At 44.3% G+C, this 144,179-nt stretch overlaps 1 protein-coding gene across 2 annotated transcripts; it reads left to right on the top strand.

The window, feature by feature from the left end:
* The first annotated feature begins 50,587 nt into the window (after positions 1-50,587).
* On the top strand, positions 50,588-109,105 carry XPNPEP1 (X-prolyl aminopeptidase 1). Of its 2 annotated transcripts, XM_049645719.1 has the most exons (21): positions 50,588-50,889; positions 61,878-61,966; positions 68,879-69,003; positions 80,256-80,319; positions 81,719-81,823; positions 84,206-84,298; positions 84,637-84,780; positions 86,506-86,601; positions 89,678-89,759; positions 91,270-91,480; positions 93,278-93,367; positions 93,882-93,932; positions 95,479-95,537; positions 95,667-95,744; positions 97,652-97,723; positions 99,937-99,997; positions 101,484-101,553; positions 102,439-102,612; positions 103,536-103,612; positions 104,801-104,899; positions 108,552-109,105. In XM_049645719.1, exons 1-21 carry the CDS (start codon positions 50,858-50,860, stop codon positions 108,678-108,680), a joined length of 2,001 nt encoding a protein of 666 aa, XP_049501676.1. In that variant the 5' UTR covers positions 50,588-50,857; the 3' UTR covers positions 108,681-109,105. The 2 variants fall into 2 exon arrangements, with proteins under 2 accessions (XP_049501676.1, XP_049501678.1); XM_049645721.1 differs by lacking the exon at positions 61,878-61,966.
* Positions 109,106-144,179: the final 35,074 nt, after the last annotated feature.

Raw genomic sequence — 144,179 nt, 5'->3', positions numbered from 1 at the left:
TCTGTAGGAACCTCTCCCTCCCATTCTTAAAAAGGATATGTTAACAGATCTATTTTGAGGCATTTTACTTTTCCTCATTCATTTTTTGCAGAACTTTATCACCAGAGGCAGTTTTGTTAAACTGGGATCACCGTCTCTTTGGATTTCCTTTTCCTCTCCCATTTCTCTTGCAAAACTTGGCGTTATAATTGTCAGCTTGGGCCTTGACTCTATTACTTGCCGGGAACATAACTGGAATGATATAAAACAGTATTGCCTCTCCTTAAAAAGAACACCTTTCCATTCATACTGTGTTGCTTTTCCATCTCATTTATAAGATGATTGTTGATGGACAGAATATGCTCTTGCAGTCACATTTCTCTCCTGGATGGATGAATAGTGTAGGGATTTATAATAGAAAGGAGTGTGTGCCACCTTTAAGGTAAATCCATCCCAAATTGATGGTTAGCTAAAGTGATGGCCATTTGACATTCCTGGCATTCCAGCACAACTCTGACATATGATGGGACCAGTTTATTAGCATTGGCTAAGTTTGGTAGGTGAGCCCTGGAAGGGGGGTGGGGGGTTGGGGACAGTCCTTGGGAGAGATGCTAAGGGCTTGATTGACTAGGAAGATTCTTCCCCCTGGAGCCTGAAAGTGGTTTAGCTGGATGGGGAGGTCAGATGACAGTGGGGAGGAGCAAACCAGAAATACTACTACTAATGTTGTTGATGATGATAATAATGTTAATAATAATGTCAATCTCTTGAGGGCTTTCTATGTGTTAGATACTGGGTTGTATTACTTTATGTGCATTACCTTATTTCATCTTTGCAACAACCTGAGGTAGGTACTATTATGGACACCTGAAATCAAGAGTTTTACAATTTCCATTCTATGGTGGGGGAAATTGAAGTTTAGAAAGGTAAAGTAAGTTATTTAAGATCACCTTAATTTATTTACGATTCATTGGTCCAAACTCTTAACCACCATACTTACATAGCCAGTGAGCTTTGGATCCAAGGGATAAAGTAAGGATAGAAGAGGAGATTGCCTTTTGAAGGGAATGATTGACAAAGGCTACAGAGGGACTGTGTGTAGTCCCAGGTCTGGTGGTTCAGGATTCTACTTAAATGAGGAGACAGAGCACCTCAGGGTAGTTCTCCTGGTTGGTGCCAAGCATCAATGATTCCAGGCCAGGGCCACATTCTGTCCTTAAATCATCTCTTCACTGTCTTCTTCCTAATTTTAAGGCCACGCTATTATATAACTTGGATGTAACAGCCAAAGATAATTTTCTGCTTGAAACAATCATATTTTATGCTCGGGAGGTTTGACTGAGTAAAAGACTTCTTTCTTCAAGTAAGCATTTTATTCTGTTAAGTGTACAAAGTCCTTTCAGAAACGTCCTTGCAGATGATGAAATCAACCCCTATCCCTAAGAGAGGGATCCTTAAGGCTTCCCAGACCTTGCAAGAAAATCGTGCCCCCCCAGCATTAAATTCATTTAGATTCCCATCAGAGCTTTGTAAGGCAGTTTATACGAAGTGTCTTTTATTTTGGACTTAGTTCCTCTGTAACAAATGAGTCATTGATTTTCAAAAAAATTTTAAATGTATCCAGAACCTTTTTTTTTTGTTGTTTTTGTGTGTGTGTGTGTGTGTGTGTGTTTTTTTTTTTTTTTTTTTTTTGGTTTTGGTTTTGAACAGCTTCTCAGAAGCCCAAACCAGAACCCTGTCCTCTTTCCCTGCTGCTTTGCTATAAAGATAACGTTCTCCTATATGGATCACAGTGGTTCCTTTGACAAGAATGAACAACTCTCAACCAGCTAAATTGTTGACCCGGGTGAAAGGGGTGCCTCACAAGCCTTTCTAAAGTGTTGCCCAGCGATTATTTTTTAATGCTCATGTGCTACTTTCCAGGAGGGGCTGAAAATAACAATAACAATAAAAAAGGAACTTTAGGGACAGTCTCAGTGCTCTTTGTGATTTATGAGGTATTCTGGTCTTGAGTTCCTTTGGAAGCCTTTCCATGTAACTTTAAGTAGGGAAGCCGACTGGAGCCTCACCATAAAACTGTGGTTGGGTACAATAAACCCCTGAGGATTAGTCAAAGACAGATTCACTGGATGCCAAATTCTTTTCTATCATCCAAGAGTGGCCAATGAGACCAAGGGTGGGAGTGAGAATTCACCAGGGTTTTCAACAAAGCATTCCAATAAATTAAAAAACAAACAACCTTTGTTAGAACGAGAGAGTGTTTGCCAATGCTGGCTGGTGAGAGCGCCCTCATGTGTCTCAACATGGTAGTATCATTTTAGGGCTTTCCAAGGGCCTAAAATGCTCTTCTAATCACTACCCCAACACCATCTAATGCATTCTCTTACTTCCCATTTGTTTCCAGAGCCACAGATGAAGTTCCTTCTTCTTTAGGTGTTAGTTGGAATTTCCAGTGTGATGATGATTTTTATCAGAGGCTGTAGGCATAAACCATTTCATTTTCTAGAGTCTGCTTATCGGTATGCCTGCTTAATTAACGTTCATTTAAATCTCAATTCCTGCCAAAAAGTGAAAATAGCCTAAATGCCCACCATCTGGTGAATCAATGAATAAATTGTGGTAACCCATACAATGGAATACTACTGAGTAATAAATAGAAAAGAATGATTGACATCTGCAAGAACAAAAGGCTACATATCATAAGATTTCATTTAGGTGACATTCTGGAATTTAGATACGTATTAGATCAGTGGTAGCCAAAGAATGGGGGAAAGAGAGTGGGATTGGCTGCAAAGCAGTACGAAGCAATGTTTTGGGGAATCAATAGCATTCTATGTCTTTTTTAAAAAAAACCTTTTTAAGTTTATTTATTTATTTTGAGCAAGCAAGAGAGAGAGAGAGAGAGAGAGAGCACAAGCGGGGGAGGGGCAGAGAGGGAGAGAGAGAATTCCACACCATCAGCACAGAGCCTGATGCTAGGCTAAAACTCACGACTGTGAGATCATGACCTGAGCCAAAATCAAGAGTCTGACGCTTAACCAACTGAGCCACCCAGGTGCCCCTGTTCTATGTCTTTGATGTTGGTTGTCTGACTGTATACATTAGTCAAATTCACAGAACTGGCATTGGTGGTATAATGTTGAGTACAGCTCCCAAAACTCATTGAACCATACACTAAAAAAAAACAAAAACCAAAAAAACTAAATTTACTACATATAAATTATACCCCAAGAAACCTCGCATAAAAATGTTTAATTCTTAAAAACATCACCATGGACTTCTTCCAAAGTACAAATCCCCAACCCTTCTGGGTTAGCCTCTTGGCCTCCTTTTCTTTGCACATCGGAAAAAGACACCACAGTGATCTCTTGTGGGAGTCTGCAAGTTCCAGCTCAATTCAAAGCCCCAATGGGGCCAGACTGCATTCCAAACGGTCCGCTCCCTGACTCTGCCATTGTGCCTGACACAGGGTGTGAGTGACACAGAGCCTTCCTGACACTTGGATATTACAAATGAAAACATCAAAGTTATAGGCCAGTGCTAGCCCCGCTACCAAGAAGTAGGAACCTCTTGAGGGGAAATGAGAGCTGGGCTCTGAAGGCAAATTCATTTCATTAGTTTGCTGGCTTCCCTCCATGACAGACAACAATCACTTGTTTCTGGGCAGAAGTTGTGCCTTGTGCAAACTATCCATTAACCACAGGACTGAACCACCCTGGGTAGTGCTCAGTGTCTAATTCTAGAAACCAGTTTTGGTTCGATGGCTCCCAAAATGTTCTTCCGATCCTCATCCTCAACAATGGTGACCTATGAAATGCTAATCCCATGCTGGTGGTTCTTAAATTTTACTGGGCCTACTCACCCCATTGCTAAGAGAGTAAATCTTAAGTGTTCTCACCACACCCATACACATAAAGGGTAACTATGTGAGATGATGGATGTGTGAATTTGATTATAGTAATCATTTCACAATATATATGTATATATTAAATCGGGTTATAGACCTTAAAAAGATCACATTGTACAACCTAAATTTATGCAACTTTTTTAAGGGTTTTTTTTTTTTTTTTGAGAGAGAGAGAGAGGGTATGTGTATGGGAGGGACAGAGAGACAGAGAGAGAGAGAGAGAGAGAGAGAGAGAGAGAATCCCAAGCAGGCTTCACACTGTCAGTGCGGAGCCCATTGCAGGTCTTGAACCCACAAACTGTGAGATCATGACTTGAGCCGAAACCGAAAGTTGGATGCTCAACTGACTGAGCTACCCAGGCACCCCTAAATATATACAATTTTCATCTTCCAGTCATACCTCAATGAAGTTGGGGGAAAAAAATCACCTAAGGGGTATGCTTTCTAAATGCCAGTTCCCAGCCCCCTATTCATACTTGAGATTCTAGCGTAATAGGTCTGGGATTGATCCCTGGACACTGGATTTTTAATAAGCACCTCGGATGATCCAGATCTAGGAAATGTAAGGACCACATTTTAGGAAGTGATGACTCAGACTTAGAAAAATTCTCAAATATAGACTGAGCAATTTATTCATGGAAATGTTTGACCTACCAATGGTTTCAACACAGTGATTAAGAGTAGGGCTCTGGAGTGGGGTTCCTGGGTTTAAAGCCCACCTCTACCCATTGTTACCATTGGCCTTACATTACTCTGTCTCTCCACAGTGTGTATGAGAGGGGGAAAGATCAAATGAGTTAACACTAATAAAGCACTCAGAATAGTGCCAGTAAGCATTAGATAAACTTCAATTATCATTCTGTCCCAATCAATAGAGATGGAGGGGAATGTTGCAAACCATGAACAAAAAGAGTTACTTCAAAGAGCTTTTCTTTTAAAGCTGGGATATCTCCAAATACCTCAAGCGGTAGAGGGAAATGTGAACTACCTTATGTATGCCAACTTTCCTACATTCCTAATTTCTTTGCCCTGCTTAAAATATTAAAAATAAAAGCTGCCAAAGAGTAGCTGAACTTAGCAGCACTCTTCCTCTTTGACTGATTAAGGAGCTTAATACAACTCCCATATATTAGCTTGTTCATCTTTACAAGTCATATATAATCTTTGGTGATTCTTAAACAGAGAGGTAAATCAGAATCATGTGTAGAGCTCTTGAAAGATAATAGATTTCGACTCGGTAGAAATTGGGGCAGGGCTCAGGGAATCTGAATATCTAAAAAGAGCTCTCTCCTTGATTTGGCTATACATTCCAAGTAGAGAACTCTTCTTACAGGAAAAGCCTAGGATAATCCCCCTTGTTTTATAGTTTAAGAAACAGAGACAGAGCATGTTAAATATCGTGCCAGCTTCACTCAGCAAATCATTTACAGAGACAGAAGTTGAATTTGGTAATTCTAAGGCCAATAGCCTCTTCATTACAAATTATGCTGTAGACGCTACTTGTGTAGGGTAGGATAAGGATAGTAAATTTACATTCCCTCATTTGCTTATGAAATAATACTCTGATCTGAATTCACAGAAACTTTAAATTAGAACTGCTGATCTAGGATTCTGAATTCCATTGATTCCACCTTTTACCCTCTTACCCACATGCCTGCATTTACTAATTATCCCCATTAAATCCCTGGAAGTGTAAAGGAGAGTCAGCTTACTTGGAGCCCGAATCAAATCCCTACTGGAAATATGATCATGAACTTGAGGATTCTTTCTTCTAGAGGCTGAAGGCAGTGGCGTTTAGTGGCTTCCACTCTGGATTGAGGTTTTTGTAGATTCCCTCTTCATTTTGAGACATATGAGTGACCTCTAAAAGTCCCTCAGAAACCATTTTCTTTAATGCATTATCAGAGAAGGAAATCTGTCAAATTAAAATCTGCGGGCGGAAGGGGGGCGGCCACCAATCAAGTGAAATCATTCTGTTGAACTTGAGCCAGGGAACCAAACTGGGGCAGTATCATTTCACTAACAAAATGGCCCGGCGGGCTGGAATCCCTGCCTGCAGACCTTCACAGATCACCAACCCCTTGCTAATAAAACAGACCCTTTGATTGAGTTACTTCTTGGCACCCACTGACTGCTTTCCTTTCAGATTTTCTGTTGTCCATATTTCAATATCCCGCTTTTGCATTCTCCTCCTGCTCTTGTTAAAATACTGTTTCTTTTCTTAAAAAAAGATCTCTTTTAATCAGATAGCTCCTGCTGGCATGAGCTGTCAGAGGTATTCATTTCAGTGGACTCTGGCCTTATGCTGCATTACCTTGGCAACAAGATTTAGAGGCAAAGGCCCTGCCTTGAACTTGTCAGAGTCTCCAAGACATGAACTCAGCACATATTACTCTCAAGCATATCAAGTTGTCATGCCAACCACTAACAATAAAACCCATCTCTCCCTTCTAGGGTTTTAATTCAATAACTTTCTGGATTGGCTCCTTCTGTAATTCAATTGGCCTGAAAATGTAATATATGAATGTGTGTGCACGTGCATGTGTGCGTTTAACCAGTCACTAATGGCCTTCCACTAAGTGACTGGAGATCAGAAATATAATTTAGGTCAAAAGTTCATCCAAACGCAAAGAAAAAAAACAGTAAACAGTGCCGGATTAACACAAGAAGCCTGTAATTTTGGAAATCCTGACAAAGAGGCAACTAAATGCAATCTCAAGGGCCGACTTCTACCCTCAGATGTGACTTCCACTGCCATAGCTCTCCAGCATGCCTGATACCCAGGGTAGCCGCACCCCCATATGTATTTAGAACTCCTTTAATTGGTTTTGAATACATAAGTAACGTCAATTTCTTAAAAGCACTACTATTTTTATACTTACATTTCATTTTCCTTTAACCCGGAAGGCTTTGTGGGAACCTGTCTCCTTAGAAAGTTTCTTAATCCTCAAAGAACACTTAGACAAGGCATTGCATGGATCTGGGGGCTAGAAGTAACTGAGGGTCAAGGTTTCTCAAACTTACTTGTTTCCATGCTTTCTTATCCTTGTGCCAACTCATTATTTTCACCTTTTAACTGACTTATTTAAGTGCATACATTTAGAAGGGTAACCTTATGTCATGGACCTGATATTCTGCTTATTTTAGATTCTCTGCCACTGAAGACATGGTTATTTCTTAGTTTTCAATAACTAACACATAGAGGGTTGACAACGTGCTAGGCTTCATTGGAAATACTTTTCACATACTAGCTCATTTAATCCTGACCACAACCACCATAACCCATTGAAGCAGGTAACTGTTTTTACCATCTCAGTTTTATAGAGGCAGAAAAGAAGACCCAGAGAAGTTGGGCAGCGTGTGTATAGCTCCACAGCTAGTAAATGTCAGGGCTGAGGTTCGAACCTAGCAGTCTGGTTCCAGAGTCTCACTTCCATATCCTGCTTCGCTGGACTCTGGTTGATGGTTTGAGCCTTTTTGCAGTTTTATGTAAGAAGCATCGATTGCCTAAAATTGCCAACTTCTTGGGGTGCCTGAATGGCTCAGTCGGTTGGGTGTGTGACTTGGGCTCAGGTCGTGATCTCACAGTTTGTGAGTTCGAGCCCTGCATCAGGCTCTGTGCTGAGAGCTCAGAGCCTGGATCCTGCTTCGGATTCTGTGTCTCCCTTTCTCTCTGCCCCTCCCTTGCTCTCTCTCTCTCTCTCTCTCAAAAACAAATAAACATTTAAAAAAATAAACAAAATCACAAACTTCTTGAAGACAGGGACCATATCTAACACGTCTATATTTTCAGTATCTAGGTGAATGTTTTTTACATAACGGTTATTCAGAAATATGGTTAGGTTGTTCAAAAGTGATCTAAGAGAATCCTAGAATATCAAATCCAAGGTCACTTTGAAAATGTAGTTTTGTTTAAGTTGGAACAATAGAGGCTATCATCACCACCACCCACAGGTACACAAGGTCTTCTAGAGACCAGGCTCTTTGAGAACAGAGGCCATGATTCATGGTATGATGGATATTCCCCACTGACCCTACCGGAGATACTTTGTATCCTTTGCCACTATGCTTTGTCCAGGGCACATGACTTATAGACTGCACCAACTAGCTTGCCCTCTGGCTTTGTGTTGGTTGGGAGGCACTGGCAGAGGAATGAAGGAAAAGTGGGGGTATTTATCCCCTAGCTCATTCCTTGCCAAAGCACGCTTTGGTAATGTTTGTTTCCCTTTGCTTTGCTACCAAAGACCACTGGTTCTGTTGAGCAGCTCTTGCTGGGATGGTAATAGGTTTCGGCTAGTGCTAGTGTGCTTCCCTATTCTTTCTTGGTATCCTATAACTGATCAATATTTTATCAATAGTCCCTCCAACAAATATATCATTTGTCTCCTCACGGGATTCTGGCTCTTACCCCAGTGAGAGCACTTACATCTGGCCCAGTGCTTCTCACATGAGAATCAGCTACAGATCTTGTTAAAATGCAGATTCCGGTTCAGACGACTGAGGGGAGGGAGTTGAAATTCAGCATGTCGAACAAGCCCCCAAGTAAGTGGATGCTTCACAGGCCACACTTTCAGTAGCAGACATCAAGTAGGTGGCCTGTAGTTGTCTGATAGGTATCTTAAGTTGAATGCAAGAATGACTAAATGAATGGCTTGGATGCAGTATGGCATTTGTCAGTACAGGTGAAGGAAGCCATGCCCTTCCCACAACTATCTTGTAGCGTCGTACCCCTGAGGTCCCAGTGTGGCTGCAGGAGACCCACTGGATCACACCGCGAAGCTCATGGCTGGCCGGACATCCTTATTGCTGTCCTTCTTATTCCCACAGCTACCCTGGTGATCCTCCTCATCCGTCGTGAATAGTGCTTATGAAAAACAGCAACGACCACAACTAACCTGCAAGCAATTGAGTTCACCCAGGTGAATATTTTTTTCTTCAGAGATAAAAGCGAAACTGACTTATTTTCAACATCAGAATTGATCCCCTCAAGGGACAATTCTTGCTGAGTGAAAGATGGTGGAGAAATGCATAGTTTGCCAAACAGTGAGTCTTATTTGCTCAGATTCTGCATAGTCTTGTACAAACAGGTTCCATAGACAAAGGCAAAGTCAAACTCTAAGAGATCACTCAAAATAAGACCCAGCTCAAAGCAAAATATACTTAACTGTGCCTTTAGGCAGATCAAGCTGTCAGGAGATATGAATTCCCTTTTACATTTAGCTTAGCGACACACACTTTTTGAACACTTACTAAGTTCCAAACACTGTATCTCTTGGTAGGCCATGAGGGTGTGCACAGTAAAATCTTAGGAATTTCAGATCTGAATAAGGTGAATATTGTGATAATTCCAGCAGATGCTAATCTGCCTTTGACTATTTCGCTGATGATGCAAAAGGATTTACTATGCCAGTTAATAGGTCAGTAGGTTTGCAAAACAGCTGCTTAAGAGAAAAAGTGATTTTCAGGAACTGTCAAGAATTTTAGAAAGGCACATTTAGGTTTTGGCCATGGAGTCACTGATTGATTAACAATGTGACGGTTGTGCCAATTAAAAACGTTCTTCTAAGTGCAGTATGACAGGGACACCTGGGTGGCTCAGTTGGCCGGACAACCGACTTCGGCTCAGGTCATGATCTCACGGTCTGTGAGTTTGAGTCCCTCATCAGGCTCTGTGCTGACAGCTCTGAGCCCAGAGCCTGCTTCGGATTCTGTGTCTCCCTCTCTCTCTGCCCCTCCCCCTCTCATGCCTCTGTCTCTCTCTCTCTCTCTCTCTCTCTCTCTCTCAAAAGTAAATAAACATTAAAAATTTTTTAAAAAATGCAATATGCCATCCTAGATTATATCCTGGAATAGGAGACTGTGAAATATGAATAAAGTGTCAAGTTTTATAGTATTAGTAATGGTAACAGTAATAGTTTATAGTAATAGAGACATACCGGCATGAGCCTCTTAGTTCTGGCAAATGTACCACAAGAGTGTAAATCTGGGTGAAAAGTATTTGGGGACTCTGTGGACTATCTTTGCAACCTTTCCATGAATGTAAAATGATTCCCCAAAATGTAAAGTTTATTAAAAAAAATCTTGCACGCTAACAAAGTCTGATTCTCCAAGAACTCTCAGCAGCAGCAATAAAAACTATTTATTGAAACCATTCTCTGGGGGCCCCTGGGTGGCTCAGTTGGTTAAGCGTCCGACTTCAGCTCAGGTCACGATCTCGCGGTCCGTGAGTTTGAGCCCCGCGTCAGGCTCTGGGCTGATGGTTCAGAGCCTGGAGCCTGTTTCCAATTCTGTGTCTCCCTCTCTCTCTGCCCCTCCCCCGTTCATGCTCTGTCTCTCTCTGTCTCAAAAATAAATAAATAAATAAATAAATTCTGCAAAAGAAACCATTCTCTGTTCGCAAAATGCCAAGTGCCCTACACATGTGCTTACAACAATGTTCTGAAGTAGGTATGGTGAGTTAGTCTCATTTTACAGATAAGGAAAACGTGGTTCGCAGAGTGATTAAGCAACTTCCCAAAGACACACAGATAAAAACTGATGGGGTCAGGATGTGACAAGGTTTGGCTAATCCCAAAGCCTGGACGTTCGGCAACCCCACAGCTGTGTTGCCTCTCCTAGTTTGAGTTTCTCTGTAGAAAAGAGAGTTATCATTGAATTCACATCGACACTGATCTTTCATTTGAGCTGATGAAACGTGAACCCACTTATTTTGTACTGTACCTTTAAGTAAACCAGAGTATTGTTTTGAAAGTAACCAAGTTTAACACGTGGTCAAGTTCCCTACCTTTCTGCTTTGTTAAATTGGGCTCTAATTTTCTTGCAGGAGGGAGGAGGGAGGAGGGAGGAGAGTCTGGGAGAGGCATCTATTCCAAAGAGCTTGGAATGCTCTCAGAGCTAAGCCACTGGCCCTTTCCTCTTGGCTCCTGTCTTCCTTTGCCCATCACGCGCTCACCTTGGGATGATGGGCCTCTTGCCCAGCACTTCCCAGTCGGGCTTTAGCCACGGATGGCTTACTTAGAAACGGGAAAAAGGTAGCATACCATGGCATGATATGTGGTTCAGGGTGAAGAATGCCAGATCCGTATGCAGAGAGAACTGGCTCCCTTAAGACAGTTACTGGAGAGGCCTCAGAACAGTCTGTCCCCAAATATCACTCTGACTGGGTTCAGCAAGGTGCCTGTGATCAACAAATTCATGTTCAATGCAGTGTGCCCTTTGTGATGGGCACATTTTTCTCATGGCACATCACGGTTTTGCTCAGGTACACCTGTTGGCACATTCCTGGGGTCTCTGCATCCCAGCTGGAGCTTGGCCTGGTTTAATCCAACTTTCATTGATTTGTGAAGGGACAAAAATGATTATACACCACAGTTCCCGCCACTGTCCCCCTCTTGACAGTCAGAGAGGATTGTGTTTTTGTGAATCATTCTGTCCTTTAAGAATTCTGTCATTGCCAGAAGAATAGTTCTTTGGGCTTTCTTGGTACAGAATCAGAAGGGAAAGAGGAGAGGAGGAAGAGGCATATTAACCATTCAGAAGGGTTTTGGAGAAGATTGCAGGGTGGGAGCCATTTTAGTTAAAGAAACACAAAAACACGGTGAAGTTCATAAAGAAAGAAGTGGAACTTAAAGAAATATCACCCTGCACTATTTTTCCCTTCTTGGTGTTCAGAAAAATGCAGATAAAGGACCATCTGAAATGGATTAAAGACTTGAACATAAGGCCTGAAACCATAAAACTCCTGGAAGAAAACATAGGGGTAAGCCCCTTGACATTGGCCTTGGCAGTGACTTTTTGGATTTGACACTAAGAGCAAAGGCAGCAAAAGCAAAAGTAAACAAGTGGAAGTACATAAACTAGAAAGTGTTTTCACAGTAAAGATGATCAATAAAATGAAAAGACAGCCTATTGAAAGGGAGAAAATATTTGCAAATTATATATATCTGATAAGGAGCTAATATGTAAAGAGGGGCGCCTGGGTGGCTCAGTCGGCTAAGTGTCCAACTTCGGCCTCGGGTCATGATCTCACGGTCTGTGAGTTTGAGCCCCGCGTCGGGCTCTGTGCTGACAGCTCAGAGCCTGGAGCCTGTTTCAGATTCTGTGTCTCCCTCTCTCTGCCCCTCCCTTGTTCATGCTCTGTCTCTCTCTGTGTCTCAAAAATAAATAAACGTTAAAAAAATTTTTTTTTAAATATGTAAAGAACTCATGCAACTCAATAGCAAAAACCTAAAAATTCCAATTTAAAAGTGGGCTGAGGTACAAAGTAGACATTTTTCTGAAGAAGACATCCAAATAGCAAGAGACACATGAAAAGATGCTCAATATCACTCATCATCAGAGAAATAGAAATCAAAACACACATATATCTCCACACAATGAGATATCACCTCACGCCTGTTAGAATGGCTGTCATCAAAAAGACAAGACACCTCCTGGTAGGAGGTGTGCCAGGTGGAAAACAGTAAGGAGGTTCCTCGAAAAAAAAAAAATATATATATATATATAACTAGTATATAATCCAGCAATCCCTTTTATGGACACATATCTAAAGGAAATGACATCACTGTCTAGAAAAGATATCTGCACCCCTATGCCCATTGCATTATTGTTTTTGGTGGCCAAGATGTGGAAACAACTAAGTGTCTTTCAATGAACAAGTGGATAAAAAAAGTACTATATATATACACACACACATACACACACGCACACGCATAAATACCATTCACAATGGAATATTATTCAGCCATAAAAAGGAAGGAAATGTTGCCATTTGTGAGAACATGGATGGACTTCTATGGCATTGTGTTAAGTGAGATAAGTCAGACAGAGAAAACAAGTACTGTACAATCTTACTTGTATGTGGAATTTAAAGAAACTGAACTCATAGATACAGAGAACAGATTGGTGGTTGCCAGAGGTAGAGGTTGGGGAGTAGGGGAAATGGGTGAACGTGGTTCAAAGGTATAAACTTCCAATTGTAAGATAAGTAAGTTTTGCAGATGTAATGTTCAGTGTGGTGATTGTAATTAACAATACCCTATTGTATATTTGAAAGTTGGTAAGAGATGAGATCTTAACAGTTCTCATCATGAGAAAAAAAATATAATTATGTGAGGTGGTAGATATTAAGTAAAGTTATTGCAGTGATCATTTTGGAATATAGATATATGTCAAATAATTATGTCTCATGATATAAACTAATACAAAGTTATGTGTCCATTATAGCTCAACAAACTGGGAAAAAAAATTCTGAAAAAGCATAACTTTGGGGTGATGGCTTTCTGAAAATTCTTAGCAATCCAAAGCTTGGAGACCTTAACCTATGACTTGGCCTTTCCCAGAAACAACAGTTCATTGGATGACAGTGAACAAAAGACACAAAGGAACCAAACACACTGAGAGATGTGGCATTGAACACCAATAGCTGCTAACAGCACACAAAAAAAGAGAAAAGTAGCCATTAAGTCCCTGCTGATGGAAGCAACGCTATGAAATAGTCTTGACGTACATGCCCCAACCCCCCACCCCCCAAAATCAAACCTGGATCTAACCAAGCCTTCAGATGTAATTTCCAATTTTTAGGAAATACAGGAATTAGGAAGGAAGGAGAGGAGTATGTTCCCCTATGCCTCAGCAATGCAATCAGCAAAATCCAGACTGAAGGAAACTCTGAAGGGAAGAAAGATGTTTCTTTGATAAGCAAATTGCAAGGGAGAAAAATAGAAATGGAGGGAGATGCTATTGATTTTTCGAGAAAACCTATAACAACGTATGGATCTTATCTGGATTTTGACTCAAATCATCTGTTACAAGAAAGTATGACATCCATGAGACCATTGGCCATTTGAACAATTACTGGCTATTTGATGATGTTAAGGGATTACATGCTGAAATACTTAGAGATGAAATGATATGATATATTTGTTTCAAAAATATGGAGGGGAAATGCAGGAATATGCAAGAAAATTGGCCATGAATTGATAGTTCATTATGCTGTCTTTCTACTTAGTATATGTTTGAAATTCTCCATAAAAACCCAATCAAACAGGGGTGCCTGAGTGGCTCAGTTGGTTGAGAGTCCGACTTCGGCTCAGGTCATGATCTCGTAGCCAGTGAGTTCGAGCCCCGCGTCGGGCTCTGTGCTGACAGCTCAGAGCCTGGAGCCTGTTTCAGATTCTGTGTCTCCCTCCCTCTCTGACCCTCCCCCGTTCAAACGCTGTCTCTCTCTTTGTCTCAAAAATAAACGTTTAAAAAACAACCCAATCAAACAAAAAATGAGAAGGGGTGCCTGGGTGGCTCAGTCGGTTGAGCGTCTGACTTCGGCTCAGGTCATGATCTCATGGCTCGTGAGTTCGAGCCCCGCGTCGGGCTCTGTGCTGACAGCTCAAGAGCCTGGAGCCTGCTTCTGCTTCTGTGTCTCCCTCTCTCTCTGCTCCTAACCCACTCATATTCTGTCTCTGTCTCTCTCAAAAATAAATAAACATTAAAAATTTTTTTTTAAAATAATCAAAAAATGAGAAAAGAACAGATGCAGTGCTTCTGTCATCGTTGTTTAAAAAGAATCTTACAATAGCTCACTTTTCCAGACTGCATAGGCCACTTCTTAAAACTTATTATTTCTTAATGTTTAATTATTTTTGAGAAAGAGGCAGGGGTGCAGAGAGAGAGGAAGACACAGAATCTGAAGCAGGCTCCAGGCTCTGAGCTGTCAGCACAGAGCCTGACGTGGGGCTCAATCCCATGAACTGTGAGATCATGACCTGAGCCAAAGTTGGACCCTCAACCAACTGAGCCACACAAGGTGCCCCTTAAAACTTACTTCAATAGCACTTATCTAACTTTTGGTCTTTTCCCAGTGGACTCACAGAAGGGATCCACTTTCCATTTCTTCCTATTTATAGGTAGGATTTGGATGGGCATAAAAAGAAAAGAAATGTCACTCCACACTGTTTCTCCCTCCCAGGTATTCAGAAAATGCCAACAAAGGACCAGAGGGCTGAATTTTCTTTTTGGTTACCAGGCAGTATTTCTTTGGCCAAGACCTTGCCTGCTGTGAGACTGGACCACATAATGGTGCCCAGCTTCAACAACCATGCATGCTCACCACCTACCTCCTTTTCTCCCTAGCAGCCACTGCTCCCCTCTTGCTGGGTCTGGTTTCTGCTGGTAACACTCTGCTGAGTTCTGCCTGAGTCTTCATTGATCTCCCAACTGCCAAAGTCAATGCACCCTTGCAGCCCCTCCTTGGTGCTTTCTATTCATCATTTATTTAATCCTCACAACTTCGGGAGGGAGGTTTCATTTCCCATCCTATCCTCAGTTTGGCCAAATGAGGAAACTGACTCAGAGACCTTAGTAACTTATCCAAATTCTTTGAGCTAGGAAAGGACAGAAGTAGGACTTTAGCCCAAAACTACTGAATTATGAAATGTTTCTTTTTCTTCCTATTTAATAAATAGTTTAATGAATCATTATTACATCAATCTTTTATTATAAAATGTTGTGTTATAATACCATAATTATTAAATTATTATTTTTATTACTATTATGCCAGTGGCTTCAGTTTTCAGGTTTCATAGCTAGAAAAAAATTTAAAATATTTTGGGGCTCCAGTATAAGACTGCTAAATATGTGTGTGTGTGTGTGTGTGTGTGTGTGTGTGTGTGTAATCTTCAGGGCATTTTATTTTATTTATTTTATTTTTTTTCAGGGCATTTTAAAAATGCTCAGCTATAATATGTCATCATTATCATTTAATTTCAAAAAAAAATTCTCCAAAGGTACTGATATGGAAGTATTACTCAACCAACATGGTTAAGTAATAAAAGCAAGATGCAGGATGCTACCTGCTGTATCAAAAGTGAATCTCTACAAAAATGATCTGTATTTGCTTGTGCATGCATAGAGCATTTCTTATTTTTTTATTTTTTATTTTTTTAAAGTTGATTTATTTTGAAAGAGAGAAAGAGACAGAACGTGAGCAAGTATGTGTCATGACCTGAGCCAAAATCATGAGTCAGACGCTTAACCGACCGAGCCACCCAGGTGGCCCACATAGATAGCATTTCTTCAAGATATAAAGAAACCTGTAACAGCGGCTGCTTCTGGGTTTGGGAACCAGAATTTTGGGTAGAAGGAGACATCCCACATGGCCAATATGTACATTTTGAATTTTGTGCAAGGGACATTGTGTATTAATATTCCATAAATAAATAAATAAACACATAGAAATTAAGTCTCTCAAAGAAAACACATTGTTTGTGCCTCCCCCCCTTCATATCTTGAAATCCTAACCCCTAAAAGTGATGGCATTAGGAGATGGGGCCTTTGGAGGTGCTTAAGTCATGAGAGTGAAGCCCTCAAGAATGGGATTAATGTTTTATCAAAGAGACTCCCGTGAGATCTCTAGCTTCTTCCCCCATGTGAGGAAATAGGGAGAAGGCACTGGCTCTGAATGAAGAAGTGAGACTCTCACCAGAAGCATACCATGCTGACACCTTGATTCCAGACTTTTCAGCCTCCAGAACTGGGCTCAATAAATTCCTATTGTTGAGAAGCTACTCAGTCTGTGGTATTTTGTTACAGCAGCCCAGAGGAAGACAAATATTTTAACATCTCTAGAAAGATATGGCTAACATAATCACAAAATAATTTCAACAAATTTAACCTTACCTTTATTTTTCTCCTTTTGACATGGTTTGGTGAAAACAGTAGCCTTTGGGCTCACCTTCCAGTTCCCACTGTCCACTCCCTGGAAACGTATGGATGTGATGTCCTTGAAGCTTTCCTGTATCTACACTACTTTTGGAGGTCCCTTGTAGGTGCCCAAATTTCAAAACAATTTTCTCGGCGTTAGAGTATAAATAGGGGACTTGGACCCGGCTTCATTTGAACAGTTCTCATGCTGCTGCAAGTTCTTGAACTTGACTGCACTTCAGAATCACCTGGATGGTTGACTAGAATAGCACCTTCCTAGAGACTGTGTCTTAAGGTAGAGCTGGAAATCTGGATTCTAAATATGCATCCCGGGGATTCTGATGCACCAGGAACCACTATTTGAGAAAAGAAATAGCCCAGACTGCGTGCCCTTATGGACAGAGGATGATGACTGAGTTTTAATACTAATTCAAGCTTTTCCTAAAAATAAGAAAGATCAGAGGCCCTCGAATCAGTGACAGTCAAAAGTCAAACAGAACAATTGCCCTCCCCTGCTACGCCAGAGGTCAAACAGGATGTGTCTCAGATGGAGTCGGCTGATGCAAACAGGATCTGGAGAGAAATAGCAATTTTTCCTTTTCACTCTGAACCTCCATCTGACCAGCTCCGGAAACAGTCCTGATTAGAGCATAATTGATTTGGACTTGTCGAGCGGAGCAGCCGGGCCTGCACGCGGCCTTCCCGTGCCGTGCAAGCTGTACAGGATCATCTGACTCTTCACTGCATTAAAAACAATATGATATGGCATGTGCTGCGTTTCTAACAACGTTTGCAAGCTAAGTAAGATTATGTAGTCAATGAGTGTGCCAACCGTACTTTAAAGAAACAGCAGGGCATTTCTATCCAGAACCCAATGGTAGCAAACAAACTCAAGGCATTTTAGTTGTATAAATACTAACTCTGGTCACACAGGGTTTGGGGTCTTTTGCTGGTCAGGAAACGGTCAAGTATTACTTTCAAAGATGAATCAGTTCTGTTTAAACAAGGCGTTCTGAATACTTTTCTTTTTTCTTTTTTTTCCCCCATTGCATGCATCATAGAGTTACTATAATTCAAATTAATTGGGGATTGAAAAGACAAACCAAATAAACAACAACACCAAAAAAACTCCATGGTACCAGAAGGCTGGGAGGAAATGAGTTGAGTCAGGGAAGAATTCCCGTGGGGATTTTTTGGTCAGTGTGTTAGGCTCCTTACTTTCAAGAAGTTGTTTCCTCTTTTTTGCGCCAGTCTGTCAAGACCCTATTGAACTGCAGATGGGCCAACAGCCAACCAAGTGATAACTGCTATTCTGTAGCATCTCTTAGATCCACACTACAAATTCTACTCCTTGAATTTACCATTTCCTAAGATTAAGTTTACAGAATCCAGTCATCCAGGAAAGTGAGAATACCGTAGTACGATATGCATGTTACCCGTGAATTTGCAGGACGGCATAGGCATTCTGCAGTGAGATACTCAGAGATATGTTTATTTCATAGCTTCAAATGGAGCTTAATTTTGTCAGTGTACCTTTTCATTTTGTTTTATGTAGACCCGTAACCAATGTCCTTATGCTTAAAAAAAAAAAAAAAGAACATATTCTATTAGATCTTAGTTTGGATTTTTTTATGATACAAAATAAGTATGTCTTTGACCACTTTTTAAAAAAAGTTTCTTTATTTTTCAGAGAGAGAGAGCACGTGCGATCAGGAGAGGGGCAGAGAGACAGAAATACACAGAATCAGAAGCAGGTTCCCGGCTCTGAGCTGTCAGCACAGAACCTGACGCAGGGCTCGAACTCAAAAACCATGAGATCATGACCTGAGCCAAAGTCGGACACTGAACCAACTGAGCCACCCAAGAACCCCTGTCTTTCAGCCTTTATTTACATCTTTGGATGATGGGAAATTTCGGGAATCATATATAACAGAAGAGAAAATAATATAATGCTTTCCAAGTTTAAATAATTATCAATTTTATGGCTAATCCCCAGCTCCATCCCTGGATTATTTTGAAGCAAATCCACATCGTATCATTTCATCTGTAAATGTTTAGTATGTAGTTTTAAAAGATAAAGATCCTTTTAAAAACAAACACAATACCATTATCAGACTTTAAAAACGAACGTCACTCTTTAATATCAAATAGTACTATCAAATAGTCTTCTGATTTGTAAGCAGTTATCTTACAGATTTAATCATACTGATGAAAATCTAACAACTCCTGCATTGCTACTGGAGCTGTGTGATCGCCCCCCCCCCCAACGCCCCAAGGCAGGGATGCTTCAGAATCTGATGCACAAAAGTTCTTTCAAGGACTTGAGATTGAACTCATGTGTCAAAACCTCCCCGGCTGTGGAGACCGGGTTGGATTCTCCAGCGCTGTTGACTTTGGTCTGGATGTTTATCCATTCATTTTTCAGACCTCCAGTCGCTTGTTTATCTTGGCCATCCCTTTCCAGCCGGAGACTTCCCACACCCTGCCATCTGGCACCCTCTCTGGTTTCATTCCCACAGCCCCAGCCCTGAGCAGAAACTCAGCGGAAGTCCAGATTCCGCAAAAGGTCCCAAGTGCTAGGCCCGTGCTTCTGTACCCTAGTCCGCCTGCATGAAAGAAGGGGCAAAAGGCATTTCTGGAGAGCATTCTCAAGGTTCATTACCAAAAGAGTACAACTCTTTATTATCAGTTGATAGAGTCATAGTCAATACATATCTCAGTGCCTTGGTTATCTCATTTTGATAAGCTTAGAAATCAAGATAGAATGGTACCTGGTGGTTCCTTTTTAAAAAAATTCATTCTATCACTGAATATTAAACTTGTGTCCTTATATCTATAAATCGCTATAGTCAAGAGAGCAAATATTTTAGTGATGGGGACTTACAATTTCATTAGATTAACAGCATTTTTGATGGTAAAGAAAATTTTTAGTTAATCCCATGCAAACTGAAGCAGTTGGGTTGCTGATTTCTGGCAAATAAGTCTACTCACCATTTCCTAAAATTGCCTCCCACTTTCCTCCTCTCTTGGGAATTGTCCCTGGCTCCTCAAATTGATCAGTCCTTGAAGACTCTATTGACAACCCAGGCCAAAGAGCTCTCCTTTCCAAGCTTCAACAAGAGTGACACTCTCTCCACCACCAAGATGTCTTCAACAATACCTGAAAACTTAACTGTGTGCTGGGCATTGTGCTTTGCCCTTCATGTATTATCTTATTTACCTCCCGTGTATTTTCTCAATTAAACCGTTACAGGAGGAAAGAAATCATTTTACGAATGAGGAACATCAGGAAAGATAAGGTAAACATCCAGTATCACGGGAATGGTAAATGACAGAACTGGGTTATATGGCTTAGAGGACCTTCCCTTGATTTTTAACCCTTGTTTTAAAAAAAAAAAAATCATATTCCACTTTGTGCTACCCACAATATGCTTGTGTATATATGTCCTCTCCTTGACATTGTCTATGTATTTAGCACAGTATCTGGCAAATGTAGGTGCTTGATGCTTGATCAATGTTAGCTGTTATTATTGTTGTTATTACCAACAATTATTTACCATGTGGTCTAGAACGTTCTCACTTCCATGCTGAGAGCTGCTGGAGCTGCAGAAGTATGACTGTCTGGCCTTATATTGTCGCCAGATGTAGCAAACAAAAATATGGATGCAATACTTGGGACATACTTATACTAAGAAGGTATTTGTCGCTTCTCTGAAATTCAAATTTAACTGGGCAGCCTGTATTTTATCTGGCAATCCTAGCCGAGGGGCTTAAGAGCAATCATGAACAATGACCACAGCACTATGGAGCAATAAGAGTGCTCCCTGCTAAGCCATCTGGTGCTGATTAGCAGTGTTGCAGGAGTTCTGGGAAGGGAGGGCTCAGTGGGTGCTGGGCAGCCAGAGAGGGCTTCATGGAGGAGATGGGGTTCTTAAATCAGGCAGACTGGGGATTTTAAAGGCTTCTAGAAAAGCCAGAGAAAGGATTAATGGAAGCAGCAATAGACCATGTGGCTTTGAAAATGTGCTTGTTATGGAAATAAATTCAAAGAACAGAATTGGAAGAAAGAAAGGAATACCCCTTTAAGTTGTTTTTGAAAGGATGCAAGACAGTGAATTGTTCACAACATGAATCCCGTTTAGTCCAAACAGCATAGCTCTTACAAGGCCAGAGATGCCCACATTCCTGGTCTCTTGTTAGGTAGGCATAGATCTAAATTCTGAGGCCCACTGGACTCCAGAGAAAAGTGGTTGAGATGTGTTGAGGAATGGAATAAGTCAGAGCTTGGTTGGGGAGAAAAAAAATGGAGCATGACTGCTCTCTTGGAGAGATGCTCCCTCATAAGCAAAGGTGTGACCCTATCCCCTCATGCAGAGACATTAAGTCATAAACATCTGGATGGTGCACTGAACAGGGGCAGAGCATTTAGTCAGTCTTTTGTATCAGGCACTGTAAACACATCATTTAATTTTCATAAGAGTCCTACTTGATGTTGTAATCTCCATTCTATAGAGGAGGAAACAGGTTCGGAATCTCAGGTAGTCCACTGCAGATGATGCAACTACCAAGTGGGACAGACAGGGTTCAAATTTGGGGTCTGCTAGGGGCTCCTGGTGGCTTAGTCAGTTAAGCCTCCAACTTCAGCTCAGGTCAGGATGGCACAATCTGTGGATTCGAGCCCCGCGTCGGGCTCTGTGCTGACAGCTCAGAGCCTGGAGCCTGCTTCAGATTCTGTGTCTCCCTCTCTCTCTGACCCTCCCCTGCTCATGCTCTCTCTGTCTCAAAAATAAATAAATGTTAAAAAAAAAATTTTAAAGAATTGAATCTGCTAGATTTCTTCTTTTTTTTCTTTGCCTTTTCAAGTTTTTATTTTTATACATTTTTTTGTATTAACAAGAAAAGCATAATTACCATGAATTACAAAGGACTAAAGCAGCTCTAGAATAATGAATGAACCACTTCAGCCTGGAAAGCAGATACTCTCGATACCAATGTTATCATACAAGATCATTCAAGTATTTCACATTTCTCTGTCCTTTTAAAAAAATTTTAATGTTTATTTATTTTTGAGAGAGAGACAGAGACAGAGACAGAGACAGAGTGCGAGCAGGGGAGGGGCAGAGAGAGAGGGAGACACAGAATCTGAAGCAGATTCCAGGCTCTGAGCTGTCAGCACAGAGCCTGTTGTGGGGCTCGAACCCACAAACCATGAGATCATGACCTGAGCCAAAGTCACATGCTTAACCGACTGAGCCACCCAGGTGTCCCCATTTTTTGTCCTCTTAATTATCCTAGCACATGGTAAAGATAATGTTGTATGAGCATAAGGTAGAACCTTCTCCATAAAGCCAGATGACAAGTTTTCCTCTCCAGGGAGGATTGGGCTATAAGTTCTGATCTTCTTTGCCTCCTTCAGCCATCAATATGGCTGAAGGAGAGGGTAGGGGCTGGAGCCAATAAATCCAGGGACCCTTCCACGCAGGATATACTTTGGGGTCCCACTTAGGAGGGCGCCAGATGATCCAGACTGTCGTACCCAGACTTTTTGGCAAAAAACCCCACCTCCACCTGCCTTTGCTAGTCATCGTCTTTGTTCCTCCTCCCCACTTCTAGAACCTTCTCAGAAGCTTACTTTCTTTTGTAAAATCAATCATCAGGAAAGCGGGGGCGGGGGGGGGTGGGGAAGAGGTTCAATGGAACAAAACAAAAACATAACAACTTTGACATGGGGGCTTGGCACCTGGACCTGAGCCCTGGGGGTCCAGGCCGGGGCAGGGCCAGGCAACCCTCTCTACTGGTAGTGTATCTGCTCCCAGGTTCAGGAGAAGGTGGAAGAAACCCGCCCCTTAGCAGGGCTGAGGCATGTAGACCTTGCGATGTTTGATGCCCAAAGATCGTCCCAGTATAAACCAATCGTGGAAGGGTACAGGATGGGCAGAAGGGTTTGGGCAGGCTGCAGCTTTGTGTCTCAGGTCTTGGACCCCCACAGGAGGGTGGTGGGTGTGAAGCAGCAAGCCCTGAGGGCTCTGGGATGGCGGTCCCAAATTCAAGGGTCTTCAGAAAGCGAAGAGGTAAACTACTCTTTGCAACATTAACGCCTAACATGTTACAAAGCATGAAAGAAAGAAAAAAAAGTCCTCCCCCACCACACCCCATCCTCAGCCTAGGTTGAGATGAAGTCCTGCCTCCCCACCTGAAAGGGCTTCCTCTCTCTGGGGTGTCTGTGGGAGGATCAGGGAGGGGATGGCAGCGCCCCCCTCCCCATCAGGGAGGAGTAGACTCTCACAGCCTTTCCCCACACCTCCAAGGCTTCCTGGTGCCCCCAAACCCAGCAGAGGACAAACATTGTGGCTCTTGGACACTTCTTTGTGTCTGCTAAATTTCAAATCCTGTTTCCTTTCTCCTCCACCACTCTGACATGAGTCAGTTCTCTGCCGGTCATTTTTAAGGAAATGCACCTATTGCCCTCCGATTAAGGGACAATGCGTATGTTTTCATCCCTGGCGATGGCTTTCTTTTGGCTCAGATTGGCAACCGGAATATCCCAACAATGGTGTGCCTTCGTGGCCCTGCTTGTGTTCTGGGGAGCGAGAAATCCCCCCCCCCCCCCCGGTGCCCTCACCCAGATACCTTGGGCGTCTTTTGCTGGAACCCTGCAGGAGTCCTCAGCACCACCAAAGCCCCCTGAGAGGCCTCGGTCTGAGTTAGTGACTCCGGAGGCCTCACCTCCCCCCCCAGGCCCTCTGTATGTGGTGTCTGCACCAAAGAAAAGGAGAGGAATAAAAATGCACCTAATTAAAATAACTTTCCAGGTGCAGGGAACAAAATCCAGGCAGATTACAGGTCAGGGCAGGCTAGCCACTAGCTTTTGCAGATGTCTAAAAAGAGTCCACTTACTATACAGAGGAGAGGGAGAGACCGTTCCAACCATAAAGAGCCAAATGTTGAAGTTGAAGGGCTATGAAAACAATCTAATTTATTGGAACATGTTTTTCTAGCAGCTTTGGGGTAGAGCTGTGATTGCCTCCTGCAGGGATTTGTGACCTCATCCTTTCTCCTCCACCCTCCCCCACCGTAACTGTAGGGTTTTCCCGTTATAACCTAACATATGGTTTGCAGCAGGAAGTGCGAAATCCCAGGAATGAGGAGAGGCTCAGGTTTCAGACTGGAGGGAGACTCAGGTGAGCGACAAGGAAGGGCCTTTGTTTCCTATGAAAACAGAGTTGAAAAGAGAGTTCTTAGTGACCCCTTGGTTTGGAATGAGGTAATTAATTCTCCAGAAACTCCCTCCAGTTTCCTGGGCAACAAAAATCAATGTTTTGTTGACGGAAAAACTAGGTATAATAAATTGGTTTAAATTACAAATTTTCTTTCTTTCTTTCTTCTTTTAGATAGTGATTTCCTTCCTACCAACCCAAAATATAAAACAAAGGAAAAAGTAAATAAGAAACTCAAACAACACACACACACACACACACACACACACACAAACACACATCCTAACTCACTCCTTACTCTTTGATTCACCCTCACTCTTTTTTTTTTAAATTTTTTTTAACGTTTATTTATTTTTGAGACAGAGAGAGACAGAGCATGAACAGGGGAGGGTCAGAGAGAGAGAGAGACACAGAATCCGAAACAGGCTCCAGGCTCTGAGCTGTCAGCACAGAGCCCGACACAGGGCTCGAACTCACAGACCGCGAGATCACGACCTGAGCCGAAGTCGGACGCTTAACCGACTCAGCCACCCAGGCGCCCCTCATCCTCACTCTTTTTAAAAATTCTAAGTTTAGGGGCGCCTGGGTGGCTCAGTCGGTTGGGCGGCTGACTTTGGCTCACGTCATGATCTCACAGTTTGAGGGCTCGAGCCCTACTTCGGGCTCTGTGCTGACAGCTCAGAGCCTGGAGCCTGCTTCGGATTCTGTTGTCTCCCTCTCTCTCTCTCTGCCCCTCCCCCATTCGCTCTCTGTCTGTGTCTCTTTCTCTCTCTCAAAATAATAAACATTAAATTTTTTTTTAAATTCTAAGTTTAGTTCTATGTAAATATTATTATGCTCAAGAAGATAGGGAATGAGAAAGGTGGATCAAATCCCATGCATAATTATACACAGAACAAGAAAATCTTTGGATAGTCTTCAGGCCAAAGACTCTCACTCTGAGTGGGGTGATGGTAAGTTCAGCAAATCAGAATTCCTGGGGGTGTCAGAGGGAGGGAACCGGTATGAGCTTTTTGTGTATCAAAAAGCATTGCGGATTAAAAAAAAATAAAAAGACCGAGGAATTGGCTTTAGGCTGCCGAGGCTTTTTTTCCATTTCAAAATCAACTAAGTAAAGTTTTGCTTTGTAACGACCAATTTGAAAGCTATGTAAATGGCGTGGTCTTCTTGGAAATCCTATTCAGGGCACTTTCTGAACTCCTGGTTGACATCGCAGCCTATTCTGCCCCTTTGCTTCTCAGGGTCTGAGAACATAGACTCCAAAACCAAACTGCCTGGGGTTTGCCCTGGCTCTCCCACCTTCCGTATCTCATCAAATTTAAGACGTATTGACTATAAGACACGTCACTGTTTTAAGCATCACTAAGAAAGAAAAAAAAAAAGCTCCCAATTAAATTAGAACGCAATGCTAATGTGCCATCAATTGTAGGGCACATCCTAATTTCAGTAGTGCTGACATGTGACAAAAATTTTAGAATTGATGAACTACGACCCTTGTTTAGGGAATTTAACCTCCTAACTTAACCTTTCTCTGCGTCACCGTCACAGTTAAAAGATGAGAATAATAATGGTATCTACCTCAGAGGGGGTTTGTGAGGATTCAATGAGTTAATTAATGCAAAATGCTCAGAACATTCCTTGGCACGGAATGAGCACTGAATTAACCCTAATTATTATTCAACATATACCACTCAAATTGACAAATACTTGCTCCAGTGCAGTGTGGAAGTTTTCGTGGTTGTTATCGCTGCTAGGGGAAAAGCCAGCACGGTAACGCCCACACGCTGCAAACTGTGATTTTGCAGAAATAAAAGCAAGCCAGATTGGGAGAATGGTAGCGGATCGTTTCTCTCTGCCTTGGTCTCTGAGTGATTTCTTCAAGTATACCCTGGTTTCCCACAGAAAAGTGCCTGGCTTGCCTGATAATTATTCTGTTGTGGAAAGGGCTTTTGCATTCATGATGCTCTTGTGGATTATTTCTGCCAAATTTTTCGTTGCTCTGAGCGCTTCCTGGAGGCACCACAGCCATTGGAGGACGCTGACCTCAGAGGAATGCCAGGCAGGGTTTGATGCAAACAATCCATGCTGTGCCTGGGCCAGATGGTTCCACACAGCAAGCACTGTTATTTCATTCACAAAAAGTCAGAAATAATTTGATTTTGCCATTTTAGCCCCAACAAACGGAAAAGTGAACAGCCCTATCTTGACGAGCAGGTCCATGTTGATGAAACTCATTTTTTTGCAAATAGATGAACATAGGTGCAAATGAGAATTCTCAGAGTAATTGCTGCTTTGCTGAGGTTGACTCAGAATTAAAACCCAGAAGGGCAAAGCTCCAAGTCCACATATGTTTTCCAGACTCTTGGAAACTCTTGCATTTTGTTGTTGTCCTTAGCCTCTGCTATCCCTAACTTCCTCCTGAAGTTATTGAAGAACGAGATATTTGGATGATTAGAATGTGATCTAGCTGGCTCTGATTTAAAGGCGTATGTCTGTTTTTACACCCAACCAAGTCGGATCAAAAAAGAAACTGTGTGGGTGTTGGCACTGGGGCTCAGGATGCCTAGCTCCAGAGTTTGAGAAAAAGCACTGGCCTGGGGTTTAGGAGACCTAAGTCCTTGCCTCTTTTTTGGGATGACCCAAGGGTCACTCTTCATCACTGTCTGGGTTTCAGATTCCTCATTTATGGTCTCTCCTAGTCTGAAATCTCGATGATGTAAGGAACTTAGTAAACATCTGGTTCTGTTGGGTGTCATTAAACACAATGCAATGGTTAATTTTGTGTGTCGGCTGGCTAGGCCATGGTGCCCAGGTGTTTGGTCAAACACTAGTCTAGACGTTGCTGGGAGGGTACTTTGTAGACATGGTTAACACAATCAGTTGACTTTAAATAAAACAGATTACTCTCCATGATGTGGGTGGACCTCATTTAATCTCTTGGAGGTCTTAAAGGCAAAGACCAAGGTTTCCTGGAGAAGAAGGAATTCTTCTATGTTACAAGACTGTAACATAGAAATGCTGCCCGAGTTGAGATCCTGTTGGCCTGCCCTACATATTTCGCACTCAAGCCTGCAGTACTAGCTCTTACTTGAATTTCCAGCCTGCTGGCTTTCTCTACAGATTCCAGTGTTGCCAACCCCTACAATTGGATGAGCCAGTTTCTGAAAATAAATCTCTCTTTCCTCTCTCTCTCTCTCTCTCTCTCTCTCATTATATACATAGTACTTGCTGGACCATTTGCCCTGACTTACTTTGCACTTGACCTCCCTACCTGACCTTCTCAGGTTCTGACTTATTTTTTTACACATGAACTTGCCTCACCCATCACCTCTACATGTCTAGCTTCAACCCGTGTTTTTCTCTCAGATGACCATAATTCAAATGTTTCTTTTGGCGTAGCTAGTGTTTATTTCCCTGAGTCAAACTTCCTCTGATCTGCCCCCAATCTTGAGACCTCATCAATTGACCCTGAGGGACCTGGACGCATATGACTGAGCTCAGATATACGACTGTCCACACACTCAGAGCCTCCAGGGCTTCTGCCTTTTGTGCTTCACTGGCCTATAGCATTCTTGCCCTACATACTTCCTCAGAAATCACATTTTTTGCACGGTGCTTCCATACTTTTACAAAGGGTTAAAAAGCATCCGGATGCATCTCCATCTCCTGGGTGATGTATTTCTTATTCATGTCACAGGAGTTATGTGGTTATAGGAGTACATGTTTGTTAATTAAAAGGGAGTGTGTATAATTATTTTTCACTTAGTCACAAGGGACATTCTAAAAAGTAAGTATGGTTGTATGTGTGTATGTGCATGTGTAAAATTATTTTGCAGCAAATGTTTGCAAAGCTCTTAGAGATCCATGGAGGGAGGTTGCTTGGGCAATGCCAAGAATTATTAGAAATACAGATTTTGCTAACCTACTCTGGAAGACTCTTATCATATAACAAGCGTTTCCCTTAATAAGGGGCACCTCACAGGAAGTTCAGGGAGTATTGTGACTTCAATGCACTGCCCATCTGTCAAGGTCTGAAGAATCCTATATATGGTCTTCCTGTCTGCTGTGTGTTAAGGACAGTTAGATATTTTGCTCTTCCTTGTACTCTAGTGGAATTAGGCTGTGTTCGTGTTATATAACACCACCGTCTCACTCTGTAATGAGCAACATCTAAGGAGGAGGCAGCAGGGAGAACAAAGCCACCTGCCCTTTGCCAACCCCTCCATGCTCTGCCAGTGCACCTGCAGAGAACTCTGAGGGCTCGTCCTGGAAGAGAGACTGCTTATTATGTTTCATTGTGTAGATGACACAGGGCCTTTCCAGGACAGGCCGGACTAAAAAATCTCTGCTGTTTCTTGGCCAGGTTTTATCCAAGGTCTCCTAGGGATGAGGGATGATTAAACAGCTGCCTTGCTGAGCCCCTGCCTTTCACATTCACCTGCTTTGAGAAATTCGATCACTCAGAGACACGAAACATTCAAAGGAAGCTCCCAGTGATCAGTGAGTGATTCAATAGGTTCAGGGCTAAACTGGGAAAGTGTCACATGTTGGTTACGCCTCAGTAGCACTTGTCCACAGTTCAAGTCTGACCCATTGGTGTGCAAAGTCAGACTGAAGTTTTGTTACTCCTCTTAAACATAAGATAAGCATCCCTTTCTAGCCCACTCCCTGCCACTGCTGGGGTGGGAGAGGTTATCAGGGCCCTTTCTGTTGAGACAGAAACGCGGTTCAAATTGGTTTAAGTGAAAAAGGAAATGTATTTGATCAACTAACCAAAAAGTCCAAGGCTGGGCTGGCTTCCTGGCTCAAATTAGGTCAACAGGACTTGGTTTCTCTCCATCTCTAGGCTCTGCCTTCTGTTTGATTGGCTTATTTTCAGCGGTCATGTGGTGGGCCCCAGCAGTTCCAGACTCCCCCTTGTGGTGGCAAGGTGGCGCAATAGTTCTAGCCTCCACAGTATAAAGCTGGGGTCAGTAAACTTTTCCTGTGAAGGTGCCAAATAGGAAATACTTTAGGTATTGTAGGCCATATAGTTTCAGTTGCAGATACTCAACACTGCTGTTAGTGTGTGGAAGCAGCCTTAGACGATATGTAAATAAATGAGCGTGGCTATGTTCCAATAAAATTTTATTTAAAAAAACAGGCAATGGGCTGGATTTGGCTTGAGAGCTATATAGGTTGTAGATCCCTGGAACTACAGAGCGGTTATTGGAAAAATGGCTGCTCAGGAGGGGAGCTAACATGGTGACGTCGTAGGAGGACGGTAGGCTCATCTCATCCCTGCAACACAGCTAGATAAGTGTCAAATCATTCCGAATACCCAAGAAATCCACCTGAAGATTTAACAGAACACATTCCACAACTAGAGGGAGAGAAGAGGCTGCACTGAGGAAGGTAGGAAGTGTGGAGACGTTTAGGGGAGAAGTGGAAAATGGCTGCTCAGCCAGGGACTAATTTCCCAGCTTCCCTGTAATTGAGTATGGCCACATGACTGAGTTCTAGCCAATAGAAGTTATGTGGAGCATTTCTGGGTCGAACCTTTCAATAAGCAGGTGTGCCCCTTTACTGTCTCTTTACCTTCTGAGACTGGTTGCATATGATGAGGCAGTTCTAGGAGGGGCAGAGCCACAGGAAAAAAGAATCTGATTCCTGAATCACTGGCACTGCGTGCCAGGGAGTTACCCAACAAACAGGAACAATTGCCTCAGACTGTTATGTGAGTGGAAATACATTTCTGTTTTGCTCAAGTCATTATATATTTTGGGTCTATTTTTAATAGCAGTTTACCTGCCTTAAGTAATACAGAAATTAGTGTCAGAGAGGGAGTGCTAATGCAAGAAACACCTAAAACAGGTGGCATTTACTTAGTAGTTGTGCCATGAGAGTTAAGACAATAGAGCAGGCTGCAAAAATGGTGACCCATGTTATGCAGTGGCAAAATACTTGTTAAAACTGTCGCCCACAATCATTTGGAAGGCAGACCAAGATGGGCCCGTAGCTCTAGGGGGAGCCATTAGAAATAGACAGAGTGTTAGCACATGTTAGAGTTGAGCTCCTTGCTACTTACAACAAGTTGCGCTGCTAGAAAAATGTGGTCCCTGGCAATAATTGACCAGTTTATAAGCAGAAATAAAAGAAAAGGAAGACAGCCCCCAAATCTGGAAAAGTGTATTGATTCTAGATCCCAAATGGAAAGAAATAAGACTAAAGAAAAAAAAATATCCTAGACTTAGGACAAAAACTCATTAAGAATTCCCAGTTAAATATGGGGCACCTGGGTGGCTCAGTCAGTTAAGTGTCTGACTCTTGGTTTTGGCTTAGGTCTTGATCTTGTGGTTCATAGGATTGAGCTCCATGTCGGGCTGGTGCTGTGGCATGGAGACTGCTTGGGATTCTCTCTCTCCCTCCCTCCCCCCCTCCTTCCCTCTCTCTCTCTCTCAAAAATAAATAAGCTTGAAAAAAAAAGTTAAAAAAAAAAAAGAATTCTCCGTTAAATATAGCAGCTCAGCCCCTGTAGCAAAACTCAGATTAAGGGTGTAGCCTTTCCACCCGAGTCTATCATTCAGATGACCTCAAGGTAGCTGCCATTAAGTTGAGAGAAAGCTATGGACAGGAGGAAAAAAATAATTTAGGCTTCAGAATTATGTCCAGGAAAAAATTTGGGGTGTGGTTACTGGCACTTGGAATCCAGTGGAAGCAAATAAATCAGAAGATTACTAAGTTTTGTAGGGAGTTGTATTACTAAGGAGTCACAAGCTGGGATGAAATCATCTTTGATTGGTCAAGCTTGCCCTTTGTTCCTAGATTTGCCTGAGAAGAAAGTGGGCTAGGAAGGCTGTACAGTCTTTCAGGAGTATACTTCGGAAGTGGCCCAAAAGGATAATGGACAAGGAAGGATATCCAAAAGGATGGAGCAAGGGGCCTTAGAGAAAAATAGATAATGAAACCCTCCCAGAGAGCAGATTAAAGGACTAAGCAAGGCGTTTATCCCCTCTTACCTGGCAAAGGGCCTTCACACTGCCCACCTAGCAAGATTCCATTGTGCTATTAACCAAGGACTCTTTCCCATTCTCCCTTTTTCTGAATGAGAGTTTTATTGCAGTTCTCAAGTCCCTGTTCCTCCATGGCATAGCAGATGCGGATTGGAGGAGCAAATAACTGGGTCTTTTAGTTAATAATTGTTGGACCATCAGGAGCCACATGTAGATCTGATTGAGGAGACGTTGTGTTCTCCAGAGTCCCAGAATTTCAAGTGGTTGTAGAGACTGAACGGAGCTCTGGGTTATTTTCCCTAAGGAGGACATGGGTGTAGGCTCTCTGTGTGGGATGAAGGGTGCAAATGGACAGTTGTGTCTGGAAGGGAAGACTGATAGATTGACAGCTATTTACTAAAAATCCATTTCCTCTTCTTCTTGAATGCACAGCTAGGCCACAATTCCCAGGCTACATGTGCAGTTGGATGTGTCTATATGAGTGAGTTCTAGCCAACAGAATGTGAGTGGAAGTGATACAGGCCATTTCCAGGTCAAGAAGGTTGTGTGTCCCCACCTTACTTCCTCCCCCTTCTTTTGGCTGGACATACATAATGATGAGGTCCTGGACCCTTGGGGATAGTACAGCCACAAGCTGGAAGGCGCCTGAGTTTCTAAATCATCACATGGAAAAGAGCTGTCTTCAAACTGTTGAGTAAGTAAAAAATAAACTATTGTTTTTGAACAATTATAAGTGTACTTGTTACCGCAGCTTAGCCTACTTAATTAATACAAGAAGGAACATGGTCTCTCTCTCTCTCTCTCTCTCTCTGTCTGCTTAACCCTTTCTCTCTCACTTAAGTCTGGTTGTCATTGCTCTGCTGTATGTATCCCAGATGTTAACTGGCATTTCGTTTTTCCTTGAGTTCTAGATGAAACTAGAATAAACTCTCAATTCCTCCTTCTGTGGGTATCCAAAGCCTTTTCCACAATGTCTCTGAATTCCCAATGGATCTTATGGATTCCTTTCCTTCTTGAGTTCTTCAGCTCATGTGGTCTCTGTTCTGTTCCACAGTGACCAGACATGAAACTCAGACCCTTTTCTGACTCACACACGCATACACATCACACACACCCCGCACACCAATTATTTATGGGCATGAAAGTTTGTGTCGAGGATGACAAGGAAGAAATGGAGGAAGAGCTCACAACCATGGTTGTGCAAACTTTAAATGGAATGTAGGTGTTGCCATTTTTAAGTCACCCACCGGTTCGCTTCACCCACTCTGAACTTATCTCCTTAGTTTCCACTCTTCTCTCTCTCTTTTTCTCCTTCCTCTTTTCTTGTAACAGGAACCAGACAAAAGCTCTTGGAGATGGACAAATGAACAATCTGGCACTCTGGAAATACTAATAAGGAGATGTCTTTTTTTTTTTTTTTTTTTTTTTTGAGGGGGAGAGGGGCAGAGAGAGAGAGAGAGAGAGAGAGAGAGAATCTCAAGCAGGCTCTATACCCAGCGTAGAGATCAGTATATAAAGTGTGGATTGTGTTCCAAAAAGATCAAAAGCCAAACCAAAGTCCAAACCAGACAATGACCTTCACTCCTAACTCCTGGCCCACAGGTTTGATGCAGGCCCTGAGGACATTTATCTCAGAGGGTCTCATTGGGTCTTTCCTCTCTGACTTTTCCTGCCATCTTGACAGATCTTCTTAGCTGACCTGTGGTTTTGTATGTGGTTCTTGCTCCCCACTCATTCAGATCTAAGACTTTGTTCCTCTCAGTTCCATGCTCAGGCCCAGCCCTGGGAAGTCCAGCCTGGTCAGACTCCCAGAAAGGGAAAGTTGGATGAATGACAGCAGCCTGGGTCAGCCCTCCATTGCCCACTTACCAGTAGCTATAACTTCTTTGGTTTCTGAGCCCCCTGTTATCTTGGCAGATGGTTGGTTGAAGTCTCTAGTCTGCAGAAGCAGGGCTTCAAATTAGTTGTACTCTTCAGGGTCCAGTATCCTAATTTCAGGGGCTCACTTGCTCCCTGAACTGTGGCCCAGCACTACCTATGCCTAATTGGAACCACTGGGGTATTTGCTTAAGTTTTTTGATCTATACTCTCTGTGCTGGGGTTCTGCATGCTGCCTAGATCTTGTAAGCCTAGTTGTCCTTGGAACTGGACAATATCCCTGAAGGACAATATCCCCCTCTTATTGGTGGGCCCTGGTTGGTTCCTTTGTCTAAATAAGCTGATCACCCGGAAGTAAAACCCTGCTGCCTGCCTGTCTTCCAGTGTCCCCTTCTTGACATTGCCCAAGGAGGTCACTTAGAAGCCAGCTGAAGACAATAACTTTCTACATCAGGTGTGTACCCAGGACCACCTGCCTACTAGTTCTCCCAGCTGTGGATTCTTTCTGTGGAGTCCTGAGCTTACAGTCCCTGATACCTGCTTCCTGATCTTCAATTTAGTCTTGATGTCTTTCTTGGAATCTGTGACCTTAGCTCTTTTACTTCCTCTCTCTTTTGAACTGACCAAGCCTTAGAGAGGCATCCGCAACTCCCTCTAACTCCACACTGTGTTGCCAGATTTGCAAATAAGAATACAGGGTACCCTGTTAAAATATAAACATCAGATAAACAATAAACAGTATCTGCAAGTCCCATGCAATATTTGGGACTTACTGACACTACAGATTTATCCATAGTTTATCTAAACTTCAAATCTAGGTGTGTGTCTTATATTTTATTTGGTAATCTTACATCTACAGTTCCTTATAGAAGAAATGGTCTTAAGCTCTTCCTTAAGCATACATAGGTGGTCCTATGCCATAGGATTCCACCCCCATCCCACCCCCCCCACCCCAAGCCAGAGCTGATTGGATCAGGGGTGAGCACTTGTCCTAAAGGCAGCCAGTCCACTGGCTAGCCCACAGGCTATAAGATAGCCTAATATATAAAAGTTTTTCACAAGTGGGTTAATAGTGATCAAGTGACCTAACCAGATGCTGTCTCTCAGGGCTCTGAGCTCAGTGAGAGAAGGTGAGTCAGTTGGTAGGAGGAACACCCCCACACCTACCTCCCACGTCTTACTACCATGCAAATCTCCAGATACTGAAGCCTGCTGGAATCAGCTTGGAAATTTGGGCCCTGTACCTTTTGCTGCTGTCTGCCCCTCTGAAATCTCAGTTCTGGCATCTTCCTGTCCCCATCGTCCCAGTGCCTAGCTCAGGGCCTGCACATGCCTGGAGATGAATGGATGCATGCATGTGCTCTCTTTTGGGTTGAGGTGGTTGTGTGTGAGGGGTTAGAAGCCCTGCCTATGGCTTCTGGCCTTGCATCCTCTGCTCATCTAACCTTGGGCATGTTACTCAAATTACCTAAGCCTCCATTTTCTCCTCTGTAAAATGAGGGTGGTATTATTTGCCTGTTGTGAAGTTTAAAATAGCAGATGTGTGAAAGCCTACACATAACAAGCCCTCTAAAACATTTAGTGCATCTAAGTAGAAGGAAGTTTTTTACGGGAGAGTTGCACTTGGCGAGACCTCTTGTAAGTAAAAAATAAACAAACCTCATGATCCAAGGCTCCTCCTAACAAAGGATGGCAGCCTTTTATGTTGGCCAGCTGGCAAGAGAATAAGCAGAGTTTCTAATTCACTGGCTCTCAGGTTAAAACCTTTGCAATTTTGAACAAAGTCTTAATTTTAGAGTATTTGTATATGCAGCCTTTCAAAAGTGAGTCTTTATTATCACTTTTACATTACACATAGATCTATCCCAATCACACTCGTTTAAAATTCTCTGAACTCCATGATTGGAGAGAGAGGAAAATGAAAAATGCACTTTGTGATGCAAAACGGATCATTCTTCATGTTTCTGCACAGCTGCATGTCCCCACATCGCATTAGCCTCTAGATCTGCTCAGCATTCACTCTGGAATTTTTTAAATGTCATAACAGCGTGCTTTCAAAATAATATGCTCGCACACCCCCATCCCCAAGCGTGTAATATTGTCAGAATGTTTTATCTGGTGCCATATATCTTGCACATGACGGATCCATTTCCCCAAACAAACCATCACACATGTCCACACTGTCTATAAATTTTGAATCTTGACATCTACGCTATTACCCTCTGACGTTTGGATTGGCCTGAGTTGGGCATAATTGGGGGGCGATGTTTTCAAGGAATGAAGGAGATGTCACTCTTTCTTCCTGATGGGTCCCCTCTGGAGAAAGTGATGTCAGGGACACGCAAGACTTAGCCCTGCTGGAAAAAGCTGCAGAGGCTCTCCCCAGGGTACCAGGAGATTAAGCAGGCCCAATCTGTAAGCATCCTCACTCCAGGGGTGATAACAAGGTCATTCTGTACTTAGGTTTTGGCTTTATAGTAAATACATCTGGCATCGATAGAGTTTCCTTCTTTCCAAAGTGCTTTCCTATTTATGATCTCATTTTGCTCTCACAGGAGGAGGAAAGGTTGCTGGTTAGAAAGAGAAAACCTGAGTTTCTCCTGCTCTGGGGCTAGGCAGGTCACTTTACCTTTCTCATCTGTAAAGGTTCTTCATCTGTAAAGTGGTATCATAATTGCTGTGGGGTGGGTAGGGTTGTATGAGTCCAAATGTCCCTGTGTGTTGAGCAGGAAAGTGCTCTGGGAAATGCAAAAAACTATAGGTAGAAATGTGCTGTGAGGATAAAAGTCATTTACACAACCTGGAAGGAACCTATGAAGTAACACAGTAAAGAGGTTTTCAGCCTTTGTCTTGTGAAGGCCCTCACGTGAATCGTAGTCAAGAACAGGAAATATTACTCTGGCAGGCTCAAATTTTTGGTCTCTCACTTCCAAAGGCACCTAAATTATAGGTCGAATGTCATTGCTGGTGTTGGCTCTTTTCTTTCTCACTTAAGAAAGCACATCAGAATGTAAGCAGGAGAGATATTATTATGAGGGTAACCTTGACTTCATTCAACTTATTTTCCAAAAATACAAACTCAGGATCCTTATATATAGTAAAACCTCGACTCAAATTGACTTAAGCAAAGGATAAAATTTACAGACTTGTGTAATAAAAGAACATCCAGGACCAGAAACTTCAGCCATGGCTGGATCCAGGGACTCAAATGGTTTCATTAGGACTTACACTATCTATCTCTAGGTTCTACTTTCCTTTGCATTGACATTTTCAGAGTCTCTTCGTGAGCGATGATTGACTGCTGGCAGCCTTAGTCTTGTATTCTCAAAGTTTAGCACCCTCTGTGAAAAGAGAGCCTTATTTTCCCAATAGTTCCAGCATAAATGCTAGGATTAAGACTCATTGGAATGACTTGGAAGTGCTGCCTCCTGTTCCTGAATCAGCCCTTGGGTTTGGGTCAGTGGGATGTGTTGACCGGCAGGGACTGTATTTTCTCTCCCCATCTCCATCTTCCATGGAGGTAGGGTCAACCTTATCTGAACCAAATAGTCTAAGAGTGGGTGTGCGTTATTCCCCAGAGGAAAATTGAGGGGCTGTTACCAGGAACCAGGAGAACAGAGGCTGGGTGGGCGAAACCAACAGATGTTCACTACAGTAAACATGGTACTTAGACCATTATTAAGAAGAACGCACAACTCATATCACAGTTGGGTTGTGACTTACCAGTGTGTTAGAAAAGCATGATGGAAACCCTCTATCTAGTTCATCTCTCTCATTTTCCACATTTTCTTATAGCTTGATAAGTTTGTTTTGGACATAATGAGCTGAAGTTTTATTTGTGATTTTGATACCTCATCAGAGGTTTTTCTTAATGTAAGGAGCCAAACTAAGGGGTCTTCTAACAAGTTTTCCAAGAAACAAAAGACCCTTCCAAAGGTGAGGAAGAGATTCCTAAGGCATGCTTCATATAGATAGCATCCATACTTCTTGCTGTGGGAAAAGAGGCCTTATAAAATGTAATACCTTTGATTTCCCAGCTTCATCGTGACCTAGGGGCAGTAGAAGGAAGTGCAAGTTTTATGACCTGGATTTAGAGACAAGGACATTGAAGTAGAGAGAGAAAACCAGGTTCCTGTGTCGACTGCATGACTAGCTATATTCCATGGTATGACTTGAGGCACTTCGTAAGGCCTACTCTTTCCGGAAACCTCTAAAACAAGTAGTCTCTGCCACCGATGTGCTTTCTTAATGAGATGTGTGTAGTTTAACTGGATCAAGGCATTACGTTGCTAGGAGGTCAACCCATAATTAATGCTTTTTTAGGTTTCAGTTCAATTCAACAGTTATTGAGGGCTTATTACTTGTATCACTTAGGGCACTTTGGGTTGCAAGTAACAGAAAATCCAGGTCTAATAGTCTAAAAATTAAAAAGAAGTTTTTAACAAGCCCCATGGTAAGGTGGCCTTCAGGTGAGGCTTGATCCTGAGGTTTACCAAAGACGTTTCTTCTCTTTCTCCTCAGACTTCTAGGCTTTCTACTTCACCATAAGACTGGCTGCCTTATGATCACAAGATGGCTTACAGAATGTTCTGGGAGGTACGCACTTCCTTATTTCCATCATTTAGGAGAAAAAACATTTGCTGTTCAACAGTTATAAGGGTAGGGCAGTTTTTTTCCCCAGAGAATATCTCCTCATATCTCACTAGCCTAAACTGGGCCATGTACTACTTATTCCTAAACCAAAGTTTTGGGCCCGGAGGATGGGATATGTTGGTAAACAGGGACCATGCCTGGCACCACCTTCCCCAGACACACATGGGCTGGAGGTGGGGTGGGGTGGACAGGGGTCTTGCTTGAATGGAAATCCATGTACTGTCAACAGAAAGAAGGGAAATAAATGCAAAAATGCATCTCATTAGGCTCTGGCTTTCTATTCGTGACTAGAATGGTATTAAATATTTGTCAATACAAAAGAATCAAATTTCAAGGACAGAGAGTATCATTTTATTTTTGGACGTGTTGAGTTTCAAGTGCCTGCAGAATACATGGGCAATGCTGCTGAGCAGAAAGTTAGGAATAAATAAGGACGCAGTACTCAGAAAGTCAGGTCTCGACTGGTGATATAGATATGGTAGTTCAAGAACCGACAGTGGCGGCAAGTAGGTTCAGGACGAGTGCCCAGGGGCAGTGCAGAGCCAGAACCCAGGAGTAGCGCAGGGTGAGTGAGAAGGAGCCCTGGCAAGTACAACAGCAGGAAGGGGGACCCAGGAGGCTGGAGAAATCGAGGGGACATGCACCGTATCAAGAAGGCCCAGAGGAAGAGCCGTTCATGAAGGAGGGAGGCCAAGTTAATTGAGGCCTCAGCAGTGTGTTCAGTTTGACAGCTGGGAGGTCATCGGTGGCCTCTGTGGACGGAGAGTCAGGGAGGAGAGAGGGGAAGTGAGGCGGTGGTGGCAGTGACAGGGTCCCTCACCCTGCAGACCCTGTCTGTGAAGGTCAAGGGAGAGAGGGCAGAATTCAGGGAAGAGGGAGAAGGCTATCTTTTTCCTAATAGGGTCTTAGAGAGGAAGTACTTTTTGTATCAGGCCTCTAACCTATTGATGCCCTTCTCTCTGGACGGGGCGGACAGGTGTGGGCATAGCAGGTGTGGGCTGGAGTTAATATAGACGGCAGGCCACAGCCTACACACCCCAAGTTCTTCCTTCTCCCAGACTAGGTAGGGACAGATGGCACCGCAGGTACCCAGTTACCTTCCTGCTCTTCCTCTCCCCCGGTCGGCCCACAGATAAACTCCAGTGGCAGCCTGGGCATCCTGGGGGATAGTAGTTTTCTCCACTCCTCTCCATCTCCCCCCCTAAAGGAAGGTACTGGGGCCCCTTCAAACTCCATTCAAGGACCTCCCAGACTGCCTAAAACGTACACTACTTACCATAAGTAGTGTACCATAATGTCCAGGCTCCCCAAATCTTCTGGCTTTCACACTTACCTGTGTCTTGCAATTCAACCTTCATCTATTTCAAAATCTCCATTTGACCTGCAGGAGTGTCTGTGCCTTGGGGGGATCTGATAAACATTCTTCGGTAGGCCTTAGCCCCTTCCTGTCTTCCGTTTTCCTGTGTCAGGGGACTGGGAACCCCCTCTCCTTTTTGGGAAGTGCCCCTGCTGACCCCTTCCTCATGTCTGTCCCCATGGAAAACACCCCAGACTGGTGTGGTGACGGGGCCCTTGCCGGACTCCTGCTATTTCAACCACTGCTGTTCAGTCCGCTCTTCAGAGAGCAAATCTCAATGAGCCTGTTTCTGAGAAGGGGAGTGAGAGTTCACAGCTTCACAGGAACACGACACAGTTATCGCCTCTGGTTAGCACCTGGGGGCACTAGGTCGGGCTCCCTCCCCTCTAACCATCCCTGCTCTCTGCCTCAGACCTGGGTGTTTATCGAAAGTGTGAGCCACTTCTGAGGTGCAAAATGAGGCTTCCAGGAAATGCAGGAGGTCTCACAGGCGTTTAAGTACTTGGCTGGGGCTAAAGCTGCCCTTGTCTGGGCTCCTGGCACTGGCTTCTCTAACAGGGGAGCTATTAGCTTCTTCCCTAGAATGGTACCCCACCCCACCCCACCCCTCCATAGTGGAGCATCAGCTACTTTGGGTCACCCATGCTCTTGGCTTTGCATTTTTACCTCTCCCTGTTCTGCGTGACAACTGATTTTAGCAGGAGACCAACCTGTTCTGTGCTCAGCACTGTGTACCAACAGTAGGACCACAAAGGTAGCTTTTTCCTACCTGTAACTGCCTCCTTATGCTAATGATCTGGCCCCAAAGGCAAGACTTCTGCAAATAAAATATTTAGGGAACCAACCAACTTTGTGTTCAGTTCTTGGAGGAGGAATAACATCAAGGCAATACAGTGACCCGGCATAGTCCAGAGCTGTGCTTTCTACTATGGTGGCCACTAGGCACATGTGGATTTTTAAGTGTAAATTAGTTAAGATGGAATAAAATGAAGAACTTAGCTTCTCAGTCATCCTCACCGTAGTAGGTACTCTGTAGCCACATGTGGCTAGGGGCCACCATATTGGACAGTGCAAAATTATTATTTTTACTTTGCAGAAATTTCTGTTGGGCAATGTTGGCCTAGAATGAAGGTTGACTTCAGACAGTAGGTGTAGTTCCAGGTGGGACTGGAAGGATAGCAGAACTAGAGAGAAGAGGAGGGGAAGGGGGTGCCAGATGGGTGAGACTGTATTCAGAGGTTAGAATGAACTCGGCCATGTTGGGGCAATCCCCAGGAGGAGAGGACTAGGGGATGATCACAGTGCTGATCTGACAGGGTCCTTTTAAGGGTACGATGGGTAATATTTGCAAAGGCCTTGGCATAGTTCATGGCAAAATAAATGTTACCTATTCATGATGTTATTCCTTATTATACTGAAGCTATCTGTAAGTTCACTGCTGTTATTATTTCTGCTTCCCTCTTAATTAAAAAAATTTTTATGTGATTGATTAGTCAGTTTTTTTCCCTTAATGATTTGTGTTCTTTGTGTCTTATTTAAGAAAATTTTCCCTACCCCAGGATCCTTCCTTACCCCAAGGTAGTCTCTCCTGTATTTTCTCCTAAAAGTATTTTTAAGCAAAGTGTTAATTGAAGTATAATATGCTTACAGGAAAGGGCATAAGTTATAAGAGCTCAGCTCCGTGAATTATGGCCCAGTGGGGGCATTGATTCCTGAGGTCATATATTTCAGCACTCAGCAGAGTGTTCTAAGTTCTTCTAAGAGCCAGGGCTCCTTCCAGTTTGTCCTGCTGCTTCTCTGAGAGATTAGTTGGAATCCTCTTTTCTTTAAGTTCCGTGCCAGTCCCAGCCTCCTTATCCAAGCACAATTGTTGTTTCATGGAATCTGCAGCCCCTTGGGGGACGTTTACAATGTGCAAAGGTCCTGAGGCACAAAGGAAGTTCCCTCAGAGGAAATGGAAGGGGAGGCTGGAGTCCAGAAGGAGGGGCATTGATGAGGTGGAGGGTGGGACAGAGTCTCACCTAGCACAGCAGTTTAGGGTTTTTAGACTTTTAAAGCCTGTCTGCAGTTGATAGGCCCCGAGAACTGGTGATTATGACACACAACAAAATCTTCTTTAGAGATTTTTTAATCTATTACATTTTGAAAAAATTTTTTATTATTTAACTCCCCCATGATTCCAATTCTACCTAATTCCAAAGACAAGAAGAGAGACCTGGTTGGTGATGAGATCATACAATAGAAACGTTTTGTTTTACTCTGTCTCCCCTGACGAACAGTTCCTGCTTTGCTCTTACTTCCTTAAGCCACTCCACAGCTTTTTTGTGCCAAAGAGCTGGGGGAACCCGTGGTGACAGGCTGTTTTTACAGCTGTGCTGAACTCCCAACCTAAGAGCCGTCCATCCCACTCCTCACACACTCTGGCGACTGGGAGGGAAAGGATGTAAATCACGCCCTCCCCCACGACTTCCCAGTTCATTTGTCTCTGAGCCTTACCCTGGGGCCTCCTAACTTTGGACTTAAATATTGAGCCAAAACTGCCAAGAAAGGTGACTCTTCAGCATAACAATAAGGCCTACCCCACGGCAAATCTACCCTCCCATCTCCAGGCGTGCCTTGCTTTACACAATCAGAGCATTGACAAAACCCCGAGACTGATAAGGCCACACACTGGTCAGGGCCGTCGCCTCTTCTTTGGGAGGAAAAAACCGCTTTTCTCCTACATTCAGTGAACTAGAAGGTCTCCAAGGACTCCTCCAGTTTTGACAGTCGTGATTTTATGAAGACGTATAGATATCAGATTCTTAAAAGGCACTGTGGGAGTTCACCAGTAATAACAGAGCTAACATTTATTGTGTTCTTTCTGGGCTCCAGATACAGTGCAAAGTGCTTTTCTTGGGTTCGTTTAGTCTTCAGATAGCCTGTAGGGTCAGGTCTCCTTTCTCCCAATCACCAGTTAGCAGTCGATTAGAAGAATTGACGTGCTGCACAGCAGACCAAACTAGAGGGCATTTTCTGGAAACAAGTAAGGCCCAGCTCCTTGCACTCAAGCAGGTGAAGGGCCCCAGCTCCCAGACTGCACGCTGTTTCCAGCCTTTCCCCTGTGGGGACCTGTGCTCTGAGGCAACCCTGTCCTTCTTTCTCTTTGAAATCTGCGGAGGTCTTGCAGCACGTGCTGCTTATGTTGTGAACTTGGGCCAAGACGAGGTCCTGCAGAGGCCCCACAGCCTCCTCCTCCTCCTTTCTCAGCACTCCGGTGCTCCTATTTTGACCATCCGCTCTCCCGATAAGCCCTCCCAGCCTGCAAAGGTCTCAGTTGCCCCTCAGTATTGGTCTGTCTGTCTGGTGTCTGTCTTTCTCTCTTTTAACAAGAGTCGTGGAGATTGGGAGCACTCCTACTGCCCTGGTATTGTCATTGCAAGCATCAGTGCCACAGACACCTTTGCCACAGGCATTTTTGCCGTGCAAGTAATTGGCCATAAGGCAGTTGCGCCATGAAAGAAAAAAAACTAATTGGCTGGCAATTTAGTTTCATTTCTCCATTGACGCAGTACTCCCATTTCTTTTGTTATATAAATCTGAGCCCTCCTAGTGGTCTATACAGTGGCACACTTTTGAACCCACATTTCCCATAGAACTTTGGAATGTCTATCAACAGACATGTGACAACATGCCAAAAGCAAACACCGGTATGGAAGGCTTTCACAATGCAACACAAAGCTCAGTAACAGGTATCCATCCTTGGATTCTGAAGTGGCTACCCCTCTTAATGAAGGAAGACGTTTTAGCAGAAAAGAAAAAGTGTGGGGCGCCTGGGTGGCTCAGTCGGTTAAGCGTCCGACTTCGGCTCAGGTCATGATCTCACGGTCCATGAGTTCGAGCCCCGCATGGGGCTCTGTGCTGACAGCTCAGAGCCTGGAGCCTGTTTCAGATTCTGTGTCTCCCTCTCTCTCTGCCCCTCCCCCGTTTATGCTCTGTCTCTCTCTGTCTCAAAAATAAATAAACGTTAAAAAAAAATAAAAAAGAAAAGAAAAAGTGTGATGCTGAATGAAAAGACAAACGAACGAGTTAAAAAAAAACTATATAGTACTATAAACAAAAGATTTTGAAGACAAGTGCTTAGGTACAGTCTGCAAAATAAAATCAGTTATTTGTACAGTGTTGCCATAATCTACACTATACGTTTTGAATATATTCAAATATTTGGCATTTTGTAATAGTCTTTTAAATTTGGTTATTCATTTTTCATGTTTCATTATGTCCTTTTTAATGAATGTCCTTGTTTATTTATTTATTTATTTATTGTGATTTTATCTCTTTTATTTACTTTGAGAGAGACACAGAGCACGAGTGGGAGAGGGGTAGAGAAAGAGAGGGAGAATTCCAAGCAGGCTTCACATGGTTAGCACAGAGCCCGACATCAGACTTGAACTCATGAAACTATGAGACCTTGACCCGAGCTGAAACCAAGAGTCAGACGCTCAACTGACTGAGCCACCCAGGCGCCCGTCATTTTATCTTTTATAGCAACATTGTCTTATGGCCAATTAGTTAATGTGGCCAAAATGCTTCCAGCAAAGATGTCTATGGTGAAACTACCTAGAGCCCTCCCACAGACAGCAAATGTACTAACGCCTCACATATGTCTCAATTACCTGTATTAAGAGTCCTCAACTCAATACTTTCAGGAACAAGGCAGGTAGCATGATGCATGAGGCCCACTGGCTGGGCACTGGGCCCCACTGATCAGCTCCACTATGTCTGTTGCAAAATTCTAGCAGGAACCACAGGCCCAATCTAATAGATTTTTTTTCTTGAGGTGGGATGAAATCTCTTCATTTTTATGTGTTGGCAACTATTTCTTTTTTTTCTTTTTCTTTTTTAGAGAGAGAGTGGGGGAGAGGGGCAGAGGGAAAGAGAGAGAGAGAGAGACAGAGAGAGAGAGAGAGAGACTGAGAATCTCAAGCTCAGCATGGAGCCTGATGAGGGGCTTGATCCCACAACCCTGGGGTCATGACCTGAGCTGAAATTAAGAATCAGATACTCAACCGACTGAGCCACCTAGGCACCCCACTGATACATATTTTTAGAGATGCTCATTTCACTCTGAGAAGGGGCTGCTTTTAGCAGGCAAAGCATAATTAGAGGAAGGGATGTTCAATAATCAGAAATTGTGGTTTTTTATTCTTGGCTATGGTCCTAAGCATGCAGTTGTTTTTCTGATTTTTTTTTTTTTTTTTTTTTTATGCAGGGTTTTGACGTTCAGGCAGACCATTACTCTGTTTTTAAATTCCATTTGTTTGAGTTGGGCACGTGTGAGTTAATAATGAGGAAGTGTTATGGCAAGGGACACTCATGACATCACTACTACCTGGGCTGCCGAAATCCTGGAGACCTTGCCAAGCCCCAGTGAGTTGCCCCGGGCCTTGCAAAAGCCAAATCACTGAACAGGAAGGGTGAAGGACTTGTTAGTAGGTGCAAAGTTTGGGGCATTCTGTGTTTTAGTGCCAAAGGCGAAACATCTGGCGAGGTGTAGTTGACTTAACTCTCGACTGCAAGGACAATTTCAGTGCAGTTGAAATCCTGGCCATGCTCTGTCAAATTCTCCAGAAGTCACACATTGGGATGTCTATAGGGACCTGGACGGTAACATAGAAGAGGCTACATGGTCCAAGGGAGGGCTCCCTGTCCCGTCTTAAGGGAGAAACCCCTGCTCTATTCATGCTGCTTGTTGCTGCGTAGAAGGAAGGGCCAGTGTTGCCGAACCAATCTTCAGATTTTCCGAAAGGAGCTGCAGATAGGGATTTTTAAATAGTAAGCCTTTCCTTTTTTAAATGTTGCTGTGTAATTAGAATTTAAAAATGCAACCACCCACAGAAAGGGAGAAAATATTTGCAAATCACATATCTGATGAGGGACTTGCATCTAGAATATATAAAGAACGCTTACAACTCAATACTGAGAAAAACAATCCAATTTTAAAATGGGCAAAGAATCTAAATAGCTATTTCTCCAACGGACATATGTAAATGGCCAATCAGCAGGCGAAAAGAAGCTCAACATGATTAGCTGTCAGGAAATGCAAATCAAAACCACGAGACGCTATTTTTTATCTACTAAGATGGCTAAAATAAAGAAGAAAGATAATAGCAAGTGTTGATTGGGTTGTGGACAAATTAGAACCGTCGCACATTGCTGGTGGGAACGTGTAATGGTGGAGCCACTTTGGAAAATAGGTTAGCACTTCCTCAAAAGGTGAAACGTAGAGTGACCATATGACTCACCACTTCTATGCCTACATATATACTCAAGAGAAATGGAAGCATGTCCACACAAAAACTTGTCTGTGAATGTTCGTAGAAGCATTATTCACAATATCCAAAGAAAGTGGGAACAACCCAAATGTCCATCAGCTGATGAATGGAAAAACATTACATGGAATATTATCTGGAAAAAAAAAAAAGGAATTACTACAACATGGATAAACCCCGAAAAAAATTATGCTAAATGAAAGAGGCCAGTTACAAAAGACCATATACTGTAAGATTCCATTTATGTGGGGCACCTGGGTGGCTCGGTTGGTTAAGCGTCTGACTTCGTTAGACGAAGTTCTAAGTTTGAGCCCCACATTGGGCTCTTTGCTGATAGCACAGAGCCTGCTTCAGATTCTGTGTCTCAGTCAGTTAAGTGTCCGATTTCAGGTCAGGTCATGATCTCATGGTTCATGAGTTCAAGCCCCGCATCGGGCTCTGTGCTGACAGCTTGGAGCCTGGAGCCCGCTTTGGATTCTGTGTCTCCCTCTCTCTCTACCCCTTCCCCGCTCATGCTCTGTCTCTCTCTCTTTCAAAAATAAGTAAAAACATTGAAAAAAAATTCCATTTATGTGACACCTCAAGAAGAGGCAAATCTATAGAAAGTAGATGAGTGGTTGCCTAGAGTTAGAAAGGATGGAGAGAAATAGGAAGTAAATGCTAAAGGATGCAGGTTTCTTTTCAGGGTGATGAAAATGTTCTAAAATTGAATATACTAAAAACCATTGAGTTGCATACTTTAAGCAGGTAAATTGTACGGAAAGTATGGAAAGCGAATTATATGTCAATAAAACTGTTATGAAAAAGGGATATAGTGAGAGCCGCACAAAACATATCTGCCAAGCTGTCAACTTTGAGCCTTTTGATTAGAACTTGATCAAATGCACAGCAGGTCTGGAAGGAGCTGGTCAAATACAAAATTCCTAGGAAATTGGAGAGGGGGGTGACCTGCCAGTTCTAAAGTCACACGCCTATTTAGTGGCAGACCTAGGGCCAGAGCTTGTCTCTTGACCTTTACCTCTCGGCCATGCTGTTTCTATCCAAAGCCCAGCTTTCAAGGCACAGCCAGGAAGGGATTGTGAAAAGTCAACATCAGGAACAGCTGGATATACTCTCATCCCTTTCCCACATTTTACAAAGACTTCTCAAGGAAAGGATAAAATATGGTAAAAAGAAATCCTCCTTAAAGGAAGAGACAGACATAGTGCTTTCCTGAGCCTCTTGTGCTATATCATGGGAAGGTCTGCATGTTTCAGTCACTTACTCTGTATGTTCCTGATTCATTTACACTTAGCTCATCATTATGTTGTTTGTGCAAGAACCATTTGATGTCCAAGAAATCCTTGGGGTGTATTTAAGTTAAAAAAAATTTTTTTTTATTTGAACTGAAGAACTGAACTTTGCCAAGAGTAAATAGAACTCAGATATCAAAAGGCCTGAGTTCAGTTTTCACTGAATACAAAGGGTGAGTGGATTCTGAGCTGAGCCAAATGCATTCTCCCATCCTTAATTTATAGTACATTGTTTTGGCAGACGCTACAATCCCCAAAGCTGGCTTTTCTTCCCCCATTCCTTTCTAGGGTGTAACCACAAGCCTATCTTTTGGTTAACTTTACAAAAAAAAAAAAAAAAAAAGACCATATTGTAACAATTTATGAGAGCCTCACTCATCACTGGTTCTATAACTATCAATTTTGTTAGTACAAATTGAAATGTTTGAAAAGGTTAAATCTCTCCTCTGAAGTTGTGATTTTGTTTGATATCCTACAAGAATTTTTAGTTTTTCAGTCCTTTTATCTGGGGTTTTATCAAAAGGGATGTTGCCTGCTTTCCCCCATCTATGGTCAGGCCATCAACCAGTTATTAAGTTGAATACTGGAGGGCTACTCTGCCTGATGTGCTCAGATTTGGAGAATAGAACACGTCCTTCATTTATTTTTAAAGGAGAAAGGGTCAGAGAAATGAGTAGTATTTTGAGGGTTTTTTTTTTTAATAACAAAACCAATCTTGAAGCAGAGCAAAATTAAGATCACTCCAAATTCTGCCACCTCAAGATAAAGATTGTTAGCATTTTGTAAATCATTTTCCTTATTCTAAAAAATGTATCTACATTAGAAGAGATAGATGTATATATAGACTTATAAAATGGGATATTACATTGTTTTGTAATCTACTTTTTCCATTTCTTAGTTCATGATTAATTATCAATGTTAATAAAATTATATCTACGTCATGCATAAAATAAGATTCAGTTGTACAGTTGGGATATAACTGAAATGATTCAGTGAGGAGTTTTTCGATGGCAAGTGAACAGCAAATCCGTGTCAAACTGACTTAAACACAAAGGGAAATGTTTAGGCTGACACGTGAAAAGCCCAGTGGGAGATTTGGTTTTGGGCATGGCGGGATTCAGGGCTCAGAGACGACTATGAAGTTTCTGCTTCTTTTCTTCGCTCTCTGCTCTGCCTTTGGCTGCTTTGGTGCTACTCACGTGTTGCACATAGAGGCAGTATCTCCAGAGAACATGCATCCAAATTCTTGATTGGCGGAAGGAAACAAAGCTCTGTTCCAGTGCTCACCATGAAACTCTCGTTGGCCTAGTCTCATAGCAACCGCTGGTCCTTGACTACAGCTTATGCCTAGGTCATGAAAGACTCTTGGAATCCCAAGTGTTTCACTAGAATAACATAGACTGAGAGTGAGGGAAGGGAAGGAAGAAAGGATGCGTCTTCAGAAGGAAGGAGAAGGATGGTTACCAGAAGAGAATGGATGAATAATATGTGGCCAAAAGAACAGTCCCATAATTCATACACCTTAACATTTAGAACTCACCTGTATTGTTTCCTGGGGCTTTTGTCACAAAGTACCACAGACTGGATGCCTCAAACAGAACGTTGTGTTCTCACAGTTGCGGAGGCTGGAACCTGAAGATCAAAGCAGGGTTGGTCTCTTCTGAGTGTCGTGAAAGAGAATCCGTTCCTTGACTCTCTCCTAGCTCCTGGTGGTTCGCGGGCAATCTTTGGCTTGTATGGAGATGCACCACCCTGATCTCTGCCTTCATTTTCACTTGGTGTTCTGTGTCCAAATATCCCCTTTGTGTAAGGATACGTCATATTAGATTAGGGATCCAGCACCTCAGTATGATCTCATCTTAATAATTATATCTGCAATGATTCTATTTCCAGATACCATCGCATTTTGAGGTACTGGAGGGTTGGGACTTCAACATGTGAATTGTGTACGTGGGGGGGGGGGTTAGTTCAACGTATAATAGGTTTTCCCACACTTAATGTTTCTGGCCTCATCTAAGACCCATCTAGTCTGAGTTTGAATGATGAATCTGGCTGCCTCTTTCTTTCCAGTGTATGGGTTAGGAGGTTGGATGAGGTGACCTCTAGGGTCCCTTCATGAAAGTGTTTGGGGGGCTAGGGATCCATCCTGCTGCCTGAATGTATACCACAGAGCCCCACCACTGACTAGTCACTTGGGCAAGTGACTTAGCCTCTGCAAACCTCTACTAGACTTAACCAGTAAAATGAGGATAACAGTCCTTTACTCATTGGGTTGTTGTCGGCCAGGCTCATAGCACTCAGTAAATGTTAGGGACTCATCCATCTCTTCAAACATGTGAGGACCGAAGAGTCAGAAGAACCTGCTGTGACCTCAGTGTTCTCACCTTTTGTGATGATTCAAACTCAACCACCTCTCTCGGAGTTTGTCCCAGAAGTTTCAAAGGGGGAGGGGTGCCTTTTTCTCCAGCAAACCAGAACTCAAATCCAGTCCAGGGAACACCAAGTATTTCTCTTTCTCCTCCAAAGCCTGATGCTGTAAATTCTGAGCAGACTCCTCCCAGACGATGTGATTACGAAATACCTGTTTCTTTTATGTCCCATTTGTCTCTCTGACATTTCCTTTTTTCTCTTACAACTTGATCTTTGCCACCATCTATCAGATGTGGTCTGGAAGCAGTCATTTTATTTACAATCTCTCTCTTTTTGGCTCTAGAAATTTGGGGAAATGGAACAGCTGTCTGCTGCCTTTCAAGGCGCCACATCTTTTAGTTCTTTCATACTTTTTCTACAGGGCCTGATTTAGCTTGTCTAAATGCTTATTGAATAAGAACCAGAACTTTAAGTTCTTACAGGCAGCAGAAGCTATTTGATATAGGGGTATTAGGTCTTCCCTGAAGGTCAAAGCAACCAGTATAGATCACCTTTTAAAAACGTGGTCACTTTCACTTAGCAAATATTTCCTAAGTGCTGACTCTGTGCCAGGTGCTGTTCTGAGCACCAGGGTCCCTTACCCTTGAGGACTGTACATTCTAGGGACATTCATTCATGCAGAAAATAGACAATGAGAACCTACTACATGTCAGGGATTGTCATTCATTAAACAATACAGATACCGTCCCTGCATTGATGGCTATGTTGTGTGTGTGTATGTGCACTTTTGTGTGTGGAAAAGAGGGGACAGAAGACAATACAAGTACATTTTTATTGTAGTAAAAGGTGATAAGCACTATGAAAAAAATATAGCAGAGTAAGGGGGATTAGGAGTGGTGGGGACGTTGCTTTTAGTTTTTAATTTTTAATTTTATTAAAAACATTTTAATATAATTTATTGTCAAATTGGCTTACATACAAGACCCAGTGCTCATCCCAACAAGTGCATTTTTCAGTAGGGTGGTCAGAGTATGTTTCTTTGAGAGGATGCTACCTAAGCAAAGACTTGAAGGCAAGGTGAGAGAAAGGTGAGGAAGAGAGCCGAAACGTTTGGAGGGAGAGCAAGGCCAAAGGCATGAGTGTGGCCAGCTTTTTCAAGGATAGCAAGGAGGCTAGTTTAGCTGGAGCAGAGCAAGCAAGGTGAGAACAGAAGGAAGTGAGGTTAGGGGCAAATCAAGCAGAGCTTTTAGCTTGAGTGACACGAGGAACCATCAAAAAGTGCTAAGCAGAGTAGCAAACCGATCTCAGACTTCAAAAGATTGAAACGCTGGCTGCAGTGTTTCCGCTGGACTGTGCAGGTGCTGGGTGGCAGCAGGGAGGCCAGTGTGATCAATCACACAAGTGCGTCAGACCAGAGCAGGGACAGGTGGGGTGGGATCAGAGATTTATTTTGAAGACAGGCCAACACGATTTTTTGACCGACTGGATGTGGCGTTTGAACGGAGAAGGCAGGGATGACTCCACGGTGTTGTCCTGAGCACGTGAAAGAATGGAGTAGCCACTGAGATGGCCAAGACTGATGGAGCACAGTTTTTGTTTTGGTGAGTTGGGCCGGGAGCGTGGTTCAGATATGTTAAGTTTGAGGTGCCCGTTGCTCTCCAGGTGGAGTGGCTAGGTGGATTTTGAAGTTGCCCGAAGAAGCGATTTTGGGGGACATCCTCTAAAGTCTCAGCGAGACCCCGCAGCGGTACTATCGGAACTGACCTCGTTTCCCCTCCTCTCTGCCCTCCTAAGGGCAGGAACATCCCTGGAGGGTAGCTCTTCACGCCCCAGCCCCTTTAGCCTGCAAAGCCCCCTTTTTTTCCTCTTTGGGAAAAGGCGAGAAAAACCAACAGAAATGATGCTCTGTGGCACGCCCTCCACCCCTTAACCCGCCGCAGGGGAAGAGGCAAGGCCTGCTGGGGTGGAAACCCGGCCACACTTCCTGCTTCCCGCCTCCCTGACAGCAAACCTTGGAGCGGCAGGCTTGTGGGCGGGGCCCTCGGGCGGGCGGGGCCGCGGCGCGAGCGCACGCCACAGAAGGGGGCGTGGCCCCTCGGCTCGCGCGCTTGCAGCCTGCGCGCCTGCCTCGCTCCTTCCTGCTCTTCCCAGGGTGATCAGCTGGTCTGCGCTCCCCTGACGTGGGCCGGGGCACGTCACCGCCGAATGGCAGCCTCCAGAAAGGCACCGCGAGTAAGGTGAGGGACTCTGCCGGGGAGCCGGCGTCTGGGCAGCGCGTGATTCCGGGCGCCGGGGGCGCATGTGGCACCCCGGAGGGCTGGAACTAGAGGGTGAGAAGCGGCAGGCGGCCCATCACAGTCCGGCGAGGGCCCTGGCTTTCGGGAGACCCCCAAGCGGGAGCAGGGGGAGGGAGCCATGCAACCGGGCAAGTTCCGTTTCGTTTCAGGAGGGCTGCGGGCACCCTCGGGCAGCCTGGTCCCGGTTCCCGGATGAGCGTGTCCGCGGAGCGGCATCGCTGGGTCGGAGGGGCGGTGGCCGTGTCCCACCTCTCCCCCTGGCCCAGCGGGAAGGCCTAGGCTGTTGCAGGAACTTGGCCCCTCCAGGCGCCTCCAGGTGTCCTGGGAAGTGGAAGAGCCCCTGCTCTCGCCCTCTTCCCGGGGAATATAATTCTCAAATTACAACCCTTGCAATACTGATACCGGCAATTCGCCTTACTGATCGCAGCCGCCACGAAGATGGGGAGCCGCAGGTCCATCCCCACCCAATTGGTTTCAGAGACTGTGTAAGGGAATACTTCGGCATAATCTCTAGAAAGATCCCACCAGTAACCTGCCCTGGGCTCTCCCTGGGTACAGGGAGGTGAGAAGGATAATCTCCTGGTCTCAAACACATTTCAGTTATACTCCCCCCCCCCCCCCCCGCCCCAACCAGGGTATACTTATTGCAGCAGCTAACAAAGTGGGAGACTGAGAAACGTTCAGAGATCACAAAGGCCGGAAGCCAAATTCCCTGCCCTGCACATGGGATCAGCCATCCTCAGACCAGTTGAGACTTGACTAAATACACCTGGCAGCATGGCCGGGCCCACTTGCTGAACGCGGACCATGGCTTGTACTTGTGATTGTGAGTGGACAGATCCAGAGCTGACCTTGACCTGGCCTTGGGCTTTCTATGGCATGCTTGGGATGAGTAGAAAAGCAGACCTGGCTTGTGGAAGGATGTGGGGCCTTGTGGCAAACCTGGTGTGGAAGGAGTTGCCAGTATGTTAAGTGCTGGAAATGGGGTTAGGTTAATGTGAGTTAGGTCCTAGACCCATAAGTAGCTTTGAGGACCAAGATTAGATTATAGAATCACAACATTTTAGGGGCAGAAGGGTCTTTTGGCATCAGTTGGCAAAGCCTCCACACGCAGAAGGCAACTGAGAGACTGAGAAGGGACATTTGCCCCAGGCCCCTCCCCTAGTGGCAGAATTTGAGTGCTATTCAGTATAAAAATGAGAACTTGCATTTCAGGTAAAATTGATTTAGGTAAAAAAGGGGTTGAGCTGACTTCTAGTGCAGCTCAGTCCAGGAGACCCACACTGGCATGAGACTTGGCCTCTTTTTTTTGTATCTCTTGACTCTGTTTTTTTTTTTTTTTTTCGTAGTTTTATTTTTTATTTTTTTAAATTTACATCCAAATTAGTTAGCATATAGTGCAACAATGATTTCAGGAGTAGATTCCTTAGTGCCTCTTACCCATTTAGCCCATCCTCCCTCCCACAACCCCTCCAGTAACCCTGTTCTCCATATTTATGAGTCTCTTCTGTTTTGTCCGCCTCCCTGTTTTTATATTATTTTTATTTCCCTTCCCTTATGTTCATCTTTTTTTTTCTCTTAAAGTCCTCATATGAGTGAAGGCATATGAGTTAAGGCATATGAGTTTTGTCTTTCTCTGACTAATTTCACTTAGCATAATACCCTCCAGTTCCATCCATGTAGTTGCAAATGGCAAGATTTCATTCTTTTTGATTACCGAGTAATACTCCATTGTATGTATATACCACATCTTCTTTATTCATTCATCCATCGATGGACATTCGGGCTCTTTCCATACTTTGGCTATCGTTGATAGTGCTGCTATAAACATAGGGGTGCATGTGTCCCTTCGAAACAGCACACCTGTATCCCTTGGATAAATGCCTAGTAGTGCAATTGCTGGTCGTAGGGTAGTTCTATTTTTAGTTTTTTGAGGAACCTCCATACTGTTTTCCAGAGTGGCTGCACCAGCTTGCATTCCCATCTTGGCTCTGTTTTCTTAAGTGTTGGCTTCGTTCTCAGGCAGACTTTGTCCTTATGGAAGGTATGATGGTTCTAAGCTGGCAGCCCCAGCAGAAATAGAGACTTCTTTCCTAATGGCTGAAGCACAAATCCCAGATCTGATTTCCAGTAGGCTGACTTGACCTAATGTTTATCCCTGAACTAGTCGTTGTGATCACAGGGATAGATTGCCCAGGCGTGGGTCCCAGAAGTTGGTGGGTGAGGGGATGAGATTCATACCAACTCTGTGGACTGAAAATGGACATGAGACTGTCTTAGATGGAAACCATTGTGCTTTGACCAAAGGAAGGAGGGAGGGATGGATTTGGGGTAGGAAAAGGCCACATTTCCCACTTCTGCATCTTAAAACTTATTTCAGTCTACCCTTACCTTATTAGACGTGATTGAGCATCTTTTTTTTTTAAGTTTATTTTATTTATTTTGAGAGAGAGAGAGAGAGAGAGAGGAAGAGAGAGAGAGAGAGCGAGGGCACGGAGGCGGGGCAGAGAGAGAGAAAGAGAGAGAGAGAGAGAGATTCTCCAAGCAGGCCCTGCACCATTAGCACAGAGCCTGACATGGGGCTTGAACCCACGAACCGTGACATCATGACCTGAACTGTAACCAAGAGCTGGATGCTTAACTGACTGAGCCACCCAGGTGCCCCATGTTGTGATTGAGGATCTTGATCCTTGTTTTGTCCCATCCTGAATGATAATTGTGCGTGATTCTCATCACCGACCCGGGTAAGGGGGAGAGTAAGCACAACCCTGCTGGCGTTTCTTTATAAAATGGGAGAAAGATGTGCCCCTCCCATCTTATGCGAAGATTGAACAGGAAGTTCTCTGCACGCTTTTTCCCCTTACCCACCTCTTGGCACATCACGATGTTGAGAACGTATAGGTCGAGGAAGCTCTGTGTTGGAAGTTGGGAGGCCTGGACTGTAGTTCTAGACTAGCTCTGTCACCCAGCTAGCTGTGAGGCTTTGAGCAAGTCATTTGGTCTCTGTTTCTCAGTTCCTTTGTCTAGAGGAGGGAGCTGAGTTGGATGGTCCCTGAAGTGCATTGTACCTCTAACATTTAAGGGTAGGTGGCCCTGCTTCAACTGAGAACCTGAGAATGTATCTGTCCAGGTCAGTGAAGGGTGGCTGGATCTTGGATCCTGCAGACACCAGGGTGTGACAGGAACAGAACAACTGTAATGTTTAGCTGCTTTGTGGCCCCTTTGATCCTGCCAGGAAGGTGGAGGTAGTGATGCTCAGAGAGCGAGCTTGAATTGAGAATCTGTGAGCTTCGCCCGTCAGACCTGACTTCTTGTCTTGGCTTCGCAGCTACTGAGTATGTGGCCTGTGGCAAGTTATCTTTGTGCCTTCTCTTGTAAAAAGTGAAAGAATAGAGCTACTTCTGAATAACTTCCCTCCAGCCCTCTTGTCCTGTGCCCTGGTTAACTTTGAATGTATAGAGAAACTGACTTCCTTGGCTCACCATCTGCTAAATGGGTATATGAAGTCAAGGGGAATCAGGTGAGACTGTGACATAGATCTCTGTCCAAGAAAAAGAGGTTTCTTACCTTGTAAAATACTATAGCAGCTTTATTGAGATATAATTCATGTACCACATTATTCACCTATTTAAGACATACATTTTGGGGCACCTGGGTGGCTCAGTTCGTTAAGCGTCCGACTTCAACTCAGGTCACGATCTCGCGGTTCATGAGTTCGAGCCCCGCGTCGGGCTCTCTGCGACAGCACAGAGCCTGCTTCAGATTCTGTGTCTCCCTCTTTCTCTGTCCCTCCCCGCCGCTCGCTCTGTCTGTCTCTCTCAAAGATAAAATAAAACACTAAAAAAAATAAAATAAAACATACATTTCAGTGATTTTTTTGAATAATCCTAGAGTTGTATAACCAACACTGCACTCAGTTTTAGAACATCCTTACCCCCTGCCAGAGGAAACCCTGTACACATTGGTAGGTGCTCCTCATTTTCTCCAACTTCACCCCACTGGTAGGCGGTTGCCAATCTACTTTCTGTCTCTATGGATTTGCCTATTCTGGACATACAACATACGGTCTTCTGTGACCAGCTTTTTTCACTTAGCATAAAATGTTTTCAGAGTTTACTATGCTGTACCAAGTCATCAGTACTTGATTCCTTTTTATTGCCAAATAATATTCCATTGTATGGATAGACCAGGTATTTATCCTTTCATCAGTTGATGGACATTTCGGTTGTTTCTACTTTGTGGCTATTATGAACATGCCGCTATGAAGATTCATATACAAGATTTTATGTGGGCTTGTGTTTTTAATTTTTCATACCTAGGAGTGGAATTGCTGGGTCATAGGATAATAATAATAATTATTATTTACTAAATGTTTATTTATTAATTTTGAGAGAGAGTGTTGAGAGAGCACATGTATATGTGAGTGGGGGAGAGGAGAGAGAGAGGGAGAGGGGATCCCAGCAGGTTCCGAGCTGTCAGTGCAGAGCCCTATGTGGGGGCTCTAGCCCAGGAACCATGAGATCATGACCTGAGCTGAGATCAGGGGTCAGACCCTCAACTGACTGAGCCACCAGGCGCCCCATTATAGGATAATTCTGTATTTCACCTTTTGAGGAATGCTGGACTGTTTTCCAAAGTCACTACACCATTTTATATTCCCACCAGCAATGTCTGAGGGTTCCAATTTTTTCACATCCTTTCCTACACTTGTTATTTCTGTTCTTTTTGATTATAACCTTCCTAGTGGATGTGAACTTATATCTCATTGTGATTTTGATTGGCATTTCTCTAATGGATAAAGATACTGAAAATCTTTTCATGTGCTCATTCACTCTTTGAATATCTTCTTAGGAAAAATGTGTGTTTGAAAATGTCTGTTCAGATGCCGTTGACCATTTTAAAATTGGGTTGTCATGGGGTGGCTGGGTGGCTCAGTTGGGTCAGCATCCAACTCGTGATTTAGGCTCAGGTTGTGATCTCACTGTTGTGGGATCGAGCCCCACATTGGGCTCTGTGATGGATGTGAAGCTTGCTTGGGATTCTCTCCCTCTGCTCCTTTCATGTATGTTCTCTTTCTCTCTCTCTCTCTCTCTCAAAAAAAAAAAAAAATTGGGTTGTCTTTTTTTGTTTTAATTTTTTAAAATGTTTATTTATTTTTGAGAGAGAGAGAGAGAGAGAGAGAGAGAAAGAGCAAGCAGGGGAGGGTCAGAGAGAGAGGCAGACACAGAATCCAAAGCAGGCTTCAGGGTTTGAACTGTCAGCACAGAGCCCCACTCAGCACAGAGCCCGACGTGGGGCTCAAACTCACAAACTATGAGATCGTGACCCGAGCCGATGTTGGCTGCTTAACCGACTGAGCCACCCAGGCGCCCCTGGGGTGGCCTTTTTATTGTTGAGTTGCAATAGTTCTTTTTTAAAATTTATTTTATTTTAATTTGTTATTATTATTATATCTTAGAGAGAGTGTGAGTAGGGGAGAGGGGCAGAGGGAGAGTGCGAAAGAAACTCTTAAATAGGCTCCACACTCGGTGTGGAGCCTGACACGGGGCTCTATCCCACGCCCTGAGCAGAAATCAAGAGTTGGGTGTTCAACCGACTGAGGCACCCAGGTGTCTCGCAATACTCTGGATGTTAGCCTCTTATCAGATATGAGTTGCAAATATTTTCTCTCATTTTATCAGTTGTCTTTTCTCTCTCTCTCTCTCTCTCTCTCTCTCTCTCTCTCTTTTTAACCATTTTATTTTAAGTAGCCTTCATACCCAATGTGGGGCTCAACTCATGACCCTGAGGTCAAGAGTCTCATGCTGTACCCACTGAGCCAGCCAGGTGCCCTGTCTTTTCACTTTCTTGATGGTATCCTCTGAAGTAAAAAAGTCTTTAATAAAGTCCAGTGTATCTTTTTCCTTCGGTTGCTTATACTTTTGATGTCGTATCTAAGAAATCATTGCCTAATCCAAGGTCAGGCAGATTTGTGCTTGTGTATTCTTCCAAGAAAACATTTATGTCTGTGATCCATTTTAAGTTAATTTTCATTTTTGGTGTGAGGGTAGGGGTTCAGTTTCGTTCTTTTGCATGTGGATTCCCCGTTGTCCTAGCATTATTTGTTGAAGACACTCTTTTTTTTTTTTCCCCTCCATTGAATAGTTTTGGCACTGTTGTCAAAAACTGGCAATAAGTGTGAGAGTTTATTTCTGAACTAATTCTGTCTCATTGATCTATATGCCAATACCTTATGCCAATAACACACTGTCTTGATTACTGTAGTTTTATTAGTTTTGAAATCAGGAAGGATGAATCCTCCAGTGTTGTTCTTTTTCAAGATTGATGTGGCTATTCTGGATTCCATTTCCATATGAATTTTAGGATTTGCTTGTCAATTTCTGCACATACAAGCTAGCTGAAATTTGATAGGGATTTACCTCTAGATTATTTTGGGGGAGCATTGCAATTTTAACAATACTGAGTCTTCCAATCCGTGAACATAGAATGTCTTTCCATTTATTTAGGTCTATTTTAATTTCTTTCACAATGTTTTGTAGTTTTCAGAGTATAAGCTTTGCATCTGTTTTGTTAAATATATTCCTAGGTACTCATTCTTTTGATGCTGTTGTAAATGAACTTTTCTTAGTTTTATTTTTGGATTGTTCATTGCAAGTATATAGAAATACAATTAATTACTGTATATTGATTTGGTATCCTGCAGTCTTGATTGCAGTCTTCTTTGTTCTAATTCTTTTGTGTAGGTTCTTCAAGATTTTCTATATTGAAGATACTGCTATTTGCAAGTAGAGATAATTTTACTTCTTTTCTAATCTTGATGCCTTCTATTTCGCTTTTTGCCTAATTGCCCTGGATAGAACCTCCAGTATAGTGTTGACTAAAGTAGCAAGATTGGACATCTTTGTCCTGTTCTTTATCTTAGAAAGTGTTCAACCTTTTAACATTAAAGATGATGTTAGCTGTTGGGGGGCCTGGGTGGCTCAGTCGATTAAGTGTCCAACTTTGGCTCAGGTCATGATCTCGCGGTTCATGGGTTCAAGCCCCGCGTTAGGCTCTGTGCTGAACACTTGCTCAGGGCCTGGAGCCTGCTTCAGATTGTGTGTCTCCCTCTCTCTCCGCCCCTCCCCTACTCATACTCTGTCTCTGTCTCTGTCTCTGTCTCTTTCCCCAAAATAAGTAAACATTAAAACATTTAAAAAAAAAAGAAGAAAGATGATGTTAGCTGTGGATTTTTGTAATATTCTTGATCAGGTTGAAGAATTTCTCTTCTAGTTTACTGAGTACTTTTATCATGAAGAGGTGTTGGCTTTTGTCAAAATGCTTTTTCTGTGTCTTCTGATGTCATCATGCAGTTTTTATTCTTTATTGATACTGTGTATTACATTAATTTTTGTATGTTGAACCCATCTTGCATTTATGGGATAAATCCCACTTGGTGATGGTATATGATCTTTTTTATATGTTAATGTATTCAGTTTCGTTAGTATTTTGCTGAGGATATTTGCACTTAGATTTATAAGAAATATTGACGTCTTTTTAATGAAAGAATATATGATCCTCAATAAAGAACATCTCATTCTGTCCAATGAGATTAAAGTAGCAGCCATCAGAGAGTAGGCCTGGAAAGATTGGTGAAAATGTCTGGTCTTCTCGTTCTGGCTATGTGGTGAATTGAGCTAATGTGGGCTCCTGTCCCTCTACTAATACATAAAAATGTAAAATTATGACAAAATTACCTTTAAGTTTAAATTTTTTTTTTTTCAACGTTTATTTATTTTTGGGACAGAGAGAGACAGAGCATGAACGGGGGAGGGACAGAGAGAGAGGGAGACACAGAATCGGAAACAGGCTCCAGGCTCTGAGCCATCAGCCCAGAGCCTGACGCGGGGCTCGAACTCACGGACCGTGAGATCGTGACCTGGCTGAAGTCGGACGCTTAACCGACTGCGCCACCCAGGCGCCCCATCTTTAAGTTTAAAACTGAATAAAATCCAAACCCTTTGTATGACCTACAGCAGGCTCCTTGTTGCCTCTGTTCTTGTCTCCTAACCACTTACCTCCCCACCTGCCAGCACACACGGTCACACCACACTGGCCTCCTTGCTTTCTCCGATGTATACCAGGCATACTCCTGCCTTAGGGATTTTGCACTTACTAGTCCCCTTCTCTAGAATGTTCTCAGACATTCACATGGCTTGATCTGTCACTTTTTTTTTTTAGGACTGCTAAAATGTCATCTGTTAGCAGAGAGACCTTGCCTAGCAACCCCGTATAAAATCACCTTTCCCTTTCCCTCTCTGACACTCTTCCCCTTGCCCCGCTTTACTTTTCTTCACAGAACTCCCTGACAGACTGTGTTCTTGTTTTGTGTCTAATGCCTCTCCTCCTGGATCCTCTTCGTTCTACATCCTCGAGCCCCTATCCCCCTACCCATGTAAACCTCCTGAGGTCAGAGATGTTGTCTGTTTTGTTCATTGTTGTGTCTAGAGTAGGGCCTCAATTACAGAAAAGTCTTGAAAGAAAGAGAAATTGTCAGGTGCCAGAAATTTAGGGGAACTTAAAGCTTGAATGGTATCTGGTAAGCCGAGCCTGGGGAGGTTATCAGACTCTATAGGCCTTCTTACCTGGGGTCCAGGGCATCAGACTATCCCTATATGGGGATAGGAGATTTGTGTGTAAATCTCCCAGCTAAGAAATTAAAGTGGAGATTAATCTCATAAGCAAACAACAGTGACAGTGGTGCTGGTACCACCAGGACATTTCACAGATAAAATAGTTTCTACTGAAGATAAGCTCTTAATAAAAGATTACAAAACACACAAGGAATAACTTACTAAGAGGGAGCCAGCAGGCCCAGCAAACTTGAAGTTTACTATCCCAAGACCTTCTTTTTTTAATTTAATTTTTAATTTTTTAAAATTTACCTCCAAGTTAGTTAGCATGTAGCGTAATAATGGTTTCAGAATCATTGTATAGAATTTAGTGATTCATCACTTACATATAACACCCAGTGCTCATCCCAGCAAGTGTCCTCCTTAATGCCCCTTGCCCATTTAGCTCATCCCCCCACCCAAGATGCCTCCAGCAATCCTCTGTTTGTTCTATTAAAGAGTCTCTTATGGTTTATCTCCCTCCCTGTTTTTAATATTATTTTTGCTTCCCTTCCTTGATGTTCGTCTGTTTGTATCTTAAATTTCACACATGAGAAGTCATATGTTATTTGTCTTTCTCTGACTGACCAATTTCGCTTAGCATAATACACTCTAGTTCCATCCATGTTGTTGCAAATGGCAAGATTTCATTCTTTTTGATTGCCTAGTAATACTCCATTGTATATATATACCACATCTTATTTATCCATTCATCCATCGATGGGCATTTGGGCTCTTTCCATACTTTGGCTATTGTCGATAGTGCTGCTATAAACATTGATATGCATGTGCCTCTTTGAAACAGCACTCCTGTGTCCTTTGGGTAAATACCTAGTAGTGCAGTTGCTGGGTTGTAGGGTAGTTCTATTTTTAACTTTTTGAGAAACCTCCATACTGTTTTCCAGAGTGGCTGCACCAGTTTGCATTCCCACCAGCAGTGCAAAAGAGATCCTCTTTCTCTGCATCCTCGCCAACATCTGAGTTGTTGCCCGAGTTGTTAATGTTAGCCATTCTGACAGGTGTGAAGTGGTATCTCATTGTGGGTTTGATTTGTAATTCCCTGATGATGAGTAATGTTGAGCATTTTTTCATGTGTTGGTTGGCCATCTGGATGTCTTCTTTGGAGAAGTGTCTGTTCCTGTCTTTTGCCCATTTCTTCACTGGATGATTTGTTTTTTGGGTGTTGAGTTTGAGAAGTTCTTTACAGATTTTGGATACTAACCCTTTGTCTGACATGTCATTTGCAGATAATCTTCTTCCATTCTGTTGGTTGCTTTTTAGTTTTGCTGATTGTTTCCTTGGCTGTGCAGAAGCTTTTTATCTTGATGAGGTCCCAGTAGTTCATTTTTGCTTTTGTTTCCCTTGCCTCCAGAGACGTGTTGAGTAAGAAGTTGCTGCAGCTGAGGTCAAAGAGGTTTTTTGCCTGCTTTCTCCTCTAGGATTTTGATGGTTTCCTGTCTTACGTTTAGGTCTCTCATCCGTTTTGAGTTTATTTTTGTGTGTGGTGTAAGAAAGGGGTCCAGGTTCATTCTTCTGCATGTCGCTGTCCAGTTTTCCCAACACTATTTGCTGAAGAGACTGTATTTTTTCCATTGGATATTATTTCCTGCTTTGTCAAAGATTAGTTGGTTCTAAGACCTTCTACGTCTGAAATGAATTCTAAAGTAAGGGCCCCGAATAATTGAAGTTAAGAGAAGGAATAGAAACCATAGTGAAAGAATGGGACACCATGAAGAAAGAGCAGGCAAATTAAAAAACAAAAGAAAACAAAAACCAGGAGTGCCTGGGTGGCTCAGTCATTGAGTGTCTGACTCTTGATTTCGGCTCAGGTCATGATCCTAGGGTCATGGGATTGGGCTCCATGGTGAGCGTGGAGCCTGCTTAAGATTCTCTTTCTCTCCTTCTGTTCTCTCCTGCCCTCTCTCTCTCTAAAAACAAACAAACAAACAAAACCCCAAACAAACCAAATAGAATTTGTACATGTGAAAAATATAGTTGTTGCCAATAAAATCTTTTTAGACTAGTTAGGAGATTAGACATAACTGAAGAGAATTCATGAATTAAGAGGTTAGATCTGACAAGGTTTGCCTGCTATGGTGCTGTTTTAGCTGCAGGTTTTATCTGAAACTTTTACTTAATTTCGTTTTGATATCGGGGTGAGAGTCCTTCTGACTCATGAAGGAAAATTGCTAAGTCAAGTAGATATCCTCTCTAAATAAGCCTTGCCACATATCCTATGGTCAAAGTCTGCAATATCCTGTTCTTTCTCTTCTTAAGGGTGAATCACCAGGATTTTCAGCTGAAAAATTTAAGAATAATTGAGCCTAACGAGGTGGCATACTCTGGTGACCCAGGCACGGAAACAGGTAATAATTTTGCCTATTAATTAGATGGAACATCTCAAAAGAATTAAAATTTTTTTTTTTTACGTTTATTTATTTTTTGAGAGACGTAGAGCACAAGTTGGGGAGGGGCAGAGAGAGAAGGAGACACAGAATCCGAAGCAGGCTCCAGGCTCTGAGCTGTTAGCACAGAGCCTGACGCGGGGTTCGAACTCACAAACTGTGAGATCATGACCTGAGCTGAAGTCGGACGCCCAACTGACTGAGCCACCCAGGCACCCCTCAAAAGAATTTTAGGTCCCCATACTCTAACTCCAAGTGGGAGAGAAGAGGGGGTAAAGGATTAATAATTGCTCATGGTTGGGACTAATTGGGTAGATATATATGTGGAAATTAAAAACCATTTTGTCTTTTGGCTTCTGGATAGTTGGTTACTATTTCTGTCTATATTTACCACTTTTTTAGGTAACATATTAGAGAATTTTAGTTTTTGTATTTCCTGTTTCTGGGGATTGGGTGGTGGTGGAAGAGGAGATAGGTTATTTTTTGGAAATGGCCTCTTCTGGTTTTTCTACTCTCTATTGTAAACTTTTATTGACTACCTTAGAGAGTGGCCTCCAATTTTTGTCTTAAGATTATGAAATGAGAAAAGTTTATAGTATAGTACTCTACTGTATACATTGAATGTACATTCAGGAAAATCTTTTTGGGAGAAATTTCTGGAACCATACTGTCTTCCCAGAACTGGCTGATTATATTGTTGGGTTGCCAGAATCCTGAATTCTGAAAAGTGGTATTTAAATGCATTTCTATCCCTTGAAAGCTAATGCTTTTCTGAGGACCACCCAGGAGAACCACAGCATTTCCTTTTAGTTGACTGAAAAAAATTGATCACCTGAAGCACATAAGCCGTGACTGGTCTCTCTTTGGAAGAGCAGTGCTATAATTGCATGCAGTTAGGTCCCTTTTCTTTAAAAATATAGATAAATGTATCCAACACATTTTGGGTCACATTAAGAAGGAGGGGAGGAAGAAGGAAGAAGGAATGAGAAATAAGTAAGTAAAGGGAAAAAGTGATCGAATGATACAATTTAGAGTTTAAAGAGAACTTCTCTTTATTATGTATGAAGAAAGAGAGGTCCAGGGAACATCAGTTGTCTGAGGTTGCTGATCCCAGCTGGAAACTAGAACCCACTTGTTTGACTCCATTGGTGTTAGAATACTTTGAAGAGAGCCTCTATTACGTCCCCTAGATAATATGTTATAGTAGAGCATAGACTTGGGAATTAGATAGATATTGAGTCTTGGTGCCTGATGATCCAGTTGTCTGGGGCAAGTATTTAACTCCTGTTCCTTTATAAAATGGGAATAGCGAAACCTCCCTTGGAGGGTTATTGTGAGAACTAACCACTAATGTGTGTAAAGCCCTCAGTCCTCACTCCGCAGTGAGACAGAAGGAAACCACTGCCTCTAAAGCTGTTGATGCTGGAAGAGCAGCCTGGCATCTTTGCATGTGTTAAGATGCTGAAATCGGAGTAAACCAGCTCCTTCTATTCTTACAACAAGGCGTGTAGGAAACCCAGCTGGTGCTTCAGATCCAGACTCAAATAATATTTCTTGAGCTTTTATAATGTACTAGATGCTGTGCATGGTGCTCTAACACATGATGTCAAGTTAAATTCTTCTAGCCACCCAGTGAGGTAAATATGGTGTGCTTTTCATGTACTTCTAAGCAGTGAAGTTTTGTTTATGATAAAGGCTGAAGGTTTAGAAACTTATTTCTAAAAGCAGGCCCGCATGTACAAGAGACTTTTAAGTGAGTCATTCTCTTTAAAGCATGATTTAAAAATACCTGGCAGCGTATGGGCTAATGTTACATCATGGCCTAGGCTTGTTGCTCTTGGCTTCTTTCTTCCCTGCACACCCTGATTAACTCTTGGCTGCTTCTAAATTTCTAAAAGTAATGGAATGTGGAGTGAGCAGATGCTGTAATATGACATCTAAGATCCTAGCTTTCTTCTTTCACTGAAGATTCATTGCTGTTGGTTATACTGAGTCTGGTTGATAAAAGATCATGACAAAGTTGTGACCTTGACTCAGCCATCTTTGAGTGAGCATATGTATGTGTTAGGTGGTGGGCTAGATACATGGATTCGGGAATGAGGATGGCATGGTCTCTCAGGGAGAAGCAATATATATGCCTGTTGCGCTATTTATCACATTGCCTTCGTAGTTAGTTAATGTGTATCTCTCTCTATTAATTGCACACACATAACATTTACTGTGTGTGCGACACTGTTTCTAAGTGCTTTGTATATGGTAACCTATCTAACCCTCATAAAAGTCACCTGGCGAGGGTAACCAGCCGAGGCTCTCATCTCCTCCATCTTGGCCGCGTTTTCAAGTGCTGCCACCTCCATGGCTGGGTCTTGTAATTCTATAAGCTTCGTCCCCTCCTCGGCTAGCTGCACACCCATTCAATTGCTTTCAGGGCCTGTTGTGCTTGCGGCCACAGCTGCTCCAGCCATCTTGGTGCCTGGAAGCCGCCTCCAGTCCCCCAGCCCATCGCTTTCGTCATTGCCTATCACTATCTTCTTCACCTTTGCTGTGGCTGCCGCTGCCACTTACCATGTTCTGACTGTGGGTTGCGGTCTGGGGAGCGCTTTCTTTGTGTCTGATATGGGTGACAAAGAAGTGGCTGCATCTGACCAAGGACACCAACCAAATGTGAAGGAAGAGGAGAAGGGAGCAGGGAAGGTGGTGACGGCAGGTGGCATTGTGTAGGGAAGTGCAGGGTGTGGAGTAGAGAAAGGCCTGTGGTGCTGATGTTTCCGAGGAGGCCGGTCAAGAGGGGAAAGGTGAGGATGAGGCAGAGATGGTGATGAAGGTCAGAATCTGGTGGTGAGGAGGCAGGTTATGGTGACCATGAGGCAGAGGATGTCCTTGGCCAGTTCCATTTTGCCTGTGATGATTTTCAGTTTGGAATTGAGGATTTTGTGCTTGCCGTTAGTTCTGTTGACTTTATTGATGAAGTCAGTGACTGATAAGGTTGATATGTACTCTGGTCAGTGCTATAAACTCCCAGTCAGTGCCATCAAAATCTTTAAGTCAGAATGTGCCCAAATAGAAGCCAAATCCTATAAGGAAATTGAAGATCTTGACAGAAAATACATTGGCTGCTATCATGTATTTGCTTTTTTTAAAATTCCAGATGCCCAGGCTGTACTCCAGACTAATTAAATTAGAAGTCCCCCAGGTAGTTCTGTTGTGCGGCCAAGGTGGAAATACTGCTCCGAGGAAGTCTGCATTTTGACTTGACTCTTTTTAATGTCAACTTGCTCAGAAATATGGTTTGAAGCCCCTGAAAGATGTCACAGTAAAGTTTCAGATGCTGGCAAGCTTACAAGGTTGCAGTAGGCTTCATTTTGAACCCAATGGAGGTGTTGACATATAAACTTAGGTCGGATCAGATAATTATGATCCTTCTTAGATAGAAGAGAAATTACAGGTTAAACAGATTAGACCAAAGGAAAGGATGCCTCTCTGAAAAGTATTCAGAGGCAGCTATAATGCAAGGAACATGGGAATGTTTGAATTGTGAATAGGACTGTTTCCAGTGACTCTGTCATTAAGTACTTGCTGTCCTGTGGAGACTCCTGAGATGGAGCCCTGGTGCCGGTGGTCGATGCTACCCTGGCAAATTAAGAATGGAGCACTTCTTCAGTGAGTCCCAAGATCAACATGGTACCTCACGGGGGAGTCTATTGGAGGTAACTGTAATGACTGAGACTTCTGTAGCCCCAGATGCTGGTGATGATGGAGAAGAAGCAGATAAAAATGTGGAAGACAAACCTAAACAGATCCACATCTAGCAGAGTTCAAGCCACACTGAGTCAGGCTGTCAGTCCTTGACCATACTGGTCGTATAATGGCTCCAATGTCACTCTTCATTACTTCCAACATTGTATGTTAGGACATGTATAGTTAAGTAAAATATTTTTTATTTGTTTAAAAAATGGGTCGGCAAAATACGAAACACTGGAGACACCAAATGTTGGTGAGGGAGTAGAGCAGCAGGAACTTTCATTCATTAATGGTGGGAGTGCAAAATGGTATAGCCACTTTGAAGACAAGTTTGGCAGTTTCTTACAAAACCAAATGTATTCTTACCTTAGGATCCAGTGGTCATTCTCCTTGGTATTTACCCAAAGGAGTTGGAAACTTAAGTCCATGCAAAAACCTGTACATGGATGTTTATGGCAGCTTCGTACACAACAGCCACAACTTGGAAGCAGCCATGATGACCTTCGGTAGCTGGATGTATACATAACCTGCGGTACATCCAGACAATGGGATATTATTCATCACTAAAAAGAAATGAGCTATCAAGAAAAGATGTGGAAGAACCTTAAACATATATTGCTAAGTGAAAGAAGCCAATCTGAAAAGGCTATGTGTTGTGTGATTCCAGCCGTCTGAATTTCTGGAAAAGTTAAAACTGTGCAGACAGTAAAAAGACTGGTCACTGCCGGGGATTGGGGGGCAGTGAGGCAGAGGGATAAAAAGACCGAGCAGAGAGGATTTTTAGGGCAATGAAAACTATTAAGCGGTTTCGTATTATGCTATAATGCTAGATACGTGACATGCATTTGTCAAAACCTGTAGAATGTACCACACCAAGAGTGAATCCTAAAATGAACTGTGGGCTTAGGGGGATAATAATGTGTCTGTGTAGGTTTATCAGTGGTAACCAATGTACCACTCTGGTGGGTGATCTTTTTTTGTTTTTCAAATTCAATTTATTTTATTCTTTTTTCAAGTTTTTATTTAAGTTCCAGTGAGGTACCATACAGTGTAATTTTAGTTTCAGATGTACGGTTTAGTGATTCAACACTTACTTACAGTACCCAGTGCTCATCATGAGTGCCCTCCTTAATCCCCATCACTTATTTAACCTATGATCCCACCCTGCCTTCCTCTGGCCTCCCCTCTGGTCACCATCAGTTTTTTCTGTATAGTTAGGAGTCTGTTTCTTGGTATTCCTCTTTTCTCCACTATGTACGTTTGTTTTGTTTCTTAAATTCCACATATGAGTGAAATCATATGGTTGTTGTCTTTCTCTGACTGACTTAATTCACTTAGCATAATGTTTTCTGGCTCCATTGGTGGGGAATCTTGGTTGTGGGGGAGGCTGTGTGTATGTTGGAAAAGAGAGGTATATGGGAACTCTCTGTGTTTTCTGCTCAGTTTTGCTGTGAATCTGTAACTGTTCTAAAAAAGTAAAATCTATTTTAAAAATGAGCTGGAAAAACTCATTATTCTACTTGAATTCTAATAGTGTGGTTTTGTGCCAGTATATGGGGTGTGGAAAAATATGTATGGTCCCTGTTCTATAATTGACTTTTTGTGAAGTTGTTTTGTTATATGCCCATGGGACTATAACTATGATATAGTCATTCTCTAGTCATATATCTATAGTTATCTTATGTATGAGTTATCAGAACCGTTCACTGATGTCAGTAATGTTTGAGAAAAGTTTTTTGAAAAACCAGCTGAAATGATTTGAAAGTTTGTATTATGTCCTTTATCACATAGAGATTGTCTCTTGTACTCATCAGGAGGCAAGAATACATTTTTGATTTGAGTATTTCTTTTGATGATTTCTTTACTAGAAATTAGTGAAAGTATGAAGTGTAAGAATTTCTAGTAAGACTACATTTAACATTTTCTTTTTAAAATGATTTTCATATTTGTTTCAGTTTTGTATTTTCTTGAGCTGGTGACTCCAGCTCTAGTCTTATTGGGATAGACTCTTAGGGACCCCTTGGACTTTTTCAGGGCCCGTTTGGAAAACCCTGGATCTACTGTGCAACCACCATATTTTAGAGAGGTGAACACAGACACTGAGACCCCACTCCCTTTCTCTCTGAGGTTGCACACCCAGTTGACAGTAGGCATTCACTAGATCACTTGACTTAGACTTTTAACTTGTAGTGGACTGATCTCCTAATCTGTGGTTGGCTAACAAAAATATTGTAATATGATATTTTAAGTTTATTTATTTATTTTGAGAGAGAGAGAGAGAGAGAGAGAGCACGAGTTGGGTAGGAGCAGGGAGAGGGAGAGAGAATTCCAAGCAGGCTCCGTGCTGTCAGCACAGAGCCTGATTTCACAAACCATGAGATCATGACCTGAGCTGAGATCAAGAATCAGACGCTTAACCGACTGAGCCACCCAGGCGCCCCTAAAATGTACTTCTTTTAATGCGGTCAAGCTTAAGCAGTAAAACATCAGAAAAAGAAAAGAAAAATCACTCCAAGTCCCTCTCTCCAAAGGTAGCCACTAATTAACACTTGGGTGACTGGCCTTCTAGAAACTTCTCTCTGAATATACACATACAGATTTCCAAATAAAAACAATCTATACATCTTTTTTTGTAATTTGTTTTTAATCAACCACCAGTGGTTTTGGTGTCTTTGCCAGTTAAATATAGGTCAGTGTAATTTTTTTTTGGTCTGTAATTTTTAACGATTTTGTAGTGTCCTGTTGTATATATTATAGTTCATTTACCCAATTGTGTATTTTCCTCCACATTTTTTTTTTTTTATTATCAACAAAGATAGACAGGTATCTTTGTGCATCTGTTTATCTCTTTAGAATATAGTCCTGGAAGTGGAAGAGGTAACTGATCAATTTGGAAATGAGTATCAGTAGCTCAACTTTCCATGCCGCAAATGGCTATTGGGAAGTGGTATTTAAGAACTGTAAACTGTAGAGTTCCTGGGACCTTTGGTGTTGGTGTGGTGGGGGGTGGTCAGTTTGAAAATGCAGCTAGGGTTGGGCAGCTGGCAGGCCCATCCCTAGGGCTGCCTTTGAACTAGTCACTGAGTTGCCCGGGGCAAGCTGGTTTTGGAACAAACTCTCCTGTTGTTGCAGACGGCAGAATGGCTCCAAAGGTAACCTCAGAGCTGCTTCGGCAGCTGAGACAAGCCATGAGGAACACGGAGTATGTGACAGAACCGATCCAGGCCTACATCATCCCATCAGGAGACGCCCACCAGGTACTAAGTGGAGATGGGCCAGGGTTGGATCTCATCAGCCTGTCCTCTGTTGTCATTCTTTTCCTCCACCCCCAGTGTGTTTGTAGGATTCTAGCTGTCAGTCCACAACCGAGTGTGTCCTCCAGGGCTTGGCACCAGGGACCTGTGTCTAGTAGGGTCTCACTGAATGCTTGTTGCTTTGGCCCTGGCTTCCTTATTTCCAGTGAATATAGCCAGCTTTTAATAACTTGTGGAAGCATTAATGGACAAATGAAGGGGCAGAGATCTGGACCTTTCTTTCGCTGACACACCTAACCTCCTCTCCTCTGCCACACCCTATCCTTAGCAGAATTGTCTGTTCTGCCTCCCTTCTCCTCTCCCCATGCAGACTGTCCTGTCCCTCTGACATGGCCAGAAGAGCAGCCAGAAAGTTGTCACGGATCTCTACCCTAGCAGGTTTTAGGGGTAGTTCTGAATAACACCCTCCTTCCCCCCGCAACCACTACCTTTGATGGAAGTAACTCAGTAAGTGACCTTTACCTCTGAAAACACTGGTGAGCTAAATATGGGAGAATCGGGTTTGGAGAGGTGGAGATTGCATGTGGTGGGGCTGAAGGGCAGGGGGTGAAAGCATTCTAGTATCTACTCTTTTAGGTCATTCAGTCAGCAAGTGTTGGAATGCCTGTACCATGGTCATGGTCCTGCAGGGTTACAGAGATGAATTTAATATTGAATTCCTGCCCTCACTACGCTGATGGTTTAGTAGAGAGATGAGACAGTATACAAAGTACTGTTCTCCCATAGAGTCATCTATACATATATATTTTTTATAACCTTTGCTTACGTGCGAGGCACTGCCTTAGGTGTGGTATGTGACACAAAGATTAGAATGGTCCTGCTCCCAAGAACATACGGTTGAGTAAAGGAGTAAAGATACATACACATGTGTCTGTATTACAAGGTGGAATGTGGAAATGCCATCAAGAAAATATGGGCAAAGCGCTTTGCAAGTTTAGGGTTGAGAGGGAAAGATGACTGAGGGCTTTATGAGCAGGGAAGACATTTGAACTGGATGTTGAAGGATGGGTAGAGTTGGATAAATAGAGGAAGGACGGAGAGGATTCTAGGCAGGAAGATTAGTGGGAGCAAAGGCCGAGGAGCAGGACAGGGAAGGTTGGAGTGCTTTTGAGAAACAACATGGCAAGTGCCCCTGGCAGAAGCCCAGGCAGGTAATAAGCGATAGTGGGAATACAGCTGGTGCTCTCTGATCCCTCAGGGGCAGGTAACAGAAACCGCCCTGAGGTCCTTTGAGCAATAAAAGGCTTTATAAGGGTTTATGGGCAGGGCCACTGCGCTGGCAGAACTCTAGGTTGTGAATGGTGGTCTCTGGAGTTGTGCGATGTCAGGGCCTCAGATGGGGCGGCTCGTGGAACCTGAGGGCAGGAATGCAGCTGGCCAAGAACAACCGAGATGGGAAGGGTTTCAGTTCTTGCCGTAGATCAGTTTCTCCCTTTCTTAGGGAACATGGTAGACAGTAAACAGGGGCCAACCAATAGTTCCCACATTTATATCTTTTGATCTTTTACTTTCAAGATACCAGATTGAGCTAGAACCTTAATCCCAAGTCCAGAGTCCTGGTTGAGAACTTGATTAGCATAGTAGCTTGGTGTTTATCATTGGGGTGTGTGTGGGTGTGTGTGTGTGTGTGTGTGTGTGTACACACATGTGTGGTATGGCATGTGGTACAGACATGACTGATGATGACTGATAAGGGTCTATCATGATGGAGGGGTGGCACATAAGAGTATTACTGTAAGTTGAGCAAAGTTCTCAAAAGATGTTCACTTTAACTGGCCGCTTTTCTGCCCCTCCTCAAGGGTGCCAGACTACATGGTTGTGACAATATCAGGCCAGTGCTAACCTGGGACAGCATGAAGATTGGACCCCTGCCTGGAAACATAAGATTTCCTGGCCTCAGGAACCAATGAAGGGCTGAAGTAAATAACCAAAGGGATTGGATAATTAGAGGCAACAGCATGCAGTTCGGTGTACTTTGATGTTTAGAGCGGTATTCCCCAAACAGTATTCTGTAGTATTCCTGTTGTGTCTCATAAGGTGTTCTGCAAAAAGTGTATTCAGTGGTTAAGAATATAGTGAAATGAGCTAAACAGTTTCTATCTTTACGATAACAAAGTTCAACATAAAATTTATCATCCTATTTTCAAGTATGCAGTACAGTGGGTTAACTATATGCACATTGTTGTGTAATAGATCTCTAGAACTTTTTCATCTTACAGAACTGAAACTCTATACCCATTGAACAACCCCCCAGTCCCACCTCCCACTACTCACACTTACCACTCTCCACTCTACTTTCTAAGAGATGACTACTTTATATACCTCCCGTAAGTGGAATCATACAGTATTGTCTTTTTGTGACTGGCTTATTTCACTTTGCATAATGTTTTTTAGGTTCATCCATGGTGTAGCTTATGATAGGATTTCCTTTCTAAAGTCTGAATGATAATTCATTGTATGTATATACCACCTTATTTTTAAAGTTTATTTTTATTTTGAGGGAGCAGAGAGAGAGAGAGAGAGAGTGAGAGAGCACACACGAACAAGTGGAGGAGGAGCAGAGAGAAGGAAAGACAGAATCCCAAGCAGGTTCGACACTGTCTGCACAAAGCCCAGTGTGGCGTTCGAACCTAGGGACCGCGAGATCATGACCTCAGCCAAGATCAAGAGTTGGACGCTTAACTGATTTAGCCACCCAGGTGTCCCTATACCACATTTTGTTTTTATATGCCACATTTGAAAAAAATCTTTTCATCTGTTCGTGAACATTTGGGTTGCATCCAGTTCTTGGCTTTTGTGAATGATGCAGGGAACATGGGTGTGTAAATGTCTCTTTGGGATACAGTTTCAGGTCTTTTGGATATATACCCAGAAGTGGGATCTCTGGATCATATAGTAATTCTATTTATTTTTTGTTTTTTATAATTTTTTTAATCTTTATTTTTGAGAGAGAGAGAGAGGATGAGTGGGGGAGTGGGAACAGAGAGAGAGAGAGAGAGAGAGAGAGAGAAAGAGAGAGACACAGAATCCAAAGCAGGCTCCAGGCTCTGACCTGTCAGCACAGAACCCAACACAAGGCTCAAACTCACGATCCGTGAGTTAGTGACCTGAGCTGAAGTCAGGTGCCCCTAGTTTTTTTTTTTTTTTTTTTTTTTTTAAGTAAACTCTTAACTTCTTAACCCCAATGTGGGATTGAAGTCATGACCCCAAGATCAAGGGTGACATGCTCTACAGACTGAGCAAGCCAGGTGCCCCAGTAATTCTCATTTTTTGAGGAGCCTCCATACTGCTTTCCATGGTGGCTGTGCCATTTTACATTTTCACCAACAGTGCACAAGGGTTGCCAACACTTATTTTCTGTTTTTTTCCCCCCTATAGTGGAATCCTAACAGATACGAGGTAATATTGCATTTTTTTTTCATTGTGGTTTTGATTTGCATTTTCCTGATGGTTAGTGATGTTGAGCATCTTTTCATATGTTTGTTGGCCCTCTGTATGTCTCTTTTGGAGAAACGTCTGTTTGAGTCCTTTGCCCATTTGACCAGTTTCTTAACTGCAGGACTTCTCGGGGCCTTTAGATGCTAATGTGCACTGTAAAGTTGCACTTTAATGTGCAACTCTAAGGAGAGGAAGAAGTATTCAGCATTTCCTAGACTTAAATTAAATGTCCATGGATTTCCCACAGTCATCTTAGGGGTAGGGTAAGGGACTCAGTGTTCCATGGAATTCCTTGCTCCATTGATCCACAACAACACTTTTCATGCCATGATGGGTTAGAACTGGATTGAAGAGGTGAGGGGAAAGGGAGATCCTTGTGTCGAGAGAGGAAGCCACTGAAGACTAGGGTTCTGCCTGCAAAAGTGGATGAAGAGGGAGGCGAGAGAGTGCGAGATGTGAGTATAGGAGAAGTAGAAGATTCAGTCGGAACGGGGGTGGCATGTGAGGAAGCCAGGGTGGCGGGTATGTTACTGTTAGATTTAGTAGGCGTTGGTGGGGGCAGGGGAGGTGGGTGCAGTTTAGGGTGGGGGTTGGTGACAATTCTTCCTTTCACCTCTGTCCTCTAGAATGGACTAACAAGATTCACCACCTTCGTGGGAACCAAAGTTTCCTGTTGGCTAAGGGCTAGATGAGTAAGTAGTTTGGCCCCACACAACCTGGGCCTGAGTCCTGGTAGGAGATACGGGTAGCAGGCACCCCAGCATTTAGGAAGGGCAGACTCTAGCCTTGTCCCTGAGGAGGTCCTTTCTTTCCCCTCCTGTCCAGGCTCCTCTGATGGGTCTTCCTTGTCTCCAGTCAGTCCCAGGCTTTAGCCTCTGGACGTGGGCTTCATGTCACATGGATTCCGTGCCGACGCACCAGTGATATTTTTCATTTTCTGCGTCTCAAGCATCAGGCAGTTGCCCTGGACTGATTTGGTTGCTGCTCTTGTATCTCCATATTGAGCAGGATGCTGGTTCCTGCGGTGGGAGCACATTATATGGCAGTTGGTGTGGGGTCTTCTGTGAGTTCCTGGATCAGTCTGGCTTCTCCAGACAGAACCAATAAAATTATATAGAGATGTCCGTGTGTGTAGAGGGACGTATCATGAGGGAGGGCTCCCACAGTAGTTCCCCTGGTTCTCAGACCTTTGGGTTTGAGCTGGAACCACACCACTGGCGTTCTGCTTCCCGCAGCTTGTGGTTACCCAGTGCTGTATGTCCCTGTCTGAGTTAAAGGCCCGAGAATCAGGAATGCTGATGTCCGAGGGCGGGAGAAGATGAATGCCTCCGCTCAAACGAGGGAGCAAATTTGACTTTCCTCTACTCTTTTGATCTCTTCAGACCCTCAGTGGATTGGATGATGATTGCATTGGTAGGATGATCTTTAGTCCGTCTACCGATGCAAAATTTTTTTTTAACTTTATTTATTTTAAGAGAGAGAGAGGATCCCAAGCAGGCTCCATGCTCTCAGCCTGGAGCCCGATGTGGGGCTCAGTCTCATGAACTGTGAGATCATGACCTGAGCCGAAACCAAGAGTCGGACATTCAACCAGCTGAGCTGCCCAGGTGCTGCATACTGACGCAAATGTTATCTCTTCTAGGAACCACCTTACAGACACAGCCAGAAATAATGTCTTGCCAGCTAGCTATCTGGAGATGGTCTAAAGTCAAGTGGCTCATAAAATTAACCATCACAGTCCCCTAGCACTGTTGTCTGAAATTGGGTCTCTCCTCTGAGAGAGTCTCACAGGCCGTCATAGAGCCCCAGCCAAAGATTCCTAACAGTTTGGGGCGCCTGGGTGGCCCAGCTGGTTAAGCGTCTGACTCTTGCTCTCACCTCGGGTCTTGATCTCAGGGTCAAGAGTTCAAGCCCCATATTGGGCTCTGCACTGGGTGTGAAGCCTGCTTAAAAAAGAAAAAAAAAAAAAAAAAAAAAGAAAAAAAAGAAAGGACTCCTTATAGTTCACCTCAGGGAGAGGCCTCAGGTGTGTGAAAGACTGGATCCATGAGTGTTATTTGAATTAAAAGTTGAAAGTTTCTGGGTAAGGGGTGTGACAAGCTTTGCACTGTTGGTATTTCAGTTTGTTTTATTCTGCCTGGAGTTAGAATATAATCTATCTGTTTACTAGCAGGGGATTTTCTTGTAGCCAAGACAGGCCAAGTTTATCTTGATAACCTTGGTTCTGGGTGCTGTTCGTCAGCCAGTTTGGGTTTTTGATTTTTGGTTTTGGTCATTATAAAGCTGTTTCTGGTCAATGGCCTGATAAACTTGTCTTCGTTGCTAAACTTTGGGAATGGCAGTGAGGTTGGCCAAACGGCAGGTGATGTAACAGGCTCTCATCAGCCCTTCATCTCCTGCTAATGGTCCCGGAATATCAGAATTGGATGGCTTCTCCCTGGATGAGTAACTGAGAGTCAGGAATTGAGGCTTCTGTCAGACAAGTCGGGACCCATTGAGGGATTTTGAATAAGAGAAGGACCAGGGGTTAGTATGGATTGGAGAAAGGAGATACTGGAGACTGAGAAGCCATTGGGAGGCCATTGCAGGATCCCAGAGTCAGGATACAGAGGGCTGGGACGTGATGCCGGCCTTAGGAGCAGAGAAGAGGGGAAGGATTGGAGGAGATGCCATAGAACACAGACTGAGTGTGGACCTGACAGGCAGATGGCAGAGGGGTTTGGGAAGGTTGGAACCTGAGAGGGTTTGTGATGCTGTCCAGAGAAGCAAATGAGAAGTCCCGAGTCCCTTTCTCGGTTCCTGTGGAGAGGTGGGGCAGAGTTGGGGTGACTGCTAAGTGGGACTCTGGGGCCTTGCCAGGACTGTGAGGACAAGAAGGAAGGCTCGGCTTTGTGTGTGACCTGCTGCAGCAGCCTTCTCGGTAATAGAGAGGCTGCTGTTCTCTGTGGCTCTTGTTCCTAATTGTTTCATTTCAGGCTAGATTCAGAGTTAATGGAATTTCTCCTACGGGTGGGGAAGGGAGGGTGTTGGAGAATGAAGGAAAATCTTGAATTCTGTCCTTTGTGTACTTTCCAAAACACAAATACACACACCCATGCACTGTTCCGTGCTAGAGAGAAAATGCACCCCAAATGCGTAATTACACGGGGACCTGGCACTCCAGGGGTCTGGTCCTCACTGTCCTCTGCAACTCTGAGGGGTTCTTTCTCTGTAAATCCAGAATAAGGGTTGCGGTATCATGAGTTTGGGCCCAGGGAGACTTTTGAGGTGAGGAATTGTCCATTCTTTCTGGTAATCTGGATGCTTTCATGTACCATCTAAGTCAAACATTGGGATTTGTGGGCGTCATTGGCCCCACGTCAGGAGAATCATTGGTTGGGGCCAGAGCTATGCCAGCTCTGCCTTTAAGAAATCCAAATTCTTTATCCTTCCCATCTGTAAGGCTTTATATTCTGTTCCTGGGGGTAGTTTAATCGAAGGGTCATGTTCTGTCAGAGGTGACTGTGCCAACTTGAGTTTTTGGCTATTTTTATGGTTCTTCCTTCTGGAAGACTTGAATCAGATTTTCCTAAACTCTGTCCTACTCCCCTTCTTCCTGGAGTTGGCTTCCTGTTTTGTATTTCTTAAACAGACTCTCTCCTAGGGTGGAGCAGTGATTTTTATCACAGAGTGATTTTATCCACTGTATTAATTAGAGTAATGCTAGCTATGGTAACAGATCTCAACGTTTCAGTGGCCGGGTACTGTGGAACCTTAACGCTTGTTTATGTAGCAGTCTGGAATGGGTGTTCTTGGTTGGTGGCTGACTTTCTTCCACTAGTAAGAGAGCGATTCGGAGCTCCAGGCTCTTTCCATCCTCTGATGCCACCATTCCGGCTGGTGGAAGGGGGAGGAGTGTGGAGAGGGCACACCCAGTTTTTACTCTCCTGACCCAGACATCACCTCGACCCCACATTCCATTTATGAGAACTACTCATGTGAGCCCACTTAGATGCAAGGGGGCATGGGAAATGAAGTCCTAGATGGAAATACAGTTGTTGGCAATATAGTAGGGGTTTAGTAAATGTAGCTGCTAGTATCTGTTATCACCCAAAGCAGGGCATGGACAAATGTCAGTGTGGATGCTTCTGTAAAATTCTGATGTGGGAGGTCTCTGAGTGGAGTGGGTCAGAAAACTTTGTGGAAGAGGGCATATTTGAGCTGGATTTTGAGAGATGGCTAAGGCTTTTTTTTTTTTTTTCTTCTTCTTTTCTGGTTTACAGATGTGCCTTATTTGGCTGTGTATTATTTACATTGTTTGAATTAGATGTCAACACTTAAAAGTTGGGTGATCTCTCATGAACACATATATTTAGCCTCTCCTGAATTACTGAGGGTTGGCAACATGCGGCCTGCATTCCGGCATAACAGAATTCAGAGCTGAGAAGAGCTGCTCTCTCTGGAGGAGTCACTTCCTTATCCTGCTTTACTTGTTTAGTTTACTTGCCTGTACCCTAACACATTTAATGAGTTTGAAACCCCAGTTAATGATCCCTCCGTCTTGATAATGTATTAGTTTCCTGCTGCCGCTGTAACAAATTACCACAAACTTAGTGTCTTAACAATAATACAAATCTATTATCTTTCAGTTCTGGAGGTCTGGAGTCTACAGTGGGTCAGTAGGGCTATGTTTTTTTTCTGGAGGCTCCAGAGGAAGATCTTATTTCCTTGCCTTTTCCAGTTTCTAGAGGCTATCTGCATTTCTTGGGTTGTGTCCCTTCTTACATCTTCAAAGAGATGGCTAAGGTTTTAACTAGGTTGAAGGACAAAGGTTCATGTTTCCTTCTGCTTGTTCATTTATTCAGCACATGTTGGTTAAGGACCTACTGTGTGTTACCTATACCATGATAGGTTACCTATACCTATACCATGATAGGGACAGGGACAGTGATGAACAAAGACAAATACCCCCATCTCATGCAACTTGTATTTTGGGGCAAGATAATACCGTAATGGTATAAAAAAAGCTCAAGAAGAGAAGCATCTAGAAAAACGTGGTATACAGAGAGGTAAAGGCCAGGTGGCCACTTTGGATAGTCCAGGCAAGCCCCTCTGCGGAGGTGACATCTGATCTGCAGTGTAATGGTGAGAAGGAGCTGGCCATGCCACGATCAGAAAGGGACTTTGATAGGCACAAGGAAAAGCATGTGCAAAGGCCCTGAAGTAGGAATGAGGTTTGGAAGTACAAAATACAGAAAGCAGGCGAGGTGGCTTGAACATCTCGGGTGGCTGGGAGAGTGGAGGGGAGTTCTGAGAGGACAGCAGGGTCCGATCAAGCAGTGCATTGGGGATGGGCTGCGGTTTGGGTTCTATCCTAAGTATGACGGGAAGCTATGGTGAGTTTTGAGCAGGGTGCTAACATGGTGCATACAGACATTTTGGAAGGCTCACTCTGTGTGTGTGAAGAATGGATTGTAGGGTTCGTGGTCCACGGGGAGATGGTGGAGGCTTGGATTGAATGCTGGACTCAGGTGGAGAGAAATGGTGGTTTTGGAGAGAAAGCTGATAGCTGTGCTTCCTTGTGCCTTTTCCCCCGTATGCTAAGGCTTTGGCTTGTTTTAGACCTTTTGCTGTTCTCTGGGGAGAGTGTTCTTGGGTTTTGCCAGCTTCATTGCTGGGGGAAGAGTGGGAGGTCCAGGCCCAGTGCTTGTCTGGCCTCTCTGCCTAGCCTGTTGGTGTGGAGGTGACAGCTTTGGTCAGTGACGGCTTTCTGGCATGTTGACTACTTAGGTCATGTCTAGACATTTTTGCCCAGACCTCATCTTGATCCCAAACCAAACATGTCCACCTGCCGTTAATTCCACCTCCTTTTGGAGAAACCTGCCTCCTGCCTTTGCCAATGGGCAGCTGCTTTGAGAGGCCCTGTCCCTCCTCTCGGGCTTGCCCCAGTAGGGGTGGGACATTCCTCGAGAGCTGATCCCTGAGTGGAGACTAGCCGGGCCGAGATGAGCAATACCTTCTCTGCCAGCCCTTTGCTGGCAATCTCACTGTGTGTCACAGGTGGATGAGCCTCAAGCAGGGGACCCTCCTCATCCATCAGGAGCATCTCCTGTGTCTTCTCCATTGTGTACTGTGATTTTTAGTATAAGAGTTATTTTTGTTTACTTAGTTTTCCCGGCCTCTTGGATGCTTTTTCAGCATTTAGGAAGAAACTGATACTATCTGTTCCATTGCATATATGCAGCACTCTCAGGTTTCTGGTGAGTTTTCTGTTTTAAACATTAACTTACTGTTCCTCACAGCAATCCTAGGAGAAGGGTGGGAACTCCTCCCTACCCTCCGTTTTTGCTTTACTTCCCTTTAGTTTTGCACCCAGTGATTGCTGGGTTTATAATCAAATGAGAAGTCTCCAGTTCATAAATGCTGCTGGCGGCCGTTTCCTTCTGCATTCTTCGTGCTGCCTGTTAAGTGTTCCTCTATGGCTTGGGGATAAAACATGCGCCTGGTGTTGCTTTCAGCGGTGTGAAGGGACCTGTTTTAGAAATGAACAACTGAGCCTGAGAGACGCAGTGAGACTTGTTGCAGAGAGCTGGGCCTGCTGGAGGCCAGGTGTGACCTAGACCTGTCACGGCTCTCTGCACTGGCCCTCCGGCATCTCCGTGGGTAGTGTGCCTGTGCCTGGTTTGCGACTGTGACTGCAGCTGCCCTGGTGAAAGGGGCAGGAGCAGAACATCGACGGCTTCTCACCCCTTCATCGTGTTGACCTAAAAACGCCTTGGTCCGGCAGCCCCGTTCTCCATCCTCAGCATTCTGAGCCCTGCCGGGTCCTTCAGCTCGGGAGAAACCTGCTAATGGTACAAGGAGCAGCAGCTGTGGAGGTGCGCGTGCCAGATCCGTGCCGTGCTGTTGACCTGTGAGTGGGCAAGCTGCTTAGAGAGTCTGTCTTCACACTTCGCTATGTCCTGGAGAGGGAGAATGTGTCCCGTGGGAGCAGCATGGCCTGGCGCTTCAGAGCCCAAGTTCAAATCCTGCCTCTGCTACTTGCGTGACCTTGGGGAGATTCCTTCGTTCTCTGTGTGTCATGGGCTGTCACCAGAAGTGGCATGCCACGGCCCTGTGCCCTCTGCACAGGAATGAGAACCTTCTGTGTTCCGCAGTCTCTAACCCCTTCCGCTTAGAGGCAGGGGGATGGGCAAGACCTGGTTTGGGACATGACGTTTTCTTTTGCTGAAGCCTCCTGGATATGAGGAAGCGTTTCCATTTATTCCCCAACAGGAAGGGACAGGGTCTGCGTGGGAGCGATTGGGGCTGCTACCTTGGAGAAGAACACACACTTCAGGAAGTTCAGAAACAAGCCAATGCCAAAGAGATCTAAGTGAGAGAACTATTGGCGCCTAAAACAGAAATTCAGCCTTTCTTTTCAGAAAAATAACAGATGCCTAAATGCCAGTGGCAAGGAAGGGAGAAGGCTACTGGTTTGTTTTTCAAGATCTCAGTGAGGAAAGAGCAGTTTTGATCTGTTTCATCCTGACTCTCTTTGTTCTGCAGAAGAAGAAATGGAGGCTGGCAGGAGCAGCTCTTTTAGCCCTTAATTAATTGGGGTCTTCTGGATGGTGCGCTAATTTTTTTCATGTTCAGTTTGACTTTTTAGCTAGACTGTCCCTCGAAGGTCCGCCAGCCTTCGTGTCCCTGCGGCGCCTCGCACATAGCCGAGCACGTGGAGCGCAGTTGGCCCGTGACTGGTTGAGGTCCAGTCCGCCCTCCCTTTTGTTTTCCAGAGCGAGTACATTGCTCCGTGTGACTGTCGGCGGGCCTTCGTCTCTGGATTTGATGGCTCTGCGGGTGAGTTGCTAACTTCTCTGCCTGTTCTTTCTGTACTCTTGTTCACTTCCCAAAAATAATGGGGCCAGGCTTCAGCCTATGATAGGACCCAAAAGAGAATGCAAGCCGGACACTCGCCCTTGAACCTCTGCAGAAAGGTGTGAATTCCCAGCATCCCCCAGTTCCCTGAGGTCAGCCTTTAGTGGCCCTTTTCTCTACGCTTTTGCTATTAAAGTTTTATTGTATTTATTTATTTCTTTGCTATTACAATTTTAAATAATTTTCGTTTAAAAAAGGTTTTTGAACTTTTCATTGAAAATAATATACGTACAGAAAACCGTATTAATTAAACTGAAGATACCTGTGTCAACGGCACTCTGTAAGTAATGGTCACTAACTGTACCCCAGAACCCTCACCTTAGCTAGCTGGTCCTGTGTAATTCTCCAAGTGCTTGCTTGGCTTCTGGGTAATTTCACTTTCAGTGTAAATAATAAAGGTGGGGACACCTGGGTGGCTCAGTCGGTTAAGTGTCCGACTTCGGCTCAGGTTGTTATCTCATGGTTCATGGGTTTGTGCCCCGTGTCAGGCTCTGTGCTGACAGCTCAGAGCCTGGAGCCTGCTTGGGATTCTGTGTCTGCCTCTCTGTCTGGCCCTCCCCCACTTAGGCTCTCTCTCCCTCTCAAAAATAAATAAACATTAAAAAACTTAAATAATAAAGGTGAACATTGAGCTACATTGGTGCCCTGCCCTAACTTTTCCAAAACTGCCCTGTCCTTGAGTTTTAGGGTGATTTTTCCCCCTTCAGACTCCCATCATTAGGCTAGTTAGACTTGGCAAGAACCACTTCCTTTTGTGTATGTGCTTGTGTTGGCTGGCCCCTTAGGATTGCTTTTGGCTGGCACCTCTGCTGAAAGCCTTGAGTTCTGCCAGGCCTGTAGGAACTGAGGGCAGGTAGGGGTGGGAGATGTCAACCCCTGCTGGTGACCAGTGAGTCACCGTGAATATGTAGAGTCCAGTGGGTTTCTCAGAAAAGGTGAGACTGTTCCTCTGGAGTAGAGCAGATCACTGTGCTGGAATCGTTTTCACCTCCGTGTTGTTGATTATGAGGCCATTTTGACCATAGGTGCACAGTCCTCTGTTCTGTTGGCCTTGACTCGAGCTGTGCAAATGGGGTACTGTGCAGGGACCAGGCCTCAGGCAGCCTTCAGAGCTTGGCCCACAGCTTGTTCTCAGTGGCTTTGTGTTCTTTTGCCTGGAGCTTTCTCTGGAGTCAAAGGCCCATCTGCGCTGCTGGAGTGAGGGGTGGTGGGAGGCTGGGCCCCAGGGCTCACTGTGCTTGCCTGCCTTCCACCACCGTGTGCAGCTTCTGCGTGGTTGTCAGAAACGTTTCTCTTTTGTTTGTTTACTCCCCTGCTGCAGGCACAGCCATCATTACGGAAGAGCATGCGGCCATGTGGACCGACGGACGTTACTTTCTCCAGGCTGCCAAGCAGATGGACAGCAACTGGACGCTCATGAAGATGGGTGTGTAGAGACATGGCCAGCCCAACTTCAGTTGGCCAGCTTTGGGAAGGGACCCTAGGGTTTTATGAGGTCATGGACCCTTTTGAGGGTATCTTAGTCAGCTTTGGCTGCCATAACAAAATACCAGAGACGAGGTGGCCTAAACAGCACAAGTTTGTTTTCTCAGTTCCGAAGGCTGGAAGTCTAAGATCAGGGTGTCAGTATAGTCAGGTTCTGGTGTCAGCCCTCCTCCTGATTTGCAGACGGCTGCCTTCTCACTGTGTCCTCACACGGCAGAGAGATAGATCTCTTTTCTTCTTTTTAAAGGGCCACCAATCCTATCAGATTAGAATTCCACCTTTTTGACTTCATTTAATCTTAATTACCTCCTAAAATCCTTCTGTCCAGATACAGTCACATTGAGGTTGGGGCTTCAACATGTGAATTTGGGGGACACCATCCAGGTCATGGCACCAGAAAACCCTCTTTCTCTCACATTTACATGCACATACACACACACAAGCATGCATTCGGGGCTGTGGGGCTGTTATAAATGAACAGGCTAGTGACCTTTAAACTTTCTGATCGCATGCCTCCGTTAATGGCTCATGCACCCTCAACATATATGTATACTTGTTTATGTGTTTACGTGCTGCTGTCCATCTCATTTCAAATGTGAACAAAAATTAATTTCTTTGTTTTTTAGAAAAAATGAATACAAATAGACCTCCTAAAATTTTCTGTTTGCACCCTGGTGGATCAGTCAGTGTACCCCTGGGGTATGGGCATCTCTCCTTGGAGCCCACATCTCCAGCTGTCAGGTCTGTTAGCACTTTGCGGGGGGCACAGTGTCAGAGGAGCAAATTCTGCTCATTCCTTCAAGTAGGTATTTGGTTTCCCCGGGGAATGAATCTTCCTTCTTTCCAAGTCTGTCTCTAGTTTGCCTGAGCCCCTCTTTCCTCAGGCATTTCTCCTGCATAGGGAAATTCTGGTGGGTTTGGTTGGGGAGTGATTCATCCCTGGGGTTTTGCCAGATATCTGTCTGCTAGGAAATAGCATGACTTCATCCTATAAAAGTCATACGAGGGGCATTAAAAGAAACTTCGTTAGTAAGTGGCTTTTTAGTGGTTTGGGAAAAAAATAGCCAAGAATCAAATAGCAAAATAACAGCTTAGTGCCAGCTTTTAGGCAGTTTTTGGAATTGAAGTTCGTGAGCTCATTTCTTTATAAATCTTTGAACTTCCCCTCTGTGGTTATGTGGTTATCAGCAGTCCGTAGGGAAAATAGTGAAGATAAGTACTGGTTTAGAATATATGAACTTTCACTCTAAATATACATGTATTTCACCAAGCTGTTAAGTTTTTAGTAAAAATCTCATCAGTTAAGAAGCATGCATCCAAACATAGAAGGTATTGGCTTGGATTAAAGAAAAACTGGAATATCAAAAATAACTTCAGTTCCTTTCTTGGAGCTTGTTTGGTGTCCTATGACGAATCGCTCGGAAGAAACGGGAAGGGCTGTTTGCTCTCGGGAGTTGGAAAGCCAGGGAGCCATTGTAAAGATGATGGTGACGGGTACCTGTGTGTTCCTGTCTTAATCTTTGGAAAGATTTCTTTGCTGCAAAGGCTTGTGTTCAGCCCTCCAGTCCGGCCTGGTTGAGGGGCGGGAGCCTTCTCTCTGCCACCCTGCCTTCCAGTGAGGGGAGAGTACCATGGCGTGTGTTTCTCTTACCTGGTGTGGGATGTGAGGGAGGCCCCCAGCTCCCAGCCTTCACCAGTCACCACCCAAGTGCTCTTCAAGTGACCACTGGTGGTAAAGTGACTGATGGCGGAGAAGATGTTGTTTGCAGTGACACGTGTACCTATGTTGCAGTGATTCCCCGGGTGCTGTTTTGACCAGGAGTCGAATGAAAATCTTGCCTTTTCTTTTTGTTGTCTTCTTATTTTATTGTATGCTTCCGTCTTAATACACCTGGGTGTTAAGGGGCACCTGGGTGACTCAGTTAAGCGTCTGAGTCTTGATTTCGGCTCAGGTCCCGATTTTGCGGTTCATGAGATCGAGCCCCGCATTGGGCTCTGCGCCAACAGCACAGACCCTGCTTGGGACTCTCGCTCTCCCTGTCTGCCCCTCCCCCCGCTTGTGCATTCCCTCCTCTCTCTCTCTCTCTCTCTCTTTCTCAAAAAAAAAAAAAAAAAAGAAAAAGAAAAACACACCATCTTCTACTTCTTGCAGCCTTCCAGGATTAAGGGAAGTTCAGATTTTTTCACGTGCCACCCATCTACCTTAGAGAAGGTGCTTAATAAAGGCCCTGTTATCATGATGTTGGTGAATTGCTTCCTTCTGGGTAGGACCATGAGCTTGGTTCCACTGGGAATTGTTTCTTCTCTGTTCTTCCCTCTGTAGGTCTGAAGGACACACCCACTCAGGAAGACTGGCTGGTGAGTGTACTTCCTGAAGGATCCAGGGTTGGTGTGGACCCACTGATCATTCCTACTGGTGAGTGAGCTGGGGTCCTTCCAGCTTGGGTGAGGAAGTGGGTTCTAGATGCCTCTCCATTGTCCTTCTTTGTTTGTGGGACGTGGATCCTCTGGGGGCTCAGCGTGACTTGACGTCATGGTAAAGATCAAGGTGAGGAGAGGAGTTCTGGCAGAGAGGCAGGGGAAGGCGGTTGGTGGTGAAGATCACCTCTTTGCTGTTCTGCGTCCTACGCACCCAGCGCTAGGCCACGGGAGGATCGCCTTTCAGAAGGCGCTGGCTCTCAAGGCTCTGCTGCCTGCCTTGGCCGAGATGGCGTTCAGTTCATGCACGGCTGGGCCACGTGTATTTCTCCCCAGATTACTGGAAGAAGATGGCCAAGGTTCTGAGAAGTGCAGGCCACCACCTCATTCCTGTCAAAGAGAACCTTGTGGACAAAATCTGGACAGACCGTCCTGAGCGCCCGTGCAAGCCCCTCCTCACCCTGGGCCTCGATTACACAGGTCAGAACTGTGCTGCATGCAGCAGGGCCCCCAGCCATCGTCCCTTCCACCTGTCACCTTTGTCTTCATCGCTGTCCTGAATCAGAGTTGAGCTTGAGCTCACGGGAGGATTCTGCCCCATGCTGGCACTGGCACTGGTGGGGTATTTCATGAAGGCAGGAGCTTTATTTGTTTCCAGGGTTGGCACCTACTTACCACCTACTTTGCATAATTTATTCTTGCCCTGCTCTTCTGGGCAGACCTTTGGCTGCTGCTAAGATGGCTTTTTTACTACGCTGTTGCTCGCTGCCTCTCACGTGTCTGATATTGGAAACAGGGCTGAGGGGTTTCTAGCTTCCATTTCCTTTTCTTTTGCCTGCGTTTGTAGATTTACCTCCTCAGGCCCCCCACCCCCCACCCCATCTCATACCTTCTGCGTTAGCGGCTTTGGGGCATGGGTTTCTTAGGCCGGTATGATAGTGGTCGGTGTGGAGCAAGTTCTGCGAACCATTTGTGGGAGCTGAAAGTGTGGATTTATGAGTGAGGGATACACAGAGAGGCCAGGGAGGTGGGGCTGAAGGGGAGGGAGTCGTGTGGTAGAAACAGCAGAGTAGAGGTGGATGGGGGATGTCTGGAATGTAGGCAGATTGCCCAGAGGGGTCCTGGGAAGAAAGCATTACAGCCCAGACTCTTGCCAAGTTTTAAACAGCATTCCCGAGCTGATCTTCAAAGCGGTGTTGGTTGTGGGGGCAGCCCCCAGCTTGCTCTCCTTGTGATGCCCTCACTGGAGGGTAGCTCAGATTCAGGGGGATAGGTCCAGGGAGTGGCCCAGGGTCAGCTAGACATTTTCCATTCGAATGTTTTGAGTTTTTTAGAAGCTGAATCAGAGGCGCTGACCTATTACTTGTAGGAGAGGGGAGAGCAGACGTTGGGGGTAAGATTTGTGTTCAACAAACACGAGTACCTACTATGTGCAGGACACTGTGCCAGGTGCTGGGTGAATAAGACAGAGGGTCGTCCTGTTCCCAGGTGGCTGTAACCGGAGTTGAAAGTACCGTTTCGTGGTGGGGATGGTGGTGGTCATGGTGGTGATGGTGTGAGCTTCCCCAGGGCTACCATTCCATCTGGAGAGCCACAGGGAGGCCCTGGCTATGACAGGGAAAGTGTGATTTAGAAGTAGTGGTCCCAGTGAGTCAGATTGCAGGGAGTACCTAGGTCTTAGCACCAAAGGGCGAGTCTCTCGGCTCCAAGAACGTAAAGTGGGTGGTATTCCCCCGGCCTGTAAGACTGGGTGAGTTTTCCCTCCTGGGCAGTATGTTCTCGTAGCTCCCTGTGCCTCTGCTGTTGTGCCAGTTCTTACACGGAAGTGTAACTGTTGCTGGTTTAATTATTTGCCTTCCCATCTAGGTTGTAAGCCCCCTGAGGGCAGGGACTGGGTATAACTCAGAGCTGTAGCCACGGTGACCAGCACAGTGCCTGGCAGATACCTATGCCTGGGAAGTCTAGGTGCTTCATAGACATTTGTTAGATGAACAAATGTATTAATTTTGTCGGTGAGGCAGTCAGGGCTCTTGAAAGTCAACAGGTTTGGACAGAGGCTTAAATCCAGGCCTCCTGTTTGCTCAACCAACATGCTCCCTATAACAGGTGGTGCTGGCTCAGAATGTTTGGGATGGGTTCTTTCAGTTGGCTCCCGTGGGTCCCTGGAACCAGGGCCAGAGCCGCAAGCACGTTTGTTTCTTGCAGGCATCTCCTGGAAGGACAAGGTTGCAGACCTTCGGTTGAAAATGGCCGAGAGGAACGTCGTGTGGTTTGTGGTCACTGCCCTGGATGAGATTGCGTGTGAGTGCTCTGGCTTTACTGTTTGGGCATGTTACCCGGTCTCTCCCTTGGTTCTCTGGGAATCTGTATGTTTGTGCAGATCAGCTTTCTGAGTGGCCAGGGAATAAACAAAAGACTTATGTCATCAATGGGTATATGATGCACCAAGTAGGATGGAGAAAGAATTATAGAGATGGGAGAGGGGAATGTAGCTTTGCCCAAAGTGTTTTTACAGCCAGGGGCTGATGTTAAATCTATGGTGGATGTCCACCTCTGACCAGTCTCTTCAGGACTGGGACACCTCTGAGGAAGGACATTCCTTCCTAACACTTAATGTCTGTGAGTATTTGTGTGTCTGTCAATATTCATGTCTCTTTATAGCTGTAGAAGTGGCACCATAGGAGATTATTTTTTTCTCTATACTTTTTCTTTAGGCCCCTGTGTTCTTCACAGTGAGAATGTTCTAGAAATATTTCTCTTTTAAAAAAATTTTTGTTTTTATTTACTTATTTAGAAAGAGAGAGAGAGAGAGAGAGCAAGCAAGGGAAGGGCAGAGAGAGAGGGATAGAATCCCAAGCAGGCTCCACACTGTCAGCGCACAGCCTGATATGGGGCTTGAACTCATGAACCATGAGAACATGACCTGAGCCAAGATCAAGAGTTGGAAGCTTATGGGGTACCTGGGTGGCTCAGTTGGTTAAGTGTTGACTTTAGCTCAGGTCATGACCCTGTGGTTTGTGAGTTCGAGCCCCATGTCGGGCTCTGTGCTGACAGCTCGGAGCCTGGAGACTGCTTCAAATTGTGTGTCTCTCTCTGCCCCTCCCCTACTCGTGTTCTGTTTCTCTCTGTCTCTGTCTCTGTCTCTCTCAAAAATAAATAAACATAAAAAAAATACAAATAAATTAAAAGAGTTGGATACTTAATTGACTGAGCCACCCAGGCGCCCCATGTTCTAGAAATATTTGTACCTCAGAAAACTCAGGAACTATAAATATTTTTCACCAGCTTTTTTGATACAATAGCAGTTTCTGAATCTTTATACCTTAAACAACCTGCATGCAATTGTTTAGTACCTGTCATCCTCTAGAACCTGAAGGAATCTTGGTGAATCTTCCTGTTCCGTCTTCCTTTTCAGACTGGGTTTGACCCAGGGTGACTGAGAAGAGGCACTACCTCATTTTTTAATTTTCTCATTAGAGAAAGAGACCCTACTACACAGTGTCCTATGTCTCCAGTCCCCAGCCCCAAAACTTTGTCAGATTATCAGTGATACTTGACATGTATCAGTGACTTATATCCTTAATTAATTAATAACCTTGACATCAGGGAAAATAACATATATAAAGTTAATTTCTCCCTTTGATTTTAAGAAAACACATTCCCATTGTGGAAAACCTGGAAAATGTAGAGGAAGTAAAAAGAAAAAGAAAAAAAAGCACCTATAATTTTGTTACCCAGAGATCATCACTGTTAATATTTGGTGCATATATAATTTTGAAGCTTGATTTTTTCCAAAGTATCAGCATACTTTAAGCATATATAATTGTAACTTAAGTAAATATAAATATCCCATCATATGGTTGGTTATACCATAATTTACTTTACCCATTCCCTTAAGGATGACCTTAGCTTATTTTTGATTTTCTTACAATTTTATTATGATGCCGCCATCAAAATCTTAGTGCATCAAAATCTGTGTCTTGGTTTCTGATGATTTTCTTCTATTTCTGGTTGCTTTCAGGGGTGGTATTATGGGTTAGAGGGTGTGCACGTGGTAGGCCTTTGGACCCATCTTGCCATTTACCTGCTAGAATTGTTTACAGTGGATAGGAATATGCCTGTCTTGCCACACCCTTCCCAGTCCCAAGTACTGGCATTTTTATTTTTTAAAATTTTATCAAAAAAATTTTTTGTAATGTTTGTTTATTTTTTGAGAGAGAGAGAGAGACAGAGAGAGAGAGAGAGACATAGTGTGAGCAGCAAAGGGGCAGAGAGGTAGAGGGGGACAGAGGAGAGGTAGAGGGGGACAGAGGATCTGAAGCAGGCTCTGTGCTGACAGCAGAGAGCCCGAAGCAGGGCTCGAACTCAGAAACCCTGAGATCATGACCTGAGCCGAAGTCAGACAGACACTTAACCGACTGAATCACCCAGGTGCCCTGGTACTGTCATTTTTAAACTGCTCGTCTGATAGGTAAAGCTTCATTGCTTTGTTGTGAGAAGCCATTATTTTAAAATAGACGTAGAGCTTTTCTCACTAGGAGTTTTTTTTTTTTTTTCTCTCACTAGGAGTTTTTAAATACTGTATTCTTCAGGAGAGCAAGCATTAGGCATCTGGAAGCTTTGAGACCCTAGCTATTCTCTCTGCTGGCCACTTTAGTTTCTTAAACATACAATGATCTCCCCAGACTTTAAACATACAGTGATCTGCCCAAACTCCTTCAAACATACAGTGATCTCCCCAAACACCTTTAACACTGGCTGTAGGTGGGGCCTCCACTCCAGTTCGGTATCATAGCTGACCCTTGGGTGGGCTCCGATACGGGTTTCATTCTTGGGCTTAAAGGCCACCACCACTCACTCCCTGCTTTTGTTCCTCTGCTGGGAAGCCCCGCCTCCTCGGGGCTCCTTGACTCTTAGCCGGAGGGCCTTGTTGGGCTCCCTCACCATCCTGGGTGGATCTCAGTCTTTCTACCCGAGGACGTTGTTTGCTTCAGAAGGGAGAGAGTGCTTGGCTCCTTTCCCTTTACTTGGGAATGCCAGTTTGCTGCAGCAAGGCCAGGTCTGGCAGGTCACCACCAGGGGGACAATTTCAACTCTTTGGAGGGTAATCCTCCTGTTTTTTGACTAACTTCCATTCTGTTCCCGGGACAGCAATATGGTAGCATAAGAAACAGTTTTGGTGCCATCATTTGGCGGGCATGAGCGACTGCAGCTCCAAGTGGAACCAGGAAGTGAGGTTTCCGGCTTTTCTGAGAGATGCCACGGAATCCTTCCATGGAAGCCTTCCATGGATGTTGAAGCGTTTCCCTCCCCCTACAGGCTCTCTCTTGTAATCTCAAGTCAGGCAAGTGACGGGGCTTTTATTTTTTTTTTTAAGGGCTGTTCAATCTCCGAGGATCAGATGTGGAGCACAATCCGGTGTTTTTCTCCTATGCAATCATAGGATTGGAGACGATCATGTGAGTGTTGGGCCACACTGGAAGGTCCTTCCTTCCTCACAGCTCCTCAGATTCCCCGTCTCCCTTGCTGGTCGACCCCATCACTACCTGACGTCCTGCTGATGCACTGTTTTTCTTCTGCTTTCTCCCTTTCCCGCTCCTCTTTCCTTTCCCTTCTTGTCTTCCTTAACAGCAGGTATTTCTTTTACATCCTGCCTCTCTCTTAATCTCCCAAATATCTTGAAATCTATGAAAGTCTCTCCAGTACTAGAAGATAGGAAAAAAACCAAACAAACTAGGCAGGACATCAGAACAAAACCAGAATGAAGCTATTTCACAAAATTCCTGCTGCAAAGTCTTGGTCAGGCCACACACTTGATTCTAAATTTTGTAGCAGCCAGTTGCAAAGGGATGTACAGGCTCAGTTATACAGTCTTGGGTCCATAGTTCAAATAAACCCAGGCATTTGGAAGGTCAGAAATGACACCGGAAGCCCGCGCCCCTCCCCTCCCCCCGTCAAACTTTATGCATTAAAGCATTGCTTGTGGCCTTCCTGCAGTTGTTCTTTTATTTGGATGGCTCTTTATTCAGATAACATTTATTAAGTTGATAGGGTCTCTATTGGGTGCTAGGGTGAATGAGACAGGGTGCTGGGCTGGAGCTGGGGGATGAATGTCTCTTCAGGGGCTTCAGGGCATGTAAGTGGGCACTGACTTGTCAGTGGGATGGGTATGGATGTTACAGGAGGGGCCTGACCTAAACTTGGGCATCAGAGGAGACTCTTGGGGAAAGTAATATCGAAGCAGAGATGGAGGGCGCATGTGCGTTGGCTAGGTGAGCGGGGAGTGAGGAGAATGGTGGTCTAAGCAGAGGGCATGACATTTTCAGTGGCTCTGGGCAGGAGAGAGCACGCTGCCTGAGGAGGGCCTGGAGTGGTTCAGTGTGGTGGGAACATAGAGTGTGAGGCTGGAAGGTGAGCAGGGGCCACCTAAAGGAAGGCCCGTGAGCGGTGTCCAGGAGCTCGGACCTTTATCCTGAGGACACTGGGGAGCTATTGAATGACTTTTTCACAGGGAACCACATGATCAGGTTTGTAAATCATAAAGAATACTGTGGCTGGGAAAACTGTGCTGGCTGGAGCAAGACTGGATGCAGAGACCAGTTAGGAGGCTCTGGTGCTAATCCAGCAGAGAGATGGGGGCAGCCTGAACCTGGCTGGTGACTAGGCAAGGCCACGGTCAAAGCTGGACAGATTTGATCAGGATTTACACTATAGGCCCAAAGATCTTAGTGGCGGGAAGGGACAATGTCCACGTCCCGGCTGGGGGAATGGAGTGGATGGTGATAACATACACGGGGATAGGGACACAGTTTGGGGAGCAGGATTTGAGAAGGGAATGGGGAGGAAGGGGAACTGCTTGGTTTCGGTTGCTAGAAGGTGGAGCCTGTTGTGTATGTGTGGGTGTGTGCTTCCCCCCCCTCACTCACGTGTCCTCCTTTTTCTGTCACCTCACCCCTGGCCCCTCTGCAGGCTCTTCATTGATGGTGACCGCATAGATGCCCCCAGTGTGAAGGAGCATCTGCTTTTTGACTTGGGCCTAGAAGCCGAATACAGAATCCAGGTGCTTCCCTACAAGTCCATCCTGGGCGAGCTCAAGGCTCTGTGTGCCAATCTCTCCCCAAGGGAGAAGGTGTGGGTCAGCGACAAGGCCAGCTACGCCGTAAGCGAGACCATCCCCAAGGTTGGTAGCCCTGCTGAGGCCCATCCAAAGTCGGCCACATTCCAGCTGCCAGCCCCTTCCCAGTTCTGGCATCATGCAGCTTTGTCTTTGAAACAGAGGTTTTTTTGGAAGATCTCGGGGACTGATTGTCAGATCAGAGATGTCCTCTCCCTAGATGAGCCCTTTGGGCTAGAGCCATGTTGAGAGTCTGAGGGCCCTTAGAACTCATTGAGTCCTGTGTTGTCCATAGTGTGGCATGAGAGATGATTTTAGGTGGTATATACTAATACTTAGGTTTATTTAAATATTCTCTGTTTTAAAAGCAATTCAGCATATACTAGAAAAAATATTTCTAGTATTTGAGACCATGATGATATAAAAATTGTTTCTTAAGACAGAATTTAACAAACTAAGTTGATTTGAAGATGGTCTAAAGAGGGGTGCCTCCTGGGTGGCTCAGTCGGTTGAGTGTCCAACTTTGGCTCAGGTCATGATCTCGCTGTTCATGAGTTTGAGCCCCATGACAGCTCAGAGCCTGGAGCCTGCTTCAGATTCTGTGTCTCCCTCTTTCTCTGCCCCTCCTCTGCTTGTGCTTTGTCTCTCTCTCGAAAAATAAATAAACATTAAAAAAAATATTTTTTAAATAAAGATGGTCTAAAGAAAAGAAGTAAAGGTCTAGAGGGCTGGCAGCCGGTGTAAGAGCTGTGTAGGTGGTAGGAGAACTCTGGGAAACACTACTCTGCGTGTGCTCCTCCCTCACCACGTTTTACAGCTAAGGAGACGAGGCCCAGAGAGGCTTGGGAAGTTGGGGACTTGTTGAAAGTCAAATGATAGTGATACCCCTGCCCTTTACTCAGCCCCTGTTGGGTTATTCTAAGCAGTGAACACCTGTCCTCTCATTTTAACTAGGGCCCAGGGCATGACTGGAATCCAAGCCACCTTGGATTGTAGCCTTTTCGAACATCCTGTCTGGAGCCTCTGGCTGCCAAGTGCCCTTTAGCAAGCCCAGGGGTCTCCTCTCTTCTCCATCCTGGAAAGAGCCCAGGCCTGGCCCACTGAGACCTGGCTTGCCAGTACGCCCTGCCACTCTCACACTGCGTGACACTCATCTGGTCAGAGATTTGTTTCCTTGACCTAAGTTAGGGGATCATGCCTGTCTTCTCTGTTTCATGAGGGCTATGCACGTAGGAGTGAGGGAATAAGGAGCCTAGAAGGAATGAAAGCCTTTCAACAAGCTCTGTGCGAGTGCAAGGTGATCCTAAACCCCCCTCCCAGAGTGCAGGGCTGGCCTCTGACTCGTTCTCATTGGGAAGGGTCTTCCCCAGCCCTTTACGATCAGATCGTGAACAGTAGGTGATTTGTGATCCCTGAGCAAGATGGGAAGGAGCAGGAGCCCTCCCTCAGTCGTGTGTGTCCCCAGTGGGAAAAAGCCTCCTTTGTGCTTTTTCAAGAAAGGGGTTATTTCAGTCAAGCTTTGATCTGTTAATGGACTCTGACCATGACCATGGAAGCTTGAAAAGCAGTGTCTTCCTGATGGCTGGCAGCCAGCAGTGCCAGAGAGCTGAAGATGTGGGGGACAGAAGAAAAATAATCTTGTTTGATGTACTTTACCTTTTGGAAGTGTTCGAGCCCCTCTTGTCATGCTCAGAGTCATCAACCAAAAGGGGCAGGACTTCGATCCCCAGGCACAGCTCCATGGGTCCTGAATGGGAGCTCTTCACATGACTTGTCTTGATGTGCTGGGTGAAGAGGTGATTGCCTTGGTCTTGGGTGAGTGGAGCCAGACTCAGTTTCCCATACTATGCCTTTTGCCCCTAGGATCATCGATGCTGTATGCCTTACACCCCCATCTGCATTGCCAAAGCTGTGAAGAATTCTGCCGAATCAGAAGGCATGCGGCGAGCTCACGTGAGTAAAGCAGTCCGTGCAAAGGGGGTGTGTATGGTGGTTGGAAGGCCCAGTCCCTCATCTGCTGTGTGGCTTTGAGCCTGGCACAAGGCTGGAAATTTTTTGAGCCTTCCAGCGTTAGTGAGAAAATGAAGTACAATACTCAGTGGGCTAGATCTTTATAAAGTACAATGTATAACACAAAAAAGGCGACGACGACGATGATGATGATGATGGAGAAGAAGAAGAATAAGAAGGTGATGCCTCTTAAAAGGCCCAAGGTATGTTTCAAGGCCAGTGGTGGGTCTAGAAAGATTTGAGGCCCACAGATGACATTTGCCAGTGGCTTGTCTTTCCTGCCTCTGGAGGGCAGGAGTGAATCCACTGACGGATTTGCCTTTGCTCTCGGCAGGCCCTTCCCTGGTTGTGCCTGATGGGTCCGGCTTTCTCAGAACCACGTTAGGGCTGGGCACTGAATTTGCCCAGCTGATTTTCAGTAATAACTTAAAAAAAATTGTCTCTATTCTTTGCACAGATTAAAGATGCTGTTGCCCTCTGTGAACTCTTTAACTGGCTGGAGAAAGAGGTTGGTTCTTCGTCTTGTTTTAACACATGGATGTAGATTATTCAGAAGTTCTCAACATGTGATTCAAACCGTGGCACCTCCATGCTCTGGTGACCACGAGGTGTAAGGTCTTGATCTAATTTTAGTCCTTACTTTTGGTAGTTCTTTCTGGAAATTTGGTGTGTGTGTATTTAGAAGTTTTTTTAATTGTAGAAAATAGTTAACACAGATGAAGACAGAATTTCCTTCACAGAGAGGATCCTTTTTGGGTCAAGGCATTGTCTTATAACTGAGTGGAATTTCATTATGAGGAAAAATGACTCACAATAATATTCTAGGCAAGCTGATGATATTAAGAGAAAAAGATCTTTGTATACTTCAATTTAAGACTTAAAACTTTTTATTTGATAGTAAATTGACTCTTGGCCATTAGTTTCTTGCCCTTTCATTCCTTATGGTTGACAGCAGGAGGATTTCTTTGTGTCATTACTAAACAATCACATGTTCCCTTTAAATATTATATAAACAATTCTTTAAAAGTAGCTTAAACTGGAAGAAGGGTATCACCCTGTGTGTAATTATTTTATTCTCTCTGGCTATTTTCCTTCTGCGTAAATAAGTTTTACACATCTCTCAGTGTATACATACGATTTGGTATTTTATTTTATTCTGTTAGCACCACAGCGTGAGCATTTTCCATGTGCTTTGAGGCCTTAAAAAAAGGATCCAAATTGTAAAAGCATTGTGAGGTGACAGATGGTAGCTACACTTGTGGCGAGCATAGCATAAATAGAGATGACGAATCACTGTGTTGTGCACCTGAAACTAACATAACACTGTGTGTCAACTATACTCGAATAAAAAAGAAGGATCCAAGCAGAGAGGTTGCGTTTAGTGGTTAGACCAATTTGCCATTGCTCCTATTTTCAGGTGTTTAGATCCTTTTTAATTTTCTTGCCGTTATTAATCACCCTGTAATAATATCTTTCATTTATCTTCTTTACGTATTTAGGATGACTTTCGCAAGACAATATCCTAGCAGGAGATGGTTTTGAATTTTTCAACTTAGATGGATTAAGTTTGGGGAGGTTTTAGGGTATAACACTGGGGCAGAGAGTTAAGTGAAAAATTGAAAGGATAGAAACCCTTCTACTTTAATTTTTTTTTTAATATTTTATTTATTTTTGAGATAGAGACAGAACACAAGTGGGGAGAGGCAGAGAGAGGGTGAGACACAGAATCTGAAGCAGGCTTCAGGCTGCTGTCAGCACAGACCCCGACATGGGGTTTGAACTCACAAACCGTGAGATCATGACCTGAGCTGAAGTTGGATGCTTAACTGACTGAGCCACCAAGGTGCCCCTAAACCCTTCTACTTTAGATTGCTTTGGTAAGAGTCTTAGAAGGTTCCCTCCTTGTTGAAGACAAGACCTCAGCTGTGTCCCATAGGTTGGACAGCCGGGACATGGGAATTGAGGAAAAAATAAGCTTTTAATGCATCCCTTTTAACATGTAATAAACACGTGAATTTATCACTCCTGATGACTTATGAGCAACTTCCTTGTAGGTGCCCAAAGGTGGTGTGTCGGAGATCTCAGCTGCCGACAAGGCTGAGGAATTTCGCAGGTACGGATCCGTGTGTGCAGGAACCTTGTGGTCATTTCTTTGGCAACTTAAATGAGGCTGAGAGGGCCCTGATTGCTGGCACAATAAGATTCTGGAAGCCGCTGTGCTCTCTGTGTCTTTCTGTTCCAGACAACAGGCTGACTTTGTGGACCTGAGCTTCCCAACGATTTCCAGTACGGGACCCAATGGCGCCATCATTCACTACGCGTAAGGCATGCGGAGGAGCACGGTGCCTGGCTTTGCTGCTGCTTCTGCACAGGAGCCTGAGCAGGGGAGAGACATTATTTTACCAGAGGCCCCAGTGCCCACCCCCATGTTGTCTGTTGAGACTGTTCTTATATGGGAAATAAGGTCTTGTTTTCTCTCAATCTCCCACTCTCTGCCTTTTGGGAGCCTCCACTTAGGCTCAGGTGTATGGCACTGACATTCTTCACGATGTAGTCAAATGGGTTGTCCCCATTTCCTTTCTGTGTCTACAGAAGCTGTATTCATAGCTCTTGATCATGGTGATCGGTGTTTGTCTTTCTTGATAATGGCAGCCATCTTGATGCAGGAGTCCAGACATCTTTGTGAGCTCCATCACTCCATACCAAAAAACTTATCATGAGGTTGTTGAGCATACTATTACGGTTAGGGAGATAATCAGCACCCTTTCTTCCCTCCTTGTGGGCTTGGCACCCAGCCTACGAGGCATTTTAGCAGATGACCTATAAGAGCCTGTGGACTCACAGAGCTGAGCATTCCCTGCACTGTGAGATGGGAGGGGCACTGATAAGTTTAGGGCTGATCTGTCTGTGGAGATGGTGGGAAATGGAACTTGGCTTGATTATTGGGCTTCAGCTTTCAGAAATGCCCAGTTGAATGTATTTGCCTTGTGTTGGGCATTCTGAGTTCTTTGCTCCATGTCTGAGGTACACAGTCTGGGGGAAGATCACTTGGTCTGTCTCACTGGGCTGTACTTGGGCAGAGATTCACCCCCACCCCCTTTTAATAGTTGCTTTTAGAGCTTTTAGTCTTGGGGCAGATTTTGAAGCTGTGTGGGAGACAGTCACAGCTGTGATTGTGCAGCTCTCTCGTATTAATGCTTCTGTTCCAAAATTAAAATATCAAAAGGACTCCAGTTTTTGTCTTATGTTTAATTCAGGTGATGAATTTCTTGGCTGGATGCTATCCTAGAATTTTACATGTAATTAACACATTAAAAAGAACTCCGATCAAATGGGGGAGAAGCCTGCTTCTACTTTGGCATGTTTTCACAATGGGCTGCTGGAAGCCTGTTGAGAAGCAGGACGTTGCTTCCATGTCTGGTTGTCTTTTTCAGTCGTTCGGCCCAAGTAGCCACTGATGCCCGTAGTGCTGGAGAGGGGGTGGTGCCTGGAAATGAAGGAGTCCTTCTCTCAGCGGCAGGGCAGAGACTTGCAGTGCTCTTATTCGTTGTAGCATTTCCCAGTGCAGTGACACTGTCTGGAAGTGGCCTGGGGAAATCAGATCACTTTTTAAAAGTGCTTCGTGTTCATTTGGAAAAAGTGCTTTCGTGTAAGAACATTGTGATCTACTTCACTTCCCAGTAAAAATCCCTTTAGTTTTCCTCCCAAATTGAGGAATTTACCTCCTGCCTGTCTGGTGGCCTAGGAAGCAAGTGGGGAGGCTCCTGACGGGGTCAGGACTGAGGGAGTCACATGGAGGCTGAGGCCGGGGCCTGGGACCCCCACACCCAGAGACAAGTGACTCCTGGCTGCTATATTCCCAGTTCTGAGGACTCTAGCTTGGTCCTGCTGCATCTAATGATTATTATTTTTGTAACTTTTACAATTATTTCATGAACATCTTTTTTGTTCCAAGCACACATGGAGCTAGATATAAAGAGATATGTTGTTCTTCTTTCTCTTGATCTCTTTATCCAGTTGGGGAGATAGGTCGACTGGGTCTTTGACTAGTTCTAGAAGATTAAGTTATTTGGAATAATTAATTTAGTTGGTAACTTTTAATTTTGATATAATTTCAGACTTAACCTAAGTTGTAAGAATAGTATAAGGAACTCTTATTTGTCCCCCTCCCAGATTCAGGAAGTATTTACATTTGTGGACTAATTATTTTTTAATTAACTTTCTTAGGCCAGTCCCTGAGACGAATAGGACCTTGTCGCTAGATGAGGTGTACCTGATTGACTCGGGAGCTCAATACAAGTAAGTAAACTAGGGCTGCCATAGAGCTTGACGATGTTGGGTCAAAGCAGTTGAATAGGGGGCAAGCCAGGCTCCAGCCGAGAGCACTCAGCTGAGACTCTCACTCTGCACCTGCTGCTAATGGACTCGTTCCCGTGTCTTGTCCTTTTTTTCCACCCGTGGTTGAAAGAGCCCAGTGGTGACTCTTCCCACAAAAGACTGTTTGATAGGAATGTTTAGTTCTTGGCCGAGTGTTGTTAAATACTAAATAAATAACTGAAAGCAAGCTTTCAAAACCACTGGAAAGGCTTCTGCTCTAGCTCATAAACTGCCTGCTAGCTCTCTGGACTTGTAGTGGCCTCAGGGCCTTGGGAGGTAAGGGATTAATTTTGAATGAATGAATGAGAAACTAGGTTGCCCCCGAATTTCTGAATTTTCGTCTTCACATCTTGCTCCTTTTCACACTCATCCTCTAGAAAGTTTCTCAGAGGAGAACCCAAGAGTTCGTTGGGTCTCGATGTGGAAGCCATGAGAGGGAGCTGGAACAGGTGTTGTCTGCATGAAGAGGGCACGAGCAAGGCCTTTTAAATGCTCCTTTCCCACTGCAGTTGGGACCATGGCTGAGGGGGAGCCTGATCTTTAAGTGAGCTCCGCCCCGTGCATGGAAACCACAGCCTAGCCTTGGGACACATGGGTTGGTATTCATGATAACAGCCTAGAACTGAGGGTGTTGAGATTATTTGGCTAGTGGTGTAAATTTTGGTTCACTTCTAAATTTTAGCAGGATTCTAGAAGTTATCCTTTCTGTGTCACAGGTATGGATTAGTGTGTTCTAAGAGATACCTTTGGGTATTTTTAGGGTTCAGTCCTTTGTTGTCCTGATGGGAGGAATTGGAGGTTGGCTCTCTCTCTTTTCTTTTTCATGTTTATTTTTGAGAAAGAGAGAGAGGAGCATAAATGGGGGAGGGGCCGAGACAAAGGGGGGATGGAGGATCCTAGACAGGCTCTGTGCTGACAGCAGAGAGCCAGATGCGGGGCTCAAACTCACAAACTGTGAGCCAAAGTCGGATGTTTAACTGACTGAGCCACCCAGGTGCCCCGGCCCTCTTTTGATAGAAGCAGGCTCCTGTTTACTTTGTCCTCTTCCCCCTCGTTTATGACCCCAGTGACAGCGTCTCCCATGAAACAGTCCTCGCATTGTGCGTGTCAGGGCCTGATGAGTTTACTCTCAGTACATGAGGCCATCCTTGCATTCCTACTTTGTCTCATTTAGTTTTTTTAAGCGACTTTTTTGAGATATACTTCACATACCATACAGTTTACTCACGTTAAGTATACAATCAATGGTTTTTAGTATATTCACAGAATTGTGCAACCATCACCACAAGCAATTTTGAAACATTTTCATCACCCTTAGAAAGAAACCCCATTCCCATTAGCAGTCACTTCCCATTTTCTCCTACCTAGGAAACCATTACTATACTTTCTCTCTACGGGTTTGCCTATTCTGGGCATTTCCTATAAATGGAATTATATATAATGCATGGCTTTCTCTGTCTGGCTTCTGTCTTCAAGGTTCATTCGTGACCTAGTGTGTGTCAGTACTTTATTCCTTGTAATTACTAAGTAATATTCATCGTATAGATACCACATTTTGTTTATCCATTGATAGCCATTCAAGTTGTTTCTACATTTTGGGTTTTATGAATAATGCTACTATGAACGTTTGTATACAGGTTTTTCTTATTTTAATTTATTTTTTAATTTACATCCAAGTTAGTTAGCATATAGTGCTGTAAGGATTTCAGGTGTAGATTCCAGTGATTCATCCCCTACGTGTAACACCCAGTGCTCATCCTAACAAGTGTCCTCCCTAATGCCCCTTACCCGTTTAGCCCATCCCCCCACCTACAACCCCTCCAGCAACCTTCAGTTTGTTCTCTGTATTTAAGAGTCTCTTATGTTTTGTCTCCCTCCTTGTGATTTTTGCTTCCCTTCCCTTATGTTCATCTGTATACAGGTTTTTAGATTTTCACTTCTCTTGGGCATTTACCTAGGAGTGGAATTGCTGGGTCATGTGGTAACTCCATATTTATAACCTTTTAAGGAGCTGAAGATTACTTTCCAAAGTGGCTGCACTATTTTACGTGGCCACCAGCAGTGGCCTCACCTACCCCATATTTGAGCAAAAGCTTATTTGGAGTGAAAACTAATTTGTCCTTTCTTCTGGAAAGGGACGGAACCACAGATGTGACACGGACCATGCATTTTGGGACCCCTACAGCCTATGAGAAGGTAAGGTGGAGCAGAAAACTTGAGAGGGCCTCTCTGCTTTTGTAAGAGCATTGCTTTTATGAAAAGGAATTGTGTAACTAAGTAAAATTTGTATGTGGGATAGTAAAATAGCTCATTACTGTGGAGTCAGGCTTATCTGCTTTATGATGTCCATTTAATTAATTACTGGAGACATTTTAAAAGCATTCTGTCTGCTAAGGTCAAGGAACTCAGATTCAAGTTTAACAGCGTCAGTAGTATTCTCTTGAGTCAGGAAATCTCTAGGGATAGGAATGGGGTAGTGAAATGTACGTTTTTTACAAACAGCATCTAGATTTGGTTCTGAAAGCCACCCCCTTCTTTTTTCAAGTTCAGCATTTCCATTTATAGGCTTAGCTGTAGGAACCCTCTGAAATGATATACACTGCTCAGTTTTTGGTCTGTCTGGCCTGGAAAGGAGGAGATAGCAGTGAGGTAGAGAGATGTGCACCAGGAGTCTAGAGTCTGGACTTGAGGTCTTCTCTGCTGTTTACTGGCTCTGTGACCCTGAGTAAAGCACACAGACACATCCACAGAAATGGGGATAAGAGTACCTGCCTCCAGGGCTGGTTGTAAAGGTTCCATGAACCTTGCAAGTTCCCGGATCAGTCACTACCTAGTGAATGTTGGTTGATTCTCAGTGAATCTTTTTCTGGGAACTTCTGCAAGAAGTTTATCCAAGGAAGAGAGTTTTAGGCAGTGCAGCAGAGCAAGGTTCATACTTCAGGTCCTGTGCCTTATCTATTTGTAGGCATGAGCACCTCAGAGGAGTTTGACCTTGGGTCCATATACCTTTGGTGTGACTCTTTTTGTTCTGGAAAAAGAATTCCAGACCAGACTGAAGAGTATGGGTTTAGTCCTAACTCTGCACCTTACCAGCAAACCGCTAACCTTCCCAGCAGCACTTTCTTCATCCAGGCAGTTAGGGATAACCCCTGAGTATAACATTGGTCAGGGCACAGAGGCCGAAGCAGGACCGCCTGGCTCCAAGGCCAGATGCTGCTGCTTATGAAGTGAGCCACCCAGCATGCTGGTTAATCTCTCTGTCAAGTGAGGATGACCACAGCATCTCCATCATGAAGTGTGGGATTAAATGATCAGTGTTTACTATCATGCCTGGCACAGAGGAGTCGCTCGGGAAATGTTAGCTGGCTTCACCAGTACCTTCTCCTACTTTCCCAGTCTTTCTCGTGCTCAGAGTATATTGGAATGTTCATTACCAGGGAAGGATCTGTGGGATCATGTCTCTGACAGTTCTCTTTTACTCAATTTAATTTCAAGATTTTCTGGAAAATTGGTCCTATGACCAAGCTTTTTTTCCACCAGATTTCTTTTTCTTTTCACTCTGATTTTCTCTGTGGTATTGCTAAAAGCCTTCAGAAGCAAGGTTTTCTGAACTGCTGGAAAACTACAGGACTAACACCTCTGTCCCGGTTCTGCAACACGCCCCCTGGGTTTTCTTTGGCAGGAATGCTTCACATATGTCCTCAAGGGCCACATAGCTGTGAGCGCAGCCGTTTTTCCAACTGGAACCAAAGGTAGGTGTTTCCTTCTGTCATATGACAGGCTGGTTCTTGTTCAGACACCAAACGTGTCTAAATGTGAGTGGAAGAACATGTCCTTTCTTGTCGTGTCAGCCCCAGTCCCTTCAGGCCCGTCCAGGGCAGGTGGGTGTGCCGCAGGAAGTGAGTCTCCTGGACCCGCTGACTGAGCTCAGAGGGCCTCCCAGGGAGCAGGCTGAGGTTTGGGCTTGATGTCGGCTGTATACCTCTCTCCTGACCACTTCAGGTGTTGGATGACACATAAAGGTGGCTCCCAGGAGAGTGCAGCCGGGCGTGAAGGCCTCAGGGCCCAAGCGGAAGTTGGTGCAGCCTCCTTCTGCCCTGCAGTGCTGGGCCAGGGCCTCCTGGTTGGGATCCTTGTCGGGATTTATTTTACTGGGAACCTGACTTCAGATATATGCCAGTTTGCTTGAGGACCGATGGATGGGGCACTGGACAGGGAGTTGATAACACCTGGACCTTGAATCTTAGATGGAGCCTGCACTCATCTCCCTGGGCATCCCTTTTATTGCAGTCTGGTTTTAATCCTGAAACCTCCGGGTCCCAGAACTGGGAAGGGAATGTCCCTATCGCCAACACCCTTAGCTGCTGCCGGCGGCCGTCCCCTTGCTGGCTTCGTGGACAAACAATCCTCTGGCTTCAGACTGAGCTCTGATTGGCTGGGGAGCGGCCCTCCTCGGGAGCTCTGATTGTTAGCTCTTCCTTATGCCAGGTTGAAATCAGAACCCTCCAGTAACTTTTACACGCTGGTTTCTGTTTCACCTTCTAGAGCCAAACATAATAAATCTAATCTCTAAAGTGCTTTGCAAATTGAAAAAGTACTGGACAAATATCATCAAGTGGTTCTTATGTGTCTTTCAGGGCACCTTCTTGACTCGTTTGCCCGCTCAGCTTTATGGGATTCTGGCCTGGATTACTTGCACGGAACAGGACACGGTGTTGGGTCTTTCCTGAATGTTCATGAGGGTCCTTGTGGCATCAGTTATAAAACGTTCTCTGATGAGCCGTTGGAAGCAGGCATGATCGTCACTGACGGTATGTGTCCCTCTCACCCAGTGCATATGTGGATCTCTGAGCCTGTTTGAACACTCTCTGTTGTTTCTTATACTTAATTATTTTAAAGTAAATTAGATATACTTTCCCCCTCTTGTCTCCTTGAATTAAGAACAACTTTTTATGATTATAAAAGTGACACGTGTTCATTTTAGAAAAAGTGAGATGGGGAGCACCTGGGTGGCTCAGTCGGTTAAGCATCTGACTTCAGCTCAGGTCATGATCTCGTGGTTCGTGAGTTCGAGCCCTGCGTCAGGCTCTGTGCTGACAGCTTGAGCCTGGAGCCTGCTTTGGATTCTGTGTTTCCTTCTCTCTCTGCCCCTCCCCTGCTCACACTCTGTCTCTCTCTCTCTCTCTCTCTCTCAAAAATAAATAAACGTTAAAAAAAAAAAAATTAGAAAAAGTGAGACAGTAGAACAGCATATGGAAGAAAATGAAAATCACTTGTAATCCAGCCATCCATAGGAAATGCTATTTAATATTTTGATGTATTAGCTTTTGGTCTTTCATATGTGTATATATCTTTTTTCTAATCATTCAGATTATACTGGACATAGTGTTTGTATTCTGCTTTCTTAATGTACTTCCTTTCCCCACGTCATTAACAGATCTCTGTGAATATATTGTAATGCGTGCATCATTATGGCTTATGAATATGCGCTGTGATCTCTGTGGTGGATCCTGTTATTGTACTCAGGGATTTCAGAACCTTCCTTTCTGTTCCTCGAAGACCTATTGAAAGCGGCCATGTGGGAGGAGGAGGCATCTCTGGGCTCTTGCGGCTGGATTGAGGGGACTGTTCACCTGTTTCTCCTCCCCCTCCAGGGTGGGGCTGTCATCCCAGGAGTGGTCATGTGCACGTTCATCATGGGCTGCTTCTCATTTCTGGATTTGGTGTCTTTTAGAGCCAGGGTATTATGAAGATGGGGCTTTTGGAATTCGCATTGAAAATGTTGTCCTGGTGGTCCCTGTGAAGACCAAGGTAGGTAGTTATGTATTTATTTATTGTAAAATTTTCATTATTTCCTAATGAGGGAAGATAAAGATGTTTGTTTTTGGAGCCAAGAGTGTGCCATTTTGGAGCTGAAATGGAGCTTCCTTCCCATAGTGGAGAGTTTCCTAGAAATCACTCTCCTCTGCAGAGCCAAAAAGAAAATTCTTCGTGAACTGGGACCCAGAACTGGAATGCATGGAGCCCCAGGCAGGCCCCTGCTGGATGTGATTTGGGTCTGAGTTTGCTAGAGGCAGCTTCTTGTCATGATGCTTCCTCTACAGGGGCAGGGGGTGGGGGAGGTGCTTGTTTAAAGGCCCCTCCCAGACCCCAGACCCAGAGCTGGGGCCAGGAAACTATATTTTCAACAAATTACCTAGATGATTTTTATTGGGTAAACCTGAAGAGCCATGAGTTATACTGTGGGTCAGGCCCCACAGGCTGGTGAGAAGATAGGTCCGGTGCCCTGCAGAGGACAGGGGCTCTTCCTTCTCCCCATCACTGTTACAAGAGGATGCAGGGCGTCAGGTGCTAGGCTTTACCTAGAAGACCTGCTTACTCCTCTTCTGTGAGTGACTGGAAATCAAACAGTTGGAGAGAAGTGGCTTCTTAAGCCTGCAGGGATCTGCATGTTGAAGTCACTGTCTGTGAGAGTGACCTCTCTTCTTACTCCCAGAGGCCTTGCCAGGATCAGAGACCCAGCATGCCCTCAGGTGCCATGGCCATTCCATACTATGTAGGATGGACAAACCTGTTATGTGTCACCTGATGAGACTAGCAGGTCAGGACAGGCCACGCGGTTAACTGTTAAATAAAAGTGGTGTCGGGCACTTATACGCCGTAGAGTCTTGAGGACCAAAACCAGTGATGTCCCTCATCCAGACACCGCCATGTTGTTTCCTTACTTCTTCTCCCTCACCGTGGACATTAGCCTGTGGACCTGCTGCTGAGAGCCCCTCGGCTTCTGATGGCTGCTGTTTGCACAGCGGAGCAGCTTTTGGACAGTCGTGTCAGCTGGGTTCATCGTGCCTCCTGGGCCGATTGAAAATGCTCTGACCCCTTCTTGGTTCCCAGTCACACCTGGCCCTGAGGGGTGGTCCTGGCTGGTGGGAATGACCTCATGGTGGTTCATTGTGAGAGGGAGAAGTAAAAGCTTCTGTTTTCTTCTTTTTCCAACAGTACAACTTCAATAACCGGGGAAGCCTGACCTTTGAACCTTTAACTTTGGTTCCGATACAGACCAAAATGATAGATGTGGATTCTCTTACAGACAAAGAGGTAATGAGGGTGGCTTGGAGGTGACAGAGTGGAAGTGGGGGTGGGAAGCTACCTTATGCTCTCTAGTCTGTTCTCGCTTTTTAATTTAGAGGTCTGTGCCACCTGAGTCTGAAGATTCTAGGTCTCCTGTGGTCTGTAGGTGCTTTTCCTGTATTTGTTGGCTCTCCAGGTAGGGGTCCTCCCTGCACTATTGTGGGGCTGTAAGGTTTCGTGAGTGGGAATAATTTGCCATTGCTTTCCATGAGGGCAGGAGCCATATCTGCGCTGAGGCGTGTTTAGCAAACCATGGGCCATGTGTCTCCCCTGTGAGAAGCCAGATGGGTGGAAGGGCCTGTTGGCCATTGCGCATACCAGATTGTTTTCTAATGTTGAATGAAACATTAAGGGCATGAAAAGCAAAATCTATTATCATATGCCCAGTTTCCACACAGAAAGGAGAGAGGTGGTAGCTACTAGTCCAGTCACTCTGGGCTGTGAAACTCTTCACAAAGCTAGGAGCACAGTAGTGCTCACCTATCAAGCTCAGAAGGAAACAGGTCTTGAAACCCCTTCAAGTCCTCTGGTGGGTCCCCAGGCCCACACGGCCAGGTGAAGTGACAGGCACCAGGACCTGGAGTAAGCCTTGAGGGATCAGGCCAGGTGATCAACATCAGAGCAGAGAGGGGTCAGAGACAGGGCAGGAATGGTCAACACTGGACAGACAAAACTGCTCCCAAGCCAGGAAGACAGAAGTCAGAAGGACACAAGTTCCAGAGCAGGGTAGGTGGTCAGAAGTCCCTGCAAAGGCAGATGATTGATGGGAGCCAAAGTCAGGACAGGTGTGGTAGGTTCTATAGGAATATGTTTTTATCACTCAAAGCAGCCACTGACCCCACTCCAGGGACCTTGAAGTGCCTCTTTAGGCATCCTCAGTGGCGCACACCTAGGCCTCATGCTCGGCCCTGGAGAAAAGTGCCTCAGGCTTAAGGAGGCCCCTTCTATTGGACTGTGGGATGGAATTCCTGCAGCTAGAAGCCTCTTCTGCCTCATCCAGTTCACAGATGGGTGACAGAAAATTTCATCTACCTCCTGCTTAGTGTGGACACTGTGCTTAACTGCCAGTGCCCTTGACCCGCCAGACATTCCCACTCGCAGCACCTAAACGAGTCCTACTGATGTGGTCGTAGAGGGTGCTGGACAGGACACAGCCTGTTAGCAGTGATGTCAGCTGTGTCTGTGGCGGGAAGAGTCCCTCCAGCATTGCAGGGTTCTTTTCCAGCCTCTGCAGGGGGTGGCTAACGTGAAAGGGGACAAGAACACTAGGTGGGCATGGAAGCCACCCTGCTTAAATCCTTTGTGACCATAGGAGCCACTGTCTCTTACCATGGCCTTGGGTACCGCTTCCAGGGTCTTAGCGAGGGACTGTTCAGTAATAAGTCACTTTACTCTCTTGGAAGACCAAGGCCGTGGCTTCCTACACTGTACCCAGGGTTTGCAATCCTTGCCGTCTAGATAAAATGAACTAATCAGGAGGCATTTCTCCCAATGACATTCTGCTTTATCCAGGGAAATAGTGCATGAAGAAGGTTGAGTGAGACCATTCTTCTTTGAGGGAGAAAGAGTTTTGTTAACCCCACAGTCCACCCCATGACATTGGACGTAGACCAGTGGGTTTTTTTTTTTAATGTTTATTTATTTATTAGAGTGCATGCGCGTGTGCACATGAGCGGGGCAGGGGCAGAAAGAGAGGGAGAGAGAGAATGCCAAGCAGGCTTCACGCTGTCAGCTCAGAGCCTGATCTGGTGCTTGATCTCACAAACCGTGAGATCCTGACCTGAGCCGAAATCAAGAGTCGGACATATAACCGACTGAGCCACTCAGGCGCCCCCAGTGGCTCTGTCTTAATCTGTGGTTCATTACCATACCTTGCATAGCCAATTCACTGAACTGTTCCTTCTGTCAATTTTTATAGGGCAGATAATATCTTCTTACCCTTAGATCATAAGCAAGTTTCTACAGATAACAGTAGATGTACTTAACATACCAGGCAGAGTACATTTATTATCTCTTTCGGCCAAAGAAAGTCTTTCCATATACCACTTAATGAATCTGGGGCTTCGTTCTGTCTGAAGGCACAGTAGTACCCCACAACCAGATTCTATCCATTTGGCTTTTAAAATACTTGGTCACGCCCTTTCCTGTCTCCCAAACAGACTGTCTTAACAATTACTTTAGGGGCTTTTTGGGTTCGGTCTTGCATTCCCATCACTTGTCACCAGATGGCAGCTGAGGACTTTGCTTGTGAATGTGGGCAGCGGCAGGTTTTCAGGGCCTTAGGGAAGTTGGTCAGGCCTCACGGAGGCTGTGTGTACAAACTGAAAGGGTTTTGGGAGTTTCCTCCTGGCCCCGGGGTTGGCCGCTTTGGACTGCGGGCTGTCTTGTAGCCCTGCCCGGCCTCACTGCTGACCCATAGCAGTTGGCTGGCTGTTGACACCTCCCCCGCTCCCCAGCTCCAGCAGGAGCTAGTGAGTTCTTATCGGTGGGGAGTGGAGCGCTGGCGGAGTCAAAGCCAGGTGGCGATACCACTGCATCTGTGTGCCCATCTCGACCCTGAGCTGGTGTTTGGTACCTGGTGCAGACTGTAGTCCCTGAAGCCTGTGCTTCTGTAACACCACTGCCTCCCCGGGTGGTGTTTGGCTCGTTACAACAACTGCGTGGTGGTGGTGGTAGTCTCTCCAGCCTTGCTGCGGCTGAGCGTCTGGTCAGACCCGCTTCCTGGACAGTGGAGAGAATGGGTGGCTGTCCTCTGGGTAGAACTTGCTTCCCTCCAGCCTTCGCACCGCCCTGCCCCAGAGGGGAGAGTTCACCCTTGTGTGGCTGCAGAACTTTGGCCCTCAGGTCTTGTGGATCAGACCTCCTTCCTCCTTCCCTCTTTTAAAAAATCTCCTGAGGCCGTGGCCACATTCAGTTGAGTGTTTGAAAGTTGAGCTCCCCACCCCACCCTGTGGCACCACAGTCCTTGGCCACCCAAGGTTTTGGGTTCATCTAGACAGCCACGCTCACAAGACCCACGTGGGCTCAGCTGATTCTAGTTTATTCAGCTTTGTCAGTGGATTTAGGACAGGAAAGCCCGTGTGTTGGTGGGACACCTTCATGTGTGTCTCTTAGCAGGAATCTTAGCAGCCGTCTAGGGTAAGCACCCTTCTCCTCCGCTGCCACCCAGAGATGGCCCAGGTGTACGGGAATGAGGCCACATGGGTGAGTGAAGGACCCACCAGACCCCCCTGCCCATCCCTCTTATGATGTCCTGTGCGTATGGCTTCCAGGGGTCCTGTTGAGAGGATACCTGGTTACAGGTTACTCTACACTCAGGGAAGCCAAGGCCGTGATTTGCTCTCAGGTGTTTACCGCTCCTTCAGTCATTGTCCACCTGCTGTATGTAGACTGTTCTAGGAGCATTTTACCACAAGCGATGTGGCCTTGTCCTGTCGATTTCCAGGGAAATAGAGCACAAAGAAGTCACTTGTCCCTGAACGGGGTGGGGGAGAGTTTTGTGCATCTCTGCTCTCAACTTGTGATCTCCGTACTTGGGCCATGCCTCTCCGTTTGCCCGTTTAGCCTCTGGGAGAGGTGTGATGGTGAATACCACATTCTTCTTTCTCCCCTCTTGCAGTGCGACTGGCTCAACAACTACCATCTGACCTGCAGGGATGTGATCGGGAAGGAATTGCAGAAACAGGGCCGCCAGGAAGCCCTCGAGTGGCTCATCAGAGAGACGCAACCCATCTCCAAACAGCGTTAATGCCTCCCTGGTTTTTGTTTTTGTAAAATGCTCTGAGGAAGGGAAGAAACTTGGCGGATCCCTGCCATCTGTCCCCTTCCCTCTCCTTCCTTAGTTCCCCTTTTTACTTTGAGATTCTAAGAAGAACTGAAAATCTTCTGATCCTCTTTGATATTTTCTTGCAAACACTCAATCTTTTATGATTTTTTAAATTGTTGAGAACGAGCCGAGAATAAAATTGCTGCACCAGAAGGAGGATCCCCACAAAGCCAAACGCCGATGCGGGGAGATGCCCTGATCAGCCGCAGTGAGTTGTCTGGCCAGTGATGGTGAAGCACTGAGCGCTTGCTCTGGGGTGGCCAAGTTTCAGGTGCTAGTACATTATTCATGATCACCTTGATTCATGAGACTGTATTTATGATCAGTGAATAAAATGTCAAAATGTGCTTTGTCTCGGCTGGCTCTTTCCTCACAGCACTGTCCACGCTGCGTGTTAGGCGAGCTCATCTCCAGGGCTCCTGGCCTTTGGGGCAGGCGTTTTCCAGATAGACGGTCCCCTTTGAGGAGTGATCCCTGGCCTCCGCACATATTGTCTGACTTAATTGTAAGCCTCTCTTGCTTTTCTCTAGGAAATCCAGTGTTTTGGTGAGTATACTGTCGAAAGTGAGTCTTCCATGGTCTACCCTGTAGCATACGTTGTGTGGTGTCTCCCCCATAGCGCCTCAGTCCTCATGTCTCGTCACTTGTTCACAGTGTTCTGTGGCAAGTGCCTGCAACTCCCTGTCCTTGGGCTTTCTCTCTCTCTCTTTTTTCAAAAAAATTTTTATTTTTGAGAGAGAGAGAGAGAGAGAGACAGAGTGCAAGCAGAGGAGGGACAGAGAGAGAGGGAAACACAGCATCTGAAGCAGGCTCCAGGCTCCGAGCTGTCAGCACAGAGCCCCACACGGGGCTCGAACCCACGAACCGTGAAATCACGACCTGACCTGAAGTCTGATGCTCAACCGACGGAGCCACCCTGGTGCCCCAGTTGGGCTTTCTCCTGCGTGGGGCAAGCTTCCCAAAGTCTGCAGAGCTAATGCCCCCAGGGCCTCAGACCATCGTGGTTGGGCATGGGAGGACAGACCTCTTCAACCCTTGGCTGGGATGTCTGGGGTGTCGTCTATACTGTCTTATGGGGTTGCTCAGCGGGATGAAGCCCCACTTCCCACCATGGTAACTTGTTCTAGGACCCTTTATTTTCTTCCTTTCCTTTTGTTTGATTTTCCCTTTCTCCCACCAGCATTTCCTGGGGCCATCCCCCAATAAACCATTGACATGCATGTCCTTGTCTTAGGGCCTGCTGTTTGAAGGAACAACCTAAGACATAGGCTGGAGATACAGCTACTAATCTGCTCTATATTTCCTCCAACTTCTTTCTTTGTGCTCAGTACTCAGTAACATGTAGGATGAATATATGTGTATGTAAGAATATGTATGCAGAAACTAACATAACTGCGTGTCAATTATACTTCATTTAAAAACAAGTGAAAAAAAGAGATAACCGTTTCCAGTCTGAATTTAACACTGAACATTAGAAATGGAAACCTTTTGGGGCGCCTGGGTGGCTCAGTCGGTTAAGCCGCCGACTTCGGCTCAGGTCATGATCTCGTGGTCCATGAGTTCAAGCCCCGCGTCGGGCTCTGTGCTGACAGCTCAGAGCCTGGAGCCTGTTTCAGATTCTGTGTCTCCCTCTCTCTGCCCCTCCCCCGTTCATGCTCTGTCTCTCTCTGTCTCAAAAATAAATAAACGTTAAAAAAAAAAAATTAAAAAAAAAAAAAAAAGAATGGAAACCTTTTGAATTGACAGTGCTGTGTACATACAACCTAAATGTAGTTTTTAATCTGTTAGAAAATTGAAGTTGTGTTTGTTTTGATGGATTAATTAGTAACTTCCAAAAGTACGTCTTCCTCTTCTCTACTATCAAGATGAGATTATCAATTCGAAACTCGAATTTAAGTTCTCTGAAACTGAGGAAAGTTTTTTTAATATGTGAATATTTTCTGCTTATGAATTTATGATTTTAATATCTGAGAAATGTTATAATTAACCTCCTTAATCATAAAAAAGAAAATGTATATGCATGCATATGCACACATACACACATCATGCACAAACATTGGGTCATTCTATACCTATTATACAATTTGCTTTTTTAACTTGGGAGTATATCCAAATTGTTTTTCCATATTAGTGCACATACATCTGATTAGTTTTGATTATGTCATTGTATGGCTGGTTCTTCTTAAAACTAGTTTCATTAAATCTTAAACCATATCTTGGATTTGGATGGCTTTGAAAGATGAATAAATATAAGCATATTTCGGACATTTCACCAAAGCGTGGTTGGCAATGTCTGTTACTTTCTCCAGCTGGGGAAACAGAAAGTGAAATGAGCTAATCTATTTTTACCATTCAGAACCAGGGTGCCAGCCTAGGAAGTTTCACTGATAGGATGGGCCGAAATTGACAGAATGTCTGAAAACACTTGCCAACATTTCCAGTGTCCCTCCTCCCGTCTTTTCTCTCGAGGACCATTGATTCCAACGTGCTATGTGGGAAAAAGCAAGATACACGGCTAGTTCTCAGGTTGTATTTGTGATGTGGCTTCCCAGTAACAGGATGTATTTTGATCCACCAAAGATCAACTCTTAATTGTGTTTGTTTCACACATACAAACTCATATTTCTATGTCCCATAGGATTGGACTTGGAAGAAGTTTCTCCTTAAACGATAGGATGTATTAATCATGTTTCTCCTCCATCACCCCTGTAAAAGTCAGAAGACCTCCCCTTTAGGACTCAGACTGTCGTCTCCTCCGAGACCCCGAAGGTTTCCCTCTCTCAAGAAGTGGGAGCTGTGAATTGCAGTTGAATTGGAGTTTAAACGGACCGTAACTCAAGTGTGACGGCAACTCCACTGTTTGTTCATCGGGCTGTTAAGCCTGTCACTTCCCAAGGCAGCCTCAGAGCAAAGTTTGATTTAATTGGCTCAAGCCCAAGAAGCAAAGTTTCCTGGTGCTGGGTGCCTGGAGTGTCCTGCCTGGATCTTCATGTCTTGGCATTAAGTTCAGGAGACAAGATGAGGTGAGCTGATCCCAGAAATCTGGAGAATCAGAATAAAACTGCAGTGTGCAAGTGTTCAGAGGGAAGAGGAGCTAAAATGTGGATCGAAGGACTCTTTTTTTTTTACTTTCAAATACGTGATAAAAACAAAAAGTTTGGGTGTAAAAACAGGCAGCAGACTAAATTTATGGAATAATTCCTGGGAAGCTGATTTTCTTTTTCTTGCTCAGTTTATCCCCTGGTGAAGTTTAATGTACAAGGTAGTGAGGATTCCAAGAAGGGAACAGACGTGGAGCCGACGCCATGGACACCCCAGGGGCCGGCTTCCCTCTGATAAAATAAATCCATCCACGTCACTCGAACTGTGTGAGGGGCCTGTCCACCGCCCAGCCCTTAGCGCTTGTGCAACCTGAGGGCCCGTCCTGGCATCCAGCTGCCTGACACTAACATCCTTCATTTCCCATCAGATAGGGGTGAGCAATTGTGCAAGGAGGCGAGGTTGTACCTGCGAGCCACGGAACACGTTTTGCCCTTCGTGTTTCCCCACAGGTGGGGGGTTTATTCTGCAAAGACCAGAAGACTCAGCAGGAAGCACGTTGTGACCCCTTCCATGCAACAGCTTCGGTGCTGTTGGCTCCTAGGGGAGAGGCAGGGGGGCAGTGGGAGGGCTGGGGGCGGGGCTTGGCAGTTAGAGCCCATACTGTGGTTGCTGGGTGTGAGAGTAGTTGGGAGTACAGAGTAAGGATTAAATACACAGGATCGGCATTTAAAAACAAAAATGCAGATTTTGGTAAGGTGGCAGTTATGGTATAGGTTTTGGATCTCCCCAAATCACTCCATAAAAACAGAGTTTGGCTGGGATAGCAAAACTAAAACTGGACGAGATCCATGCCAGATCTAGGTGACAAGCCCCACAAACCCTTAGTACGAGCAGGTCGTCTGGTAGACCCAAGAACCCCCCCCAATGATGATCAGGAAGTTGAAATCGCAGTGAGCCAATTCGGGAGCGGCCGCTGGAACTGGGGGTGGTTTGCACACCCCAGTGGGTGAGTGGGAGGGATTTGTGGTGAGGCCTGCAGGGGCTGGAGCAGTCAATGTCCCAGGAACTTCTAGGACAGAGTCCCGCGCTGAGGAGAAACTGCTGGGGACAGGATCCCAAAGGAAGCGGTGCAGGTGCAGGAGACACAAAGGAAAGCGAAGGTCCAGTCAGAGGGAACAGAGCCAGGACTTTGAAGGAAGTAAGTGCTGTATTTTTTAACACTTCACAAAATCAACAGGGAAGGAGGCTTTTGAACCCTGAATGAAACTATCCTAGTTCAAGTCTCTTCCATAAGTTCAGAAAAATGCATTTCAGCTAAAAATGGGCAATAGGGGGGAAAAAAGATTAAGGTAAAGAGTTCTTGCAAACTTGCAATTGAAAAATTTTTTTTAAACGTTTATTTACTTTTTGAGAGAAGGAGAAAGAGCACGCGAGCATGAGTAGGGGAGGGGCAGAGACAGGGAGACAGAGAATCCGAAGCAGGCTCCAGGCTCTGAGCTGTCAGCATAGAGCCTGATGCGGGGCTCGAACCCACGAACTGTGAGATCATGACCTAAGCCAAAGTCGGAGGCTTAACCGACTGAGCCACCCAGGTGCCCCAAGAGTTCTTGCAAACTTAAAAAGAAAAGTAATCTGCAGGATGACCTGCCTACAGTGATACCACTTTATCACGACATGTTCCTAAAACAGATGAAAACAGAAATGCTTCAAAACATATCTACACATTTAAAAATAACATCCAAGAACAACATAAGACAGAATTAGAAAAGATGAGAAATTGAGAATTCAGGAAAGAAGTAGAAAAAACAGTTGTTTAAATATGAAGGATCACGGGGGCCTGGTGGCTCAGTCAGTTAAGCATCTGATTCTTGATTTCAGCTCAGGTCATGAGCTCGTGATTTGTGAGATCGAGCCCCTCTTTGGGCTCTGCACTGATAACTTTGAGCCTGCTTGAGATTCTCTCTCTCTCTCTCTCTCTCTCTCTGCCCCTCCCCTGCTCTCTTTCTCGCTCTCTCTCTCAAGGAATAAATAAGCATTTAAAACAATGGAGACACCAGAAGGAACATGGCAATGAATAAATGCAGCAATGTTTCAAGATCAATAGAAGATGAGTAAGGAAAACAAAAAGCAAAAACAAAAGGATTTAAAAGAAAGTGATAGTTACAAAAGACAGGAAAAATGTAACATTTATGCAATAGGTTTCCCCAAAGAAGAAAACTTAAGCAAGAAAACTAGAATTCTAGAAAACATTCCCAAAAAACCTCAAAAAGTTTGAAAGTACACATGGAAGAAGAACACCCTAAAACTGAATAAACAGACCCAGGGTGACCAACAGGACATACTGTAATAAAGTTATTCTACTTTAAAGAAAAAGAATGAATCCTTTATATTCAAACAAATGATCCAGTAACTGAACAGTAGAAAAAAATGTGATATTTCCATCCAGAATTGTTCCCGGTGACACTTGAGGTCAGAAGTAACATGGGGTTGTGGTCCCAAGGCTGTTCATTGTAACTCAAGACTCACCTTTGTTTTATGTGTTTTTGTGTGTGTCAGATGTGAAGGAGGTAGGAGGTTCCCACCTGCATCCTGTGCCCTGTGATGAGGAGGGCTCACAGGAGAAGCGTTAAAATGTGATTTTATTGGAACACAGTGTGGAGGTTCCTCACGAAATTAAAAATAGATCTACCCTATGACTCAGCAATAGCACTGCTAGGAATTGACCCAAGGGATACAGGAGTGCTGATGCATAGGGGCAGTTGTACCCCAGTGTTTATAGCAGCACTTTCAACAATAGCCAAATTATGGAAAGAGCCTAAATGTCCATCAACTGATGAATGGATAAAGAAATTGTGGTTTATATACACAATGGAATACTACTTGGCAATGAGAAAGAATGAAATCTGGCCATTGGTAGCAACGTGGATGGAACTGGAGAGTATTATGCTAAGTGAAATAAGGCAGAGAAAGATATCATATGTTTTCATTCATATGTGGATCTTGAGAAACTTAAAAGAAGTCCATGGGGAAGGCAAAGGGGGAAAAAGTCACAGAGAGGGAGGGAGGCAAACCATAAGAGACTCTTAAATACTGAGAACAAACAGGGTTGATGGGGGGTGAGGGAGAGGGGAAAAGGGGTGATGGACATTGAGGAGGGCACCTGTTGGGATGAGCACTGGGTGTTATATGGAAACCAGTTTGACAATAAATTATATTTAATATAAAAATGTGATTTTATTTTATGATTTTATTTTTTAAAGTTTATTTATTTATTTATTTAGAGCAAGGGAGGGGGACAGAGAGAGGGGGGAGAGAGAGAATCCCAAGCAGGCTCCACACTGTCAGCACAGAGCCCAGTCCAGGGCTCAAACTCACAAATCATGACCTGAGCTGAAATCAAGAGTCTGGCACTTAACTGTCTGAGCCACCCAGGTGCCCCAAAATGTGATTTTATTTTTATTTATTTTTTTATTATTAAAAAAAATTTTTTTTGACATTTATTTTTGAGACAGAGAGAGAGAGAGCATGAACAGGGGAGGGTCAGAGACAGAGGGAGACACAGAATCTGAAACAGGCTCCAGGCTCTGAGCTGTCAGCACAGAGCCCGACGTGGGGCTCGAACTCACGGACCGCGAGATCATGACCTGAGCTGAAGTCGGACGCTTAACCGACTGAGCCACCCAGGCGCCCCAAAAATGTGATTTTAAAGAGGAGCTGAAACTCGTGTGTGTGTGTGTGTAACATGCCCCACTTTTTAAACATCCACAGCTGATTTCACATGAAAGAAAAAACAAAAATGTGCATGGGCCGAACAAACACGTGGGTCCTAAATTGAGTTCTTGGGCAGCAGTTGTGTCTTCTCATTGGATGCTCAGCTCCAAGACAGGCCAGGTGACTGCTGCCGATCGAGGGGACGGCTGCACCCCGGGTTCTGCTGTGCCCATCCGCTCTCTCCGAGAGGCCATGCTGCAAAAGACACACAGGGTCCCATGGCTGAGAATCTCTTCCTAATTGTTAGTGTGAACATCTTTTTTATTTTTATTATTTTATCATTTTTTTGTAAAGAGGTAGACCAGACCATAGGAAGAAACTGAGGTCAGAGCAAAGGCCCAGAGGAGAGCCACACCAGTTCCTGGTCTCCTGTCTCTCGGGGCCAGGGCTCCTAACACTGCGTCCCCAGTGCCTGCCCTGCCAGCAGGTACGGCTGCCGCTGGCTTCAGCCTCCCTGCCGGAGGCCCCCTCCTGTCCTTCATCCTTCCAATTCTTGCCTCCTTCCAAATCTAGTTCAAGTCCCACATGTCTCTCCACGAAGTGTTTCCTGACTGCTCCAACTGAACGTCCCTGCTCTAAATTTCTTTCGCATTTACTTTCTTCACAAACTGTGATGGACATTTCCTTCTTAAAATCGAACTTTCCCCATGTCTCTCCAACTAGACTTGTAGCCCCTTGGGGTCCAACACCAGCCATTGCCAGGATAGGGCACACAGTAGGTACTCAATCAATATCTATTGATTGGTGGAGTGGTGAAGACATTCTAAACACATTTATAGGAGAGTGAATGACAGGAGTGAGTTGAATTTGGTCCCACCTCTTACTAGCTGGTGTGGGGCAAATTATGTATCTTTTATGTATCCTGATTGTCATCTGTAAGTGGAGATGATATGATATTTACTGTTAGCATATTCGTGAGGATTATGTGACAAAATGTGCACAAATCACTTAGCCTAATGCTAGACAGCTAGTAAGTACTCAATTAGCTGGGACATATGTATTTTTAAGCAGAAGGTGAGATACCCATTTTGTTTTAAATTCTCTGTTTATTGTCCCCCTATTTCTTCCTTCTCTAATTTTCTCATATCATTATTATTATTTTTTAACTTTAATTTTTATTTTTTTAAATTTACATCCAAATTAGTTAGCATATAGTGCAACAATGATTTCAGGAGTAGATTCCTTAGTGCCCCTTACCCATTTAGCCCATCCCTCCTCCCACACCCCCTCCAGTAACCCTCAGTTTGTTCTCCATAGTTATGAGTCTCTTCTGTTCTGTCTCCCACCCTGTTTTTATATTATTTTTGTTTCCCTTCCCTTATGTTCATCTGTTTTGTCTCTTAAAGTCCTCATTATGAATGAAGTCATATGATTTTTATCTTTGTCTGACTAATTTCACTTAGCATAATACCCTCCGGTTCCCTCCACATAGTTGCAAATGGCAAGATTTCATTCTTTTGGATTGCCGAGTAATACTCCATTGTATATATATATACCACATCTTCTTTATCCATTCATCCATGGATGGACATTTGGGCTCTTTCCATACTTTGGCTGTTGTTGATAGTGCTGCTATAAACATGGGGGTGCATGTGTCTCTTCAAAACAGCACACCTGTGTCCCTTGGATAGATGCCTAGTAGTGCAATTGCTGGGTTGTAGGGTAGTTCTATTTTTAGTTTTTTGAGGAACCTCCATACCGTTTTCCAGAGTGGCTGCACCAGCTTGCATTCCCATCATATCATTATTTAAAAAAAAAAAAAAGTTACTGTTTAGAACAGTTTTAAATTTACTGTGAAGACAGTATTCCTTTGGTTCCCCTATTATTATTAGTTAAATTTTTTTTTCATGTTTATTTATTTTTGAGAGAGAGAGAGAGAGAGAGTGTGTGTGTGTGTGTGAGCAGGGAAGGAGGAGAGAGAGGGAGACACAGAATCTGAAGCAGGCTCCAGGCTCTGAGCTCTCAGCACAGAGCCCGACGCGGGGCTCAAATTCATAAACTATGAGATCATGACCTGAGCTGAAGTCAGAGGCTTAACCGACTGAGCTGCCCAGGTGCCCCGGTCTCCCCTATTATTAACATCTTACATATTATGCTGCATTTGTCACAATTAATGGAATGATGTTGATGCATTATTAGTAACTAAAGACGACAGTTTATTCAGATTTCCTTAGTTTTTACCCGATGTGCATTTTCCGTTCCAGGATCCCATTCAGGATATCACACTACGTTTCGTTGTCGTGTCTCCTTTGGCTCCTCTTAGCTGTGTTTCTAGGACTTTCTTTGTTTTGGAGTGCTCTAGAGTGTCCCTCTCTTGGGATTTTTCTCATGTTTTTCTCACGACTAGACTGCGGCTCTGGGTCTTGGGGAGGAAAACCACAGAGCTAAAGAGTCATTTTTCCTGTTGCTGTTGACTTTGGTCACCTGGCAGAGGTAGTGTTCGTCACGTTTCTCCATTGCAGTTACTCATTTAACCTCCATTCTGGACTGTACTCTTTGGGAGGAAGGCACTATGTGTGGTCCACTAAGCTCTGCGCGGTTTTCTCGAAGGTGGACTATCGACATCACTTATTTAGAATTGTGCACAGACGATTTGTCTCTTTGCTCACATTAATTCATTTTTTTCAATTATTTCTTCATATCCGTGTTGACTTGTGCTTTGGTTTATAACTAATACTTCTTTATTTTGTTGGTCAAATTGTTCCAGCCTTGGCCATTGGGAACTCTTTGAGTTGGTTCCTTTGTCTTTTTGATACAGTTCTGTGTGTGTGTGTGTGTGTGTGTGTGTGCGTGCGCGCGCGCATGTGTGCGTGCGCGTTAAGCATGTTCTTACTTTCTGGCATTACAAGAAGCTCCAGGCTCATCCAGTATATTTCTCGCCTCAGTTCTAGAATCAGCCGTTTTCCCAAGGAGCCCTTGTTCCTTTTCTTGGAGAAAGCGATTTAAAGCTACCATCTGGGCAGTAAATGGGCTCTTTGCTACTGGACTGTCATTGTAGGCCCTCTCAGCGGGGGGCAAGGAAACCCCGATGTGTGTACGCTAACCCATCTCTCTCTCTCTCTCTCTCTCTCATCTATTTACCTATACATTTCTATATGTAACCATCTGTGTCTCTATTAAGCTAGACATGATTCGTGCTAGGGTCGCTAGTTCTCGTCCATGATCACCTCTCCCTGCTTCTCTGGAAGCTTCCTGCTCCACCAGTGAGAAACCCGACTCCCACAGTCCCCGTCCATTTACCTAGTTGTTCGGTTCTGATGCACATGTGTGTCAGTATTAGCACTGTGCGCCTGTGCGGAAATCTCGAACAACTCGGGCACAGTGTTCACGTGCAGTTCTTTTAGCTTTGGTTTTGCAGACGTCACTCATTTCCAAAGTGATGTAAGTCAGCGCCCTTTCCTCCTCTCCCTTTAGTGAGCTTGTTTCACACATTTGAATGCCGTTAGAACGCCTGGTCACAGACTGAGTTCCATCCTGGGATTCCCTTGACCTCTTGAATGATTTTTGCCAAAGTGCACACAGTAAGATTCACTCTGTGCTGTATGGTTCCTTGGGTTTCGGTGAATGAATAGTGTCATGTGTCCACACTTACAGTGTCACACAGAATAGCTCCACTGCCCTGAAAAAGTTCCCCGGGCTTCACCCATTCAGGCTTCCCCCTCTGCCCCACTCTGCCGGCACCCACTGATATGTTTACGGTCTCTCTAGTGTTGACTTTTCTAGAAGGTCGTATAATTGGAATCATATACTATGTAGGTTCTTTCAGATCGGCCTCTCTAACTCAGCAATATGTAGCTTTATCCCTGTCTTTTTCTGACTTGAGAGCTTATTTCTTTTCATCACCAAATAATATTCCATCTTATAGATACGCCAGTTTGTTTATACCTTCACCTGGTGGAAGACATCTTGTTTTTTTCCTATCATATTTGTTTAATTAAAGGGAAAGTCTTTTCTCTTTCTAAGGGGATTTTTGTTTTACTTTTCTATTACAGAAGTAGCATGTGAAAGGCAGAGTACTATAGTGATTAAGAACATGGTTCCAAATCACATGGCACCATATAACTAGCTGTGAGTCCTTGGGTGAGAGCACAACTTCTCTGAGCCCCCGTTTCTCCTTCTGCAAAGGGAGATTAGTGGCGGCCTCTCCCTGTCCTTTGGTCGTGAGGATTGAGTGAGGAAGCTCTCATAGAGCATGTCCCTGAACGTGAGCTCAGCGTGGACGCCCATGACTTCCACCCAGCCCGAGAGATTTGTTTTTGAAATTGCAGTTTACTGAGATATAATTCCCACACTATGCGATTCTATAAACTGGGGTTTTGATGCTGGTGATCCCTCGACCTCCCCAGAAGGTATCAAAGAAGGTTTTCACACAGAGGCATTATGACTCTAAGGTACATCCTCATGTTTGAGTTGTTAGAATGGGAAACAAACCTCATTATAGAAAACTTGACCGAGCCTGCTTGGGTGATCTGGGGCTGTGGTGAAGGAGCCCCTTGGAAAAGGGGTGAGTGGGACATGTCTCCTCCACCATCCTATGCTTTCTTTCCTTCCTCCCGGGGTCAGAAGAGTCTGTAGTTTGCCCAGGGTCATGGTGGAGGACATACATTTTTGAACAACACAAACATTTCTGAAGAAAAGGAAGAATCCTCTAAGGAGATGCTGGGAGAACTATAAGGGTGGGATCCTGGGGTTTCCACAGTTGAAAGTGTTGCACGCGCCAGGGGTTGGGTGGGCATTACTCTGGGAGGCAAGCATTGCGATTTTCGTTCAAGCCCCTGCAGAGTGGGCCCAGTGACATCCAGGCTCTCCTGTGTGTTCCGCCAGCAGATGGCAGTGTGGTTCTTCAGAGAGAGCAACGATGGCCAGCCTTGGAGGAAGTGCATTGGATTATAGATACTAAGAAAAGACCTGAGGAGGACCCTCGTGTTCTCACACAGCTGCCACTCAACGTCCTTTCAGAATTTATTGTACCCAGCCCATGTCTATGCGCAGGAATGCAGGTAGAGTTCACTTAACAAAGATGGACTGAAACGCCAGCTCCGATGGGACCCTTAGCTGGGTGTCATGGGAACAGAAAGATGCCTGCCACGGGGCCCCTCACAGACCATGTACTTTAATGGAGACACATGTCCTAACGTGACTACAGCACAGGGGACTTTATAATGTAAGTAGGACAGGCGGGAGGTTTCTGTAGAACCTCTCTAAGGCCTCCCTGGTGCTTGGTCCCATCCGGACATCCTGTTCCTATCTCAGGCTTCCTGGGCAGTGCGAGCCCATCTCGTTAATGTAGCGACATCTGCTGGCCTCTGCTAAGGTGGCTTACCATACTAGATGCTACAAAATCACCACAGTTTTGCTTTCTGGGCTTTTTTTTTTTTTTTAAGACTTAACTTTTTTACAGCAGTTTTAGGTTCCCAGCAAAATTCAGAGGATGGTACAGATATCCTGTATACCCCTGCCCTGACACATACACAGCCTCCCCCACTATTAACAACCCCCCCCCCCCCAAGAGTGGTACATTTGTTACAGTTGATGAACCTATATTGATGCATTATAAAACCAAAATCAATCGTTTATTCCATATCACTCTTAGTGTTGTGCATTCTGGGGGTTTGGACAAACGTGTAATAACATGTATATTCATCATTATGGTTGCGTACAGAACTTTTCACTGCTCCAAAAGTCCTTTGTGCCCCAGCGGTTCTTCTCCCACCCCTCTGTCCCTGGCAACCCCTGGCTTTTTACTGTCTCCATATTTTGCCTTCTCCAGAATGTCACAGAGCTGGAATCACACAGTGATTCTCTGCTACGAAGGAAATTAAATTTGCTATGATCATGGGTCAAGGAACAGCACATACAGATGCAAATGTAGATGTTCTAGCTGTTCTTTGGCAGAGAGGTGACCAACTGTGAGGTACCAGGGGGTAAAAACACCCACACAGAAAGTGTACATAAAGTGAAAGGAAAGTCATTACCTTCTACCCCCACCCCCCACCCCAGTGGGCGAGTGCAGAATTAGAGGGATATGTATATGAAGTGGACCTGATGCTAATTGGCAGAAATGCTTTCATTGCCTTATGAAGCAAGGTTCATTAACTAAAACATAATGTTCAGTGTGACTTTAAAATTAAATTCCTGGGACATAATGTCTCGTGAGGCAGATATGCAGTGGAGTTATTTATATGCTTACACTTCAACATGTTAGCTTATTGTATTATTGAAAACCAAATCCACTCTGGGAGATTCAAAGTGCTTCTATTTGACTTCTTTTCAGAGAACTTCATACTAAGTTCGATACATTCCCTTATGAGGTCATCTAATCCCTTTCTCTTTCTTGTTAGCATCAGTTAGTATCACCCAACCCTGTCGTTGAGCATCTATGGGAAGAAATAATAGAACATGTCTCTACTATTGAAGAATCTGTGATCTGGAGGTAGGGCTTATTGGGCCGATGTATGGCCCCATTACATATATAGTAGAAAATGTACTCGCTGGGTTCTCATCTGTAAGAATCAGAAATTGACTCCATATTTAGGGGAAAAAAGCAGAGGGAGAAGAGGTTTATGGAGGGTTGTTGGTGGCACGGGTGTTGGGAACAGTTGGCATCAGAAGGATGCACTTCTGTGCTGAATCTGACCTTCAAACATTCTCCCTGAATTAGCACCGCTTGGCCAGCGCTCATGGTACCAGGAACAAGTATCTGACCTGTGAAGCCTGGATTGCCGGCCTGCCTCAGGGGGCGGTGGAGAAACAACGCTACCCCTTGACTTCTGTTAATAGAGGAGGGAGTGTGTGGTGGCAGGTGTTGGACTTACCTTCTGCCAAGGCCTTGAAAGGTGGGAAATGTTCCCAAACAGGAGATGGAGGAACAAGTGGAACGGTGGGTGTTGAAGGCTGGATAGCCAACAACAAAACAGAGCTGCCCCTTGTTGACCCGGTAGCAAAAACAACCAACTATGGAGAAATGCTGATATATATTTTGCTTTATGCCATATAGAAGGTGTTTTAAAAAGTTACATTTGTAAGGAATCCTATGTCACATGCACTAGGATACGACCTACACCAAGGAGCTCTTGGTGCCTCCTTTTACAAACTAGTGATGTGAGGGGCGCCTGGGTGGCTCAGTCGGTTAAGCGGCCGACTTCGGCTCAGGTCACGATCTCGCGGTCCGTGAGTTCGAGCCCCGCGTCGGGCTCTGTGCTGACAGCTCAGAGCCTGGAGCCTGTTTCGGATTCTGTGTCTCCCTCTCTCTCTGCCCCTCCCCTGTTCATGCTCTGTCTCTCTCTGTCTCAAAAATAAATAAACGTTAAAAAAAAAAAGAAAAAAAACAAACTAGTGATATGAAACATGGCCTCAGATTGATTTGATGTGAGGGACGATTGCCTTGTAATGGATTGTTCTGAAGGAGATTTAGCTGCATAAGTAACCGCACCACCGGTGGGGAAGGCAGATCTGAGTTTTGCCTTGAAGGCCCCTCCCCTTCAGTAAGTAGATCCTGTTGGAAGATTCCATCACAGGCTCCATAATCTCACCAGACAATTATTCTTTAAGAACTGGGCACTCTGAGATTCCCTTTTTTATTTTGTATTTTATTTCACGTTTATGCTATTGCCTTCATGGCTCCTTCAGGGCAGTGACTGAGCCTGAATTGTTGTTTTTAAGGATGGATTCAAACGCCATCACAGCTGGTAGTGTTTGCAGCAGCACAGGTGATTTTCTTATTGTCAGTTAGTGTAGCAAGTTTTTTTTTCTTTTTCCTTTAAATTAACTGAGTGCCTGCCATGAGGTCTCGCAGGCTCTTCAAGGTCCCGCTTCAGCTCTCAGGGCTTCCTGGGACACAGCCCATGGCCCATCCTCCTCTTTCCTGAATTCCCCGGGGGACTCCGAGGTGAGGACACTCAGACCTGAATTTGCGTGGTCTAGCTCTGTTCTCCGGTCCTGTCCTGTAAGTGGGCTCCCCACCTTCTCCTCGGGTCTAGACTTCTGTGCTGCCTGACTGAACCTCATCTGGTCTGGTTTACAGAGCAGTCGACACTATGGAGTCCCGTCACTGTGTGGACACAGTGTGTGTGGCCTACACGCCTCCCCTCCCTCTCTCCATTCTCCTCTCAAGAAAAGTAAAGACTTTCAGTTCTGCAGCTTTTCCGGGCACCGCTGAGCGTCTGTGGACTTAGCTCTCTCCTTCCACACTCAGCCGTCAGAGGGACCTTTAACCAGGACGCTCAGAGTCCTGAAGAGACTCTGCCCAGTAAATCACAGTGCCCAGAACCCTGGAGTTCGTTCACACCAGCAGGGCCCAGACCCGGGGATTTCCTGGCGTAGCCAAATTTCAAGGCCGTGTAATTTAGAGATGGGATTTGCGGCACAGGGGTAAAGACGAGTGTATCAACAATAAAACCAGAAAACCAACCAAACTTCGAGGACAAGATTTTGTCACAAAATAGGTGGAAGAACATTATTTCAGAATAAAGGAGGGTCATTGAACTTAAATGCATTTAATCTGATGAAGGAGTCATGGGATGGCCTTCACTTTTGTCATTTTGGGGGGAACGTATTATTGCCAATGCCCTCATTACGCACCGCGCCGTGGGTGGTGCTGAATGGAAGAAACCTGGCCCCAAACAGCGCCCTCTAGGCCTGATGGAGAGACAGGACAAACACAGGTGGGGCTCATCTCTGCTGCTGGGGCACGGGCTCCTCTGGGTGGGGGGTTAGTGACTGGAAGTGAGCGCAAGGGGCTTTGGAGCTACTTGTCATGTTGTGTTTCTTCATCTGGGTGTGGGTTTCTTTGCATGCCCAGGGTGTGAATATCCAGAGAACCATACACTTAAGAGACATGGATGTATTATATTTGGATTAAGTGTTGCAAACACACACTTCGTCATTGTCCATGCTGGGCCACTAGTCCTTTGAAATCCACGGATCAAGTTCAACCTCTAGATTTGGTAGAGACCAACCGAGCCCCTGAGAGGGGAAGCACCTGTTCTGGGTGACCAAGCAAGTCAGTGGTCAAACTGGGACTGGGGCCCCTGAGGCTTAGCTTGGAGACCCATCCCTGCCTCAGGCATCTTAGTCCTTTAGTGACCTCTTCCCTTTTAGGAAGTGTGCTGGCAACTTTAGGGGCCCTGCTCCGGGATACTTGTTAGGTGACATGTGGAAAGGATGTTGCTGGTATCCTGTCCTCACCTGAGGCTCCTGAGTTCCCTCTGCTGACGAGCAACTTCTGCCCCATGAGTCTTCTGCTCACCACAGCTTCATTTGATTACTTCTCTGGAGAAGAGAGTTCTCTCCTCCCTTTCAAGGCAAGCTCTTCTCCCACTTGGACCCTTGGGCTCTCCAATCTGATTTATCTCATTACTTCCTCTTGTATTTGCATTTTAATCTCCCCCCCCCCCCCCCCCCCACCTAGGGCCTTTTCCTTTTGACTACGAATCTACTCAATATTTTTTCCTCCCGAAAAAACAATCCCTTCCCCGGTTTCAATTAATGAGTCAACAGCTATTTACAAAGAACTGTCCCTGCTCAGGGCGGGGCCGGTCTCACTGCCTCTCTAGAGATAGTCAGCATCTTCAGACTTTGTGAAAACATTGACTCCATATTCATTTTCTCCAGTTCCTCATGTCTTATTTCCCTCCCACCCATGGTTGTCCGGCCCCGTCCTCAGTGCCATTTTACTTTATTTTTATCTCGTTTATTTCAATTATTTCATGGCATGTAATGCAGCCAGGGTCCTTTCAGCAGGATGTACACTTCCTAGGTTGTCTGGGATGGCCCCATCTTCCACTGGTTCTGCCAGTGTGATTACTAATAGTGTTAGTCACTGAGAGAAGTGTTTGGATCGGGAGCTGTATGGTTGTACCTCCTCTTAGCAGCCATAGACAGTGGCCTCTTCTTTTTTCTCATTTGTGTGAATTCTTGTGTCCATTTTGGCAAAGGATGGGTAAGAATTCTGACTTTGATGACAAAAAGACCTGAGTTAATCTCTTTATTTTTTTAAACAGACCTGGGTTGAATCCTAGAACCTCATGCACAAGCTCTGGGCTTCTGTTTCTTCTTTTTTTAATTTTTTTAACATTTATTTTTTTTTGAGAGAGAGAGAGATAGAGTGTGAGCAGGGGAGGGGCAAAGAGAGAGAGAGCGATAGGCACAGAATCCAAAGCAGGTTCCAGGCTCTGAACTGTCAGCACAGAGCCCGACTTGGGGCTCGAACCCTTGAACCATAAGATCATGACCTGAGCCAAAGTCAGATGCTTAAACGACTGAGCCACCCAGATGCCCCTGGGCTTCTGTTTCTTTGTCTGTAAATGGAAGATGAAGGCAATGGTACCTCTCTCACAGGGTGGCTGCTGTGTTCAGGGAGGGAAGCATTTAAAGTGCTTGGTATTCCTTTTTAAAAATTTTTTAACTAACTTATTTTTTCTTTTTCTTTTTGAGAGAGAGACAGAGTACGAGTAGGGGAGGGTCAGAGAGAGGGAGACACAGAAACCGAAACAGGCTCCAGGCTCTACGCCGTCAGCACAGAGCCCGACGTGGGGCTCCACTCGTGAACCGTGAGATCATGACCTGAACTGAAGTCAGATGCTTAACCAACTGAGCCACCCAGGCACCCCTAATTTATTTTTGGGGGGAGAGGGTGCAAGCGGGGGGAGGGACAGAGAGAGAGAGGGGCAGAGGATCAGAAGCGGGCTCTGCACTGACAGGCTGACAGCAGTGAGCCAGATGTGAGGCACGAACCATGAGATCATGACCTGAGCCAAAGTCAGATGCTCATCTGACTGAGCCACCCTAGGTGCTCCTAACGTGTCTGGCATTCCTGAAAAAGTTAAAAGTAACTACTCTACCGTCCAGGAATTGTACTACTAGCATTTACCTAACAAGTACAAAAAACAGTAATTTGAAGAGATACATTCACCACTGTGTTTATTGCAGCATTATTTGCAATAGCCAAATTATGGGCATAGCCCAAGTGTCCATTGACTAATGAACCGGTAAAGAACATGTGGTATATATATATACAATGGGATACTACTCACCTATAAAAAAGAATGAAATCCTGCCATCTGCAATGACATGGATGGAGCTAGAGAGTATGGTGCTAAGAGAAATAAGTCAGAGAAAGACAAATACCATATGATCTCACTCATGTGGAATTTAAGAAAGAAAACAAATGAGCAAAGGGAAAAGAAAGCAAGGAAGAGACAAACCAAGAAACAGACTCACAAATATAGAGAACAAACTGATGGTTACCAAAGGGGAGGTGGAGGGGGGGTTAGTTGAAATGGGTGAAGGGGATTAGGAGTATACTCATCATGATGAGCACTGAGTAAGGTATAGGACCGTTGAATCACTATTGCACACCCGAAACAAATGTAACACTGTACATTAACTATACTGGAGTTAAAATTAAAAACTTAATTAAAAAAAAAGTGCTCGGCTTGGCTGCAGCACAGAGTGGTCAGTGAGGAGTGCTCCCTTCTGAGACCCCCCCCCCCCCTTGACCCCCCCCCCCCCTCTCCCCCCGCCCCCCCCCCCCCCCCCCCCGCCATTGTCTCCACCTTGCTTTCCAGTGCTTTCTTGGCAGGCACCTTCTTAGGCTCTTCATGCTTTTCTGCCCTAACCTGCTGGAATTCTGTGATTCAGCCCAGTCTTGTGATGAGGGGTGTGAGCTGTGGCCACGATGGTCTGGTTCAACTCCCCAGCGCTGCCACTTGCCAGCTGTGTGTGTGTGTGGCAAGTTGTTTAACTTCTTGGTGCCTCAGTGACCACACCTGTAAAATGGGGATGCCCACTTCCTGGGGTGGGTGTGAGGATCTCTAGGGCTAAGATGTGCATCGTTGCTCAGCACGGAGCCTGTAAACATCCAGTAAATGTTACTATTCTCAGCTCCCCAGGTGTCTGTCCTCTCTGATGCCCTCTGTGTGGAATTTCATTCGTTCTACCTCCCAGGGCCCTCACAGCCCTCTCTTTCCCTTCCCACACTACTGCCCCAGTTGTTTCAGAACTTTGATCATTTTGTTGTGACCTCTCATACTGGTATCTCTGCCATAAGTCTCTTCTGTTTCCAATACACTTTCCATGTGAATTACAGCTGAATATTTTCTGAAGCCCATTTGTGATTGCACCACTCCCCTGCTCTAAAACCTCCTATGACTCCCTACTATCCACAGACTAGATCTCAAATGCCAGTCCTGTGGTTCAAACACCGCCATCCCCCATCTGGACCCCACCCACCTAACCAACTTCATTCCCCTGCTGCACCCTTCCTGCACCAGATGAGGCACTGAATGGATTTGTTCTTTCTCCCTTGTGTCCTCCCTGGGGTCACTCACCTCAGGGCTTTTGCCCTTGCTATCCATCTGGAACTCCCATCCTCTCCCACATCCCCAACTTCTACCATTCGTCAAAGCCCAGGGGAAACGTCACCTTCTCCTTCTAGCCCGCCCTGATTTTTTCCTACACCCCAAATTGGAAGGATTCTCTAGAACTTCGTCTACACCTCTCCAGAGGCTGCTCCACTCTCTACTCTGCATTTTGTCTGAACGTAATTTGTTCACGACAGGTTACCTGCCACCGTTCCTGTGTCTGCTTGTCTCCGGCCGGCTGTCAGTAGCCTCGGCAGTCTCCCTCAGCCTGAACGGGACGGGAGCTGCCGAGTCGCACTGTGTGCAGGCTCCGAGGTGGGCGCTGCGAAAACCAGCCAAGTCTCCTTCTCTGCGGCCACGAACATAAAGCTGACTTGGGGGCGAGAGTGGGCGTATGTGCACACACATGTGAAGATGACCTAGGAACATTCTCTGAGCAGCACAGCACACAAAATGGGGCAGATTAAGGCGGTGCCACCGGAGAACTGGCAACTTCTCTGAGGCTGCAGAGCAGGAAGGGCTCAGCCTTGTGAGTGACGGGGGGAGGCTCCCAAGAAGCAGCGATTTGCACAGAGGCTCGAAGGCTGGGAAGCATGCGGATTGAATAGCAGTAGACAGGGACCTGGGGCAAGGGGCAAGTTGTATCTGTTTCGTCACCGGTCTGAGGGACAATTCCTGTCCCAGTCGCGGGAACTCTGAGTCTCTGGTTCCTGTCTTTCGCACAATCTAGTGACTGAGATCACAGGCTGTGATGGCAGAGCCACGTACTTGGGTTTAAATCCTGGATTGCCTAATTGCTGATCGAGTGGCTTTGGGAAAGTCACCTGAGCTTCAGTTTTCTCATGCTGACAGGACAGCAGGAGGGAGAGTGACACAGCGAGACTGAGTGCCTGGATGTTCATATGTGCTCAGTCCCGCTTAGGGTGCAACTCCAGAGCCTCAAGCTGTTTCCCTTCTTTGAGGAATGTCGCATGCTCGCCTCGCCAGGGGCCGGGCCCACAGCGCTCGATGATGGCCCAAGTCACCTCCCAAAGCAAGCTATGTCTGGGTTAATTAAAAACATGGGATATCACTCTATTTAATCAATTATGCTCCTATACTTCTAGAAAGTGTTACGGGATATATTTAAAAAAATAAAGCCAAGACTTTCTTACAAATGTAAAGTGAACATGTGTCAAAGATTTCACTTAACTCATGAATGAGGGAATCCATGCTCTTCCAGTCTCTGCCTTTGTCTCACTGATCATTCCTGATCATTCTAATTCTCTCCCATGGCTCTTACCGCCTACTGTACAGGTTGAAGAATTATGCGTATGCATGGGGTGGGGGTAGGGAGAAGAATAACCTTGGTTAAGAGGGTACTTTTCCACTTTATAGTGTGTGGCTTTTTAAAGTTATTATTTATTTTGAGAAAGGGAGAGCACAAGCAGGGGAGAGGCAGAGAGAGAGAGAGAGAGAGAGAGAGAGAGAGAGAGAATCCCAAGCAGGCTCTGTGCTGTCAGCACGGGGACTGATGCAGGGCTTGGATTCATGAACTGTAAGATCGTGATCTGAGCTGAAATCAAGAGTTGAATGCTTAACTGACTGAGTCACCCAGGTGCTCGAGTTAGTGTGTTTTGTTGTTGATTTCCTAATAAATGATAAGCCCCAATCGGTCCTAGGAGGGAGGAGTTCATTAAGAGTGAATGCTACAGAGAAAAGATAGACAAAACAGAAAGGAAGAAAAAGCAAGAGAACTTGCCATGGAAATCCAGATGAGCACTACCAACCTAAAGGGAGGCTAACAGCTTCATTCATCAGCATTTATTGAACACTTACTGTATGCTGTGATGCAAGGTGCTCTATCAGGCTGTGAGGGCATAATGCATATTATATACCTAATTGTGACCGTGACCCCATTCTCACAGGATCTGTAGTCTTATTAAAGAGAGAGATAAAGCCACCTTGAGCCAGCCTGTTGAGCACTTTGATTTAGTGGTCAGAGAAGACTGACCAGGATAGTGAAGCAGCTTGGAAATTTGTCTTGGAGAAATTTTAGCAGAAAGGTGAGGGGCTTCATTGTCTAAAAAGGTGGTATGTGGAAGGAGGGAGACTTATTCCATGTGGCTCTGAGAAGCAGAGTGAGGACTTATTCATTCATTCATTCATTTGAAAAGTATTGAGTGCTACTCTGTGCCAGGCTCTGTTCTAGACACTGGGGTTTTATATATATATCTAATATATATATATATATATATATATATATATATATATTCTCTCTCTTTTATATATATATATATATATACATTATATATACATACATACATACATATATATATAAACATATATATACTTATATGTAAACACACACACACACACACACACACACACACACACTGGAATACTACTTGGTGATGAAAAAGAATGAAATCCTGTCACTTACAACAATATGGATGGAACTAGAGGGTATTTGCTTAGCAAAATAAGCCAGTCAGAGAAAGATACCACGTGATTTCACTCATAGGTGGAATTTGAAAAAGACAACAGATAACAGAAGGGAAGGGAAGGAAAAATAAGATAAAAACAGAGAGGGAGGCAAACCATAAGAGATGCTTATATACAGAGAACAAACTGAGGGTTGCTGGAGGGTAGAGGTAGGTGGGGAATGGGCTAAAGTTGTGATGGGCATTATGGAGGGCACTTGTTGGGATGAGCACTGGGTTCTACTCCTGAAGCCAAGACTACACTGTATGTTAACTAAGAATTAAACAAAGAAAAAAAGACAAAAATCCCTGTCATTAAGGACCTAATTTTTCCTCCAATAGTAGGAAGTTACATGGAAGACAGGCTCAGTATCAGGATAAATTTCTACAGGCAGGGCTGTCAAAGATGGACTTTTTCCTTGACAGGATAAAGAGGTTTAGTGGATTGACCATCTCTTGGTGATGACGTAGGTAAAAAAAGTCAAGTTCACAAGTAACAGAGCCAAATCCTTGTTTTACTGATCCTCTTTTGACTGCTTAGTTCTGGCCCTTTTGGAAGACCTGGACGTGTCTTCTTCAGTGTGGGTGAGAATGTTCTGGCATAGGATAGCCTGGTGCTCAGTAGTGTCCATTCCTGGAGCTGGGATTGGAAGGGGCAATGCCGTGTACTCTCTCCCATCAGCTTTTGAGATTGTGCACATAACATGGTCAGAAATACCAAATCTTTACTGTATTCTTTCTGTCTGCTCACTTCTGTGCCAGGTGACTGACAGATGCATGCACGACTCTGTCCCTGTGGTTGGCAAACTCAAAATAGAGCTGGGAGAGCAGAGAATCTTCTGAGAGGTGAGTGGGCCATCCCATAGCTGTGGTTCAAAGAAGCAGCAGCCAACTTTATTAAAGATGTAGGACAAGCTTTATTTTCTGCAGGTGTCCTTTTTAAAATGGAAATATGTCTGGGAAGGGATAACACTGTTATAATGTAGTACTTTCATCATGGTGGCAAAACATACCAGAATCACAAATATTTGTGGGGCTTCTATCAACCAGGCATAGCTCCGAGTACTATGAGTACAAGGATCAGAGCAGCCCCAATTCCTTAGCAGTACAAAGTTCTGTAGGAAAACAAAGAGCTGCTTACATACATAAGTAACTTTTCTGGATACAGTAGCAGATACATACCCGTTACTCTCGTCAGTGATTTTCACACATTTACATGCATGGGATTGCAAACCATTTTTGTAGGTTTGTTTATGATGATCTTGGCAACAAGAAGACCCAGCCTTGCTGATGGAAATAGTAGCTCAAACATGAGAAACCTATTTCCCTGCATTGCTGAGACAGCCTTGGGAGGACTGGGATTAAGTTTGGGGCTCTCGGGGACCATCTGCATGTCAGTTACATTCGACGCATGGAGTGCACTCTGCAAACACCACCAGCAGGCAGTAGATGGTCATTGTTGAAGCCCTTGCCTTCAAACAACTTACAACCTAGGGAGTGAGTGCGTGGGGGCATTGGTCTAAAAGGCAAACTGTGTTCTAAAAGCTTTGGAAGATTTAGAGAAGAAAGCTATCATGGCCTCTTCAGGGGCAGTAATCAGGAAGAGCTCAACAGAAGAGGTATTTTTAGAAATATGGACCCTGATGGCTGGTGGAATGTCAACCAAGGGAGAGGACAAGGGGACTTCTGTAGAGTCGCTCTTGGGTTTGTGGACATAGCAGGTTTGACAATCAGTGAGCCCGCCAGGACCAGACTATTTAGTTTCATTAGGAAGATAGGATTGATGATAAAAGTTCAGGACGTCAGGTAGAATGTCTTTGATATTTAAGGAGTCTTTCTAAATAAACAGTAGTCCCAAATTTAGTTGTATCATCCGCATAAAGATGATTAAATGCACAAGTTGATGGGGTTCTCACTTAAAAAGCTTCCTTGGGGCACCTGGGTGGTGCAGTCGGTTAAGCATCTCTTGATTTCGGTTCAGGTCATGATCTTGAGGTTTGTGAGATGGAGCCCCTCACTGGGCTCTGTGCTGATGGCATGAAGCCTGCTTGGGATTCTCCTTCTCTCCCTCTCTCTCTCTCTAAAAAAAAAAAAAAAAAAAAAAAGGAAAAAAGCTTCCTCACTTGTCAGACAGTCCCCTATTATGTATTAAGCTCAAGGCTATAGTGAGGAATCATTGTCATTAAAAACACCCTAGAGGGAAAGCAAAGAGAGGGATTGGTTCATATACAAAAGTAATGTGATGGACCTATAACTTAAAGTCACATGCTCAGAATTCCTGCAAGAGTGAGGTGGCATGCGACTGAGGTCCTCACTCAGTCATGGTCTTCCGGGACAGGAATGCGGTTTGGAGCTGGCTGCACAGTGACACTGTAGTTACCAGAGGCCCGGGGAACTGCATACTCAGGTGGCCTCTGAGCTCATCTCATGCTGAAACCGAGTGAGTTAGTGACTGCCAGCAGGTGCACCACACTTTCTAGGAGCGGGCCACGGAGGATGCTCTTTCTCCCCTCGTTTCCATTAGTACCTCTGAAGGCCGGAAAGTTAATACGGCAGGTTGGGTTGTCAAGGATCTACTTGGAGATGACTTCAAATGGATTGCTTCTCTAAGACTAGATGGTCAATTTAGGACTGAGAGTGGGACACAGCAAAAGCTCACTAATGAAAACATTGTTAAAATTAATCTGCTGGTTACTATTTCTTCCCCCTCAATTTGCTGCCCTCTCCTCCTTTTGTATCAGTAATTTTCCCACTGGTTTTGAAACCCAAATCCAATTAGGTCAGCCCTCTGCTTAAAATTCTCCTTTGACTTCTGAGACTCATAGAATAAGGACCCTGGAATGTAGAGCTAAGGGCCTGTATGACTTGACATGGTCCTTCCTCTCTAGGTCTCTCTCTTTCCCCGCTCTCTAACTCTCTTTGCTCTAACCCTACAACCTGACTTTCAGCCCTCATAACTCCCAGACTCCTTCCCACAGGCCCTTTGCACATGCCACTAGCTCTGCCTGGAATGCTCACCTCCACTGTCAGCTCCCACTCACAAGTCAGTTCTCAGCTAGTGCTTCACTATCTCGCAGAAGTGATCCCTGTCCTTCCTGAACAGCTCAGAGCCTCCTGTAAACCCTCTTACCACCTCAACAGTACATGCTGTTCTATGTAGCGCTTACTGCATCTGTAAGCCATTTATTGTGTCATGATTTGACCGACAGCCTGTCTTCACCCACTAGACTGTGAGGTCCACCATGTAAGCGGCCATATTTGTTCTCGCGATTTAATCTCTAGGCATCTAGCACAGTACCTCACACATGGTAACAGAGTTTCACAAATAATCTTCCATTCATTCTAGTGGTCTACTGTACAATGTGAGAGAGGGACAAAAAGCCCTAAAGATACTGGTGGTAGAATTGCTGGAAAAGGCAAAGTGGCAGAGACCACAGGATTTGCAGAAGCAAATGGATAAAATACAGAGGTTCGTAAACCAGTTTCTCAGTCTCTGACAAAGAGAGGCACTTGGCACGCCACACTGTGATTCATGTCTGCTACCTGCTAACTCCCTGAGGTAGCCAGCACTTCCTGAGAGACATCAAAGCAGTGGCGGGGGGTTGATCAGAACTCTGGCAAATTCAATGGAGAATTTTTATTTCATTTAGCAAATGCCTACTTGGACGTAAGGCTTTTAGGGGGCAGCTCTAACCTGCTAGGAACAGCAGGAAAAGCCTCACCTGTGCGGAAGTGATTCGGTCACAGGGCAGAATGTGCTTTGATGACTGTAGGAAAGATCTGTAGCCTAGATTTATGTATGTCACCTGAGACATATCTAAAGAATACCATCTTTCAGAAAGAAAATCAAATTCTGGAGAGGAAGAACTGTTTTTTAAGGGAAGTTTGCGCTGACACGATCCCTTGAGAGCATCGGTTTACGTCTTTGTATCCAGAATTTACTGAACTGTGGGATGAATATACAATACATCATTTGCCTCAGGAAGTGTACTGAAAATATTTCATGACTTTAAATATGTGCTATGATTAGGTATGTGTTTTAGTAGTCAAGTGAATAAGGGTTTAAAGCAATGAAAAGAAAGTATTTCCTTTCAGTTCAGCATGTTTTCGTCTGGGAGCTTTAAAAACCTGTCACAAGGAACATTCTTGAAGGCTAAGGTTCTCCTGGTGATATGGGAAAGAGATCCTGAGTCTTGATCTTTAGTACCTCCTTTTTTTCCCTAGAAAATTGTAGAAGAAAATTCCCTAAAAATATTCATAGAAGTCCATGGCTGTTTTGTAAATTTGTTTTGGTATTACATAATATTACTCCAAAAGCGAGTTGTAAAATAAATTAATGAATAAATATTGAAAAAGAGCTTTAATGGTGAAGTGGCTTTAAAATAAAATGAATAAGTAAAGAAATAACACTCAACAAATATTATTGTGCATTTGCTGTTTAATATCCAAAGTGAGATGGCAATTAAGTACTCTTGGCACCGTAAAGATCAAGATAAGATTGGTTTGAGTCCCTAAGTCCATGTGCTGTGACAATCTGCATTCCTCTAGCCTTAAAGGAATGTACTGTTTAAGAGGGGAGCTGAGCCAAGTTCAGGAATAATTATAGGAAAGAAGTAAAGTATACAGACGAGAAAGGGAGAGACGCCCTTCCATCTGGAAGCATCAGACAATGCCTCTCAGAATTGTGAAGATATGTTTAGATGAAGGCATAGAATCCAATACAGACTGAGGGAATAGTGTGAGCAGGGATATAATGTCAAGAAAGTGTAGGGCAGGTAAAATTGTCCTGTGGTCTGACCAGGGTATGAGGTACCTGAAGGGAATAGTGATGAGGAAAGGCAAGAGTAGGCACTTGGGACTTTGGAAGTCAAGAGTTTGCCAATGGAGAAATTATCCAGATGTACTGCCTAAAGTTCTCATCCCCTGGCACTAATGATATCTGTGTTCAAAGATTTGTTTGAAGACATATTTTCAATTCTTTTGAGTATATACTCAGAAGTAGGCAAACTCCATTCTTAATCCTGACCTGATGGACAGCCCCATTCCATTTTATTGTTTGATCCCAGATCCAAATTCTTCCTGAAGAGCTCAAAAGCACTGTTTCCCCGTTTTGCCTGAATGTACCCTTTAAACAAGCCTTATATTCTATTTGTTGAAAGGCAGTGATGGATATGATAGAGGACGTGTTGTTGGAAGCCAGAGGACCTGTGACCTAGGACCAGAGCTATCAGTTGGTTAGCTAACTGCTCGTCCATCGGTTTAGGTAAAATTCGCTTTACTCAGCTCTACCCTTCGTTCCTCTCAAGGTTGTGATTGGCATCAGGACAACTGGTATTTGGAGAGTATTTTCCAGATGTCGCTGATTGCTCCCTATAGGTATGTACTAGGTCCTTAAAATTTCAAGCCAGAAAGGACTTTTAGAAAGAGTGCTCAAAAAATGCTGTTATCTTGCAGATCTAACTGAGGCCTCCAGAGGGCGCTATTGGGGGCGGCTGAATTGGGGAGTAAACTCCAGATCTTCTGAGGCAAGTCGGGGCCTTTTTAGACCTCCCCACATCCAGACCTCCCTCTGAGGCTCAGTCAAATTCTTTGTCTTTTCTCTTCTGGCTGAGAAAAAACAACGGCAAAAAACTGTACCGCTGAGTTATTCACGGAGTCAGTTGAGCTTAGATTTATCTCCAAAGTCTGGCTGCTGTGTGACCTTTCGTGAATTTCATTCTCCGGGTGTCGGAGGGAAGCCAGTCCTTCCCCAGGCCCCTGCTTAGTATCCTTGGGAATTCTCTTATTTGTATTCCTGTCACTGCCACTTTTAATGCACCAAAGCTTACATTTAACGCAATAACCAGCCTGACGTTTATGAAATAAAAGATTGATATCAGCTTCATGAAACTCAGGCAAAAGCAATATCTTTTCTATATCTTGCTATGCCTTTAACTCCAGGAACTTTTATACTCGGTGGCCACTGAAAAATGAAATAACAATAATAATAATGACAATAATAAAAAAAAAGCGATATCTTCCAAGAACCACAGTTTTGAGTAATGTTTTCTTTAATTTCTTTATTGATTTAATGACAAGAGAAGACTAAACTTATTACTTTCTCCAGTGTCCAAGTACATTTTCACTTTTAAAAGAAAGATCATAGTATGTAGCTTAAAGGTTGACGTTTTGTTTGTCACCTGGCTTATTTATGCATTGGTGGCTTGGGCAGCTGATGCATGACCATGGCCACCCTGTTTCCTCAAGAGGAAGGTAAGAATCAGAAGGGAGAATGCTTTGCTTTTCTTATGAACTAAAACATTCTGGAAAATAAGTCAGCTTTATACCTGTTCTTCCAGAAAGTCATTCCATTTTATGGGGTGGACTATTTATTTGCACACAGAAGACACAAGCACCTGAAATAAGTATAGGGTTTGACATCTATGACCCAACATAATTTGGCTTCAGTCAGACTTTCCAGTCTTATCTCCCATTACTTAACTTTTCACACCTGATGACTTGGTCAAACTGGACATTTGCCATTTCCCATGTGATTATTTTCAGTTTTGCTTTTATCCAGTCAATCTTTGTCTTTAAAAAAAATTTTTTTTAAATGTTTATTTTTAAGAGAGAGAGAGACAGAGAGAAACAGAGTGCTAGTAGGGGAGGGGCAAAGAGAGAGGAAGACCCAGAATCTGAAGCAGGCTCTAGGCTCTGAGCTATCAACCTAGAGCCTGATACGGGGCTTGAACTCACAAACTGTGAGATAATGACCTGAGCTGAAGTTGAACGGCGAACCAACTAAGCTACCCAGGAACCCCAATCTTTGTCTTTTAATTGGAGTGTTTATTTACCTTTAACTGGGATCGAGTCTCCCATCTTGCTTTTTGTTTTCCATTTGGGCCATCTGTTCTTCGTTCCTTTTTCCTCCTTTCCTGCATTCTTTGAGATTAACTGAGATTTTTTTTAGTTATGTTATCTCCTCTAATGGCTATTTAAAAAAAATTTTTTTTAATGTTTGTTTATTTTTGAGAGAGACAGAGTGCAAGCAGGGGAGGGGTAGAGAGAGAAGGAGACACAGAATCCAAAGCAGGCTCCAGGCTCTGAGCTGTCAGCACAGAGCCTGACACGGGGATCAAACTCACAAGCTGTCAGATCACCTGCGCCCAAGTCAGAAGCTTAACTGACTGAACCACCCAGGTGCCCCTCTAATGGCTATTTTAAAACCCTTTCTGCTAATCCCATCATCCCTTTCATTTCTGTATCTGTTCCTATTGACTGATTTCTCTCTTGGATTTGGGTCACATTTTCATGCTTTTTCACATAACTAGAAAGTTCTGATTGTATGCTGGATGCCACAGTGTGATTATCTGTATTTCTTCATTTTCCTTGTAAGAAGAGTTAAGTTTTGTCCTGGCGGGTAGTTAATTTACTTGTGCCTCAAGACTTTCAAGTTTGTTTTATGTACGTAGTGAAAAAGAAGGAAAGATTAAAGGTTAGAAAAATATGTGGGTCCAAATCATCTAGGACTTTGTAGACCCCAGTAAAGAGTCTGGATTTTATTAAAAGTAAACAAGAAATCATTAAAAAAATTTTTTTGAGCTAAAGAATGATAAAATCTATCTTCTTAAAAAGACTATTTTCTTAGACCAGCTAAATAAATACTTACCAAAGACCTATAAGAGCCAGGACATGTGATAGACAATGGAAACCAGACCGTGAATGAATATGAATATGTGGGACATTCCTGCCCTTGAAGAGCTCACAGCACAATGGGGGCTGTTATGTGTAAGACTCACGATGGAGGCAAACATGGGGAAGTACTGGGAGACAGACATGGTGCCTCAGTGATGGTATCCTAGAGGAAGTTACTCTCAGTTGGCTCTTTAGAAATGATGGGACTTGTCCGTGTAAAAAGAGGAGAGGTGTCAGAGGCAGGAAGAATACCTTAATTAAAGGTATGGCGATGCGAAAGAGCTGTGTTTGGAGAAGCACAGAGTTCAGTTTCGCTTAGTGTGAAGTGTGGAGCTTTGTTTCTTTGTTTACCCTCTTTCTCCCGTCTCCAATGTGCTTCCCACCCCCAACCTGAGTTCCACGTGTGCATATACTTCCAGCCATTCTTAAGGTTTCATTCAAATGCTACCTCCTCCATGAGGCGTTTCATGATGCCTACAGAGAAATGATTAGTGTCTCTGCTGGTAGTGTGGACATGTCCCATTTGCCTGTGTTTCAACTATAGAGTTTGGCAGCAGTTGGCCTATAGCGCTCACTAAATATTTATTGATTAACAAATGCAGCAAATCTCCCAGGATGCTGATCTCTAGGTTTATTGGTCAATCCCATGATCTTTGTCCAGATTCGTATATCTTTTCACCACATTGGGCTCAGCTTTTCAAATGGTTGCCCCAAATCATGAGTGCATAACTTTTATTTGCATCACACTATATTCACTGACCCCTTTCAATTCAAACAATGGGCTATCTACTTTATCTTGTTCTATCAAGTGTCTGGTACTTTGAATCTTAAACCTGGAAGAACTCTTAAAAATCACCTAGTTCATTGGGTTTTTAACTTGGCTGCACATTAAAATCACATGGAGGGAGGGTTCCTGGGTGGCTCAATCTGTTAAGCTTCTGACGCTTGGTTTTGGCTCAGGTCATGATCTCACGGTTCATGGGTTCAGGCCCTGAGTTATGCTTTGTGCTGACAGCATGGAGCCTGCTTGGGATTCATATTCTCTCTCTCTCTCGATTTCTCTCTCACCATTTCTCTCTGTCACTCCTCTAAGCGCTGCACTCACACTCTTTTTCTCTTTCAAAATAAATAAATAAACATTAAAAAAAAAACACACGGGGGAACTTTAAAAAACATCTATGCCTGGGATCCACTCTCCAGAGATTCTGATTTAATTGGCCTGGGTAGAGGCCTGGACATCTGATTAAAAAAAAAAAAAGCTCTCCTCAAATGTTCTAATGTGTAACCACACATGTGTAAGGCACATTGCTCACATTACATATGACAAAACTCATGATCTGTTACAAGGAAAAACTCAAGTCCAGAGAGGTAAATTGACTTGTCTGAAGGTCACACAAGCAACCTAATATATAGCAATCTAGAACCAAATCTGCATCCGGAACCAAAGTCTCCTTCCTGTGCTTTTTACTTATTTATTATTTTTATCTATCTATCATTGATATATCATCTATCTTTAATATTTTTATTCACATATTTAATATATTTTATCTATTTTTTAATGCAATTTATTGTCAGGTTGGCTAACATACAGTGTATACAGTGTGCTCTTGGTTTTGGGGGTAGATTCCCGTGATTTATTCCTTGCATACAACACCCAGTGCTCATCCCAACAAGTGCCCTTCTCAGTGCCCATCACCCACTTTCCCCTCTCCCCCAACCCCCATCAACCCTCAGTTTGTTCTCTGTATTTAAGAGTCTATAATGGTTTGCCTCCCTCCCTCTCTGTAGTGATTTTCCCCCCTTCCCTCCCCTCACATTCTTCTGTTAAGTTTCTCAACATCCACATATGAATGAAAACATATGATATCTGTCTTTCTCTGACTGACTTATTTCACTTAGCATAATACCCTCCAGTGCCATCCACATTGCTGCATATGGCATGATTTTATTCTTTCTCATTGCCAAGTAGTATTCCGTTGTAAATGTAAACCATCTCTTCTTTATCAATTCATCAGTTTATGGACATTTATGTTCTTTCCATAATTTGGCTATTGTTGAAAGTGCTGCTATAAACATTGGGAGTAATGTTCCCCTATGCATCAGCATTCCTGTATCCCTTGGGTAAATTCCTAGCAGTGCTATTGCTGGGTCGTAGGGTAGTTCTACTTTTAATTTTTTTGAGGAATCTCCACACTGTTTTCCAGAGTGGCTGTACCAGTTTGCATTCCCACCAACAGTGTAAGAGGGTTCCCATTTCTCCACATCTTCTCCAGCATCTATAGTCTTCTGATTTGTTCATTTTAGCCACTCTGGTGTGAGGTGGTATCTCAGTGTGGCTTTGATTTGTGTTTCCCTAATGATGAGTGACATTGAGCATCATTTTATGTGTCTGTTGGCCATCTGGATGTCTTCTTTAGAAAAGTGTCTATTCATGTCTTCTGCCCATTTCTTCACTGGATTATTTGTTTTTCGGGTGTAGAGTTTGGTGAGTTCTTTATAGATTTTGGATAGTAGCCCTTTATCTGATATGTCACTTGCAAATATCTTTTCCCATTCTGTCGGTTGTCTTTTAGTTTTGTTGATTGTTTCCTTTGCAATGCAGAAGATTTTTATGTTGATGAGGTCCCAATAGTTCATTTTTGCTTTGAATTCCCTTGCCTTTGGAGATGTGTCGATTAAGAAATTGCTGTGGCTGAGGTCAGAGGTTGTTGCCTGCTTTCCCCTCTTGGGTTTTGATGGTTTCCTGTCTCACATTTAGGTCTTTTGTCCATTTTGAGTTTATTTTTGTGAATGGTGTAAGAAAGTGGCCTAGGTTCATTCTTCTACATGTTGCTGTCCAGTTCTCCCAGCATCATTTGCTAAAGAGACTGTCTTTTTTCCATTGGATACTCTTTCCTGCTTTGTCAAAGATTAGTTGGCCATAACATTTGTGGGTCCAATTCTGAGTTGTCTATTCTATTTTATTGGCCTATATGTCCGTTTTTGTGTCAATACCATACTGTCTTGATGATTACAACTTTGTAGTAGTGGCTAAAGTCTGGGATTGTGATGCCTCCCTCTTTGGTTTTCTTCTTCAGTATTACTGTGGCTATTCGGGGTCTTTTGTGGTTCCATACAAATTTTAGGATTGTTTGTTTGAGCTTTGAGAAGAATGCTGGTTTTGGTAGAGACTTTGGGTTTTCCACGTCGAGTGTCATGTCGTCTGCAAAGAGTGAAAATTTGACTTCTTCTTTGCCAATTTTGTTGCCTTTTATTTTATTCTGTTGTCTGATTGCTGATGCTAGGATTTCCAACACTGTTAAACAACAGTGGGGAGGGTGGACATCCCTGTCGTGTTCCTGATCTCAGGGAGAAAGCTCTCAGTTTTTTCCCCATTGAGGATGATATTAGCTGTGGGCTTTTCATATATGGCTTTTATGATGTTTGAGTATGTTCCTTCTATCATGAGTTTCTTGAGGGTTTTTATTAAGAAAGGATGCTGTATTTTGTCAAATGCTTTTTCTGCATCTATTGACAGGATCATATGGTTCTTATCCTTTCTTTTATTAATGTGATGTATCACATTGATTGATTTGCGAATATTGAACCAGCCCTGCAGCCCAGAAATGAATCCCACTTGATCATGGTGAATAATTCTTTTTATATGTTGTTGAATTTGATTTGCTAGTATCTTGTTGAGAATTTTTGCATCCATATTCATCAGGGATATTGGCCTGTAGTTCTTCTTTTTTTGTGGGGTCTCTGTCTGGTTTGGGAATCAAAGTAATGCTGGCTTCATACGATGAGTCCAGAAGTTTTCCTTCCATTTCTATTTTTTGGAACAGCTTGAGAAGGATAGGTATTAAGTTTGCTTTAATTGTCTGGTAGAATTCCCCAGGGAAGCCATCTGGTCCAGGACTCTTAGTTGTTGGGAAATTTTTGATGACTTATTCAGTTTCTTTACTAGTTATGGGTCTGTTCAAGTTTTCTATTTATTCCTGTTTGAGTTTTGATAGTGTGTGGGTGTTTAGGAATTTGTTCATTTCTTCCAGGGTGTCTAGTTTGTTGGCATATAATTTTTCAAAGTATGCCCTGATAATTGCTTGTATTTCTGAGGGAAATTCTGAGGAAATTCTGAGGGAAACCAACTCTTGGTTTCATTAATCTGTTCTACTGTTTTTGTTGTTGTTTTGTTTTTTGGATTCTATATTTATTTCTGCTCTGATCTTTATTATTTCTCTTCTTCTGCTGGGTTTAGGATTTCTTTGCTATTCTGTTTCTAGTTCCTTTTGGTGTGCTGTTAGATTTTGTATTTGGGATTTTTCTTGTTTCTTGAGATAGGCCTGGATTGCAATGTATTTTCCTTTGCTGCATCCCAAAGGGTTTGGGTTATTGTGTTTTCATTTTCATTTGTTTACATATATTTTTAAATTTCTTCTCTAATTGCCTGGTTGACCCATTCACTCTTTGGTTGGATGTTCTTTTTTTTTTTTTTTTAATTTTTTTTAACATTTATTTATTTTTGAGACAGAGAACATGAACAGGGGAGGGCCAGAGAAAGAGGGAGACACAGAATCTGAAACAGGCTCCAGGCTCTGAGCTGTCAGCACAGAGCCCAACGCGGGGCTCGAACCCACAGACTGCGAGATCATGACCTGAGCTGAAGTCGGACGCTTAACCGACTGAGCCACCCAGACGCCCTGGTAGATGTTCTTTATCCTCCATGCTTTTGGAGGTTTTCCAGACTTTTTCTTGTGGTTGATTTCAAGTTTCATAACATTGTGATCTGAAAGTGTGCATGGTATGATCTCAATTCTTGTATATTTTTGAGGACTGTTTTGTGACCCAGTATGTGATATATCTTGGTGAATGTTCCATGTGCACTTGAGGAGAAGGTATATTCTGCTGCTTTAGGATGTAGAGTTCTAAATATATCTGTCAAGTCCATCTGGTCCAGTGTATCATTCAGGGCCATTGTTTCTTTATTGATTTTCTGTGTAGATGATCTGTCCATTGTTGTAAGTGGAGTATTAATGTCCCCTGCAATTACCACATTCTTACCAATAAGATTGCTTATATTTGTAATTAATTGTTTTATATATTTGGGTGCTTCTGAATTCAGTGCATAGACATTTATAATTGTTAGCTCTTCCTGATGGATAGACCCTATTGTTCTTATATAATGCCCTTATTCGTCTCTTGTTACAGCCTTTAATTTAAAGTCTAGTTTGTCTGATATTAGTATGGCTACTCCAGCTTTCTTTTTGACTTCTGGTAGCATGATAGATGGTTCTCCATCCACTCACTTTCATTTATTTATTTATTTATTCATTCATTTATTTATTTATTTAACGTTTATTTATTTTTGAGACAGAGCATGAACAGGGGAGGGGCAGAGAGAGAGGGAGACACAGAATCTGAAACAGGCTCCAGGCTCTGAGCTGTCAGCATAGAGCCCGACGCGGGGCTTGAACTCACGGACCATGAGATCATGACCTGAGCCGAAGTCAGATGCTTAACCGACCAAGCCACCCAGGCGCCCCCCCACTCACTTTCAATCTAAAGGTGTCCTCAGGTCTAAAATGGGTCTCTTGTAGACAGAAAATAGATGGGTCTTGTTTTTTTTATCTATTCTGATACCCTATGTCTTTTGATTGGAGCATTGAGCCCATTTATATTCAGTGTTATTATTGAAAGATAGGAATTTAGAGTCATTGTGTTATCCATAGGTTTCATGGTTGTAGTGATGTCTCTTGTCCTATGATATGGATATTGTTCCATTTGATTGAGTCACTTAGTTCTCTAATTCTCCCCTTGTGATCCTGGATTTTTTTTACCTCTCTTTTTCTCACTTCCTCTTTTTCCATAATTTTATCTTCTAATTCACCTATTCTCCCCTCTGCCTCTTCAGTCCACACTGTGGTCACCTTTATTTTATTTTGCACCTCATTTATGGCATTTTTAATTCATCATGACTATTTTTTATTTCTTTGATCTCTGCAATAAGATTCTCTGCTGTCTTCTAAGCTTTTTTCAAGCCCAGGGATTTAATCTTATGACTATTATTCTAAATTCTTTTTCAGTTATAGTGTTTATATCTGTTTTGATCAATTCTTCAGCTGTCACTTCTT

The sequence above is a fragment of the Panthera uncia genome, chromosome D2 (genome assembly GCF_023721935.1).
Source record: "Panthera uncia isolate 11264 chromosome D2, Puncia_PCG_1.0, whole genome shotgun sequence".
Classification (NCBI taxonomy): Eukaryota; Metazoa; Chordata; class Mammalia; order Carnivora; family Felidae; genus Panthera; species Panthera uncia.
The sequence above is the reverse complement of the archived record's forward strand: the minus strand, read 5'-3'. Positions and strand labels throughout refer to the sequence as shown.

What these genes read in the sequence shown, in the direction of transcription:
- XPNPEP1 (XM_049645719.1), top strand. Translation starts at nt 50,858, where the DNA reads ATGGCAGCCTCCAGAAAGGCACCGCGAGTAAG. An exon ending in AGAAAGGCACCGCGAGTAAG is followed by an intron (nt 50,890 to 61,877) that starts GTGAGGGACTCT and finishes TCTCTTCTTAAG; the next exon opens with GGTGAATCACCAGGATTTTC. An exon ending in CCCACTGATCATTCCTACTG is followed by an intron (nt 84,299 to 84,636) that starts GTGAGTGAGCTG and finishes ATTTCTCCCCAG; the next exon opens with ATTACTGGAAGAAGATGGCC.